This window comes from Dryobates pubescens, chromosome Z (assembly GCF_014839835.1).
Source record: "Dryobates pubescens isolate bDryPub1 chromosome Z, bDryPub1.pri, whole genome shotgun sequence".
Taxonomy (NCBI): domain Eukaryota; kingdom Metazoa; phylum Chordata; class Aves; order Piciformes; family Picidae; genus Dryobates; species Dryobates pubescens.
In genome coordinates, this window is record NC_071657.1 from 19,384,417 (window position 1) to 19,528,595 (window position 144,179).

At 41.5% G+C, this 144,179-nt stretch overlaps 2 protein-coding genes across 6 annotated transcripts in view; both read right to left on the reverse strand.

Moving 5' to 3' along the window:
- Positions 1 to 3,319, reverse strand: part of SRP19 (signal recognition particle 19) — a 6,621-nt gene extending 3,302 nt beyond the window's left edge. Inside the window, exons 1-3 of the mRNA XM_054178773.1 lie at positions 3,157 to 3,319; positions 1,503 to 1,578; positions 471 to 542 (exon numbers count right to left, since the gene is read on the reverse strand). Coding sequence (XP_054034748.1) covers positions 471 to 542; positions 1,503 to 1,578; positions 3,157 to 3,194 — 186 coding nt within the window. The 5' untranslated portion in view covers positions 3,195 to 3,319. The remainder of the gene's footprint in view (positions 1 to 470; positions 543 to 1,502; positions 1,579 to 3,156) is intronic.
- Positions 3,320 to 14,907: 11,588 nt separating this feature from the next.
- On the reverse strand, positions 14,908 to 95,436 carry APC (APC regulator of WNT signaling pathway). Of its 5 annotated transcripts, none has more exons than XM_009896059.2 (15): positions 95,288 to 95,436; positions 76,055 to 76,139; positions 67,665 to 67,866; positions 54,994 to 55,102; positions 50,645 to 50,758; positions 47,268 to 47,351; positions 41,764 to 41,868; positions 37,707 to 37,805; positions 28,688 to 29,066; positions 27,510 to 27,605; positions 26,526 to 26,665; positions 24,900 to 24,977; positions 24,033 to 24,149; positions 23,153 to 23,367; positions 14,908 to 22,754 (listed from the first exon to the last, which is right to left on the reverse strand). In XM_009896059.2, the coding sequence occupies exons 1-15, from the start codon at positions 95,420 to 95,422 to the stop codon at positions 16,184 to 16,186; spliced, it is 8,529 nt and encodes a 2,842-aa protein (XP_009894361.2). In that variant the 5' UTR covers positions 95,423 to 95,436; the 3' UTR covers positions 14,908 to 16,183. The 5 variants fall into 5 exon arrangements, with proteins under 5 accessions (XP_009894361.2, XP_054033911.1, XP_054033908.1 ...); XM_054177936.1 differs by having other exon boundaries at positions 37,683 to 37,805; XM_054177933.1 differs by lacking the exons at positions 37,707 to 37,805; positions 41,764 to 41,868.
- Positions 95,437 to 144,179: the final 48,743 nt, after the last annotated feature.

Consider the following 144,179-nt stretch of genomic DNA (forward strand, 5'->3'; position numbering starts at 1 on the left):
GAAAAATTAACTCTCTGGCTAAAGCATAATTCCAAAGTATTCTGCAGATTTCAAGCATCAGAATCCTATTCCTGAAGGACACTCATTCCAAAGGTAAGCATCTTTCATTAAAAATCTGCTTTTTTGTAAACTTAATTTGCAGAGTTGCAGCCTGCAAAATTCGCTTTTATTCTGACACACTTTTAAGCACCTAAGATAGAATTCTCAGAACAGTCAAATAAACGTAATCTTTTTATAGGCTTAAAAGCAGCATTGTCTGAGAGATCTGGGTTATTGCTGCCTGGCACAGTTTTCAAATACCTGCTTCATTGTTATAGTCAATTATTACTCAAAGCAAGAAAATTTCTTGGCTTGTAGCAAAAACTTCTCAATTGCAATTTATCCTATCTGTGAGAGGATGCAATAGAAGAATGGAGACACACACCAAGTTTGTGGAGTTTTTGGTATTTTGGGTTTGTTTAAACAATTACCTCTAACAGCACATTGAATCCAACTGCTGCACATACATCCTGGATTTCTGTAGATGTGGGATTTTCAACAGCCTGTTGAAATAATGTGTTAGTCAATTATTCTTCAATGATGAACTACTTATACAGCAATAGTTTGCAGATCCCACCCTACAAACTATAACTAGAAAACAGCAGATGGGGAAAGAGGAGGTACTTCAAATTATAACACATTTACTGTAGAATTAATCTGTTAGTGCTCCTATGGTAGAGAAAACATTAAAAAAAAACCAAAAAAGAAGAGTCATCAGTAAACCAGGAAACATGATGAGAAAGAATTAATTAGGACAAGGGAACAAGTAGAAGAATTGTTTACAAAAATTAATTATAATGAAAGAATACTCATTCCATTTAGAAATAAAAGCCAAAACCCATGAATCAGCAACAGCAAACTTACAGCAAGGACTGAAAGAGAACAGAAACTTTCTAGGCACAGGGTAGCAGATTCCTCCCACAGACATTTCTTTGGCAACTTGCATGTTCAAGAACTATTTTATTTTTAATCATTATTGAAGAAAACCTGAAGCAGTGAGAAAAGCCCTTTATATTTCCAGCACTTCTTGTTCATGATAAAAACCTTTTTCTGGACAGTTCAAAAATCAGTAGCAACCACCAAGTCTATGTGCCACATGTGTTTTAAGTTCTGTCCTTGACAGCAGGGCACAGAATACACACTCAGTCATCAAAACCCAATCATTACATAGCTATTAGTTTCTGTGCCACTTTCAAATGTAGCACACTACTTACACAGGACAATGAGTGCATTAACTCTTTCATTATTTCACCCACTTGCCAAAGGTGCTGCTCAAATGAAAGTAGACACATAAACCCAACTATCCTTGCATGTAATTCATGTGCTGGTTATCTTCAAATATACCATAATTTCCAGTTATTGAGCTACCTGCCATCAGGGCTAGGAAAGATGAACAGCTTTGATATCTATTTTCCAATTCTCTACAACAGAACACCCTCTTTTCCAGCCACCCACAAAATTACTTTGTCTATAGGTATCCTTCTTCCTTCTGCTATTGTCTTCTTGTTATTCAAATATGCTGGGTAAATGCAGATGAATCTAAAATGATAAAACAGTGAATTAATAAGTAATAGAAACTTTTACTGTTTACGTAATACTTTCTTAATAAAACAAAAGTAAAAAGCTCATGGCTACAACACAAAAGTTCCCACAAGAGCTTAGAACCATTCATTTTCCCTAGACCAATTATAAAGATGTTAAAAACCTCTAATTATCCAGGATGCTGTATGACTATTTGGCTAAAATGTTCCTTGCATGACATTACTTTTGGGGGCACAGTGTGTACAAAAGACAGCACTATCTATCCATCATAATATTAAATATTTTGATATTTCTTAAACCCCTGAAACCTAGAAAGAAAAATACTGCCTGAAAAGAATGAAAACTTCCCATAAAGGTTGTACATAAATTGACAGAACCAAAAAGCAGAGTTTTTTTTATACTATGTATTTTCTTTATTTTTACATTTTTTTTCTATTTACACACCATTATAAAGCCTTTGAAAAATTACACTTAGAAGCTTGTTTAAGACTCTTCAATAAATTTACACCCCTCAAGCCCACCCAGGATACAAGAGTGACAGAAACTGAATCACACTTACTAGTCAATAAAAACCCAAACAGATTAGGGCCTACAAGAAGAAACTCAAGAATGCCTACATTTGAATGAGATGCTATGAAGAAAAACAGGGAAAGAAAATAGAAAAGCAAAATAAGGAAGCAGAAAATGAGTAAATAACCAGAAGCTGGATAATACTCTGTTAGTTGGGACAAGGATCACTGATCCTTACAGCCTTCCAGGAAACATTTTTTGCTGCCTCTGAAACTAGCCTCAGTCACCTCAACTCTATCATTCTTTCTCCTCCTAAATACCTTTTCACGGTTATTTTGCCCTTATTAGCCACCATCCTCTTTACAAACCAACCAGTACTTCCGTATAAGTGGAGGAGCCCTGCAAAAGACATCTTCAATCTCTTTACTGACATTCATAACCATCAACACGCCACTGATCACCTCCACTTTGTGTTCAGTTTCTTTCCTGAGCTTTAAATAACACGTTAAAAGAACCACAGTACAGCTTCAGGCCCTCCAGCATCGGAAGCGGCTAAATCTCAAACTCACACATCGCAGTAACCTTGCTGTACGACCCCCCGTGCTGCGTAAATCACGGAGGCAGGGGACACAGCTACAGCCTTGCCTTGCCGCACTGCCTGCGAACCGCAAACCAAGTTACTGCCCCCAGTAACCGGCCCCAGCTCACGGCTACGCGGGTTTTTGGGGAGACCCTCACCATGCTAGTTACACGAAATTCGGCGTGCGGCCATGTTACGTGACGCCTTATTGTCATGTTATCGCACATACTCGGAAATGTTACTGCACTGCCGGCCCGACCTACCTCCAGACGTCCGAGCCAGCACATCCCTATCTCCTGGGCTGCCAGGCCAGCTCTGGGAGCTCATGCAGCCGCCGCCGCCGCCGCTCTCCCCCCCCCCCCCCCCCCCCATCCCCCTTCCCCTGCTTCGGCCCTAACACCCTCCCAGGCGTAGCCCCTGAAGCCTCCGATATTGCCGGCGCCAGCTGAGCACACCACCACCTCGGAATGCACAGTCTGCGTTACCTCTCTTTATCAGCTGGAGACGTGGCGGCAGCGGCCATACTACCAGCTGCACCGAAACCTCCAAGCCACCGGGACCCTCTTTCCCTTTGACAAGAAGTCCCGCCCCCGGGAAACCCATTGGCAGGCGGTGCTGTCTGTAAAGCACATCAGCCTGTCGAGAGGCTCCACGTGGGTATCACTGGGCCTCGCGGAGCCTCGCCTGCTCGTGCGCCCTCGCGGCGGAGGGGCGTGGCGGATAGTCCAGGCCTACGCCAGCCCCTCCGGAAAAGCGGAAGCACTCCTGTCGATGCCGGAAGCGTGCGGCGGGACTGACCCCGTTCTGCGGCAGGGCGGTGCCCGTCGCAGGGCACAGGCCGTGCCTCCTGGCTGTGCGGGCTTAGAGAAACCACATCCAGGGTTTCAGCGAGTCGTTGACAGATTGGCTGATGTCACGAGTCACGAGTGACCAGATCACGCTGTGCACGCTAGAGGGGGCTGCTCCTGCTCAGTGCCGTGGGCTGTACTTGGCAGAAAAGAGCAGCTCTGCCTGCCACACGGGTGAACCCTGCGATCGTATCGTTGTAGGAGAGTGCCGCAGCAATGTCAGCTACGTACATGAATGGACTGCGGGCATCCATAAAAGACCAACCCAGAGGGCGGTGATCAGTGCCACAAAGTCTGGTTGGATAGCAGTAGCTAGCAGTGTGCCTGTGTTAATGTTGGGTCCAGTGCTGTTTAACATTGTAATGATCTGGATGATAGGGTCAAAGAGTCCCTCAGCAAGCTGGATGACACCAAAGTGGGAAGACTGTCTGGTATACCAGAGGGTCATTTTGTCAGCCTGAGTGACTTGGAGAGACAAATGGGCCCAAAGGAACCTCATCATTTCCACAAGGGCAAGTTCAAAGTCGTGCACCTGTGGAGGAATAACCCCAGGCACTAATAAGTGCTAAGAGACACCCAACCAGCAAGCAGCTTTTGAAAAAGAACTTGACCATCATGCCCTTGCAAACAAGGGAGCTAATAGTCCCAGGATGCATTAGTAGTGATGCACATAGATGAGAAGAGATGATCCCCACTACATGGCACTGGTGAGGCTCCACCTGGAGTGCTGGGTCCACTGCTGGCTTCCTCAAAACAAGATAGACATGGACATACTGGAAACAGTCCTGCAAAGGACCACCAAGATGATGAAGGGTCTGGCACATCTCTCACATGAGATAAGAGGGCTGGGACTGTTCAGCATGGAGAAGAAAAGGTTCAGAAGAGGATCTCACCAGCGTATATAAACAACTTTAACACGGACAGAGGCAGGCTGTTTTCAGTGGTTTGTAATGACAGGACCAGAGTCTATGGGCACACAGTGAAAGGCTAGAGGTTCCTCCAAAGTATCAGGAAGCATTTTTTACCTGTGAGGGTGGCTCAGGATGTCCAGAGAGGCTGTGGAGCCTCCTTTCTTGGAGATGTTAAAAAGCTGTCAGGAAATGGTCCTGATACCCAGCTCTAGATTGCCCTGCTTGAGCTAGGCAGTTGAACCAGATGACCTGCTGACTTCAACTGAGTCATTCTGAATTTCACATTTTGTCTACTGTTACCAGGTAAATTTCAGGCAGCAGCTATGTACTAGGACCAAAAAACAAACCCAAAACACCAACCCCCTCCCCCACAAAACCCACCCCCCCCAAACCTCCACCCCAACACAACCCACCCATAACCAAGGAAAAAAAATTCCCCAAACATAACAAGAAAAAACCCCTAACAAAAGGTATTTATGAAATATGGTGTGGGTTTGCTGGGGTTTTTTTTCCCTTCCCCCCCCCCCCCCCCCCCCGCTCCACAAAGCATGCAGCTCCCCATTATGAAATAGGAGGGTTTTGAGAACCAGTGCAATACAGTGATATTCCTGGGACAGCTCTGCAATTACATGACAACTTGAAAGAGTTAAGAGTTATGGAGAAACTTCAGAAAGAATCAGGGTGTCATTTGGAACTGATTAGCAAGTTATTTGTCTATTCAGTCTTGAATGGTGGGCAGTTTGTCCATCTTCTGCCTTTGTTCTCATGTCAGAAGTGAATATACTGTACAAAGTACTACAGAAAGTACAAACAGTACAACTGTGTGGCCTCAGCTTCCAAAATGTGACTGCAGCTACCTGTTAACAAGTCAGTGATTTGTCAGCAGCTCACAAACACAACTCAGCAAGCTCCTCAGATGAAAAAAAGTTTATGTAAACCAGGCGTGTCAAGTTATGAAAGCAGCTTTTAGTACAACAGTTGTCCAGTGCGAAAGACAAATTTTTGGAGACTTATCTCCTGATTACCATTAAGCTGTCTGGTAAAGAGTTAAGCTTCTCTTAATGGTAATCTATTACAAATAATTAGGTAAGCCATTTTTGTTGCTTCATATTCTCATATTGTTATGACTAGCTTGGTGATTGGTTTCCTGTGTTGTTCTGTCTTTGCGCAGTGTTTTAAATCTCCATTGCATTCACATACTCATGACTACTAAATGACTTTCCAGTGAGATTTGCACCACACAGAAAGTGTAACATCAGCTACAGTAGCACAAGCTTATTCTGTCAACAGTTGTTACCTGCATTCAGCAAAACAGAGGTAGGCTGTAGGGAAGGAAAGGAGGGGAGTGGACAGGTCAGCAGCATCTGTAGCCTTGGCCTACAAGCATTTCACCTGTATGCTGTCTGCATGATGCTTGGATCCCAAAGTGGCAGAGTTGTACTTCCCAAACACCAGGCTGTTATTCCTGTTCCTGTGAGCAGGAAGGTGGTCTTAAAGCTAAAAAGGCGTCAAGAACTGTTTACACTATTATTTATACTCCATGACAGTACACACTGTAAACTGTGTACAGACTAGATCTCATTTTGTTGCGGCTCAGTGGCACTGAATGTCAGGCAGCATTGACAGCTGGAGTGTGTGGGTGACACAGTACCATCACTACATATTAAGATGTCTCTCAGTCAATCAGTCCACTGGGGAAAAAAATGTGTATTTGTTTAATGTTATAATATTTGCCAATTGCATTTTTTTAAAAATACTTTAATTCCTATAGCTTTTTATTAGTGACATATTGTGGCCACCACACATATGAATAGCTTCTCTTCTAAAATGTTTAAACTTACTGTAACAGAGAAAAGGCTGCATGGCTCTTACCAGTACTTGTGGTGATGACATATTATTTTCTGCATCACTTTTAGGTGGAACAATTGAAAAACTGTTGGAATTTATGGAGTTAACAGTTTGGATCATATGACACACATGACTGATGACAATAGGGGAAGTATGTCTTCTTTTCTGCAGATGCTGTTATTATATACCACTCCTCTACTAGTGCTAGAATTTACAGTATCTTGAAAGTGGGTACAGACATGTCAATTTGATCCCCATCACCACTGTAGAGTAACTGCGCTGAGTGTATGGCATCCAGTCACTGCATTTGTTCTAGTGCCACAAGAAATAAATTTCAAACTCAAATTCTGCATATTTATAGCCTGCAGAATTCAAAGAAGTAGGTCACAAAGCACACTAGCTCAGGCATGTTGTAGCTGCATTTCCCAGGTATCTGCTGGCACAGACCTCACAAACTGATTGCTGAAGTGATAAAAACCTGACAGCTTTTGAACATGTAAAGAAGTATGAGGAGAAGGTATAATTGCTGCTAAGGCTTACATACATCTGCAGGAAAATTTCAAGATTGCAAGTAATGCTGTTGGTACATGTACTGAGGTACTGGTCTCTGAAAGCTGGATGTAATTTAGTTTGATGAGATTTTTTCTTTTCTTGTAACCACAGTGAAAGGAAAGTGGCAGGGAATGAGCAAGCATCTCGAGCAGAGAATTCCCTCACTGCATACAGTCAGCAAGTCAGGTGTCCTTAGCTGGACTGTGATTTTACTGTTAAGGGGGTTTCTGAAGAAAAATAGTAAAACAACAAAACCAAACAAAACAACCCAGCAACAAGAGCATTGTACAAATATGGAACAGAAATTCAAAGTGGTTGTGATACAAGCTATACATTTCACTTGGGATAAAGGCAGATTTCCCTAATTAGAATTGGGGACCCAAGAAAATGTGTATGATTTGAGGCAACAGAATTCCTCTGTGTTTTACTGGAATTGTTATGTACACATACCATCTTATTCAGACTTAGCTTACATGTTTTCACGTGTTTACATAGCTTTAGTTTGCCCTTAACTGATGTTGCACTGCATAGTCTAAACATGGTAGAAAATCCTATAGAATTGGACTAGTCACTCAAGGTGTTTTCACCTGGACTGGTGAAATGGCTCTGCAGTGGACTGCAGGTAGATGTCAAGTGAAATCTTGGTTGGCTCAATTTACATTAGAAAGGAAGAAGGCAAACTGAAAAGGATTTTCTTCACTACATTTATAAATAAAGATTCTAACTGAAATGAAATATAGAGGCTAGAAAAACAAAACAGTTCAAAATGGAAGCATACTTTATGAGATATGACTTTTAGTGTGGAAATAATAGACAGGTATGGACTAGGTCTGTCCAGCATAGTACTTCCAACAGCAGAGAAGACAGAAAATAATGCTGTCCTGCCTTCAGTTTTATAAAACTGTACTTACCATGAAACTTCAACATGCAGAACTCACCATACCATTCTTGGTGTATGGTACTTTTAAAAGACTGCTTACACCATGCTCCCCAAATAAGTGGCAATTTTGAACCCACAGATTACTCCATTTCTTTCTACCTTAATCAAAAATCCTATGTAAGTATTTTCTGGAAAGGCACTGCCTCATGCCTATCCAACAGACACAACAGCTACACAACTTCCTTTATTGATTAGCAGAAGCATCACTTCCGTTCATCTCAATTGCAAACAATCTTGAAAGCCCAAATGTCTTAAAAAAGACATAAACACCGACAGATATAGGCCAACTTGTTTCAATCTGTGTACAAGAGCAGCTAACAATCATATAGGGACATTTGAACAGTCATCTTAGTCACTTAGGTCTTTTTAATTTGGTCACCTAGACCCAAACCTTGACTTGTATGAATTAATTTAGAAAGTACAGCAGACATTATATGCAGTATTTCCCTGAGATACAGGGTAAACTCTCAGGCACATTGCCAAGAGTCTATCCAACCCCTATTTAGCTGACAACAGAATTAGCAAATTCAAAACTGAAAGATTTCTACCCATCTTTCATTCCTTTGTACTTGCAAAGACTGTGTCTTTTAAGTATTGTTGCAGTTTGAGCTGGGTGCCCCCTGATGTGTTCACTTCGTGTCCAGAAGTCCAGCCCAGAGGCACGGATGCAGGAAATTGTATTTCCTACCCTAATTCTTTGCACCACTATAAGATCCAGTGTGGGGTCTAGCACTTTCTCTTTTCTTCCTCCTCCGTCAGCCGGTAACTGGGGGAGATGTCTCCTGGCTTTGGGCCTGGTTAGGCCCAAGGCCACAGGGGGATGGGCAGTCTCAGGCCTGGCCAGCTGAGACTAGCCCAGCAGAGGGCGGGGGAAGAAGGAGCCCTGAGGGTCTTGGGTGTACCCTCAGGTGGGAATGGGATGTCTCTGGCTTTGCTTTGGGATCTTTTCTTTGTCACTGCGCTTTGGGTTTTCTGTAACATTTCACTGCTTTCTATTTAAACTTTCATCACTTTTGCAATCCGTTTATCTGAGTGTTTTTATTCCTGCCCGTGGTGGGGAGAGAGGGGGCTGCCTCAACCCAGCACATTCTTGGTAGCAGAGGATGGTTGTTTTGGGGAGGGGGTCTGCCTCTAAACCCACCACAAATATAGATCTCAGTTTTACACCCAATTGTTCTTTGTCTGTTTCAACCTTGTAGAACAGTTGACAGCTGTGTAAAGTCACAGCTGTGTACAGCTTGCAAGATGAAAATAATCATGTTTGACACAGTAATACAGTATTTGCACTGTATAGCATTCACTTAGAGATTTCTCTTTTGTAAGAATTCCAAATTACTTGAGTGCCAAAATAATCCATTATTAAACGGCTCAATTATAGTTAAAAATAACATAAAGATAGTAATTATATTTCAACACAAAATGGAATAATAACAACAGAAAGATGAAAAATTCTGAATTCTTACCATTCATATTATGGCTTATTTTTTGCATCTACTTCTATGCTTTTCCTTAGCTACTTCCACTCCAATGTCACCACAGACCTTACCAATAATCTAGGTAAAATGCACAAGCTAATCTGAATTCTGTGTTACGGTGTATCCAAACTGTCATTTATATACTGCTTTTCATACAGAGGAATGTCAGAAGATGGGACAGAATTAAGTATCATCTACCTTTATTTGTATTTAATATGGTAATTTAAAATGATGTTTTCAAGATGCCTGCTGATTTTAAACTGCAGGTGACAGTAATAGTTTGGGTTTTTAAAATTACAAATAAAAATGTTTCAATTACTAGCAAGGGTATTCCCCTTTCTGTGTGTAAGTCAAGTCTTAAAAGTGCATCTTTCTCTAAAACACTTCACAAAGAAGGTACTAGCTAATCTGTTCTGAAGTTAGAACCCACCGTCTAAACTATGAAAGAGTGCTACAAATATTAGGAAACAAAGCAACTTAAATCCCTCTATGTCAAAGCCTAAAGTGAGCATAAGAGTGCAAAATATACTAGTATATATAAATACGTATTTGTGTATATGTTGGCAAATGACCAATCTGGGTACCTTAAGAATCTCCAATCACAGACTAAAAAACGCATTCATTACAGAAAACGCAGACTTTGGAGTTAACTGCATTTTTGATGTACTTACAAGTCACGAGGATGTAAGCTATCTTACGTGAGTAACACAGACTACTGAGCTACACTGTACTGGAACTACATTTTCGTTTGTGCAGTTTGTTCTAAAATTAAGTATTGGAGAGAACAGAGAACGCTACTGGTGAACTACATGTCTCTTTCTTCCAGTTATTTATCTGAAACACGACTACCAGCAAAATGAAACTGCATGGGTTTTTATTCAGGGGATTCCTTTTGGTATGATAAATCATCGCTCGAGTGTCTTAACAGTTTTCTTTTTAAATGAAATTATATTTTAATACAGCGAACAGACACCTAACCTTCAGTAGTAGTCAAAAAACCACAACAATTCCACTCTGACAAGGTGCAATCAGGAGAAAATTTTATATAACACTGCAAGTAATAAATAAATTATGCATAGCAAGACTAAATTGATATTAAGTATACTGTTAAAACAAAATACATTAGAATAGTGGAAGAAAGAATTACAGAGTTACAGTAATGCATCTCAGGTAGAAGCAAACAACAAAATGAAGGAAAGATAATTGTGGGGTGTTTGTTCAAGAGAAACAACATTCATAGGTGGGAACACACATCCGATCTCAAGAGGATGACAATCTTAAGTACTTGCAGAGAACCAGCACAAGCTTTATGCATATTAAATCCCACCAAAATGTAGGGCCTTTGAGATAGTGTTTGTATTTATCTTGGACTTGTGGTTTGGACAGAAGTGCATTTTACTGAGTGAAAAAGCTCCCTCTGCATTCTTGATATCCTAATTGCAAATCCACAGCCACTCAAGGATGCTTTCACAAACAACAAAATTGGGGTAGTTTTCTGAAATCTTTAACTGGTGGCAATTCCTAAGTACACAAGCCAGTAACTATGTGGAAATGTCTAAGAAAGGTAGTTTGGAAAACTATGCTAAGAGAAGCGTTACTCAGTCTTAGAGTAAGTAAACAGCACATCTGGTAAACTCAAAGTTGACAGCAGAATCCCTGTGTATTAAATACATACTTTATATTCACCCTGGCATCACAAATTAATTGACACCTACATTAATTACTGTTGTGAACTCTTGAGCTCTTGTGCACACCAAATCCCCTTGCACTTCCAATATGTAACCAAACACAACACATAACCAGTTAACTTACCATTCTGACTAAAAACTTAACCTGTTAACTACATAACATTCACTATAAACACATTTACAGGCACAATCTGTTATTCTGCATATAGGAAACTATGAAGCAGGAATTGTATTTCTACATGACATGGAAATAAAAATGTGGGCATCTCTTCTGGTTAAATGTAGAAGTGCAAAGGAGAAGGCTGTGGAACCAAAGAGTGAATGCATTTGGGTAGTTTGGTATTAAGAAGGTGCTTGAAGTTTTAACCGTGGATGAAGTCATGCTACGTTATCAACTGACATGTCACTTCTGATTCACAGCTTCACCTAAATTGCACATCTCATCAAGAACAAAGCTGTCAGACAGGTGGATGCAACTTAGCAAGGCATTACAGTAGATACATGGAGTTGTTTAGGTGGAAGTCTACATGTGATGGTTGGAGATACTCTGATGGCTCTTCAAATTATTTAATGAACACTAAATGAGAGAAGATGGTTTGGGAGGCATCTAGTACAAAGAGAATAGAAAAGCTTGTATGAGCCCACCTAAACATTTTCCAGATCATCCTTACAAGTAGTACTATCTTCATTAAGGGAGATGTTCTCTCCCTCTGTAAGCCTCTTCCAGAAAACAAGTAGTTGCAATAAATCTTTTTACTGATATACTGAATTTAATATTGCAAAATTTAAAGTTGTCACATGCAAGTCTATATATCATGGGAAAAATTTTCTATGTGCATTTTCAAAGAAACATTTACTTTCTGCAAGCACGAACTGTAGACCGATATACTCCTTCTGAAGTTAGTTGACCAAATATATTGTATTTAATGAAAAGTGCTGGGGGCCATTAGGCAGAAGTTCAGAGTGAGTATTAGTTAAGATTAGAAAACCTCCAAGTTTTATTTGCTTTTGTTGTCTCAAAAGGGAAAAGGACAGGTTTGAAGCATAAAATTGCCTGTAATGGCTTGATCCAACCCACAGACCACCCATAAAAGCTACTCTCACCTTTTTCAAATGCCCTGTTAGTTTTATTTTCTGCTGGCTCAGGCAGCACTTGCCCAACTCTGTACAAAGTAAATCCATCATACTAAATGCAGCACTAATCCTAGTCCCCTGTCAATTCTGCTACACAGCAGAGCTCGTCCTCTGACAGGTCAGATTAAGAGCCAGGATTCAGAGCCAGGAGCATGGAAAGGAAAACTTCTTTCAACACTGTATGCTGTTTCTTTGATTATAGAAATAACATGGATCTTTAAGGAGACTGAACAATCTAGTACATGTTACCTTCTTGGTAACCTCAATTTCTTTTGAAGGGCATGGAAGGATGGGCAATTAGAAAGTACTCCAAGGTGACCATCAAAGAACTTAGCTGTCAGATTATCAAACAAAAGTGCAGTTTCATGGTCTGCTGGTATACTTTAAAGACAAAATCTCATTAATTTGCAGATAAAATGTTCTCCTTTGCATCGCATGCAATTCACTGGTGAAGATAAAAAATACATTCTTGGGACAATATGGCTGAGTCTCCAAAATGGTCTCCTTTCTTTCCCTCCCCCTACACCAAAGACACAGCAGCTAACTTCCCAAGGCCATAAAAAGTCTATGTTGAAGTATACTGTTGCTTACCAAAGTCCACAGCAAAAATTATACTTGTAATCTGCAGCCAAATCTTGCATGAAACAATATTCCAATCTTGCCAGGAAATCCTGACAAGGCTTCCAATTTTTAAGATGTCACCTCTGACAGAGTTTCAAGAATTATGTTTAAGCTTTCAGGGGAAAATATTGATAAAAGAACTGTACATTAAAAACTGAAATAGATTACCTCCTCTTTAAACTCTGCAATATTTAGTCAGAAATGTTTTCATGGAAACTGAGCACTAACCTTGAGTGCAACACTGCAAGAAACTAAAATGAATGTAGTTTAAAAAAGTGGACCAATTATTGTTTGTGGGGGAGGTCATGTGTCTGCTTATCACATCAAAAGGACAAAGCTCCAAGTCGGAAATGAGCTTTATGAGTGTTTTCAGCATAAACTGATTTTTAAGTACAAACTTGGTATGTTCTGAATATGGTAAGCTAATTCAAGGACAACTAAAGGTTTAAGCACTACACACAAAAGTTCTACCAACATCTGTAGAAAGAAAGGCAGTGCATCCCAGAAGAACAAATTTAAAAGAAATCTTGGTTTCCTTAGCTTCTCCCTTTTCATTGGCCTTGGCATAAATAATGTGCTTTCACCTGCTGTAGCAGCTTCATAAAAGGAAAACTAAGGAACATGAGTAAATACTTAGTATCATAAATCAAATCTGTCATGAATCTAGACATCATTAACAAATTCCCAAACCACTTCTGGGAGCTGTTTTTATAGTTAAGCTTAGAATATAGCTTTGTATCCCCTTCACTCACATAAATCAAGCATCATGGATGTCCTTAAATACTCTAAAAGGCTTTTAGTGGATGCTAAGTCTTTTGGAAAAAGAATCAGAGAAAGGTAGATCTGGAAAAGATTTCAAAAGATCACCTAAGCCCATCTCTGTGCACAGGCAATATGAAATACACTATAGTCCATCCCTATGAGATGTTTCATAAACCTCTTCTTGAAACTTCTATAATGGAAATTTAACAACTCCCATGGGAAGCATATTTCAGTGTATCACTACCTTATAGTTGGAAAGTTTCTCTCATTTGTCTTTGCTACAAATATAGGTTACTTATGAGGATATTAAGAGAAACTTTGCAATTATAATGAGCATGAAGTACCTCCAAGACTATCTAGAGAAGCCACTACAATTTCAAAGACATTCTGGTGTTTCATACACATACTATTGTTCCACTTAATCTTCCAATTCCTTCAGTTATAAAACTGGAATCAGAATTTCTTTACTGAGATTGAGTTTACCTTTAAATCAACAGGACATAAATGTAATGCTGGTGTTGAACATCTTGGATTGTGTGGTGGATCTTATTGGTAGTTAAAAGCTCAGAACAAAAAGTAGTATCGCATCACTTATAAGAAAAGTGGTCTTGGATTTTAAACTAAAGTATAGAGTTCCATATTTTATTCCAATAGGAAGTTCTGACTTTGAACACATCACATAATCTCTGTCTCAATTTAATCTTTAAAAGAACACTATTAAGTTTTGTGACGATACTATATGCAAAGTATTTCAAATGTGAACATGAGGAGCATGCTTATGAACAAATTCATTAGATGATACAGAAACATGGCATGTCTCAAAGCAAATCTGACAGGAAGCAAAGAACAAAAGAGCAAGTAAGATACCACTTCTGCCAAACAGGTATTTTTGGTATTGGCTTTTACCTTTAATCTAAAATTCTGTTCATAATCAGTGCACATCTTATGGTGCGCTCAATATAAAAATGGATTTATTTCAGTAACAGATGAAGTACCAAAGCCATAGATAAGATATGCTCTGCAGCTGTGTTAAAGCTACTATAAATGCAAATTGCTCTATTTCAAGGCTTCCTGGGTTCAGGGCATTTCAAATCCTGAACATCAGTTTTTTAGAGTGCTCACTTTGAAATAGTCCAGTTGAGATACAACAGAACTGTTATTGTTTCAATGGTTTGCTCAATCATGCACACAATGGTGTTCTCTCATATTTCTAAATTAAACCAATTCTCATCTAAATCCAGACTACATTTGTGTTTTAGAAGTATAAATCTGTCTTTTCAGCATGGTTCTAGCACAAACCATATTTGCATCAAAAAAGCATGAGGCAGCAAATATCCTGGTTTGTGTATAAAATTGGTTTTCTGCTACACTACATTTCTTGCTGCCATGGCATTTTTGTGACCTTTTCCCCTTCCTTAAAAGGCATGAAGATTCTGAAAAGAATTAACATCGTATCATATAGTCACTATTTGATATTAAAAAAAAAATCAACTTTTGTTTTACAAATGTTATTTTTATAGATACATTATTGTTTCAGGCTTGCAGTCATGAAAACAATTCTACTTCTTGGCTACTGGAAATACCCTGCCTTTAGCCTTGTTGTGCACCTGAGATGTGTGAAACTGATTCAATTACAAATATATTACAGAAGACCTAGGGCCTGATCCTGCAAATGTTTTAAGCATCCTATATTTGTCAGTGGTAAAGAGGAATGAATACTTGAGGTGCAAGATTCTGATGAATTAGGCCGTAAGTGCATTATACAATGGATTATATGGTGATAACTCAAAATAAAATACTGTATTTTTATGTAATGCAGAAGTAACACACACAATTTACATATAGTAATAATTTATTCTGAAATGTTCATTTTAGTCTCTGTTGAGACATCCCCTAAGTCTCATTAATAAAAGAGCAGCCATCTCACCTCAAATACCAGGATATACAAGTTACAGCATAGCAAAAAAATTCTACCTACTTTAAGATAAAATCTAATTCAGGTAAAATAATTTTGTTCAAGGTTTTACGGTTACACAGTTTTCTCTCTCTCTTTTTTTTTTTTTTTAATTATTTTAATCAGAGCACAAAGAAAGTGTAAATTGTTACACCATAACTACCTATACACATTCTGTTAATCGTTACGTCAGAAAATGAACCATCAGTTCCATTCATGCAGTAAAGCAGGCTTGGAGAGGCTTGTTCAGCAGAAACCATATTACTGTGAATTTCACAGTCACTTGAGTAATTACTGGGTTAGATGGACTCACAAATACTAAAATGTGAGAAATTTTTTTTTTTCATAAATAATACCAATTCTTTCCTGATGTAGTTTAATCAGTCTGTAATCTAGAAAAGATTGATAAAGCAATATGACTGTATCATCTCTATCTGCAATGTTCTATGATTTCAACAACAAGCAATGTTTAAAGGATTATGGGATGGGATGCTAATTAAATACATGTTAAACATACTGTACAAATATACTTGCATTAGCAATTTTACTCCAAACTGTCAATCAGATATTCCTCCAAAATATTACCAGTGAAGACAAAGTATACTATCAAATATGGCTTCCAGAACAAGGACCCTCTAACAAGAATCAAACCTATTTACAACAAATAGAAACAACAACAACAAAAAAATCAATCCCCAATCTTTTAAAGTTTCATCTGAAACAAAAGTTCTAAATAGCTGCTGTATATAATACATCAGTTTATTTATTTCTTGTTGCACTTAAACAGAAGTTACCAGGTAAGAGCCAGAGTGACGTTTAGGGCTCTGAGTTCCACTGCTGTCTGGATTTTCAGACTTGGAGTCACGTTTCTTAGTGCTGTTATTTACTGGTGTTGGTATTTGTGATGGCCGAGCAGAACTACTGTCCACGCTACTCTTCCTGCGGCTTGGATTGTAGTTGAAAGGAGTCACTCTTGCTGCAACAGCACCAATAGGAGAGCTATGTTTGCTTGAGCTACTGGAACTGAATAGTGTACGCTCATTTACAGTACTTTCATTATTTTCTGGTGCAGGAACAGGATTATTTGGCAGAGGTTTTGTCTCAGTGCCTTTCTTGTTTGGACTATCTATCTGAAAGAAGGAGTTCAGACGGTTTTCTAAACCACTGGTACGAACTGGAACACCTCCATTTCCTGAGGCTTGTTTTTCTTGAATCTCTTTAGAATCTTTACTATTCACAGCCCCTTTCTCTGAAACACTGTCAATAACAGGGGGAGTATTTCCAGTTGGGGACCTTCCAGATCGAGGATTGTTAATTGGGCAGTCCTCTATCCTCACCCACACATCCTCTGTCTTAGAGACAGCTGGTGCCATCTGATAGATGAGAGTTTTGGAATCAGAGCCATTTGTGGCAACTGAGGAAGTATGCTGAGGATCATTCATTATCTGCGGGATTTCATTTTCTTTTATTTTTCTCCAAGTACCTTTTGCTGGTGCTTGGCTTTCTTTACTTTGCTTGTGTCCAGGAAGAGAACTTCCATGTTGCTTTTCATCTTCACTTTTTGCCTTTTCACTGGATTCTGAGGAAGCTGACAGAATTGAGGAGGAACTTCCAGTTCTTCGCCAAGTGCTTACACGAGGAAGTGATGAAGAATGTTTACTGTGCTCACGCTTCCAAGTACCTGATCTGTTGATCAGCAATCTTGAGGGACTCTCAGAATGAGAACGAGCTATATCATGACGTTTTGCTGGTCTCCCATCATATTCTACAGAAGGGCTCAGATTAGGGGGTAATTTTCGCCAACTACTTGTATGGGCAGTTGAATGAGCAGATAAAGACATATCAGGAAGAGATGGACTTAAAACTGGGGTTTGTAGTTGGGACCTTGTGGGAGAATCTGGCCTGGAAGGAGAGAGACATTCAAATGAAGCTGACTCTTCTAATTTCCGTCTTAGAGTTGGGCTTGGAGCTTCTTTAATGAAAGTTGACTGACGAACAAGAACAGGTCTCTCGGATCTGTCAGATTCACTTCCACTAGATTTTGTGGATGACATTCTGGATAGTTCAGTCTTCTTGTTTGATCCACCACCACTGCTGAGAGCTTGGTTTAACCCTTTTGAAGCAGACTCGCTTCGTGGAATGCTACTGGTACTCTTAGGTAAGGCAGTTTGCTTTGTAAGGTTTTGCTGGCTCACCTGCCTGCCTGGTGATGTATATGACATTCTACCTGAACTTGAAGATTTAGTTGAAGCTGTGCTAGGTGATGATGTCCTTGGCAACTGAGAAAGTTTGTTAGGAGGACTTATACCATTTCTTCCTGGGGAAATTGAGTTTCGGCCTGGAGATTGCAGAGGCCTACTTAACGGCTGCTGTTGAGGCCTAGATGGAGTTGAGTCTCTAGATCCTGACCTAGAAGGTCCTTTACTCGATCCACCTGGATTCAAACCTGATGGCTGCCCAACTACAGAAGCAGGCTCAGGTTTCACTGATGACTTGATTCCTCTTGGAGAACTAGTCAGACATTGGCCTTCACTGGGACTCTTGGAGTTTGTGTTTTTGAGTGGAGGACCTTTTTTTGAAACAGGACTAGTACTCGAGGAACTGTTACGTACTCCTGGAATATGGATCATTGTCCTACCACGTGAAATTGAAGGCACACTTGTCTGTTGTGGTTGCTTCAACTGGCTTGAAACTTCTGAATTGGAGCGAGCTTTTCCTGTAATTACACTTTTATATACTTTCTTTCCACCTTTGATTCCCCTGCTTTCCGATTCTACTTTTTTAGACTCCAGTGTACTCTTCTCTCCTGGCTTAAGAATTCTTGGACCTTTATTACAAGTGAAGGGTTTTTCTTCTTGGTCTGGTGTAAGATGAAATGGTGACCCTAGAGAAATACCAGATTTTAATGAAAGTATAGAGTCAGAGTCTGATGAAGCTTGTCTCGACAGTGATGCAGCAGCTGCAGCTTGATGCAGGCTACTAACTATAGAATTTGCACCTTCTTGTATAGCTTTCCAATCAAAGTTCTCTGAATCAGGTGAAAAGCCGTGTTCCGAATCCGGCCTTTGTATCTCTCTCAAATCCAGTGTTAAATCTTCTGCCAATATACCACCTGTATTTCTAGAACTATTTTTTTCACTTTCGCTCTTTGTTCTTGAGGGCTTTTTCTTTTTAGGCATAGCAGAACTAATACATTCCTGCAAAAGATCATCTTCTGAATCGATACTAAGAGAACTCAGAGAGCTATTTCTAGAAAAACATACTGGAGTATCTTCAACATGAAATGATTTAGGTGCATAGCCAGAAGTCTGCGGTCTGTTTGATTCCATCTGTGAATCAGGAGCCTCAGTACATTTTGCAGGTTCCTCTTCTTTGTTATTGTTTTCTTGATCAACATCACTGAGGGAACTAAGAGATGAATTACAGGAAAAACAAACAGGAGTGTTTTCAATAGCAAAATTCTGCATTTTCTCATCCGTGGCTGCTCCTCTGTCTGGAATATCTTTAGCTGACTGAGAGAAAGTTTTAGGTTGGCTTCTGCCTGGTGGGTTTTTCTGACATATTTGTGTCCTGTTACTTGGCTGCTGATTTGAAGGCTGTTCTGGATTAGTGCAGTCTTTCATTTCTGTTTCCTTTGCTTCTTTTCCTTTCCTTAATTCTGCCTTCTCCCTTGTAAGGTCAACATCATCATCATCAAAATCTAAAGAACTTAGGGAATCATTTCGTGAAAAACAGTAAGGAGTTCCCTCAATAGGTGTATAATGATGAGGGGAATCAAATGCAAAGCTTCCTTTTACACGCTCTTCATTATTTGGCAATTTGTCATTAAAATCTCTTGAATTATTTTTAAGATTCTGTTTCTTTGCATCTCTGCTCTCTGCATAACTTCTTTCATTACTGATACTAGTTTTAGACTCTGTGGTTCTTCTTACACGTGCTCTGTATTCATTATTTTGGGGGACAGGCTTTACTGGTGATGTTGGCTTCTTTTTCTCACCTTCTGGTTGGTTTTTATTACTTAGTGATGAAGATGCTTGTTGAATTTGATCCATTATCTTCTTCACTCTAAATGGTTTGTGACTTTTTCCTTTTGGCATAGCTGAGTTAATACACTCAGCCAGAATATCACCCTCTTCTGTTTTGTCATCATCTAGGCCTGGGGGAGTCACAGTTGAGCTTTTTGCTCTCTGAGAATCATCAGTACTTCTACCTTCTGTAGGAATGGTGTCTCGCTTTTCAAATTCCCCTGACTCTGTTACTGCACCCACACTATCTACATTGGCCAACTCACTTGGGGGTGATTCTATTGTGAGATCACTCAGAGATGTAGCTGTTGAAAAATTTATTGGTGTACCCTCAACACAATATACCCGTGGCATATCATCTCCTGGTGTAAAACTCACATGCTTTTGGGACTGCAGTCTGCTTTGTGAAGGCAAAAGTTTGTAAACTGGCAACTGGCTAGGCTTTCTGGCTACAGGAGGAGGTATTTTTTGAGCAGATGCTTGAGAAGGCTTTTTGGATTTACGTGAAGACTTCGTTGGCATAGCAGAAATAATACATGCTTCCAATATTTCAATATCATCATCATCATCAGAATCATCCAGAATATCTTTTTCTGCTTCAGTAGGTTTCTCTGCTTTCTTTTCTTGGTTATCCTTTGTATCATCTGACTGTTCAGGTTCTGCTTCATTTCCATGTTCATTTTCATGAACCGGAGGCATTATTCTTAATTCTACATCCTTCTGTATAAATGGCTCATCAAGACTCAGAGCACTCAGACTAGAAGAGCATGAGAATCCATCTGGTGTGCTTTCTGTGGCAAAATGTAATAGTGTGTCAGCATCTGGCAGAACCTGAACTCTTTGAACTGCTGCATTTACAGCTGCCTGTCTAGGACCAGGCTCTCTCTTTTCTGCACTTGGTACTTTACCTTTAGGTACATCTCTTTTTACTTGAACTCCTTGAGCTGGGGGTGGTGTTTTACTTCTGCTTGGAGGCATTGTTTGTCCAGGGCTGTCTGGAAGGTCACTGGGGCTTATAATACCACTTACCATTCCACTGCAAGGCTCACTCTGAACTGAGCTAGCAATTGAACGACTTTCAAAACTATCCAGGGAACTTACAGAAGTACATCTGCTGAACATGAGAGGTGTTTCCTGTACATAATGTTCTGGTGGACTTTTAGGAGTCTGTGCACCACTCTTAGAGGGAGATTTGGCACCTGAAGAAAATTCAACAGCTTTATGTCTAGAAGAATCAGAAGGAGACAAACTAGAAGTCTGAAGTCTATTGGGTTTTGTTCTGACGTGTTGTGATGTTGATGTGATTTCACTTACTGCACCTTCTGTAGGTAATGCCCCACTGTTTTCCTTTAGTTCTGCTACCTGCAGTGCGTTATTGCCATCTGTCACACGTGTGGATTGATCACGTCCTATTTCATCTTCAGCTGATGACAAAGATGACAAAGAGCTACACCTTGAAAAACATATTGGGGTATCTTCCACACAGTAAGTTTGTATAGTTTCCTGATTAATAGAGGGAGTTTTACATGAAGCAGTCTTCTGCACATGACCGCCTCTGCCCTGTGCAGAATTTGGATGAAGCTGATTCTGTCTCTTGGAACCAGCTGAGGGGGCTGATGTGCTCCCACTGCTTGAGGAAATATGCTCAGTTTTAGTACTTTGCACCGAAGAACTCTTTGGGAAAGTGAAAGATGGCTTCTGAGACGAAGGTGGAACTTCTGTTGAGTATTTCAAACTATAATCAATAGGCTGATCGACATGATGGTCCTCTTCATTGTACTTTATGCTATAATTAGTTGGTCTATCTTCCTCTTCATGTTGTTCCTCCTCAGAATAACGCTCACTATAATTTGTTGTCTTATCATCATCATAATCATCAACATGGCACAAGGACTGGTTTACCTTCTGATTAATTCCAAGAGTTGAGCCTACCCTGCTCTGATCTGAACCATTGGATCCTCTTGATCTAAAGGAAGAAACACACTCCTGTTGTCCAAAAGGTGACTGATATTTCATGTGTTTATCCTCTCCACTTTCATTGTACACGGGGTAAGTCACATTTTGGCTCCTTGGCTGCCTTTGTTCATTTTGTTTCATATCATCATCTATTATATGCTTAGGCCTTGCCCATCTTTCATTCTGAGAGGGACTTTGCCTTCCAGAATTTAACTGTTCATCTGAGTATTTAAGACTATAATTAATTGGAGTGTCTAGCTCTCCATCATTGTCATCCATATGATTTGCACTATGAATCTTATGTGCCAAGTCAGCTGGATATTGACCGTAACTACAAAATTTACTTTCATCATCTTCAGAGTAGGACTCAATGGAAGGTTTCATTTGGCCTCTTTTACCATAGCCATCACTGCTGCTGACGCTATTTAGGCTATCATTTGAAGCTCTCTTGTACTCCATTTTTGCGTAAGGACCAGGACATGTCCTGTTTGAATTCTCAGACTTAGGAAAGTATGTATTTGAGTGAGTATGGGCAGTGGCTGATCTTCTTGGGGCATTTCTGTCTTCTGTCAAACAGTGCATTTCAGAAGTAGAACCAGAACTTCTGTCTTCTTGTGGAATATGCATGCTTGTTACTTCTTCCATAACTTTGGCGATCTGAGCTGCAGCAGTAGAAATCTGCATTCCCATTCTCTTAGATGAGTTTCCAGTATTCTCTGCACCTGGATAATAAGTATTTAAACCTACTGCTCGATCCTTGTCAAGACTTCTGTCTTTCTCTGATCGAGAATTTTCTATGTTTCCTCTACTGGAAGAGGAGGAGCTGGGCAATACTGTACTATTTAAATACGGTGAAAGTACAGTCACATTACCAGCATTAAAACTCTCTGATCTGCACACAGCATCATCATGCCGACTGGAGTCTAAGACATACTCACTGTATATATTTTGCTTATGCCTCTGCTTATTACGGTGAGATGCTTTTGGGCTCAAATTATCAATGTTGTCAAAAGTCTCTGATAAATGCTGAGCATCTAATTCTGCCTCCAGTGCCTTTTGTTTTCTGACATGAAGAGATGGTAAGCTTGATCCTGGAGACATAATGTTGGCATCTTTATATTTTGCTGGCCTGTTTGCCATGAGGTTTCTTAAAGCTGCAGCACTACCCATGGCTATCATTTTGTGTTTTGAGTGAATGAGATTTTTCAGCATACTAACTGCTCCCATGTCCCATAGTGCCTCCTGATCCTTTGCATTTCGTGCAGAAAGATTCCACAAGGTCCCACATGCATTACTGACTATTGTCAAACTGTGTGACTTCAAGTGTTGTAACAAGGTTTGTAAGCAGGTGTTCTCTCGCAAGATTTGCCTGGTGTTGAGCAATTGAAAACAAACATCAGTAAGTGGCATTTCAAAAGGAAAAGAGACAAAGCAAACCAGAAAACTAATAAGCTGGAAGCAAGTTTTGCCCTAAGAAAGAGTAATCATGAATTCTCCAGTGCAAATTTATCCTGTATCTCCTCTAGCTTTCATCTGAATGCTAATCATATCCTATTACAAACAAGAATACTTAGCTTTTAGTATAGTTCATCATTAATAAACAGCAGGTATTAATCTGTTCACATATTTATGTTATATAAGTGGAATTCTTGTACTTAGTTATTATACTTAATACAAGCATTGACATGAAGACTCATTCATACAAACTGTCTACTAAATACGTAAGTGGAACTGCTAAAAATATTAAAAGACAGTATTTATACTCACCTATGGTCCTCATTAGTAGCAATTAAGCTAGAAACATTTCGTAATATTCCTCCTCCACTTTCTATGATGGCTAAAGTGTTTGTTTGGCTCCGGTATGTCAGTGTGCCGACTAGAAATGCAAGAGCACCATCAACAGCACATATATCAGCTTTGTTCTCGGTACAATGTGCTGATAAATTCCATAAGGCACTCAGAACGCTTTTTAAGGTGGATTCCTAGGAAAACAAAAAAATGACAGAATTAGGGAAGTTTTTGACTATTGATCACAATCTACCCAAATACATTTATTCACTTCAAGGAGTTACATATCTTCCAACTGCTGCTTCCTGGGCTGGTAGACAGAAGTGCACATGTAAGTACTTCTGTTTGTTCTTCTGCTTTCTTCAGCTATGAATTTGGTATTGCTTACCCCGAAGTTTTCAGAAGTATGTGCCCCAATACTTGTTAACTGCCATACTGGTAAACATGGCTTGAAGACTAACTAACAGGAGAGAGACAGGGATAGAATATAATCCTTTCTGGACACAAAAAAACTGTATCAAGAAAAATACAGAAGTGATAGTGACCTGTTCACTAACTTAAAAGAGATTTTATTAAATTGCAAAATTATAAAAAAGGCCTTTTCAACAGCATAGCTCACAAAATAGAAGAGCAAAAGCTTGGCAACCCTCATAAATAACAATTTCAGAAATACTAGTAGTTTTGAGATGTCATTCCTGCACTGTGGTCCGCTGCTATGTAAATTCAAAGCAACTCTCTTCCTTCAAAGCAGCTTACCTAAACTATCCCAAATGCTGATTTTACTAAGAAGGACAACGGTATTTTGGGTTTGTGTAAAATAAATGCAATCTCTCAAAAATTCATCATTCATACAGGATACCTTCTTAACCTCTAAAGCACATTCCATCAGTGCTTTCACACTTCCAACTTCTCTCAGAATCTTTTTACTGTTTACATCTGCTCGCCAGGATAAGTTCCTCAACACACTTGCAATGACCTGCAAAACATGAAAGGAAAATAATCTATCTCAATACAGCTGCTTCTTTATCCAGTTACCAGACTTCCCTTCTGGATTTCTGGAATGCTTTGGATTAACAGTGGCCATATTCAGCTACTGGACTAAAATGTGCTAAAATTTGTTTTCTGTTGTGTTGTCTGCTAGACTGTTCTAACATTTCAGCATGAAGTTCGATCAAAGGTTCTGGCTTCTGTGTGTGGGTATGTAAAACAAAGACTTGCAATAAAGTTCTCTGTTTTCCATACTGGTTGGAACAGTGGTCCAAAAATTCAGATTGATGCATATTCTGATGTCTGCACTTATCTCTAGATCACATATCTCACATCATCTCTTTTTTCAGCTTTTCTGATAGTGAAATAGAACAACAAACTTGGGTGTCTCTCAGATGGTATGATTACTCTGATTAACATTTATATAGCTTTTTAAAGTCTTTTAAAAATACAGTGTCTTTTACCATATGAATACTTATCTACAGAAGCTGAGTAGCCAAAAACAATTAAAAATCAGCTGGGATGAATGAAACCTATTTCTTTTAAACAGAGAGCTTGTGTGGACAGCACAATAGAAACTTCATGAAGGTAACACGAGTCAAGTATAAAAACTGGTGGTGAGGCCAAATGAATAGAAGGCAGGCAAATACTATGAAAAGAGAGTCGAAATTCGGTATTTTATGCATGAGATGCAATATCATGGGAATGTCCAAGAAATTTCCATCTCAAAGGACATTACCTGCTGTAAGTCTTCACTTTCAGATTTCAGTTGGGCTACAAGAGCTCTCATACAGCCCTTCATAGAACATAACGTAGCCTATTAAGAATGAGAAAAAAAGAAAGAAAGTGAATAGTACTGAATGATTGGTTAGGTGGTTTCCTCCTGAACAATGTTCTGATATTTTAAATTAATCACACATTAAGTTAAATAAAAGATTAGTAAAATATGTTGCCAACAATAAATATATGGTTTATGATTACCAAAAAGTTAAGTCAAAGGTCTAGGATTTGATTTAGAACATTACTACTGCGCCAGGGGAGGTTCAGGCTAGATGTTAGGAAAAAGTTCTATACAGAGAGAGTGATTGCCCATTGGAATGGGCTGCCAGGGGAGGTGGTGGAGTCGCCATCATTGGAGGTTTTCAGGAGAAGATGGAGTGCTTGGTGCCGTGGGTTAGTTGTTTAGGTGGTGTTGGATTGGTTGATGGGTTGGACGCGATGATCTTGAAGGTCTCTTCCAACCTGGTTTATTCTATGTATATTCTATGTATGTATATTCTATGTACCTTAGACACCTTCTTTTCTACACCACAGACAAATGACCTTTGAGCTGGTGATGTGTTGTTACCTATTGCCTACTGAGTCTCACAATCACTTATTTTTCTTTCAAATAAACATAGTATGACAGTATTAGGAATATTTTTAATTGACACAGATGTAACATTTCTGACATTTGAATAACAACTTTCTAAGGATGCAATAACAACTTAAAAACTCATGTTAGATATTGTTTGTGACAAAGCACAATTAAAAATTATTCAAAAAGTATGTCCACAGCAGAGCAGCATGTGCATTTCTCAGTAGTTTAGTTTACACTATAAATCCAGTAACTGTAGCCCTGTAGTGTTATTCATTCAATGATGTAAAAAGCCAATATTCTGTGAAGCAACTGATTTGCAGCAAGGATTTGTGCTTTACTCTTCTCTAGAACTTGGAACAAAAAAACCAAGCCTGTTATTTCCATTCACTACTGAAATGTCCTCCCCTAGAGTAGAAAGAGGAAAAGGTCTTTTCAGTACAACATTATTTTCAGATCCACAGCGTGTCAAACTAGGGCACAAAATTACTGAGACTTTCTACCATTTGAAAGCAAGCTCCTAGTCAGAAATTAGGGAACCTATTTTGTCTTACAATTTGTGGTGGTGCCCTTCATGAGGCAGATACCCTCTCACTATTTTAAAACAAGCTCCAGCCTGAAGAGGTTTTCAAAATTTCACCAGGCAGTAATAAATACTGCTGAATAATAGAGAACTTAAGAAAACTTTACTTGATGAGTTTTAATCAGTGGTCCACAATCATTATGTGCTATGCTAACCTAACACTCACAAAAAAACTAAGCTGACAGATAAAATCCTTACTTTTAGTGGCAAATTAAAGCTAATTTAATTTAATGAGAGTTGATATACTTGCATGATACAACATTCAGTTTGTGGTGCTGTATGGAACAGGACAGAGGTATTTTGAATTTTTGATTGAGCTAAGACTCAACATCCTGCCCTGGAGATTTCTGTCACTTGTCTTGAGAGCTAAATTTCAAAAGTAGCTATGAAGTGAAATTCTTTTATGTTTAAGATTCTACTCTTACCTTGTTTGCCACATCTCCAAAAGTCAAGTTTGTCAGAGCCATTCCAGCATACCTCCTTAAGGTAACACTATAGTGATCATTTGTCAGTCCATACATTTCACAATCTACCTGCAACAGTTCAGCAATGGCCTGCAAACCTCCTTTAAAAAGAACAAGTAAGAAAATAGTAACTGTATTCTAGCATCACAAGTACAGTATATATATACCAGGGAACAAATTGCATTTATATTTGTTTCTGTGTATTACGTGTACAGAGCAAATCTCAAACAACTGAAAAACAGAAGGCTCAAGGAGAAACAAATAAACACTGACACTGGATCTTGAATCCTGTGCTTGGAAGCAGCTGAAAGGTATGAGAGCATGCCATTAAGATTTCAGGGGAAAATAGAACAGGAAGAATTATGAAGAAGTAAGAAGCACAGCCAGTGCTTCCACCCAGTGAATATTACACCTGACCAACGAACTTGCACCCATTACACAAAATCCTATTTAGTAAATTTGAAAATTACTGATTATTGCAACTGAATGTTATTTTCTGAGAAAAAAATGTGTAATATTTCATTGACATTGAAGAGTGGCAAATGAAGGAAAATTGCATGCCCAGAATTTACAGAGCATGGATAAAAGTCAGGCTGTCAAACAGGACCCAACTTAGGACAAAAGAACCCACACTAACAAATACTCCCTTCTTCCCTTGGAAAGCAGGGTCCATCATAAGTCTAATACTTCTAGAATTGCAAGTATTTCCATAAAAATAATACTCTTCCAAAATTCACAATTCATGCCAGAAAAAAAGAGAGTAACTGACATAGTAGTTTAGCTGCTTGGAAATGGTTTGATTAATTTAAACCACCAATTCAAGGTCAGCAGCTAACACAAATGAACTGAGATCTGTTTACACTAGTAGTAAAAAATTACATAAGGAGTGTTAAGTGTTTCCAGCAAGTTTGTTGAAGAAAATCAGAGAAACATATTTGGTCTTACCAAGCTCATTCATTGCATGCCTGTGTTCTTCATCAAATGAAAGTTTCATCAAAACGCACACTGCAGGACAGATCTGATGATCTACTGGAGCAGGCACTGATTCAGAAATAGGTAACAATTAGTATTTCCTGGGTGGTAAGTTTTCCAAAGTGAATCTTATCTCAAAATGTATCAATTGCAGTTTTATTCAGGGCTTGCATCCTTCCAGTAAACCATGAACAGACAGTTAAGAATGTTACTAACATATGTGTGTATTAGAAATAGATCTGATGCTGAAGAAGTTGTTAGGGACAATTCTGAATGTACATGTTAAGTAAGAAATATGACTCCTATTACAAAAAAAAAGTAACTTACTACTTGTAAGGATTAACGATCACAGTGAAACAAGTATTTTTTATATGGTTAAATATTCTGGTAGCATTAAGTAATATATCACCTAACACAAAACTCTTTCTCTGGGCATAACGCTTATGTTAATTAAATCCTTTGTTTCATAACTGAGAAGTTTTTAAGTTCCTATTTTTGTGAGATTAACACGGCTAACAGACAAATGGCACTGGTATATCTTGTTCTAAGCCTCACTCCTCCCTAATGGCTCTTGCAGTAAACTTCCAACACTGGTGATGCTGCTCAAAGATCTCAGTAGTACCTCTGTCACAGACACCTGCAGCCTGAATTTACAAAATTCAGAAAAGATAAGCAATCCAGAAGGTCTGTTTTCCTAACTGTTCTCTGAGAAAAGTCCTATTTGCTTATATTGTCACTTCTTTCATATTTTAATACTGAAATACTCAGATACAATGTATCAGTTCATATTGTATTGAATAGATTGCAGTTATTTAATCTGGGCTCTCTGTCCTAAATAAAATATGCTACCTCCTGAATAGCTGTATATGAAAAGCATTTAGGAAGACAAGTATTACTATCCATTAAAATATAAGCCAGAATACATATTCAATATTAATGTACAGCATATAGAACACTAGAATTATTGTCTGGAAAATGTACCAAGGTCTATAATTCATATACCAAGTATACAAACTTGGTATCAACAGATGTGTAAATACACACAGAAGAAAATTCACATGCAACAAAAGTCAGATTAAAGTTGTACTTTCTGTAGATACACTGTTTTCAATATACCCTTGAAACATTTTTATACATCTTGCAGAACCTACTTGGGTTTTTGTCTTGATCCATGCCTTGTTCATGTGCTTCCTGCCATTCCCAACATGTTTCACAGTAAGCACGGATCTGCTCCAAAAGATGAAGCACACGTATTTCCCGCCTGCCTCTTTTATCATCAGGCTGAGAGTGAATGATGTTGTGCAGTGCTGCGCTGGCTCTGGCACGGGCCTCTTTACTGCCACGAGAGTTTCCCAACAAGACAGAGTCTTTATCGTTGCCATGTAATAGCTGGATGAGGAGAGGAAGACACCCAGACTGGCGCATGGCTATGCAGCTGTCTTGAGAGCTGGACATGGCTAACAACGTCCTTGACATGTCATCTTTATCATGAGTACCAAGCATTGATAACAATGAATACACCATTTCCACCTGCAGGGTGAGTAATTTAAAAAAATACTGTTATATGTAGAAAATACATATAAAATAAAACTACTTTTGCATGGTACATATGGGCAAACCCCCTGTATTTACTGTGCAGGCCCCTGTGCTAATTAGATACAATTAAGTACTATGTCAGCATCAGTAATAATACATTTCACTTAGTGGTTAAATGGCTAGAGATGGGTAGTAGCTCTACCTATTAATCTACAAGGCCAATGGCAAGGACCTCTAAATTTCCCTCGTACAAAAGTATTTCATAAACATACTAATGAAACTGTTTTGGAGAAGTCAAGAATGTATTTACAATTAATTGTGGCTCAGAAAATGTTGTTTGAATTACGTTTTCCTTTAAAGATGCTCTTTAGTGAAAAACTAATTGTTTTTTATATAAATGCTGTTATTCTTTATAAGGGTAAAAATGATTACATTAGTTTTTCTGTTTATATCCATGGATTTTAAAGTTTTCCTTTAAAACTATTTCAGTTAACTAATAATTTTTTTGTTAGAATGACTGACTTGCATATGGCCCAGATTATTTACAGAAAATGTAATAGTGAGGAAAATAAACACTCAAGTTTACAGAGATAAAACCAGTAAATCATACAAATTATTATTTATTTAAAATACTGAGCATTGTCAGATAAAATCAAGCCATGAAAACCCAGCATTAGATACTTGGAGTAAGCAAATTTCTCATTAAAAAATAGCAAGTTTTGGGGGATTTCCTTGACTATCATATAACACAGTAATCAACACACTTCGGTTTTTCTTCCCCATTTTGTTTTCTTCAGTAACAGCTTTATATCAAGAAAGGCATTTGGTTCTTCTGCTGAACTTTTAAGTAGATTAACAGGATGTAGAGGATCATTTTAGATATTATGTAGAAACTGCAAACTTCTAATGCCAAGACAAACAGGAAGATTCAAAATCAAAGCACACAATAAAGAAACTATCAAAGGGAATTGTAAAGTAGCAGTGTGTCTTTCTTCAGAATGTATCAAGTAAGTTAAAAATTAGACTTTGGACTGTTTGATGATTTCTGCTGATAAACAGATATTTGAAATGGTTACCAGCCCAATGAATGATTTCATTTGGTTTCTTAAGAGAGAATTCAAACATGCCTGAAAATGAGTAGGAATACCAAGCTATAAAGAAAATAAAACTGCATAGTAGTGAGTAGATGAAACAAGAAGTCTGTTAATATGTACTTCCCTAAATATTGTAGGATTGCTGAAGTGATAGAAATCTCAGAATTTGTGAATTTGTATAATCGCATGCAAAAATCCTTTGAAAAATGGCCTTGGAGCCTATTTTATGACAGCCTAGCATCCCAGTTTAGAGATCCTATCTTCTTGGTCTTGGAAAAATCCAGAGTGGCAACTTTAAAACAGTGTGATATGGATTTGGAATGCAAAGCTTTTCTCAGAGAATAAAGATGAAGAATCCAGCTTCCAGGTTGTGCAAATACAGTCTAGGACAAACTAAACAAAAAAAGTGTCATTCTGTGTCTGTATACAAAAACTGTCCACATCTCTTCCTGCATCTCTAGATAGATTCTTCTGTTTAGGATCTCTACTACTTTCCCTTTTTCTTAGGCTTTAGTATTAAGCTTTTCCTACCCCACAGCACACTCACTTCAACCTATTTCTTTGCCTGTATCCTTCTACACTCAGTCTCTCTCTTTGCCTTCAGGACTTGCTGACTGTTTGTGGCTTTTGGGAATTCTACAATTTACAATCCAAACTCACAAAGACTAGCTGGTATCACCCTCCATTTGGTACAAGCATATAGTGCAGGACTGTGTGGTGGGTTAACGCCCATCCTGAAAAAAAAACAAAACAGGGTGGAGGGCTTGCAGGTGCTTTGCCCTCCCTGCAGGGCGTTTTCCCCCTGGGAAACTGAGTCTGTTCCACTCCCCCCTCCCTGCCCAGGTAGGGTATAAAAAGCAGGACAGTGCAGTCATTAGGCCTCCTTTTTGGCTCCTGCCTCTCCTGGACAAGAGCTACTGCAGCTGCTTTCCTGCTCTTCCGCCACATGGTTGGGCCTGATCCTTTTCCCTGCTGCCTTCGTGCCTCTTCAGAGGGAGAGAGAGAGACCGGTTTTGTATTCTTGTTTCCCCCTCCCATCCATCCTTGTTCCTTGCCCTTGTGAACCTTACCTGTTATTGTTATATATATTGTTTAAAGAAAACTCTTTACCTCTCTACTTCCAGGCCGACTCTAAATTACTGCTTGGTGGATTTGCTCCTTCCCTTTCGTTTTTTTTTACCTCTCTGTTGGGAGGGAGGAGGGGGGAGCAAGGGAGAGATTCTCAGCCTTGCCCCATCTGAGCTCTTAACTCCCAGTTAAGGCTCAAACCATTACAATTTTTGGTGCCTCCAACGTGGGGCTTGGAAATTAATATTGTATTTGGAAAGCAATTACTTTTTCTGAAAAAAAAAAAGGAACTGGAAATGGAGATGTCGATTTTGAAGAATCTGATGGTCCAAGCTTTTGCATGGGTGTTTGTCTGGATCTTTTGGACCCATATCTACAAATTAATAACTTACCATGTGATGTGGTTAATGATTGAGATGCTGCTCAACTGGATAAAAACTTTACCAATGAAGTTGGGTATGTATCTCTTGAATTCTTTAGATTTTACTGGCAGTGGTAACTTCTCTAACAAGGGAGATTTTCCTGAAGCAAGCTATGAAACCAACGGTGTAGATAAAAATATCTGTGGTGGAAAATTGCTTTACATTGCAATATGCTCCATATGCTTAAATATAATCCTTATAGGGGCATGTGCTGTGACCATGTTGGGTGGGGGGAGAGCTAACCTATTAAGAGCTGTTTGGAGGGTGGTAACACACTCCTTTGTACTCTTCAATGACCGGGGTCATGTCTGCTGTGGGCTTTGTGAGCACTCTGTAAACACAAAGAAGGAGGGGTCCGGTTGTAATGAGTGTGCCAGATCTCAGCCTGAGCTCCAGGCACAAGGGTTTGCCCCACCACCAGCAGTTCCACACTTAACCCCTGATGCTCCTGCCAACGCAGTTTCTCTAGCACTGGTCACCACACGCAGGAAAAGAAGTCAAAAATCATCGCCAAGCACAGATGGTGAGAAAGGCACATCAGCAGGGCCCAGCACCTCACAGAACCCAGCAGTGTATGAAGATGAATCAGATCAGAAAATAACTGTAACATCTCTACCCAGAAAGGAACTAAGGCAAACTTGTCTGGATTATGCAAGGAGAGAGGGTGAGCCAGTACTAAGCTGGGTCCTGAGATGCTGGGATGAGGGGGTGGACACAGTGGACCTGGATAAGATAAGAGAGAGATGAAGTTTTTAGGCTCCCTGACTTGTGAACACACACTCTCTGGGCCCGGATCCTCAATGCCATAAAGAGCTGGTATCACTCAAGAGACTACCTGCCCTGTGCCCCAGTTAGATGGACAACCATGGAACAGGGCATTTGGTATCTGAGACAGATGGCCGTGCTAGAAATAATTTACAGGGATGGCCAGCTCACTTCAGACCCAGATGAGGTGCCCAGGAGACAGCCCTTCATAAAGAAACTCACCCAGGGTGCTCCTCAGAAATATGCTCACACGTTAGGAGGGATACTCCTGACTGGACAGGATGGAAGTCCTAAAACTGTCTGTGAGTTTGCCAGTGATTTAAGGGAATACGAGGACCGTGTAAATCAGCCATAGAAACTATGGCTAAAGACACTATCAAAGATATCAAGACCTCCATGTCTGAAGTAAAAAAGGGGAGTGATACCTCCTTTTCCCCTTCTCCTTCAGAATGGGTCCAGGTTTCAGTAATCAGGAACAGGCAACCTTCCCCTAGGAGATCACCCCAAGCCAATCGGGGGATGTCAAGGGGGTCTCTGTGGAGGATCCTCTGTGATGATGGAGAGGACATGGACGCCTGGCATGGCCAACCCACCTCTGCCCTCTGGAACAGAGTGTGGGAACTGCAAGGTGGCCACAATGGGGATAACTCGTCCAGGAGAAGGGCAGCCCTACTTTCCCGGAGTGGTCCCTCTTACTCAAAGAGACACTTCCCCAAGTAACACAGGACCCTGTGACAAGCATGGGCACTGCCACCAGCATTAGAGGTGCCCGACCTTCAGTCAGATGGAGGCCAGGGACAACACAGTGTACTGGGACGTCTACATGAAATGGCCTGGCACTTCAAAAGCCCTGAAGTACTAAGCTCTGGTGGACACAAGGGCCCAATGCACCCTGATACCATTGAGGTACAAAGGGCCTGAGCCCATAAGCATTCAGGGAGTCACAGGGGGCTCACAAGACCTGACTGTACTGCAGGCCTGACTGCCTGACTGGGAATGAATGGGGAAAGCATGACATAGTGACTGGTCCAGATGCACCTCGCATTCTTGGCATTGACTTTCTGTGGGAAGGATGCAGCTGTAGAGACTGCAAGCAAAGAACAGCTGTCTACCATGCCTGAGCTGTCAGATGACCCCTCCACAGTGGGCAGCCATAAGGTGTGGGATTTGAAGTTATCTGTTGCCTCTTGCACAGTACATCTCAGGCAATACAGGACCAACAGAGACTCTCTGCACCCCATACACCAACTGATTTGATGACTGCAGAGCCAGAAGGTGATCAGCAAGGCTCACTCACCCTTCAATAGCCCAGTATGGCCAGTGAGGAAGGCAAATGGGGAATGGAGACTGACCGTGGACTACCGTGGCCTGAATGAAGTGACTCCTCCAACCAGCCCTGCTGTGCTGGACATGCTGGAGCTCCAGTACGAGCTGGAATTGAAGGAGGCCAAGTGGTATGCCATAACTGACATTGCTAATGCCGTTTTTTCTATTGCCGCTGCAGAAGAATGCAGGCCACAGTTTGCTTTCACCTGAAGGGGAGTACAGTACCAATGGAATCGGTTGCCTCAGGGTTGGGTCCATAGCTCAACCATCTGCCATGAGGTGATCCAGACTGCCTTAGAGAAAGGTGGAGCCCCTGAGCATCTGCAGTTCATTGATGACACCATTGTATGGGGTGAGACAGCAGAGGAAGTTGACCAGAAGGGTAAAAGGATAGTCGATATCCTGTTGGAGGCTGGCTTTGCCATAAAGAGAAGCAAGGTAAAAGGGCCTGCCAGGGAGATCCAGTTCCTGGGTGTTCGATGGCAAGATGGCTGTTGCCACATCCCTCAGGAGGTGGTGAACAGGGTAGCCTCTATGGTGCAACCCACGAACAAGAAAGAGACACAGTCCTTTTTGGGGCTTGTGGGCTTCTGGAAAATGCATGTTCCTGGGTACAGTCAAATTGTGAAACCTCTCTTCCATGTAACAAGGAAGAAAAATGATTTTGTGTGGGGACCTGAGCAGCAGGTAGCATTCAACCAGATAAAACGAGAGGTGGTCCATGCTATGGCTCTGGAACCTGTTTGAACTGGACCAGAGATCAAGAATGTGCTGCACACTGCAGCCAGTGAGAATGGTCCTATGTGGAGCTTGTGGCAGAAGGCTCCTAGTGAAACCTGGGGCAGGCCCCTAGGTTTCTGGAGTAAGGGGTACAAAGGCTCCGAGGCCAACTACACCACACAGAGGAGGAAATCCTAGCTGCCTATGAGGGTGTCTGGGCTGCCTCTGAGGTAATTGGGACTGAGTCATCTCTATTTCTAGCTCCAAGGCTTCCAGTCCTGACCTGGATGTTCAAAAGGAAGAGGCTCAACCCCACATCACGCCACAGATGCCACCTAGAGTAAAGTGGATGGCCCTGATAACTCAGCGAGCTCGGATGGGGAGGTTTGAACGCCCTGGCATAGTGGAAGTGATCACAAACTGGCCAGAGGGTGCTGACTTTGGAATGCCACCAGAGCAGACAGTGACCCATGCTGAGGAGGCTCCCTCATATAATGATCTCCCTGACAATGAGAAGGGCTATGCTCTATTTATGGATGGGTCCTGCTGGCTTGTAGGAAGCAAGAGGAGATGGAAGGCAGCTGTCTGGAGCCCAACAAGGCAAGTGGTGGAAGCAAGGAATGGAGAAGACAAATCCAGTGAGTATGCAGAGGTAAAAGCTGTCCAGTTGGCCCTGGATATAGCGGAAGTGGCCAGTGCTTTACTTCTATACTGACTCCTGGATGGTAGCCAATGCCTTGTGGGGGTGGCTGAAGGAATGGAGGAGGAACGGGTGACAGAGAAAAGGGAAGCCTGTTTGGGCCACTGACCTGTGGCAAGACATCGTTGCCTGCCTGGACAGGCTGCCAACAAAAGTACGGCACATCGATGCACACATCCCCAAGAGCAGAGCCACAGAGAAGCACAAGCACAACCACCAAGCAGATACAGCTGCTAAAATCTCCCAAATAGACTTGGGCTGGGAACATAAGGCTGAGCTGTTCTTAGCTCGCTGGGCCCATGACACTTCTGGCCACCAAGGGAGAGATGCCACATACTGGTGGGCTCGGGACAGATCAGCGGACATCTCTATGGAGGCCATCTCACAGGTTATCCATGAGTGTGACATCTGTGCTGCCATCAAGCAGGCCAAGTGCATGAAGTCTCTCTTGTATGGGGGGGAGATGGTCGAAATATAAGTATGGAGCGGCCTGGCACATCGACTACCTCAACCTTCCTCAGTCTCACAATGGCAAGCAGTACGTACTGACCATGGTGGAGGCAAGTACAGGGTGGCTGGAAACCCACCCAGTACCTCATGCCACTGCTTGCAACACCATCCTGGGCCTAGAGAGATGTGTCCTGTGGAGACACAGCACCCCCGGGAGGATTGAACCAGACAATGGAACCCACTTCAAGAACCGTCTCATAAGGGACTGGGCAAAGGAACATGGGATTGAGTGGATTTAACACATCCCATACCATGCACCAGCTGCGGGAAAGGTCAAGCGCTACAATGGCTTGCTAAAGACCACTCTAAAAGCCATGGGGGGTGGAACCTTTAGGAACTGGGAAAAACACCTAGCTCAAGCCACTTGGTTAGTGAACAGCAGAGGATCTGTGAACCGAGCTGGTCCTGCCCAGTCTGACCTTCTGCAAACAGTGGATGGAGATGGAGTTCCTGTGATTGCTGAGAAAAACCTGCTGGGGAAGTCAGGGCAGGCTTTTCCTGCTGCTGGTGGGGGCAAACCAACCTGAGGGGTGGTCTCAGCTGAGGGGCCTGGTCACACGTACTGGGTCATGTTAGAAACTGGGGACATTCAGTGTATCCCACAGCGGAACCTCACTCTGGCTGAGAGGGGATGAACTCACAGGAGGCAACACACATCAGTGTGTTTAGTCACTGTGTGAATAGTTATAAGCTGTTCTAAGTATTTCCCTCCTAGCTTAATACCAGCCTAGCATCCAGGACTCAACATACACACCACAGACCAACCCAGAGAGCTCCTGGGTCATCTCACCTGCACCTGCTCCTGCTTCCCTACAGCAACAGACTATTCCTGATTTTTCTCTTTCCCTTTCAAAGACAGACTGATTCCTGACTTTTTCTCTACATCCCTGCCCAGTTCAAGCACCACCTACATCGACCAGCACCAGAGAGAGACTGCCCTGGGAGAGAGCGAGCTGGGATAACAAGGGACTTGCATCGAGGATTCGAATACCATGTGCCAAGATTGAATGAAGGGGCTGTGACAGAAGAGTGGAAATGGAACAGAGGGGTGGACTGTGGTGGGTTATTGCCCATCCTGAAAAAAAAACAAAACAGGGTGGAGGGCTTGCAGGTGTTTTGCCCTCCCTGCAGGGCGTTTTCCCCCTGGGAAACTGAGTCTGTTCCACTCCCCGCTCCCTGCCCAGGTAGGGTATAAAAAGCAGGACAGTGCAGTCATTAGGCCTCCTTTTTGGCTCCTGCCTCTCCTGGACAAGAGCTACTGCAGCTGCTTTCCTGCTCTTCCGCCACGTGGTTGGGCCTGATCCTTCTCCCTGCTGCCTCTGTGCCTCTTCAGAGAGACAGGGAGACCGGTTTTGTATTCTTGTTTTTGTTTCCCGCTCCCATCCATCCTTGTTCCTTGCCCTTGTGAACCTTACCTGTTATTGTTTTTTATATATGTACACACACACATATATATATATATATTGTTTAAAGAAAACTCTTTACCTCTCTACTGCCAGGCCGACTCTAAATTACTGCTTGGTGGATTTGCTCCTTCCCTTTCCCTTTTTTTTTTTCCCCCTCTCTGTTGGGAGGGAGGAGGGAAGAGCAAGGGAGAGATTCTCAGCCTTGCCCCATCTGAGCTCTTAACTCCCAGTTAAGGCTCAAACCATTACAGACTGAAATTACATTATAATGCTGTTTTAAGGCCTGAAGTAATTAATACTATATCAAACTAATAGGTTTCCACCATGGATTATTAATCAACATCAAAAGATTTTTCAGATATTCTAGTAATAATTTCTTCCTCACTGTAACAGCTCCCAGCTGATCATCAAGTGGGAAAACAAAGATTTTTGTGAATGTACTTTAAAGTTGGAAAAGTATTCTCAAATTTTAATCATTAGATTACTACTCAAATTTTAACCATTAAATTACTATGTGAGTATAGATTCTTCAGCTACTATTAGTACTACTGGCAGAAACAATGAGGTTATTGTATTAGTAAAAATGTAGCATTAGCGACCTGTGGTTTGTAATCTTCGGTTACCTTGGTACCCAGGTGACTTGTCAGTCTGCGAGGAACAGAATAATTACTACTAGAGCTCATAACACTGGCTGTCTCGTGGTCCATTCGAGCAACAGAACCCTACAAATTTAAACAACAATTAAGTATAAAAATAACAACTGCTGCCTAATTCAGTTTCAGCACTGGATCATGAAATCATATAGAAAGTAATGAACTGTCAACTTACTACATCCTTCCCTTCCCATCCACTCTGGGGAACTCAAACCCACACCTAACTAGCAAATAGTTTTAGTATCAGAACACTGTTCTGCTGAGGCAGTTGCCAGTCTTTTGTTGATCCTCTACAAAATCTAAAATTCATACAATTACTAGCTTAATTTGCAAAACAACATTTTCAAACTATCTGTATCAATGAGAACCTTCTTTCTTTCCCCAGTAAAAATATATATAAAACATCGAAGAAAAACATATGGAAGGTACTTTAAAAGACTGTTAATGTTCCTTCTAGGTACACCAAACCCAAAAGATTCCTCTCCCAACTATTTGCTGTTCATATAGCTCAGCATCTTAAATCTGCAGTTGAAAGTGGCTGTGAATAAAAAAGGTAGGTAAAACTTCACATGTAGATAGAAAAAAAAAATCTAGTTATACTGGAATATTTAAATGCACATTATTACTACACTAATTTCACTTTCCCACTTGATTCCAGAACATTTCAAGCATATTCAAGAGTAAATACAGAGTAAAAGAGTATCAACAGAAAAAAGAGTAAAGGACTATAGGAAAAATGCAAAACTGTACAGCTTAGGATGAAAATTGTGTTGGATTTTCTTAGTTATTCAATTAAATAATTGGCAGTGCCAGAAATGCGGGAATGAATTCCCAGGTTTTTATATACTGAGAAATCCCTTCCTGTCATCTTGACTTTGAACTACGTTCAGAGGATTATTGGTTGTCATGTTAGGGCCAAATGGGCCCAGCACAAACCCAAACAGACCCCTAGACATGGTCCCCCTCTTTCCTGCAGAAATCAGGGTAATGTGGGAAGAGGAACAAAGAGGCCTCAACATGTCTGCTTTTATGGCCACAGCCTGGCAGAACCCCTTTTCATTGGGTAACTATGTGCTGGCTTCAGTTGCCCTATTGGCCCAATTGAATCTTGGGCAAGATTTATATACAGGCTGATTTCTAGTTGCCTTGCTTTGCTTGAATCTCCTTTGCCTTGGACCTGTCTTGCTTGAAGGTGCCTCGAGTTGTCTCTCCTCGAGTTGCACAGTCCAGAAGCCGGGATAAAAGCCACTGCAAGCTAGAGAAGCCAAGAGCTCAGGAGCCAGAACCAAGCCTTGCTTCCCCTTGCAACTAGAATTCTGCCGTACCTCAGTTTACCCAGGAAGATGCAAGAGCCCTTCACAATAGCTTTGTAAAACTGCCTGCCATCCTCCTGAAGCCAGACCAGCACCGAGACCACGTGGCATTTTTTGCTGGCATCCAGCCGAGCTTGGAGCACGAGAGCGCCCCAAAAGCCTCAAAAGCTAATACACAGCAGTAGCACTCCCTGCTTGGGTGGAACCAGCTGTGACTAATTGCCTCTTTGGCTTAATGGTCCTTGTCAAGTCCCTCTGTAGTCAAGTGCCATTTCATTCTGGAGGATTCTCTCTTTCTGATTACTCCTTCTGGTTTGCTTGAAATAATTAAAATTGTTATATTTGCCTGAACACTGTACATTCCCCATGTAAATATGTATTCTAACCATACACTGAACCGATTTGATATGTTATGGCAAATTTTTCCATATTAATAAAAAATTATTAGTATTTTTATTAATACACATTTGCAATACCATTTATTAATTCAATATATTCTGTAACACTGGTTTAACATAATGTACACACCAGAAATTTTAAGCGCATTATGCTCATTTTAGCCAAGAAGGTAGAAGAGACCAAGGTTTGCAGCATCACATATTAAAATTCACCATGGTGCAGATAGAAATTTTCCTGTAATTTCCCCAAAGCTGTATCAATTACGATTCAGATAACTATTTCCTTCAGAGCCATGACATAGCCTTACTTTGAGGATACCAGGATGCCTAAGTGAAGTATAACTGTATTTCTTACTGGCTCCTAAAGACTAGCATGAAAGAACTAGTATAAACTGTGTAGCCATTTCAAAGAACTAGTATAAACTGTGTAGCCATTTCAAAGAACTAGTATAAACTGTGTAGCCATTTCTCTATGAATAGGAAAGGACCAGGAGATGCTACAAAGACCCTTGCCTTGACCTTCTTTCACCGTCTTCTCCTGTCTGTCTACTTCACCTTGTTCTCTCCTTTTATACTTTACTGGCTTTCACTCATTGTTTCACTATGCTTGTTATTTATCAGTTAGGTAATTCCCCCTACTTTGTGATATACTTTCTTAGCAAAATAGATAATTTTACTGAATTCCCCCAACTTGCAAATGCCTCTAACAAAACTTGCAAAACAAAAAGGCTGAAAAAAAAAGGTACTTTAGCAGCAGAATAGTGAGTGTGATGGAAAAGAGAAAAGACCTGCAAGATGGTGCAGGAAAGAATGTAAGCGAATCTTGAATAATCCTGGATTTGATTGGCAGTGTTTCAGTCAATATTGACTGTATGATTACAAAACCACTTAGAACCAAAATAATTTGGTTAAAACCTTTTTTGTTTCAGTTGCACTCTACTGAATAGTGATTGCTCAAAGTATACTGAGCTGATTTATCAGAAATGTTATGCCAAATCTGTTAAATCTCCTCTGTATGGACTTGCACTGAAAGTAAATAATCCCCAGATGTCTAACACAAATTCAGTGCCTCAGCATCATCCACCTCCAGGAGGAAGAAATATGCATGTTTTATACATTTTATTGAGGCAAAGTTCAAAATTGCACAAATCCTCAATCAAAGACCTCAAATAAAGTATGAACGAATCTCCCACTTGCGTAAGTCTGCCAAGACATTGACAATCCCTTCTTCCTTCCTTCCCTGCAAAACACATTCAGAAAAACTCCCTGTTCATAGACTGAAGATGAATGATACAGCCACAATGCATCAATTATTTAAAAACATCATGCTTTTAGCTCCAAAGCAGCAATGAATTTTCTTACCAAATAATAAAGCTGTAGAAGAATTACAGTCAGAGCCTCAAGCAATTGCTCAGATATGGCTGATCGAACTGAATTCCAAATGGTGATCAAAGATGTTTCAAAAGCAAAATTATGGGCTGTGCTTAATGCTTAATCAAGTGAAATACTCTATCCAATCCACAACTTTCCCTGGTAAATCTTCCTGTACAATACACTTTCAGAACTATTCAAATAATTCTACTTCCTTGGAGGAACGAAAGTATTTTGCCTATGTGTTCAACTATGGAATTTGTAGTGTTAAGTTTCAAGAACCTATGTTACTGGTGGGAAAGTATCAGCTCCAGTTGGAAATCGTGAAGGGAATGATCATGGTAAATAATATAAAATAAAATGGTAATATAAAATGGCAAATCATATAAAATGTTGATAAATATTTGTTTTAAATGACAGGAATTTAATGTACCTCAAAATATTTCACTAATATAAGGAACAGAATTGAAGCACTTAAACTATGTTTCAGCACACTTTATTACCTCATACATACTACTGTTTTAAATCTGTACCTAAAGCAGTATTGAAGAAACATTAATGATAAACTTGCCACTTGGTTCAAATTTTTAAAAGGAAAGTAAAAATCACTGATATTTCATTCATACATTCTAAAGTGCAATTTTTTAGGAATTCCAGAATTAAATAATACTTCTAATATTACAGTTCAACAGCAATAACATATTTTCTGCAGTTTAAACAAAATAAAAATGCGCCCTGAATTATCAAGTATTCCTACTTCATCTTATTAAAACATTTCCTTCCAATAAATACAGGCCTTTTCTCATGTATGGATGGAAAGAAGTAAAAAATATACCTCCCTAAACCAAACAGGCATACAAACACCACAAACTACCTACCAATATATAATGATTAAACATTTTGAGTATTTAAATATACTATTGACAAACAAACCCATCAATTTACCTGACCAGTACTGCTAGTTGTCACGCTGATTTCTGCTGCTCCTTGACCTTCATTAAGTCTGTCTGTATCATGGGAGCCTGAATCATGCTTGCTTTGAGTTGTTCTCTGTTAATATAACAGTTTATGAAATTACATACAGAAATAAAATATGCTTTACACCATTCAAAGCTTTCTAGACTGCAATACATCAATGCTGCATCCTCACAGCCACCGAACACTGTATTTCACAACTCTTAGCCTGAAAAAATTAACAGCTGAGACTGAATGTCTTTGAAAAATCCCAAGATGAAAGTGAAGCATTTCCTCTGAGGATTATAGCCCTGAAAAACAAAGGATTTGCTGTGACATACAGAAACACTATTTCCCACCAGCTGTGCTCACATTGCTATCAGAAATGCAACAGAAGTGGAGCAAACAACTGACTGTCTGCAGTGCCATGTAGTTTGTGCATTTATTGGAAACTACAGCTTTGCATTCAAAGACAACTTCTGTGTGAACAGAAGAGTATCTGTACTTCAAGAATCCTTCTAAATTTTAAGGACAAACAGTGCAGGAATAACCACCTTGATGCAAATAAAATCCATCTAACCTCATACTCATCTAGCTAATATTTTCTCAAAAATTCAACCCATCTGGTAAGCTGCTACAGACATGTTTCAATTCCTTAAGGAGGCCAAATTTTGTGTGCATCGACATAAAAATTAAATTGGTGTCTTACACTGATAGGGATAATGATATCAACAGGAAAATCAGGCCTTTCTGAAATTTCTTAATAAAACAAATGGAGGAACTCAGCAGTTATGAAGTGTATAAAGTATGCCACATTTTCTTTAAAATGTTTCAGATTTTCAGAAAGACATAAATAATCTTGTCTATGAAACTGTCTTGAAGCCTGGAGATGAAAAGGTATCACCTTACCTCCAAAGCACAATTTTTCTCAAAGTATTAGTTTTGAGGCCAAATATAATTTCGCCAACTGAGAGGCTACTGCCTTAATAGACAACACTCTAGTATTCCTCTCAATTAGATTCAACTACACTTGGTATATTAAATTCAGTTTCTGTGTGGCTCTGTAGTGTTGAGTTGCACATACCTCTCTTCAATGTACAGATTTTGAAACTTGTTACCTGCTGATCAAACTCACAAGTATCAGTGGCATACTAACTCCATTTTGTTCATATAAAGACATTAGTGCCTCAAACCTGGGAAATATTTAACACTGAACAGAATTTCAGAAACCAGTAACTAACTAATACATGTGAAGTGATAATTTAAGACTAAACTTACACAAGAGTGGGGCCTCAGTAAAGATCAGGCATTGCCATACTACATATTGAATACAATATAATGTACTATGTGTTGAATCCCTGTCTCACTTTCAGTCTTGAATGCAAGTGTAATGATGAATTTGACAAAATCTGGATTTAAGAATCCAGGATAACTCAAGGCAGAATTTTCCAGTCACTAGGTGACTGATTTTCAGTCTCCTGAAGAAAGAAGTATTCGTGTCATTAGCACTGACCCAGAGTCACCTGAGAGGGACCAAAAGAATCCTTCCAACAACATTCCTGGGGCTGGGGCTTGAATTTTTTTTTTTTTTGGGGGGGGGGGGGGGGAGGGGAGGGAGGTTTTTGGGAGGGTGGGTGGAGATGATAGTGTATCTGTTAGCAAGGTTTGATGCATTTAGAGCACAAACCTGGAGGTATTTAATTCCTTGACAAAAAATGCTTCTGCTCTCCTCCACACTCTGTCCTCCTCTCAAATGAATGTATTTTATTCTATGCAAGGTATTTATAAAAGAGGTGGCTTCCCATTCCCTCTCCCCAGCCACCTCAAAAAATTAGTCAACACAACACACAGATTAATTTGTGACATAATTTTAACTGTTACTAGCAAGACCTGTCTAACATAGACTTTAAACCCAGTACACTCTCACAACATGCATACACATTACTGTCACAGTCATAATGGGAAGAGAAGTCAATGTTGTCTACCTTGACTTCAGCAAGGCTTTTGACATTGTCTCCCATAACATCTGCATAGGTAAGCATAGGAAGTGTGAGTTAGATGAGTGGATGGTGAGCTGAATTTAGAACTGGCTGAATGAGAGAGCTCAGAGGGTTGTGATCAAGGGTGCAGTGTGTAGGTGGAGGCCTGTAGGTATTGGTATTCCCCAGCAGCCAGCAGTGGGTCCAGTCTTGTTCAACATACTCATCTGGGACCTGGATGAGGGACAGAGTGCACTCAGCAAATTTGCTGATGATAGAAAGCTGGGAGGAATGGCTGACACTCTCAGAAGGCTGTGCTACCATTCAGTGAGACCTGGACAGACTGAGAGCCTGGACACATTCCTGTGCAACCTGTTCTAGGCATACCTGTTCTACCAACAGGGGTTGGACTAGATAGTATAGGTGTCTTTCAACCCACACCATTCTGTCATCAGCTTCAGTTCAATGTCAAGCCTACAATTGCACAGTAAAGAGTTTATACCGGTTCAGCCACTGATGTAATTTGAAGTCAGAATCTGTCTTCTTCACGTAGACTGGCTCAAAGGAGTTAGCAATAACACATACAGCAGACAGCAGGTATTTATAAAAAACTGATTATTTATATAAAGTATTTATTATATATGCCTATTATGGAAAATGGAGAAAACATATCCACACACATATGGATTATTAAAGTATATATTTATATAGATATATAATACTGTAAATAAATTTTCATCTGACAGACTGTAGATAGTGGTCACACACTGCACAATGCCTGCTAGTATGCCCTCTCTTTGCATTACCTTTTAACACTAAACATAGATGGAAACACAAACTACCAGCCACATCTGTGAAGAACCAGAGCATGTAAACAGTAGCAGGATCTGTAATCTCTCCATTAGGTACATCAGCTAGAGAATAGTACACAGGTCACAGCACCACAAACCTGTATTGCAAAGCATATTTCAACCTCTTTGTTTACCTGCTTGGAAGAACTCAATGGGATACAAGCTCTGCAGAGAAGGTAGGTCCAAGACAGCTGGCTGATGCCTCCTCTAAGCCAAGGAAGGAGCAACAACTAGTTTCCAACAAGGAAGTAACAACACAAGGGCAGTAGGAGGCTTGTATGTGTAAGCAAGAAGCTCCTAAAGGAACTTAGGCCTCAAAAGGAAGAATACAAGAGTCAGAAGTTTGAACAGATGATCCAGAAGTAAATCCCTGCTGTCCAGTCATGAGAGGATATGAATAACGAAAAATAAAGGCCTCTGTAACTACAGCAAAAGGAACACTAGCAGAAATGTGGGCCTTCTGCTGAATGAGGATAGGGACCTGGTGACACAAGACACAAGCCTTGTACACAAGTACAAGTACTCTTGGTGACACACCTGGTGACACAAGACACAAGTACTCTTAAGCCTTGTTTTCCTCTGCCTTTACCAGTAAAGCCACCCTTCACAAACCCAGATCCCTGACACCAGAAGAAAAGTCTGGAGCAAGCAGACTTAACCTTTGATGGGGAGGATAAAGTTAGAGGAAGACCACATTATGGGCAGCTGAAACAAAAAGGACAGATCTACATCTTATTGGCCTCATAGGTTGCACCTGTGAGTGCTGAGGGACAGGGATGGCCACTCTTGAATGGTTATGGCAGCAGACAGAGGTTCAAGACTGGAGGACAGCACATGTCACAGTCTTCAAGAACAGAAAGAAGAAATATGAAGAGCTAGTCAGCCTCACCTCAGCTCCTGGCAACTGAAGGTGATGGAAAGCTTTCCTAAACACATAATAAATGTCACTGGGGGCAGGTCAGATGGGTTATCCAAAGAGGTAGTTATGCCTGACCTTTCTGCGAAGTGACTACACTGGTGAGTGACAGAAGAGCAGCTGATGTTATTTAAACCAGCTTGAGTAAGTCTTCAGACACTGTTTCCTATACCACCATCACAGACAAGATACCAATGTATGGACTAGGTAAGTGCACAGTACATGGCTGGAAAACCAGAGGGTTGTGATTAGGCACACAAAGTACATTGGAGACAAGTCATTAGTGATGTACCCCAGTACCCCAGATCAGTACTAGGAGCAGTAATGCTCAGCATCTTCATTAATGGCTGCTGGGACACAGTGCACCCTCACCAAGTCTGCAGATGACAGAAAAATGGAAGCTAATATGCCAGGTGGTTAATCTACTTCTCAGACAGACCTGAGAGAACATACGGGAGAAGTGGGCTGATGGAAACCTTGCATGGTTCAAGACAAGTGCAAAGTCCTGCTCCTGGGGAGGAATAACTCCAGGTACCAGTACATGCTGAGGGCTGCCCAGACTGAAAAGAGCTTAGCTGCACAGGACCTGTGCTGACACATACTAGTGATAGACCTTTATGGCAAGAAGTCCAACATTATCTTGGGCTATATTAAGAAGGGCATTGTCAACAGGTTGAGGGAGATCATCCTTCCCCTTTATTTATCCATCAAAGCTTCATTTGCAGTGCTGTCTCCCATTCCAGCCTCCCCGGCAAAGTAAAGACAGGGATTTACTGGAGCAAGTCCTGCACTGGGCCACAATGGTGTCTAAGAGACTGGAGCATTTCTAACATGCAAAGAGGCTGAGGGAGTGGAGATAGCTCAGCCTGCAGAAGAAAAGGGTCAGAATGATTAGGATGTCTAACCACCTGAATTGGCCAATGTGTCAAAAGACCAAGCAACTTTGATTATACATAATACTGTCTGCTTCTCTTACAAAACCTGAGATTCCCCCAAAGCCTGGGATCAGGAGACTCTTCTTTTTCAAAATAGAAAAACATCTTTCCCTTAGTAACTGGATGCTGCCATGAGCTTTCATAGTAATTATTTTGCATGAAGACAAACCATGAACTATTTCAGGCTCAAGATACAATCTGTATTTTATTCATCAGCACAAAAACCAAAGTTGACCTCTAAGTTAAATTCCACCATGAGAGTGGTTCTTGCTCCTGGCAATTACTACTATGGACTTTGTAACTTACATGAACCATTATCTCCTATTTCCTAGGACAGAACCCAGTATTTAAACACTGAAAATACACCAGGCTTCTATAATGAAGTCTGACAGAAGCTATATTCATTCACTCTTTAAAAAAAAAATAGTATCTCTCACAAAAGATATGCAAACTATGAAGGTGCTTATCAGAAATCCATACAGGCATGTATAACTGAGTGTTAAAATGATTTGCTAAAACTAAGATTCAGTCTTTATAATACATTGGACTTGGGCATTTTAATTTAAATTTCAAGTTACCCTTTTAACTGATAAAGATTATCATTAGTGATGAAAGTTCAATGAACACTAATCCATGTATTCCAATCTCAGTTCACTGGTAAGAGAGCAAGTAACAGCCTAAGCATATTGACTAGTTCAGTGTGACATCACTGTCTGATGGAAATAATCCTGCCTACCACTGAATTCATAAATTCCTTTTTTTTAGTAAAAGATACAAACCATAATTAAAAAAAGGCAAGTAATTGCTCACTAACCTCTGCTTCAGCTGTTTGTGATTGCAGGAGCTGTCGTATACGAAGAATGTCCTTCTCTATTTGTTGAATTCTCGCCACTCTTGCCTGAAATAAAATTTATTTAGATGTTTTGATTTTTGTCCAAACCAGCCCTTTTACTTACAGCACAGAATGAGAGTATTAAGAGTTCATTGCAGATGCAGCTCACTACAAACAAAATGACTTAAATTCATATGGTAATTCAAGTGTTTTCATAATAAAAGAAAGGCATAAGTACAAACATTCAGAACTGATACTCATTTGGATGTAAGAGGTCATCACACAGTTTATATTAAGGCACAAAACCAATTCCAATTAACTTCCATAATTTTTGTCTGAAACTGGTATTACATGCCTTTCGCCTAAAATGTTAAATTCCTATTTGCCTTACTGAGATCTGAAAGAGATCTGGATTTGCAGAAGGTCTTTAATGTATGAATGATTTAGATGATTGAATTAAATTACTATAATGTTTTGGACTGTGAGTATTTTCTCTTACTACCACTCTCAAAGAATTTAACAGGCTAAATACAAAGAAATTTACATGCCAGTTTTCTGGTTTGTCTGGGGTTTTATAGATGTCTCTGAATCAGCACTTTCTATGACTGAAATGCTACTCATTTTCTGCTGCAACTATGCTGTGGCTAGTACAGAGAATGATTTTAAAAAACCCTGAATCTTACAGGGTAGAGATACTCCATGTAAGTTCTAGAAAACAATTCAACATCTTGGTAGCATTATTTCCCCCCTTGAAATTAAAAATGAACAAGCAGAGAAGCATCATCATAACTTTCATAGTGATGTAACTAGTCAAATTGTTTCTCTCAAAAAATTCATTTATTCTCTGCCTGAGTGCATTCAAAATTTCACCAGCAGCTTACTCTACCTATTTAGCTTAGCTCACCTTACTCTAGCTTACACTTGTAAGCACTAAGAGAACAAGATCATTCTAGTTCCAGTGCTATATACTTTCCTCTGTAACAGGGCTAACCAAGCACCCACAGACAATACTTAGTCTGCTGTGCTGTCATTCAGGACTGGTTGATGCAAGCCGCACAGCTGAATTCATGCAGGCATCACCACTGCTGATAAACCTTGACAACACAGCCATACATCTTCCAGGTCATAGACAGTTATTATCCAGACAGATTAAACTTAAGTCTCTTTGAGTGTGCCTACATAGAAAAATCCCTACACTGATGTTGGTAGGTTATTTGTTTTGCTACTTATAATCATGTGAACGTTCCGAAAACTAACACAAAATTACTTCAAAATTTTAAGCAGCTTTTTTCATTACAAAAAAAAATTACCAAGAAATGTTTATTATGTAGCAACATTTTGTGCTGAGTGTACCTAGAAAGTAGAGCCCTTTTTATTGGAAGGTGTCCTGCTCTCACAAGCAACCCCTCCCACACACCCCAGATTGAAAGTAACACAAAAAGCCCTCAGTTGAGATAAGGAGTTTAATGAAAATAATACAATACCTGAGATGTTTTGCAGAAAAACAAAGGCAGAAACAGCAGCAGAAGCCAGTGATAAAATGACCCCCTACCATGTCCCCAAGCCTGCAGCCAGCCCAGCAGGCAAGACCAACATCCCAAAATTCCCAAATTCGAAACTGGAAGTAGCAACCAGAACAGGAAGCCTCTCATGTTACAATTTCAACTTCAAGCCCCATGATACTTTGCTCCAGCCAGAATTTCCATTTTCAAGTTGGTGTGAGGACAAGCATGGTATCGAACACTCATCATCAGGATTAACTCAACCCATGACAGAAGGACTTATTTTTAAACATTCACCATAAAAGCCAGAGTATTTCACTAAGCTAGTTATTGAAAGTCTCTGGAAAGAATTGGTTATAAATAGTCGGTGCTTAAAAAATGTGTAGACATGGCACATCGGGACATGGTAGTGTTAGGTCAATGGGTGGACTTGATCTTATGAGATCTTTTCCAACTGAAACAATTCTATGAGTCTGTTATTCACATTGTTGTCCTACTGCTGTTGGGGGAATAATTTTTATAACCAGCTCTAACTGATTATTACATTCCATTCCTGCATCTGGTGAGGAATAACCGCAGACATCAGTACAGGTTAGGAGCTGCCCTGCTGGAAAGTAACTCCATGGAGAAAGGCCTTGGAGTCCTAGTGGACAGCAAGTTCACCATGGGACAACAATGTGCCCTTAGAGCCAACAGGGCAAATGGTGTCCTGGGGTGCATCAAGAAAACTGTGTCCAGCAGGTCTAGGGAGGTTCCTCTTCCCCCACTACTCTGTCCTGGTGAGACCACACCTGGAATACTGTGTCCAGTTTTTGGCTCCACAGTTCGAGAGAGACAGGGATCTGCTGGAGAAAATCCAACAATAGCCAGGAGCATGATCAGGGGACTTGAGCATCTACCCTATGAAGAGAAACTAAGAGACCTGAGGCTGTTTCGTCTTGAGAAGACCGAGAGAGAATCTGATCAATGTCTATAAATATCCAAGGGGTGGGTGTCAAGTGGAGAGGGCCAATCTCTTTTTGGTGGTGTGCAGTGATAAGACAAGTAACAACGGATACAAACTTGAACACAGAAGGTTTCACCTCAACATGACAGGAACTTCTGTACAGTGAGGGTGACAAAGCATTTGAATAGGCTGCCCAGAGGGCACTGGAGACTTTCAAAAACTGCCTGGATACATCCCTGTGTGGACTACCCTAAGTGATCCTGCTTTTGGCAGGGCAGTTGGACTTGATGATCTCTGGAGGTCCCTTCTAAGCTCTAACATTCTGTGATTCTGTGACTTACAGGTTCTACACTTACATTCTACTTCCAAATGTACCCAACATGATTTTCACGCAGAATTGTACCTACCATCATGAACGTAAAACAACTCTTGGTGAGAGAAAACAACTTCTAGAGAGGTATAAAAATTACATTTTATTGGAGAAACTTTGTTTTCAAAGATTATTCCTTAAGTTTCTGGTTAAAGAAACTTAATGACAGTAGTTTAATTTTATTCCAAATTTAAAAGCATGAATAAAACCAGCATAACAGAGATAAAACAGAACAGATGCTAATACATGTTTCTTTGAAGTTATGATGCTTAAAAGATTATAAGAAAATAATCATTAAAAATAATTTATTTTGAAGGAATTGTCTACATCTGCCCAGTCATAAGCTTGCTTTTAAATATGCAGAGGAAGGTACTCAGTAGTTATTTCCTACATTCTGATGCCTAGTTTTGTATTTGAGAAGCTAACTAAACACTAATAAGGTATCGCCATGTTTACACACAATTTAAAGATGTAACTATCAATAATTTATGAAAAATGCAGGAAAACTTCTTCCATTCCTTCTAATAAAGACCAACTATACCTGTGCTCGTTTCTCCATGTCCTGACAGGTACCTAGTTGTTCTTCCATTGCAGCTCTGATTTGCCTTGCCTCATATTCCAACTGCCTTCTGGTCATATCCGTTTGCAAGGAGAACTGAAATTGAATTACAGAGAAGCATTTTAGTAAATAACATGTATGTAAACTGTGTCTTTCTCTACACAAAAGTAGAACAATTACCGTTCCACACCAAACCTCATAAAAAAGTAAAACATAGTAACAGAAGCTTAAAATATGACTGCAATATTAAAGACGAGAACGTGTAACATTGTTCAACTACAAACTACTTCAGCAAAGAGGAGGCAGTCCAGAAAGTTCCTAGAGTGTATGGATGACAGCTTCCTGATGCAGCTGTTAAGTGAGCCTACCAAGGGTCAGGCTCTGCTTGACCTGATGTTCTCAAACAGAGAAGGGCTGGTGGGAGACGTAGTGGTGGGAGGCTGTCTAGGGTGCAGCCATCATGAGATAGTGGAGTTTTCAATATTCAGGGAAATAAGGAGGAGCATTAACAGAACCCTCACTTTGGACTTCTGGAGGGCAAACTTCAGCTTGTTTGAGCAAATTATTCTGAAAGTACCTGGGGCAGCAGCCCTTAAGAACCAAGGGGTCCAGGATGGTTGGACCTGCTTCAAACAGGAGCTACTGAAGGCACAGGAACTGGCAGTTCCCACGTGCCAAAAGATGAGCTGCCAGGGAAGGTGACTGGCCTGGATGAGCAAGCAGCTCTTGAAGGAGTTAATTGGGAAATAAAAGAGGGTGTATTGCCTTTGGAAAGGGGGGGAGGCGACTCGTCTTATGTTTAGGGATGTTGTTAGGACATGTAGGAGAAAAATTAGGCAAAAGCCCAGTTAGAACTTAAGCTGGCCACTTCTGTGAAAGATAATAAAAAAGTATTTTTACAAATACAAATGCTAAAAAGAGGAGGAAGAACCTCTACTCCTTATTGTACCTGGAGGGCAACATTGTAACTAAAGATGGGGAAAAGGCTGAGGTTCTAAATACCTTCCTTTGCCTCGATTTTCAACAGTAAGGCAGGAGGACTCCAAGGGTAACTGGCCTCCTGAACTGTTCAATGGCATCAGGGAGCAGTGTAGTACCCCTGAAATCCACAAGGAAGTAGTTTGGGACTTGCTGAGCCACTTGGATACTCACAAGTCCATGGGACCAGATGGGATCCATCCTAGGGTGCTAAGAGAGCTGGCAGATGAGCTGGCCAAGCTCATGGTTTAGTAATCATGAGGTCTGTGGTGACAGGCTGGACTTGACGATCTTTGAAGTCTCTTCCAACCTTGGTTATTCTGTGAGTCTGTGATCAGGTTGCCAAGAGCCACATCCAGCCTGGCCTTAAAAAGCTCCAAGGATGGAGCTTCTACCACCTCCCTGGGCAACCTGTTCCAGCACCTCACCACCCTCGTAGAGAACTTCTTCCTAACATCCAATCTGAACCTACCCATTTCTAGTTTTGTTCCATTCCTCCTAGTCCTATCATTACCTGACACCCTAAAAAGTCCCTCACCAGCTTTCTTGTAGGTCCCCCTAACATACTGGAAGGCCATAATAAGGTCTCTCTTCTAGAGACTGAATAGTCCCGTCTCTCTCTGTCCTCACAGGAGTGGTGCTCCAGCCCTCTACTCATCCTTGTGGCCCTTCTCTGGACATGCTTCAGCATGTCCAGATCCTTCCTGTAATAGGGGCTCCAGATACGGAAGAGGTACTCCAGGAAGGGTGTCACCAGAGCAGAGGGGGAGAATCACCAGCACCCTCAAGTCCTTTTCTTCAGAGATACTCTCAAGCCAGTCACTGCCCAGCCTATATTGGTGCTTGGGATTGCCTCAACCCAGATGCAGGACCTTGCATTTGGTCTCGTTGAACCTCATGATGTTGGCTTGTGCCCACCTCTCCAGCCCGTCAAAGTCCCTCTGGATGGCATCCCTTCCCTCCAGCGTGTCTGCTGCACCACGCAGCTTGGTGTCATCAGCAAACCTGCTGAGGGTGCACTCATTGCCACTTTCCATGTTGCCAACAAAGATGTTAAACAAGATTTGTCCCAGTAGTGTCCCTGAGGGACTCCACTTGTCACTGGCCTCCATTTGGACATGGACATATTGACAGCCACCCTTTGGGTGCAGCCATCAAACCAGTTTTTTATCCACTGAATGGTCCATCCATCAAAACCACACTGTACCAGCCTGGAGACCAGGATGTCACATGGCACAGTGTCGAAGGCTTTGCTCAGTAAATGACATCAGTTGCTGGGCCTTCATCTATTAATGTTGTGACCTTGTCATAGAAGGCTACCAGGTTTGTCAGGCAGGATTTGTCCTTGGTGAAGCCATGTTGATTGTACCCAATCACCTCTTCATTATTCTTCTGCCTCAGCAATTCAGGAGGATTTGCTCCATGATCTTACCAGACACAGAGGTGAGATTGACTGGCCTAGTTCCCTGGGTCATCCTTCTTTCCCTTTTTGAAAATGGGGGTTGTATTTCCCCTTTTCCACTCAGTGGGGACCTCCCCAGACTGCCATGACTTTTGGAATATAATAGAGAGTGGTTTAGCAACCTTATCTGCCAGTTCCCTCAGCGCTCATGGGTGTATCTCTCAGTGGGTCCCATGGACTTGAACACTTTCACATTCTTCAGATGGTCACAACCCCGATGTTCACTCACAATGGGCAGTTCCTTCTTCCAATCCCTGCCATTATCTTCCATTATTTAGGGAGTGCAGCCAGAGCCCTTGCCAGTAAAGACTGAGGTAAAGTCATTGAGAATCTCAGGCTTCTCCATGTCACTTGTCACCAGTTCACCTGTTTCCTTTCTGAAGGGGCCCAACCTTCCCTAGTCTTCTTTTTACCATTAATACACCTATAGAAATTTTTACTGTTCCACTTGATCTCCCTGGCTAGATTTAATTCTAACTGAGCTTTAGCTTTTCTAACCAGGGCTCCTGCTGCTCGGGCAGCTTCCTTGTATGCCCCCATTCCAGCTGTCCTTTCTTCCACTCCTTGTAGAGTTTCTTTTTTGTGTGACAACATGTCCAGGAGCTCCTTGCTCATCCAGGCAGGTCTTCTACCATTCTTTCCTGCTTTCCTCTTTGTGAGTATACTTTGATCCTGGGCATGGAGAAGGTGATCCTTGAACAGATCAGCTGTCCTGGGCCCCTCTTCCCTCATGGGCTCTGTCCCACCATACTTTGGCCAGCAGATCCCTGAAGTGATCAAAGTCTGCATGCCTAAAATCCAGGGTTGTAAGCTTGGGATACACCCTCCTAGTTGCCTTGAGGATCTTAAATTCCATTGTTTCATGGTCACTGCAGCCAAGGTTATCCCTGAGTCTCACACTGGTCACCAGCCCTTCCCTATTGGTGAGAACAAGGTCCAGCACAGCACCTTTTCTCATTGATTCCTCTACCACTTGGAGGAGGAAGTTGTCATCTATGCATTCCAGGAACATCCTGGAATGCTGGTACCTAGCTGTGTCGCCCCTCCAGCAGAAGTCAGGGTGGTTGAAATCCCCCATGAGGACCAGGGCTTGTGAATGCGAAGCCACTTCTATTTGCCTGTGGAGGGCATCATCTGCTTGGCTCTGCTGGTCAGGTGGCCTGTAGCAGATCCCTACAGTAACATCAACTTCCCCTGTCTTCCCTTCAATCTTTACCCATATGCTCTCAACCAATCTGACAGATAAGCACCAAAACAGTATGATTCATGACAACACTGGAATGCCTGGCTACTAACGTATGTCAGCATGCCACAAAATGGTTATGCATGCCATACGAATCATTACGTTCTAAAATACTCAGAGGTATTGAACTACAGCATACAGGATGGTATACTACTGCTATCTATCCTATTTTTAAAGTAAAACAAAACAAAACAAAACAAAAGTATTCCACTCAGGAACAATAATGTGGCTTAAGGGAAGATATTCCAATGAATGCAGTCTTTCAAGGCAGGCTCTTCACTGTTTTTGGACTGTTACTCAGTTTGCAAATAATTGACTCTCCAAGAGCAGTCCTCCCAGAAGACTTCACCAAGGTCAATTCAGTCAAAACCAGACAATCAATTACAAATACATAAAATGCTACTACTTAAAAGAATGGGATCTGTCATTCAGTTGTGCAGGGAGTTAGCAGTAATGAATATAAATTACCAAAGAGATTTATTGCAGATGTTAAGTAAAACATTCTGATCATACGAAGAGCTAAGTTAATTCATTACCTATGAAACTGGGGTGACAATATAAAACCTGCAACACAGATATAGCTGCCAGTGACTCTGGGAACGGGCTGCACTTCCTCAAGATTTTTTCAAGCATACTGAATATACTTACATTTTCAGTAAGGGGGAGACTATCAATCCTTTTAGTCAGGTTCTGAAGCTGGGCATAATACCAATCCTTTTCTTTCTCTTCCTTCTCAAGCTCCGCAAGCAAAAGAGATCTATTACATACAGAAATGGGACATGTCTCACTATTAAGATGTTATTAACCATATGTACGTACAGAATAGGCACTGATATCCATAAAAAAAGGTTAACTATGAAACAAGGTTTGAAGAGAGCATATATTTGAGAAGGTGGGCACAGTTCCCTGGCCTTGGTTAAAGAACCTATCCAGTCCTCTATGCAAAATAAGTCACTAGGTTCTTGTGTATCAGATCTACACCCATAGAAGATGAAGAGATTACATTTGTCTACAAAACCACCTTAAAGGCTAAACCTAAGAGGCATTTTGTGAAAGCAAAAAACATTTATTAGTTGTGGGCTAAATCATAACTCATTTCTTTCAGATAATATGCTTTGTATAATGCACCAAACTACATTTAAGAAAAGGCCTAGATATTACAGGAGCATATACATCCCTGAATCACATTACTGAGGTAAAGGCAAACGAGGTATCACCCATACCAAACTTCAGGTAAAGCACACAAAATTCAATTTCTACAAGTATTAAAAATACATTAAGAGTATTTTCATTAAGTGTTACAGACAGAATATATTTATAGTTGTTTGAAACATTTTAAATGGGTATCATAAAGATACTGCATACCTGAGTAGTATATGAGAAAGTTAACATGCAGACTATCAAGAAAAAATCCAATAGAAATTTTACACCAATCCTTCATGAACTACATTTCTATAGTTGTAAATTTTTCAATATAGTTACATAGTGTTCATTGTTACAACATTTTTGCAAAATATGTATTAAAATTTTGAGGTAAAATCTGGCTAATGGGAGTATACAGAAAAGCCAGTCTTTCTGACTTTCTTCTTTGCTTGCCTGTTTTGTTTTTAAATACAAGTTTACTAGATTCTTATACAAGCTTTCTTCTTTCAACATTTTAATATTGCTCATTAATGAAAAGGAGAAAATCAACATTTAGCCAGAAGACAAAATATACATACAGGTTTGCCCAGTATTAATTCCTATTCCTTTACTTCTGCACACCTCTCTAAACACAGGTTGTGGTCTTTATAAAGCACACACATACATTATGGATAATTAAGTCATTAAGGAACAAAACACAACATATAACAAAAATACAATTTTCCCCTGACTACTTCAATAATGAATGCCAGTTATGATTTAAGATGATCTGTCCACATGTCAGAACTTTACAGAGCAGAATTAAGTCCCCATGTATTTTAAAGGATCTGTTTGACTTAGTTCCTGCTATAATTGCTTCAAACCAGTTTTGATGACTTAATAGTTACACTCCACACCCAATGCATGTGATCTGATCAATCTTCAAATGGAAAATCTACAGGATCTCTCAGAGATTGTCTCCAACCCTGACCATTCTGTGACTCTGACTTGAACTGCAGGAGACTGAAAATCTATGCACATTTAAGTGCTGAATGTTTTTAAACATGACAGAATGACAAGAATTTTCAGATTTGATTCAGTAGTTACATTGAAATGGAACTGTCTTAATAATTTTGAGACTGCAACGTGAAGTCATTTTCTGGGCAGTGTTTATATCAGATGGGTTTACAAGCAACATCAGTGAAAAGCCATATACAACAATTGCAATACTGTTGTACATAACTGTAGCAAGATTAAAGGGAAAAAGTAATTCTTCAGCCACAAGGATGGAATTCTTGCCAGACCCTTAAATCCTCTAAACAGACTGAAGAGAAAGTAAAAATAGATGGTGCTTGAGGAATGCCCCTAAGGAAAGTAATTTTTTCAGCCTTTTACCTGGTGCCTGATCTCTGTACAGACAAGTATTTTGCATGGCTTCCCATTTTACAACTCTGGGTGCCCATGCACTGTGTCTAGTTTGCAAAATCAAATTTGCAAAAGCGAAATTATTGAAATCCTTATGAGAAGTGCTTTTACCATATGAGTATTAGCAAATGTGAAAGGACGGACTTATTTTGCCTCTGGAGGCCAAATAACTGTTAGCAGAAATTAGAGGGATTATTTTCAGCTAAGTGAATATACGATTAAGTTCCTCTTGTAAAATGTACTCAATTTGTGTCAATCTGTTTCAGTATCTACAACAGATGCTAGAAACAATAAAACTAAGGAACAATGAGTGTTCCTTAAGCAACATAATGTATGACCTGAGGACAAACTTAATTTAATAGTATTCTGTTTGCTTTGTGTTGTAGGTTGAGAGATGGCCTAGCTCTCCCTCCCCCACAGAGAAAGAAAACCACAGCTAGACTCAGTTGGAGAAGCAGACTATATTTACAAGCACATATAGGAAGCAGATTAGATATATAACACAAGATATACAGGTATTTACAATATATATACAGAAATATACAGCAAAGAAAAAAAATACACACAAAGTTCCCTCCTTGAGAGGAGGGTTTCCCTCCCTTAACCCCCTCTCTCCCCCGCTACCTCCCTTTTTTCCCAAAAAGGGGCTAGAGAGAGAAAGAAAGGTATTAAGGAAAAGAATTGTTATTAAGCTTCAAAAGCACATGCAGGATTAGTTTTGCTTATCTCAAGGTCAGCTCCAGCTAGCTCGCTGAGAAGCAGGAAGGCAGAACAGGCTGAAACTCAAACTGAGAAAAAATTCCAACTGCCCTACAATTTAAAGTTGCATTTTGCCCATCCATCAATGGAATTCATTTAGAATACCTCAGTGTTTTTGTTCTAGTACCGAAAACATTCAGCCAGAGTGTTCCCAACACTGCCTTTCTTAAAGGCACAGCCTCAAACGGTCACAGTCCACCCCTTTCTAAACAATTTCATTGGCTGTTCGTACTGTCCATCCAATCCAGGACAATATTTACAGTTCGTGAGTAAAGTTCATAGTCTGTTCTGGCTATACTCAGATGTAGATGGTTCAGAAGTCCAAAAAAATCAAGAAAATAAGAATAATGGAAAACTGTTTGTCTCTCCGCAGACGAAGCGAAGAAAAGGAAACAGGGATACAGGGACTCTCAATTGACTCAGGGCTCTCAGGGTTCGTGCACCGTAGATTCCTCATGGATTCTTCCTTTGGACGCGATGTAGCTGTACAACAGTCGGGAATTAAACTCTCTCAGCTAAAGTTAAATTTCTTTGTGGAATACACCGAATTTCACCATTCTCTTGCATTACCCAATAAGTGTGACCAGGACCTTCAGCTGAAACCACCCCTCGGACAGGTTTAGCCTCTCCTGAGGGCGAAAATACCCGAACAGTTTTACCTAACAGATTCTTTTTTCTAACAACAGGAACTCTATCAACTTCTACTTTCTGTAGCAGATCTGAATGTGCTGGTCCAGCTCGGTTCACTGAACCTCTACTATTCACCAGCCAGGTTGCCTGTGCTAAATGTTTTTCCCAGTTTTTCAAAGATCCACGCCCCATGACTTTGAGAGTGGTCTTCAACAAACCGTTGTAGCGTTCAATCTTCCCTGCAGCTGGTGCATAGTAAGGAATATGGAATATCCACTCAATACCATGCTCTTTTGCCCAGCTCTTTACAAGGTTGTTTTTAAAATGAGTTCCGTTGTCTGACTCAATCCTCTCTGGAGTTCCGTGTCTCCACAGGATCTGTCTCTCCAGACCGAAAATGGTGTTGCGTGCAGTTGTATGTGGAACTGCATAAGTTTCCAGCCATCCGGTGTTCGCCTCTACCATAGTAAGCACGTATTGCTTACCAGAACCAGAACGTGGTAGAATGATGTAGTCAATCTGTCAAGCTTCACCATACCTGTACTTGGACCATCTGTCACCATACCATAAGGGCTTAATTCGCTTTGCCTGCTTAATAGCAGCACAAATGTCACGGTCATGGATGACCTGTGTGATAGCATTCATGGAAATGTCTATGGATCTGTCACGAGCCCACTGGTATGTTGCTGTTGTAGTTTGAGCTGGGTGCCCCCTGATGTGTTCACTTCCTGTGTCCAGAAGTTCAGCCCACAGGGATGGACACAGGAAATTGTGTGTATTTCCTACCATAATTCTTTGCACCACTATAAGATCCAGTGCGGGGTCTAGCACTTTCTCTTTTCTTCCTCCTCCATCAGCCAGTAACTGGGGGAGATGTCGCCTGGCTTTGGGCCTGGCTAGGCCAAAGGCCACAGGGGGATGGGCAGTCTCAGGCCTGGCCAGCTGAGACTAGCCCAGCAGAGGGAGGGGGAAGAAGGAGCCCTGAGGGTCTTGGGTGTACCCTCAGGTGGGAATGGGATGTCTCTGGGTTTGCTTTGGGATCTTTTGTCACTGCGCTTTGGGTTTTCTGTAACATTTCACTGCTTTCTATTTAAATTTTCATCACTTTTGCAATCCGTTTGTCTGAGTGTTTTTATTCCTGCCTGTGGTGTGGAGAGGGGGCTGCCTCAACCCAGCACAGTTGCATCTCTGCCTTGATGTCCTGATGAATTGTGAGCCCACCGAGCTAAGAATATCTCACCTCGGTGTTTCCAGTCGAGATCAAGATCAGAGTCCTTGTCTACTTGAGAAACTCTTGCAGCTAAGTCTGCCTGATGGTTGTGTTGCTGTTCCTCAGTAGCTTTGCTCTTAGGAATGTGAGCATCAATGTGTCTCACCTTCACTGGAATTCTCTCGACTCAATCAGCAATGTCTTGCCACAGTTCAGCTGCCCAAATGGGTTTTCTTTTCCTCTGCCAACCATTCTTTTTCCAGTTCTTCAGCCAACCCCATAGAGCATTGGCTACCATCCATGAGTCGGTGTAGAGATAAAGCTTTGGACATCTCTCCTGTTCAGCTACATCGAGAGCTAGCTGCACAGCTTTTACCTCTGCAAACTGACTGGATTCTCCTTCTCCATCCTTCGCCTCTGCAACTTGGCATGTCGGACTCCACACTGCAGACTTTCACCTTCGCTTGTTCCTGACGAGACGACAGGAACCGTCTGTGAACAAAGCATATTTCTTTTCATCATCACAAAGGTCCTTGGTAAGGAGGAGCTTCCTCAGCACGAGTTACTCTCTCCTCTGGAGGTTTAGTACAGTTGGTATCTTCAGGCCAACTTGAGATTACCTCCACCAGACCAGGTCTTTCAAGATTTCCCATTCGGGCTCTCTGTGTTATCAGAGCCATCCCCTTGGACCAGGTGGAATCTGTGGCATGATGTGGTGTGCAGGGAGCTAAGAGAAGTTGTGATTCAGTTCCAATCATCTCAGAAGCTGCTTTCACTCCTTCATAGGCAGCTAGAATCTCTTTCTCTGTTGGAGTATAATTAGCCTCTGAACCTCTGTAACCTCGACTCCAGAAACCAAGAGGTCGTCTACGTGTCTCACCTGGAGCTCTTTGCCACAAGCACCAGGTTGGACCATTGTCACCTGCAGCCGTGTACAAGATGTTTTTAATGTCTGGACCATCTCGGACAGGTCCCAGACCCACTGCTTGAACTACCTCTTGCTTTATCTGGTCAAAGGCTGCTTGTTGTTCAGGTCCCCAGTGGAAACTGTTCCTCTTTCGAGTCACATCATACAGAGGTTTCACAATGTGACTGTATCCAGGAATGTGCAGTCTCCAAAATCCCACTATCCCCAAGAAACGTAGAGTTTCTTGCTTGTTCGTGGGATTTGCCATGGTGGAGACTCTATTTACCACACCCACTGGAATGTGTCGGCGTCCATCCTGCCACCACACTCCCAGAAAATGAATCTCTGTGGTAGGTCCTTTCACCTTGTCTCTCTTGATGGCGAAACCTGCATTCAGAAGAATGTCCATGATTTTGTTATCTTTCTCGAAGACTTCCTCAGCAGTTTTACCCCAGACGATGATATCATCGATGAACTGGATGTGTTCTGGAGCACCACCTTCCTCCAGAGCATCGTGGATTACTGCATGACAGATGCTCGAGCTTTGGATCCAACCCACTGGCAATCTGTTGAAAGTGTACTGGATTCCTCTCCAGGTGAAAGCAAACTGAGGCCTGCATTCCTCTGCTATGGGAATAGAGAAAAAGGCATTAGCAATGTCTATGGTAGTATACCATTTGGCCTCTTTGGATTCCAGCTCATATTGGAGTTCCATCATGTCTGGTACTGCTGCACTCACAGGTGGGGTTACTTCATTCAGGGCTTGGTAGTCCACTGTCAGATGCCAGTCTCCATTCTGCTTTTGCACAGGCCACACTGGACTGTTGAAAGGTGAATGAGTTTTGCTGATGACTTTCTGACTCTCCAACTGACAAATCAGATTCTGAATGGGCAACAAAGAGTCACGGTTGGTTCTGTATTGTCTGTGATGCACAGTCTGAGAAGCAACTGGCAATTTAATGTCCTGAATCTTGTGTTGTCCCACAACTGCAGATTTATCAGAAAGCTCAGGTCTAGCAGACAGCTTCAGTTTTTGTCCATCAATTTCTACAGAAGCTACAGTTCTGGGCCCCTCAGTTTAGGAAGGATGTTGACTTGCTGGAACGAGTCCAGAGAAAAGCAACAAAGTTGGTGAGGGGTTTGGAACACAAGCCCTACGAGGAGAGGCTGAGGGAGCTGGGGTTGCTTAGCCTGGAGAAGAGGAGACTCAGGGGTGACCTTATTACTCTCTACAACTACCTGAAGGGAGGTTGTAGACAGACGGATGTTGGTCTCTTCTCCCAGGCAGCCAGTACCAGAACAAGAGGACACAGTCTCAGGCTGCTCCAGGGGAGGTTCAGGCTAGATGTTAGGAAAAAGTTCTATACAGAAAGAGTGATTGCACAGTGGAATGGGCTGCCTGGGGAGGTGGTGGAGTCGCCATCACTGGAGGTTTTCAGGAGGAGACTTGATGGAGTGCTTGGTGCCGTGGGTTAGTTGTTTGGGTGGTGTTTGATTGGTTGATGGGTTGGACGCGGTGATCTTGAAGGTCTCTTCCAACCTGGTTTATTCTATGTATTCTATGTATTCTACTCCAAAAGCCCATTTGTAACCTTTAGGGTCCTTGAAATGCCCTTCTCTCAGAAAATCAATTCCCAAAATACAAGGTGCGTCAGGTCTGGTCACAACTGTATGCTTCCTCCACTGTTTACCAGTTAAACTTATATTAACCTCTACCTTACTTAACTCCTGAGATCCACCAGTGACTCCCAGAATAGTTATAGACTCTGATCCCTGATAATTCGATGGCAATATGGTGCACTGAGCTCCTGTGTCAACCAAGGCCCTGTACTTCTGAAAGTGTGAAGTGCCAGGCCACTGGATGTACACATCCCAATAGATTCTGTCATCTCCATTATCCCTCTCCTCCCCCTGGCGGGAGGCAGGGCACTCCTAATTATGGGGAACATTTCCACAGGTGCAACGAGCACATGGTGCAGTATTAGAACTGGAGTCACTGTTGGAGCTATCATAGTTGTCCTGGGGAACTGTGGAAGTAACAGCTACCCTTCTGGTATTGCTACCCCGAGGCTGCCACTTTGCAGTTCCCTCAGTCTCCTGAAAAGATTAGAAGTTGGTTGACCTTCCCACCTGTTCATGTTCTCACCAAACTGATCACGCAGAGTTATCCAAATAGTCCTATGAGATTGCCTTGGTGGTCTGTTTTGGTTTGGTCTGTTTTGGAATAACCTCCTTGGAGGACGTCTATTCCTCACAGATGAAACTTGTATACACCTGGAGGAGGAATTGGAATTATCTCTTTGTGTCAATTGGGATATGGTGTTTTTAAATTCATCCTTCAGCTCTTTCATGCAATTCTCAATTTTTCCAGACAGTTTCAATGGCTGAAACCAAAGAAACACATGTCATGCTATCATCCAATTGTCTCATTTGATCAGTGAATTGGCCAACCGTAGGAGGAGCTCCACCATAATTTCTTGCCACAATTCTGCTTGCCAGAATATTTGTATAATTAGAAGGAGCAAGTTTGATGAGCTATTTTGCAAGACCAGTTCCTACAGGAGTATCATCAGGATTCAGAAACTCACGTTCACCATAGAGTATCTCTCTAATAGCAAATTCTCTCAGACGCTTAATTCCCTCATCTATGGTATTCCAGGGCTTACGATTCCATGGAAGATCATCTCGGGAAGGGTATCTCATGAGAACTGCCATTAAAAGGTGTATCCAGAGATTAATCTTACTAAGAGCCTTGCCTAGATGTCTATCTATTCCATTATCCTTCGAGAGAGTTCCTAGCTGAGCTGCTGACTTGTCTCCAACCATTGGAGCTGGAGCACCTGTATCATAACATCTACCAAGCCAAGCGAGAACTGGCTCCTTATCTGCTCTGAGGTAATCCTTATGCACATTTCTCAATTCTTCACGAGGCGAAGAACAGTCAGAAATATCATCTTCTTCTTCGCCTCCTCTTCCTCAACTTGTGGTCCAAATAACCTTTCTGTCACTCTCTCAAGGATCCCTTTAAGCTGAGAAGCACCACCACTAGCTGCTGTCCTACCAAGAGCTGCATCTCGATCCTCTGATGATCTCAATAACTCAGCTATATTTTTAAGACAAATTTTCTCTTCCTCCCCAGCAGAAGAACGTAGCTGTGCTCCCCCATCAGCTCCTGAATCAGCTTTGGGCTTTCCACTCCTTGTTGTTAAAACTGCTACTTGCTTAACTGGAGCTGTGTTTGGGTTTACAGCTGCCTTATCAGAAGCTGATAGACTTCGAGACAGATTAGCTGCTTTGAAGGACGCTTCCGGTCCTGCCATGGAAGAAAGAGGAAATGCCTTTGCCTCGTTAATGGCGGCAGCTGGTGACATGGGAGCCGCCATGTTTGGAGCTGTTGCAGCCCCTGGCTGCTTGCCAGAATCAGCAACAGTGCCGTTCAAAGCTGCCTTTCCGATAGACTTTTCAGCTTTAACTGACACAGATTCTCCACTGTCCTCATCACTACATGTTTCTGGAACAGAGCCAGGGTGGTGTTTTCTTTTCTTTTACAATAAAACATGCCTTAGAAACTTTTTTCTCCCGGTACAATGCTACTAACAAATACACATTAGTTATCACCAGCAGCAGGATTACACACATCGAGAAAATCGACTTTGGATCCCAGCCATCACTTAAAATTACCCTTTCACTGACTGGAATCTTAAACTCCCTTATCTCAATTGGGAGAGTGCTGGAGGTCACATTCCTGTATCTTCTAAGACAAAAGAATTCTAGGCACCGATCATATAGAAGCTGAATCTTGTACTTAAACCATAAATATAATTTTTGCATTATATATTTACCTATCTGGTCGATAATCAAACCCAAGCAATATTTGTAGATCAATACTCCAAGAACAGAGAAGAACAGATGCTCTAAAAGCCAAAACACCTTCATGTTTACTTCTCTGAGTCAAGCAAGCAATGAAATCAAACTAATTTATCACCAAGCCCAGAGCTGGGCAGCCAATAATGTTGTAGGTTGAGAGAGGGCCTAGCTCTCCCTCTCCCACAGAGAAAGAAAACCACAGCTAGACTCAGTCGGAGAAGCAGACTATATTTACAAGCATATATAGGAAGCAGATTATATATAAAACACAATATATACAGGTATTTACAATATATATACAGAAATCTACAGCAAAGAAAAAAATAACACAACAAAGTTCCCTCCTTGAGAGGAGGGTTTCCCTCCCTTAACCCCTTCTCTTCCCCCCTACCTCCCTTTTTTCCCAAAAAGGGGCTAGAGAAAGAAAGGCAAGTTATTAAGGAAAAGAATTGTTATTAAGCTTCAAAAGCACATGCAGGATTAGTTTTTCTTATCTCAAGGTCAGCTCCAGCTAGCTTGCTGAGAAGCAGGCAGGCAGAACAGGCTGAAACTCAAACTGAGAAAAAATACCAACTGCCCTACAATTTAAAGTTGCATTTTGCCCATCCACCAATGAAATTCATTTAGAATATCTCAGTGTTTCTGTTCTAGTACCGAAAACATTCAGCCAGAGTGTTCCCAACACTGCCTTTCTTAAAGGCACAGCCTCAAACGGTCACACTTTGCAACACCTTCTTTGCCCCATGGCAATTTAGATTTTAACAATGTCCTTGATGTCTCTCAGAACAAAGCCTGAAGAGTTGATACAACTACAGAAGGTTGGACTTCAATTTACTTGAAAAGAAGCTGCAAGTCAATGCAGATCTGTCTGATAAGCTGCTCCATGTGTTTAATTACTATTGGATACTAGACCAGAAAGAGATGTAATTCTCAGCCTTCTGAAACTTTAAGGTTAAGAAAGCATTTAAGGTGGAAGAGCTATTACTGATCATGGAAAAGTTTATGGAAAAATCCAGCACAGCTATTTCATGTTTTTATATTCCAAAACGCTTTACACCAGGACTTTCACATTATCAGAGAAAAAACTGTTATCTGACATACACTGTCAAGTGAGAATGAAGCAAAAGAAGCAAACTTCACACTATTTTTGAATTAAAATTTTCTAACTTGAATTGCTTTTCTGAAGGGTATTTTGAAAGACTTCTCTTATGTGCTTTTCAAGATCCCAGAAATGAATTGAATAAATGTGGAAAACTTGTTTATTCTTTTTTATATCTTTTCAGCATTATTCCCAGCTAAAAGGGACATGGGAAACAAACTATATGTTACTACTTGAACCATTACAGTTACACTTATAAGTGATACTTCCACTTCAGCTGGTAGGTAATAAAGTAAAAACTTGAACATGAAACACTGCTCATAGATGCTGTGAAGATGGAAGCAAGTTGTACCGTCAGCCAAAGGGAAGTAAGTGTAGGGGGGAAAAGAAGTCATGAGACAGAAAAAATGTTCAAAATCAACATTAATTATAAAGAAAAAAAGGAGTGGCATAAACCACTAGGAATAAACATGGCATAGAAACACTTTAATTAAAAGAATCACAAAATGGTCATTCTTAGTGGTACATTATAGAATTCACAAAGGTTACATTACTAAATTTACAAAAGGCAAAACAACACAAAAGTAATCTGCAGCGTACTTTGAAAAGTTTTGTTGTGGCTTACCAGATATACCCAGAAATAGCCAAAGAAAAAGCAAGAGACATTTAATGAACAGTGTATTTGAAACTAGCAACCTAAAATTATATACCTCCCATTTTTTTCCTTTCTTTTTTTGGCTTTGAAATTAAAGGTAACCTAAGCAAGTAAGAAATAGGCAATTTCATCTTCATTCCAGTAAATAAATAGATTCTCTTCCACTCAAATCACTTTTAGCTAAGCTGAATGATTTTTTTTCCAATACAAACCAAATTTTACTGATTTTTCTTTTTTTTCACTTGTTTACATTAATAAACATCTAGTGAATTATTAAATATATTATGAATGTGTCAAATTCACACAAAATGAATACATTATTTGGTCCTTGCTCAAACACTGTTGTGCAGAAGCAGCATATTTTATGCCAGTTTGTTAAGATACTGACTGGAAATGATTCCTGTTGCAGGCTTTGAAAACATCAGTTTCTTCTACATAATCTTAGTATTTTGATGCTTGTCAAGTTCCATATGATCTCTGAAAGTCTATTTCAATTCTATCAGCAAATACCATGTGTTTATACATAGAAACACTGAAGCTTAGTAAGTACACCAAACAAATTCAGCAACAAAGCATAGAGAAACAAGTGGTTAATTTTCTTTCAGAAATGGTAGTGATTTCAGATGCATGGTCATACACCCCCCTATCCCATTTGGCTTCCCTGGGTTCACATCAATATGTCCTTTGGAACAGTGTATTTGCACTTTTACAGGGGAGTTTGGATTATCCATCATTTCACTAATAATGATGTCAGATGCGACCTGGCAATGCCTCTACAATATAGATCATTCACCCAGCACAAATCTTCACCCCATCAGCTATGAGAGTAACACTGCCTAAGATATCTGAAATGAAAATATCTTTATCTGTGTTTTTTACGTTATTTGGAACAAAGACCAGCTCACTGCCTAAGCTGTCTTTATTGCCAAAACATCTAAAGAACTATCACCTTAGAATTGATAACAGTGGGAAAAGACCACAGATCATAAATCAAATGTTCTAACCACCTTGAAGAACTCCAGCTGCTATAAAATCATACCACTTGTTCCAAGTGACCTGGAGTTCACTTAAAACATAAATGAAAGTCCTATTAAATGGATACCACTACCTTCCAAGAAATTCCATGATTTTGTCAACAAAAAACATCAGATGGGAACAACATCCTGAATGTGCAACTACTTTTGTTTACTTGACATTTTTGCTGAGAGAGCAGTATCACTAGGTAAATGTCTGCTAATAGGAAGTAACTGATCAACCTGACATGGTAGTATAATCACTTGCAAAAAAAGACAAAGATTGCACTAAGCATTAACAGCACTTATCAACAGTGGTGAGGTGATAATGGAGGTGTTTGAGATGCTTCACCGTCTCAAAATGTATTTCAGATGCTGACAATCTGCCGATCAAAATAATTTTCAGCCAACAGTGTAATGAAGAAATATCTATATGAAGAAACAGTAGAAACTGTATGATGTGTTTAACATTTGTTTTGAGTGTGTAGATTCCTGATTTCCTGAACTGTCAAGATAAATGTACCAGTGATCTCAAAACCATACCTATGATAGCTGAATACTCAGTGCATCAGTAAACTTTTATGTTAAAACTGAAGACTGTTGATACTAGATGAAAAAACAAAGAAACTTACCTCTCTTTTTCTAGCTCTTCTAAATAACCAGTGCTCTCCCTGCTTCCATTCATAAATCCTCTTCTTGGAAAGGATCCCATGGGAACAGGACTACACTCTCCTGAACGGCTTGACACGGACCCTTCTCGGCTCCCATATGAACGCACGGATGCCTTAGGCCTTAACTTCACACCAGGGAAGTTACTGCTTTCCAAGTTCAGCTCTAGACAATAAAGAGTAGACATTTTCAAAACTGAAGTTCAATAGCACAAATTTAGAATAAAATGTCTATCTTAATTCCTTATTTCCTGAACAAATACATGATTTTTTGATGGTTGCGTTTTGCATGGAAATCCATAGAAAAATGAAATGGGAACAAACCCAATCTTAAACAGCACACTTTGAGAACAGAAGTCACCTAGATGGCCAAACTACAATCTTGACAAACAGAACAGTGTCTCCACATGAGCCTGCCTCTTTCCCTGAGGCTTAAGAAATGGGCATAGTTTTCCATTAATGTCTTATGAATTGTTCTGGTGGCCCACTTCCAAATAGCTTCTCAGAGATCCTTCCTGCAGATGCTTCACTGATACATGAATCATGACAACTCTGTTAGTCACAGGGCCCTTAAATGTAGCCATCTATGACATTTTTGGTTCAGTGGTAAAATGAAATGGAGAGCGCAGGACATGCAAGCAAGGTTAGAAAAAACAATGGATTGTAATGTGGTGGGTTGAAAATTTGAATTCAACATTAAATTGCCAGACCAGCTCAGTTGGAAGCAAATTAAGCCGTATTTACAAGCAAAGCTACAATCTAAAATGGAAATGCAATGAGTATGCATAAAATACACAGTATTTACAATTTATAAACAGCATAAGAACCCTCCTGGACAAACTAGGGGGACTCCTAGTAGCTTCCCCTTCTCTGCTCCCTTCCCTCTACTCCCCACCCCGTATACTGCGGGAGAAAGAATAGAGAGTTGTGTGTTAAGATACTCGACCACAACAAAGAACACAGCCAAGGTCAGTAAAGCCAAGCAGAAGCACAAGTTCGTGTCTCCCAGAGCGAGGAAGATGAAAAGAGAAATAGTTTACAGATCTAAGTTTTATGTCTGTTATCTATCCAATGGGATTCCTTAGAACTTATCATTATTTTCCTTTTCACACCCTATAGTGATTTATTTACATTCTACTACTTTCTGTTCGAGATCTGCAGAAAATTTTCTAGGCACAACCTAAAACTACCACAATCCACCCCTTCTAAATAATTCCACTGGTTGCTATTGCTATCCATATAATCTAAAATAGTCTTTACAATAATGAATAAAGTTCATATTTTCAGTTTATCGTCCCTTTCAGCTATCTCAGGTATAGATGACTTAAAAGCTCAAAAAACTGGAAATAAGAAAACAGTTTATGTCTTTGTAGATGAGACAAAGAAAAGGACAGGCACTCTCAGGTAACTAAGGGTTTGTGCACCACAGATTCCTCATGGATTCTTCCTTTGAGGGTGATGTTGTATCTTAAAACAGAAACTCCTAATGGCTTGCACTATACACTCTGAATTTAAACTCTCTCAGCTAACGTTAGATTTCTTAGCACAATATATTGAATTTCACCATTCTCTTGCATTACCCACTAAGTGTGACCAGGACCTTCAGCAGAAACCACCCCTCTGATAGCCTTGGCCTCTCCTGAACGAGAGAATACCCAAACAGTTTTCCCTAACAGATTCTTTTCTCAATTAACAGGAACTTTATTCTTCTACCTTTCATAACAAATCTAATTGTGCCAGTCCAGCTTGAATTACTGAACCTCTACTATTTACCAACCAGGTTGCTTGTGCTACATGTTTCTCCCAGTTTTTCAAAGATCCACCCCGCCATGGCTTTCAGAGCGGTTTTCAGCAAACCATCATAACGTTAAGTTTTCCCTGAAGCTAGTGCATAGTAAGGAATGTGGTATACCCACTTGATGCCATGCCCTGTAGCCCAGTTTTTTACAAGATTTTTTTTTAAATGAGTTCCATTGTCTGATTCAGTTCTCTCTGGAGTACTATGTCTCCACAGGATTTGTCTTTCCAGACCAAGAATGGTGTTACGTGCAGTAGCATGAGGAGTTTCCAACCATCCAGTGCTTTCCTTTACCATAGTCAGCACATACCACGATTGAGAGATGGAGACAAAGCTGGATGCAAGCGAAGTGTCTACTTTATTGTACAAAGTCTTTTCTTTTTATAGGCTAACATACTCAAAAGCAACTTGTGACTGGTAATTAGATGTGTCCGTGCGACAGTTGCAGATTCGTGACTGCCCGCCAAGGAAATGCCAGGGAACACACATCCCTGAGCAAGGCTCAGACAGGTGTTAGACAAAAGGCAAATGATCACGTGTCTCTTATCTAAATTCAGAGAGAAGACAAAAGACTCTTTTGCAATGTTTACTGGCTCTTATTCTCAGGTCGTTGTGTGGCTTCCCTGAGTCACAATGGCTGCCGGTAATCAGCTAAATGCTTTTTTTCTCTCTACACAGTTGCATTTTTTCCCCAAGGTTTGTGGCCCACAAGGGCTAAAACATTTCCTTCTATCAGCTGAGCATTGCTTGAGGTTCTACTCCCTAAATTCAGTGCGTCAAGCACACATTGTTTACCAGATCGAGAACGACCTAGAGTGATGTAATCAATCCGCCAGACTTCATCAGACTTAGACCATCGTTCACCATACCACAAGGGCTTGATACACTTAGCTTGCTTTATAGCAGTACAAATGTCACAGTCACGTATGACTTGCACAATAGAGTCCATGGAAATGTCAATGTATCTGACATGAGCCCACTGGTAGGTTGCATCTCTACCTTGATGTCCTGATGCATCATGAGCCTACTGAGCTAAAAAGAGCTCACCTCAGTATTTCCAGTAAAGATCAAGCTCACAGTCTGCATCTACTTGAGAAACTTTTGCAGCTAAATCTGCCTGGTGGCTGTGTTGATGTTCCTCAGTAGCTTTACTCTCAGGTATGCGAATGTGAATGTGTCTCACTTTCACTGGAATTTTCCTTTCAATGTGAGTAGCAACCTCTTGCCACAGATGAGCAGCCCAAATAGGCTTTCCTTTCCTCTGCCATCCATTCTTTCTCCACTCCTTTAGCCAACCCCACAAAGTGTTGGCTTTATCAGTGATAAAGCTTTGCCATCTCTCACATTCAGCTACATCAAGAGCTAGCTGGACAGCTTTTACCTCTACAAACTGGCTGGATTCACCTTCTCCATCTTTTGCCTCTGAAACTCTGCATGTTGGACTCCACACTGCAAACTTCCATCTCCACTTGTTTCCAACAAGATGACTGGAACCATCTGTGAACAAAGCATATTTCTTCTCATCATCAGAAAGATCCCAGTAAGGAGGAGCTTCCTCAGCACAAGTTACTCTCTCCTCTGGAGGTTTTGTGCAGTCAGTGCCTTCTGGCCAATTCGTAATCACTTCCACAAGACCGGGTCATTCAAGATTTCCAATTCAAGTTCTCTGTGTAATCAGCGCCATCCATTCAGACCATGTAGCATGTCGCATGATGTGGTGAAGAACCTTTACCTTCGAACATCCAATTCAAAACTGGCAATCTGGGAGCTAAAAGAAGTTGTGACTCAGTTCCAATTACTTCTGAAGCAGCTTTCACTCCTTCATAAACAGCTAGTATCTCTTTCTCTGTTGGAGTATAATTTGCCTCTGAGCCTTTGTAGCCACGACTCCAAAAACCAAGTGGATGTCCACGTGTCTCACCTGGAGCTCTCTGCCATAAGCACCAAGTTGGACCATTCTCACTTGCAGCTGTATACAGAATGTTCTTAATGTCTGAACCAGTTCAAACAAGTCCCAAACCCAGTGCATGGACTACTTCTTGCCTTATCTGGTCAAAGGCTGCTTGTTGCTCAGGACCCCACTGGAAATTGTTCCTCTTTCGAGTCACATCATACAGAGGTTTCACAATCTGACTGTATCCAGGAACATGCAGTCTCCAAAATCCCACTGTACCTAAGAAACACAGTTTCCTTTTTATTTATGGGATTGACCATAGTACAGACCTTGTCTATCACAGCCATTGGAATATGACAGCAACCATCCTGCCACCGCACTCCCAGAAACCGGATTTCTCTGGAAGGTCCTTTCACCTTGTCTCGCTTAAAGGTGAAACCCGCTTTCAACACAAAGTCAGTTATTTTGTTACCTTTCTCGAAGGCTTCCTCAGCAGTTTTACCCCATACAATGTCATCAAAGAACGGAATGTGTTCTGGGGCTCCCCCTTTCTCCAAAGCATCATGGTTCACTGCATGACAAATTGCTGAACTGTGTTTCCACCCCTGGGGCAAATGATTGAATGTGTACTGTAGCCCTCTCCAGGCGAAAGCAAACTGAGGCAGCATTCCTCTGCTATGCGAATAGAGAAGAAAGCATTAGCAATATCTATGGTAGTATATCACTTGGTCTCTTTGGATTCCAGCTCATAATGGAGTCCCAACATGTCTGGTACAGCTGCATTCATAGGTAGAGTTACTTCATTCAGGGAATGGAAGTCAACAGACAGATGCCATTCTCCATTTGGCTTTTGCACAGGCCAAATTGGAGGGTTGAAAGGTGAGTTTTGCTGATGGCATTCTGACCTTCCAATTGACAAATCAAGTTATCAATGGGCACCAGAGTCATGGTTGGCTCTGTATTGCCTGTGATGCACAGTTTGAGAAGCAACTGGCAGTTTCACATCCTTTATCTCATGTTGTCCCACAACCGCAGATTCATCTGAAAGTTCAGGTCTCACAGACAACCTCAATTTTCCTCCATCAGTTTCCACAGTTGCTATTCCAAAAGCCCATCTGTAACCCTTAGGGTCTTTGAAACACCTCCTCTTAGAAAGCCAATTCCCAAAATATACTAGGTGCATGTGGTCCTGTTAAATTAGTGTGTTTCTTCCACTCTTTCCCAGTTGATCTTCTGCTAACCTGCATCTTAGTTAACTCTTGAGATCCACCAGTGATTCTTTGATGGTATTATGGTACATGGAGCTCCTGTGTCAACCAAGGCCCTGTACTTCTGAAATTTTGAAGTGCCAGGCCACTGAATGAATACATTCCAACAGATTCCATTATCTCCATTATCCCTTTCCTCCCCCTGGTGGGAGGTAGAACACCCCTAGTTATGTGGCTTACATCTACACACACAGTGCTTAGTGTTAAGAGTCAGAATCACTGTTGGAGCAATGAGAGTTGTTCTGGGAAACAGAGGAAGTGACAGCTACCCTTCCGGTATTGCTACCTCTGGCTCTGCCACTTTGCAGCCCCCGTAATCTCCTGAAAAGAGCTCTAGTGGGTTGACAAACCCACTTATTCATATTTTCACCAAATTAGTCATGCAGGGTTATCCAAAGACTTCCACATGATTGCCACTGTTGTCTATTTTGGGCTGACTTAGTTTGAAATGGTCTTCTAGCAGGACATCTTATTTCTGACAGCTGCAACTTGTATCCATTTGAAAGAGGAAGAAGTGAGTTCATCCCCCTATGCCAACTGGATCTGGAGGTTTTAAATTCCTCCTTCATCTCTTTCATGCAATTTTTCATCTCTCCAGTCAGTTTCAATGGCTGAGACCAAAGAAACACGTGTGAGACTATCCTCCAGTTGCCTCATTTGGTCAGTAAAATAACCAACAGTAGGAGGCACACCGCCATAGTTTCTTGCCACAATTCTGCTTGCTAAAATAGTAGTATAATTAGGAGGAGCAAGTTTAATGAGCTTTTTGGCAAGACCTGTCCCCATAGGAATTTCATCAGGATTCATTGTACCATAATTTCCATAAATTATTTCTCTCACAGTAAACTCCCTCAAATGCTTGAGTCCCTCATTTATAGTATGCAATCTCCGTGGGTTCCATGGTAAATCATCACTGGATTGATACTGCATCAGCACAACCAATAGCAGGCATGTCCACAGAGAAACTTTACCATGGCAACTGCTTTGCAAGAGTTCCAAGCTGTTATCATGTACTTGTCACCTACTATTAAAGCAGGAGCACTTGCATCATAGAATCTTCCCAACCAGCTCATTATTGGTTCAGCATCTTCTCTAACATAATCTTTTCTTACATGCCTAATTTCCTGCCTGGGTGCATTAGCTGATTATATATCATCCTTATCTCTATCATCATTCTCATCCTCATCACCCTCATCTTCCTCATCCTGCTGTTCCCCAGAACTTGTTAAAAGCCTCTGTTTGATCACCTCAAGTTTAGAAGCACCTCCCTTGGTTCCTGATCTAGAATTCCTACCCTGTTTTGCATCTCCATCATCTACTGGTGGCTTCACTAAGTCAGCTAGATGTTTAAGACAAACTTTCTTTTCTACATCACTATCACCCTGATTAGTTTTCTTGGCTTGACTTGTATCTGCATTTGAGGAGGAATATCAAAGGGGTCATCTAAGACCGGCTTGTTTGTCTTTGCCTTTATGTGGAGAACTTTGACCTGGATCAGAAGAATCATTTTCCACAGTAGCAACAAGCTTTACAGATACTGGTGCTGCTTGGAGATTCTCAGTGGGACTGGCAGAAGCAGAAGGGGCTGGCACAGAAACCGTGTTACCAGGTGCTCTTTGGGACTCTGCTGCCACTGCTGCTGGACACACTTCTGTTCCAGCCACTGTGAGCAGAAACCTCTCTGCCTCCTTAGCGTCAGAGCCACCATCACCCTTAGACCTTGTCCGAATCACATATAACACAGTGCAGTTCTTCTGTCACATCTCTGTAAGTGATTTTATAGTATGGATGACTATTCACGGTAGCACCTGATGCCACTGTTTGTTGCTGGGTTGGGGCTGCCAGAGAAACCACCACTGCTGCCACCTTTATGGGCACAGCTGATCTTGCTGCTGCCACCTGCACATCCACCAGTTGAACAGGGCTCGCTGCCACCACTGGCACCATCTGAGCTACTGGCCACCCTCCCACTGGCTTGCTCCCAGCGCTGCCTTAAGTGTTTGCTGTGGTTCAAAGCAGTTTTTCCATTAACACCTGCTACTGCCTGTTGCTGCAGCTTTTCCTGCTTCCTCACTACTTGAACTGCCTGCATTAGACCCAGATCTCTTACATCTTTTCCTCCGTTTAGAGACAATTAGCACCACATCTCTCTCGTCACATTGCTATTAAGAGACCTATTATTACCACCACAAATAACAAATTTAGACATAATGAACAGACCATCTTAAGATTCAAACCACCTAGATAACTTTCAGTTACAGGAACATTAAATTCAAAAAACTCAGGAGGAACACTCACAGTCAAATTGCTGTATCCCCCCCAAACCAACAAATGCAAAGCAGTAATCAACAAACCTTCTTACCTTGTTTTTAAACCAATGGAACAACTTATACACAAAGTACCCACCAACCTGGTCAATCAGTACAGAAACAAACCATTTATAAAGCCTCAAACTTAAGACAGAGCATACCGAATGCCACAAAACCAAAAACAGCTTCATTTTTGCTTCCTTGCCTTGCATTGGGCAGCCAGTGGATTGAAATGTGGTGGGTTGAAAATGTCACCCAACATTAAACTGCCCGACCAGCTCAGTTGGAAGCAAATGAAGCTGTATTTACAGGCAAAACTACAATCTAAAATGGAAATGCAATGGGTATGTACAAAATATACAGTATTTACAATATTTACAGGCATTTACAATTTATAAACAGCACAAGAACCCCCCTGGACAAACCAGGGGGACTGCTAGTAGCTTCCCCTTCTCTGCTCCCTTCCCTCTACTCCCCGTATATTAGGGACAAGAGAAAGAACAGAGAGTTGTGTGTTAAGATACTCAACCACAACAAAGAGCACAGCCAACGTCAGTAAAGCCAAGCAGAAGCACAAGTTAGTGTCTCCCAGAGCGAGGATGATGAAAAGAGAAATAGTTTACAGATCTAAGTTTTATGTCTGTTATCTATCCAATGGGATTTCTCAGAACTTATCACTATTTTCCTTTTCATACCCATTAATAATTTATTTACATTCTACTACTTTCTGTTCAAGATCTGTGGAAAATCTTCTAGGCACAGCCTAAAACTACCACAGGAACAAATCCATCACTAAACAAATGTATTTTTTTCTGAAGAACTGAAAGAAATGCAAGTTATAACATATAGTCATAATAAGCCCTAAAATAACAGTAGCAAAAGCATAGAAGCAGCACAGAAACACACTTTTTTGTTTTTTCAGAATGTGTCTTTAAATGCTTAGCAAAACCAACAGACACTGAGACAATGCCTAATCATCAAAGTCAGCCCTGGAAAGAAGATGCAGCCAAGGTACAAAATTTCATCCAAAAGGAAAAACAAATGAGAAACAAATGAGCCTGCTTAGAACATTATTCTAGGTTTACCTTTAAGTCGTTCCAGTAAGTCAATTTGTCCAGAAGATGCCATTGCTTCATCTTCAATACTTCCTTGTAGCTGTTTCAGCACTTCCTGTAAGAAATTAAGCTTAATTACAAAATCCTTACAGTAACAGACCACATTTTAACCTGCCCTTGAGTGCAAAATTACACTTACACAGCTAATTCAGACAATGATGTAAACTGTATTTCATGTGGGCAGCGATCAAGTGTCATAACTTTAACTGCCATCAAACATACGTTACAGTATTTCCTCAAACACTGTAATGATGTAAAGTTCATCCTGAGTAACTCATCCCCTCTGTCAGTCCATCTTACTTAGAAGTTCTTCTCAAAGTGAATACCAGTTATCTCTTAATTTACAGATGTAGAAACGAAAGCATAGAAAAATCAGTTAAATTTGGACATATAAATATCAGTTACAAAAGTATCTCAAATACCACACCTCTTAAATCTCAAAGATACTACAGCATAACTAAAACCTAAGGCTTACTTTCTTTGAGGCTTTTAGCATCATTGTAAATCGGCAAGGAGAATCATATTACTGTTATTACTACTACTGCTACACCACCAATGCTAAATCACACATCTATGAGTAAAGGACTTAGGGTCCCTTCATGGCATCATACAATTTGGCCGTAACTTCTAACAACATCACACCTACAACCAAGACATTTAGGACTCCCTTGTGCAGCTTAAGCTTCAAAGCCAGGAATATTTCCATGTGCTATTGAAACTATCTATTGTAAAATTATACAGCTGAAGGAACAGTCTTCTAATGCGCAAAGAGATTCACAGTATACAATGACTACTACATTGAAAAAGGCCTGTAAAACCCCAGGTCTCTAATGCTCAGTGGCCTAAATTCAGGTAGAAAATTAAATGTAAGTTAGTGAATGCCTTTTTTATATCATAATGGTGGATACATCAACAGAAAATATAAATTGCAAACACTGGCCACAGGGCAAAAAGCCCTTACTGGAATTGAAAAACACTTTTTTTTTTTTATTCTGTGGCACAGAAAATATTTTCAGAAGTAGCAAGTCAGGAAACAAAACCAGTTCTGAATAGTGAAAGGTTCTCCATGCCCTTCATATGTGGACTTTACACTCACAATTTTACTCCTATTCAGAGCTGAAAACTAATGAATTTTAGAAAATTTAAAAGTTCTCCACATCAGTGTTTTGCTATTTCAAGATCCTAGTATACCTTCCTGTCAGTAATAATGTTTTTTTAGAGAAAGTACATTTTAAATGCATTTTGCTTTTTCAAAGGAAGCAAAACAACATCTACAAGAAGTGAAGATACACTACTAAGCTCTTCTCTACTCAAAATCTTTCCAGCACCAGACTCAGAGCAAAGAGTGGCAGCAAAGATAGGAAGAGGAATTCTGGAGTACAGACACACTGGTATGTTTACACAATTTTGTGGAAAAAACTGCAGGTGGAATTGAGGCCAAACTTCATGATTTATGTGACGCCTGACTGATGGAGTTTAAGGTGTGTGCCCCTATAATGGCATTTTAGTTTGGATCAGTCTGACACCAGACTCCCATCTGCCCCACCAACCACACTTTGCCTCACACCACAGGACGATTTCAGAGCATGGTGTAAATTCCCTTCATCAAACCAAGCTAGCAGCTACACTCAAGACTGCTGATAGCCACTGATTCCACAGGACCAGGCTGGAGCTAGTCCAAAATCAAAATCCCTTAAACATACAGTATGCACACTGGGTTGTCAAGATAACTAATCTACAGATCTGCTCTTACTATGCTACCTGTTAATGCTGGCATAGCCTTCAGGATCACATCTAGTGTGATAAAATCATTACTCATTGGAAAGAGATTTCCACTGTGCTTGTGCTTCTCAGTGTTCAAGGGCATCCTATTTAGCCATCTTTATATACAATATCTGTCATATCACCAAAGCTAAAAAACCAAGTTACGTGGTGTTTCTCAAAGAAAAACTCCTGCACTATCTGACATAAAAGAAGACAACATCTACAGACAGCACTCTCATCTTAAACAAGCCTAAAAGGGCAACGTTGATGTAGCGCAGCTTGAGACTGTGTCCCCTTGTTCAGGCAACCACCACCAGAACAAGGGGACACAGTCTCAAGCTGCACCAGGGAAGGTTTAGACTCGAGGTGGGGAGAAGGTTCTTCACTGAGCAAGTCATTCATCATTGGAATGGGCTGCCCAGGGAGGTGGTGGAGTCACCGTCCCTGGAGGTATTCAAGACGAGATTGCATGTGGCACTTGGTGCCATGGTCTAGTTGTGAGGTCTGTCGAGACAGGTTGGACTTGATGATCTTTGGGGTCTCTTCCAACCTTAGTTATACTGTGATACTGTGATCTGCAGACAGCACTCTCATCTTAAACAAGCCTAAAAGGGCAACGTTGATATGTGGTCTTGGGAGTTTTGCAGGGTTCTGGAAGACCTATAAACTAAGATAAATTTAGAAATAACTAATGAATCCCTTTTCTCTAAAACAGTACAGTTTGGTGCAGTGAAAAAACCCAGCCCAAACACCCAACCCTTCCTCCTGTTACCTTCTTATAAACTCTTTATCATGTCTGCATGGCAATTCTGCTATTTCAGAAACTATATTTTCAGGGTAATTTACAACATAATGAATTTTTCTGGTTCAAACCAATATGAACAGCTAGCTTTTATCTCGTACCACCAATCTGCCTGACTAGGGTGTCAAGGCAGCTAAGGGACTGCTCTTTATGAATGTTGTCAACAGGTAAACAAAGCAGTCTTCTCCATTTTCTCTGTTACAATTCACTAATTGAGATTCTGACTTCTAGGTTTTAAATTATTCCCTTTTTTCAACAGCAAATAAATTTTCAAGTTAGCATGTAAAGCATTCCTTTCCACATATTTTTAAATTTTCTCTAGTTCCATTGCTAAGGTAACAATGCCATAATGAGATTGTAACATACATTTCAAACTCAATCACAGGGTACTTGGAGAAAAGCTGATGAAGCAGACTTCAGCTTTTGTTGAAGAGACAGGTAAAGCCTCTGGGTCACATGGAAAATGAGGCAGTGTGAGAAAAATGACAAACTGGGGAATTTACAATTTCACTGGAATGACAGAACACCAAGGCTTTTTCCAGTAAGCCACTTGTAGGAAAACATGGCAAGTTATCTACCACTGTGAAAATGCAAGTATTTATTTACTCACTTACTGTAACTCCAGAATTTGACACTAACACTGTTGATGTGCAATTCTCCCATTTTTCTCCCAAGATTAATACAGCACTTCGGAATAGTACTTTTGCACTGTACTTTTGTATTTGATAGCATGCTAAATAGTGTAAAATCTTCTCTACAAATAAGCCTGAAGTGATTCAATGAAAGTTAAATTAATATACTGTTTAGCTATTCAAGTTTGAGTAAGTAGTGCTTTATAGCACCATTCTTTACTAACTTAGTAACTAAGTGTATCTGTAAGGAAGGCTGAAGATGGTTTTTTTCTGCTCTTTCAAAGAAAGCAATTCAAATTATTTTAATGGTCACTTAACTACAACTTAAGTTTATTTTGTCCCTCTTTACCTTGTACAAAAGGATGCTTTTGGAAATAGAGCTGGTTCTGTGACTTACCACCATTGAAAATGATTTCTGTCTCCACATTGCGATGTTGTTATGATCATAAGGAGATTTTTAATATTCAATAGGAGGAGTGCTTAATAAAAATATTAATAACTTTATTAATTTAAAAAAGGTGGAAAATATTAATAAAACCTATTTACTGGTTTGAAATATTTGGCTGTGGAACAGGTATCTCACTGGCAGAAACATGTAACAATTTAAATAATACGAGCAAAAATCCAGAAACAATAAACAACAATCTAAACTGTAAAGAAAAAAGGGAACATCAGCATCAAAGCCGGAGATTGCCATCAAGGGGGCAGGGACACACACACTCTCTAGAATTCTCTAGGGCAACAGACCTTTAATAGATGCTTATAAAAATCAGATTTCATAATTACTCACTGATCACAGTACCCCACAGCACACATTGGGGTTTAAACAAAACCTAAATGGCACTGACTATGTGAAAGCTGCAGGAACAGTTTCACTTTCTGTTGGTGCCTGCAGCTTGTCACTGAGGCACATTGAGGATTTATGTTCGAAGGCTTTGTAGCTGAAAGCTTTGTAGAAAAGAGGTTGCTGCTGACGCTTGCAGGGCTTGCTGGGTTTGTAGCTTTGCCTATTTGGAGAGGTTCTTCAGCTGCAATCTTTGCAGCAGTACTCGTTGCTTCTTCCAATAAAACAAAACTGTCCCAGGGACTCAGCTCTTCCTGGGTTTTGTCTCTCAGCCCAGCAAGACATGTCTGTTCTGCTCCTGGACTTTACAGCACTATACAGTGAGGGGTCTTTGCAGTCTTGTCTGGATAAACTGAAACACAGCTCAGATTCCAAGCAAGACTTGTGATTTCTCCCAGAGCTCGGACAATTGCAAGGCAAAGCGCTGGCTCTTTGGGCTAGTATTTATAGATTTCCTGTGACAATAATGCCCAGTGACACAAAGATTGAGAGATAAAAATCTGGCACTGTAACCCATAGAATGACTTTTCTCCAAATGTGGCCAAAGGCACACACACCTGGCCCACTTGGACTCCAGGGCATGTTCAGACAAGCCTGGGCCATGTGGGCATTTTCCTGAAAAACCAGACCTGCTGGCTCCTGCCCCATTGTCTGGTTCAGAGCATTTTTGAGGCTTTTTGTCCCTTCAGGGCAGAAGTACAGAAACAATGTCTTTTTTTGTTGTGTAGACTCTGAAAACATAGTCTTGACCTGAACTACTTTATGCATAATAAAAAAGGATCAGACCCATCAACAAGTAACTGGAAAAATACTGAGAAAAGCACCTTTAGCAAACAGTAGTTTCACCAGCTAAGTGGGGAGGGTTGTGAATAAAACTGCTTAAGGGCTGTGACTTCACTCAAGCTGCTAAAAAAATAAAGGAATCAGAGATGAACAATGCTGACAGATTTATAATCCTGACAGTTAAGACTTAGAAGTACCTCAAATTCTTGAGAGCTGTATGTATAAATACCAAGATTCCTATTCAGAAATATTTCAAAAGATGGTATCTGTAAAATGACATTCCAGTTTAGGCATATATCTCTTCTTCGGCAGTAAAAGGAGCACTGATAACAATTTGTATGTATTTGATATGTAAACGTGACTTGCTTCTTTCCCCACACCACTCCCTGAAATAGCGTGTTATTTTTAGCTCTACTCAATGTTTTCTGTATCCAGTGAATGCTACAATGTGTGAAAATCATCATGAAAATTAAGCACATTAAACTGCTGGCAGCAGTATACAAGATGTACTCACAGGTCTGTATTGGCTGTAAGCGAACAAGATATTTAGAAGTTTACTGCCTTTTTAAAAGGAAACCTGAAGTCTACATTTAAAAATATTTCCAACAAAAACTATTCCTGTTCCTTTTTAGATAGTAACTGTACTTAGGTCTGTGTGAATGTATATATACACACAGATTGTGAAATGTATTTATTCACACAGTTTGAAATTATTTTCAATTTTTTGTAAACAAAATCCAAACTCATCTATCCTTCAGTTTACAGAATCAAAGGATCACAGAATGGTATGGGTTGGAAGAGACATAAGGAGATAACCTAGTCCAACCCTGATGCTAAAGCAGGTTTGTCTAGAGCAGATAGCACAGAATCACATCCAGGCAAGTTCCGAGTATCTTTCAAGGAGACTCCACAACCTCTCTGGGCAACCTGTTGCAATGCTGTCACTCTCAGATTAAAGGAGCTCTCTCAAGCTCATGGAACTTCTGGTGTTCCAATTTGTGCCCACTGCCCTGGGCACCTCTGAAAAATCTGGTCCCATTCTCTTCACACCCACCCTATAAGCATTGCTAAGATCCCCTCTCAGTTGTCTTCTCACTAGACTCAACAGCCGCATGTCTCTCAGTCTGCCATTCTAAAGAGAAGCTCCAGGTCCCAAATCATCTTTGCAGCCCTCCACTGGACTGTCTCCAGGAGTTCCTTGTCTCTCTTGAACTAGGGAGCCCAGAAATGGACACAATACTGCAGACGTGGTCTCACCAGAGCAAAGGAGAAGCAGAACCTCCCTTGACCTGCTGGCCACACTCCTCTTAATGCACCCCAGAAGACTGGGGCATGTTGCCGGCTCATAGTTAACTTGCTGTCCACAAGCTTTTGCAGGCTCTTCATGGAGTTGCTTTCCAGCACGTCAACCTGTTCCTCTTTGCACAACTCTGCATCTTGCATAGATCTCACTGAATGGCAGCACAGCTTTCCGTTGTACCAACCACCCTTCTCAGTTTTGTGTCACCAGCTATCTAGCAGAGAGGACACTCTTTCTTCATCCAGGTTCAGCCCTGAACAAGATTGGACCCAGTAATGACTCCTGGAGAACACTGCTAGCTATAGGCCTTCAATGAAACTCTGTGCCACTGATCACAACACTCTTAAGCTCTGTAGTTCAGCCAGTTCTCAATCCCCCTCACTGCCCATTCATCTAACCTACATTTCCTAAGCTTACATATGCAGATGTCACAGAAGATAGTGTCAAAAACTTTGCTGAAGTTGAGACAGAAAACATTTACTGCCTTCCCTGCATCTACCCATTCAGTCACACCGTCATAGAAGGCTATCAGATTGATCAAGCATGGTTTCCTCTTGGTGAATCCATGCTGACCATTCTCAATAATCTTCTTTTCCTCCACATGCTTAGGAGATGACATCCAGAATGAGCTCCTCCCATCACCTTTCCAGGCATGCAGTTGAGGGTGACTAGCCTGTAATTTTACATGGCTTCACACTTGCAAGCTCTCATCCTATTGGAAGACTTCAACCGCTCCAGGACAGACCTGCTGGTGAAGTGGTATGGCAAGCTGTAGGTAAGCCAGGAGGCTCCTGGAAGGCATGGAGGGTAACTTTGTAAGCCAGGTAACAAAGCTCTACCAGAGGGAATGTGGTACTGGACCTGATGGTCACCAGTGCAAGTGAGCTAACTGACATGTCAAGAGTGGAGAACTATTATTTTTACCCAAATGAGCAGTATTTTAAAATATTTTATCTGACAGCATTTGTACGCACGCTTTTAACCCTATATGCTGGAAACCTAACAACACAATTGGAAGAGATTTAGAATCATAGAATAAGGGTTAGTCAGGGCTGGAAGGGACCACAAAGATCATCTAGTCCCAACCCCCCTGCCATGGGCAGGTACACCTCGTACTAGATCAGGCCAGCCAGAGCCTCAACCAGCCTGGTCTTAAACACCTCCAGGGATGGGGCCTCAACCACCTCCCTGGACAACCCATTCCAGGGTTTCACCACTCTCATGGTGAAGAACTTCCTCCTCACATCCAGCCTGAATCTCCCCACCTCCACCTTCATTCCATTCCCCCTAGTCCTATTCCTACCTGATATCCTAAGAAGTCCCTCCCCAGCGTTCTTGTAGGCCCCCTTCAGATACTGGAAGGCCACAATTAGGTCACCTCAGAGCCTTCTCTTCTCCAGACTGAACAGCCCCAACTCTTTCAGTCTGTGCACATAGGAGAGATGCTCCAGCCCTCTGATCATCCTCATGGCCCTTCTCTGGACACCTTCCAGCACGTCCATAGCCCTCTAGTAATAGGGGCTCCAGAACTGGACACAGTACTCCAGGTGGGGTCTCACCAGAGCTGAGTAGAGGGGGAGAATCACCTCCCTTGACCTGCTGGCCACACTTCTCTTGACGCAGCCCAGGATCTGATTGGCCTTCCGGGCTGCAAGTGCACATTGAGAGCTCATGTTGAGCTTCTCATCCACCACCACCCCCAAGTCTCTCTCCTCAGGGCTGCTTTCCAGCCAGTCACTGCCCAGCCTGGATTTGTGCCTAGGATTGCCTCGATCCAGATGCAGGACCCTGCTCTTGGTCTTGTTTAACCTCATGAGGTTGGCTTGTGCCCACCTCTCCAGCCTGTCAAGGTCCCTCTGGATGGCATCCCTTCCCTCCAGCATGTCTGCTGCACCACACAGCTTGGTGTCATCAGCAGACTTGCTGAGGGTGCGCTCAATGCCACTGTCCATGGCACCGACAAAGATGTTGAACAAGCCTGGTCCCAGGACTGATCCCTGAGGGACTCCGCTTGTCACTGGCCTCCACTGGGACATGGACCCATTGACAGCCACTCTTTGGGTGCGGCCCTCAAGCCCGTTCTTTATCTATCTAGTGGTCCACCCGTCATACCCATGTTTCACCAGTTTGGAGATCAGGATATGGTGCGGGACAGTGTTGAAGGCTTTTTGTAAGTTCAACTTAAGAGTTGCGTAGTATTTTTATTACTGGGATGAGCACCAGACAGAATACTATTTTCTAAGCATTTATAGGTAGCATAAACTTAAGTTCATGGTCTTACATGACCCCAACTATATGATCTTGACAGTGTCTTAATACTATCACGCATTGTGTAACACCCAAAGGAACAAAGAGAGATCTACAGCAGAGAATCTTTACTCATACACATTTTTGTGAACTACACTGCTACTTGGACTTGGTGAGAGCCCTCCTAATTGCCTGGAGTGCCAAGGAATTGCTGTCATTGCTCAACCCTATAGTCAGGCTCAAACAGTAACAGCAATGATGACAGCATTGCTGGCGGAGATAAAACACTGGGACAACTCAACTTCCAACCTTGTAGAAACAGGAAAAAATTTGTTATGTGAAATGCTGTTGTTCATTTTAATTTCAAACAATGTCATTCTCTAGAAGAAAAATACTCATTTGGTGTCATCATGATCAAAAGCTGTCATTTATTGTAACCACATACTGCAGACAGTACTAAGTTCAGTGCAAGCCCACTGTGAGATCAACTGATCTTCTAAGTTTTTGTGCTCAGAAAGAGTGCTGGCAGCTCTATTTAACGTTTGTTGGCTTTTAAAAACATTTTATTCAATTTTCTGGTAGAATCCGCAGAGTTGCAAGACGCTATAAACATTATTGTGAAATCGTATCAAAAAACTTTAAAAGACACAAACACAACATAATGCCACTGCTGATTCTTTACTGCTGAAATACACTGATAGTTTAACTATGTTTTCTAAGATGATAAATTATTTTTATAACCACATTTTAAGTTCACATGATATTAAAGAGTTATTTGCAAATGTCTGACTGCATTACTTGTGCAGTCACCAAAGAGAATTATTTCTCAGAATTCGTCATTTCAATTTGTAACGATTAGTTAAGCTTATTGGAGTTTCTTTCACTCAATTAGAAATTGTAACATACTCAATACACATTAGTATCTTCAAGTTACTTTTACTTTTAGAGGGTTTGTCCGCTGCACAATCCCTTGCATGCCTACTGTACTAGCAGTATTTTCTCCTTGTGTGACAATCCTGATGTGACAGCACATCTCCACTCCTGAAAATGAGGACGCAAGGGGCGTCACAAAAATGTTCTGCATGTGCAAAATTGAACTGAGATGAAGGGAATTAATTTGAGAAGAAAAATGCAAGCTAGCACTAAAAAAAAAAAATAAATGTAAAAAGCAAGTAAGGTTTTCTATGCCAACCATGGCTACCATTTTTCCTTGAAAGACTTCTACAAATCCAAGATCTTATATTTTAGGAAAAGATGTATTGAAATTAAATGGAAACAAAGCACATACCAGAAGGAAAACACTGGATGAATTCATCAAAGTACAATTTATAGAAGCTCAGAATTTAGCAGCTATTCCATATATATTTATACAGGCAAGGAGTGTTACTGCTGAATCAATGTCTTTTTTTCTCAAGAAAATACTGTTTTTCAGTGTTTTTCAACAAATACTTTGGTAAAAAAGTGGAGAAAAATCTAGAGCCTTTAGAAGTTGTTTCAAAATGGGCATTGTCAAGATCAACAGAGACTACTAGACAGAAAAGATAGTAGCTAGTACTGACTCCAAGCATTAATTCTCTCAATGAGCAGACTACGCAGCTCAGTTTGCTCTCAAACTAGATTAGCTATTATAATGTAAAATAACTGTTCATATCAGCAGTTAAATAAAGCATATTTGAAGACCTAATGAAAAAAAACCAGGAAGCTAGCATGGCTAACTCAAAGAACAAAGCAAGAATTAACCTTCTGTTAATTCTTACCACAGGTGTCATGCAGAATGTAATTAATATAAACTTAAATAAACCTTCAGCAAATGCAGGGGTATATAATAATAATAAAACAGATTGGAAGAGACCTTCAAGATCATTGCATCCAACCCATCAACCAATCCAACCCACCTAAACAACTAAACCATGGCACCAAGCACCCCATCAACTCTCCTGCTGAACACCTCTAATGATGATGACTCCACCACCTCCCCAGGCAGCCCATTCCAATGGGCAATCACTCTCTGTGTAAAACTTTCTCCTAACCTCCAGCCTAATCCTCCCCTGGCACTGCCTGAGACTGTGTCCTCTTGTTCTGGTACTGGCTGCCTGGGAGAAGAGACCAACATCTGCCTGTCTACAACTTCCCTTCAGGTAGTTGTAGAGAGCAATAAGGTCACCCCTGAGTCTCCTCTTCTCCAGGCTAAGCAACCCCAGATCCCTCAGCCTCTCCTCATAGGGCTTGTGTTCCAAACCCCTCACCAACTTTGTTGCCCTTTTCTGGACTCGTTCCAGCAAGTCAACATCTTTCCTAAACTGAGGGGCCCAGAACTGGACACAGTACTCAAGGTGTGGCCTAACCAGGGCAGTGTACAGGGGAAGAATGACCTCCCTGCTCCTGCTGGCCACTGTTCTTGATGCAGGCCAGGATGCTATTGGCTCTCTTGGCTGCCTGGGCACATTGCAGGCTCATGTTCAGCCTACCATCAACCAGCACACCCAGGTCCCTCTCCACCTGACTGCTCTCCAGCCACTCTGACCCCAGCCTGTAGCACTGCAGGGGGTTGTTGTGGCCAATGTGCAGAACCCGGCACTTGGATGTGTTAAATCTCATGCCGTTGGACTCTGCCCATCTGTTCAGCCTGTCGAGGTCGCTCTGCAGAGCCTCTCTACTCTCCAGCAGATCAACTCCTGCCCCCAGCTTGGTGTCGTCAGCAAATTTACTGATGATAGACTCAATGCCCTCATCCAGATCATCAATAAAAGATGTTAAAGGGCACAGGGCCCAGCACTGATCCTTGGGGCACACCACTAGTGACTGGCTGCCAGCTGGATTTGGCACCATTCACCACCACTCTCTGGGCTCGGCCCTCCAGCCAGTTCCTAACCCATCGCAGTGTGCTCCCATCCAAGCCATGGGCTGACAGCTTGGCCAGGAGTTTGCTGTGGGGGACGGTGTCAAAGGCCTTGCTGAGGTCCAGGTAGACCACATCCACAGGCCTCCCCACATCCACCAGGCGGGTCACCTGATCATAGAATGTAATCATATCTATATCCACTCTGCAAAAGTCTATACAGCCAACCACCTGGACTTCAAAATGAAAGATCGTATGATACTATTATAGCTCCAAAGTTCTCCCTTAAGGCGGTATAATGGGTATAATGTGAAATTTCTAGACAGCTGGATCAGTACTGTGAACACTCAGCTTGCTCTGCTTTTAAAAAAAAATCTGTATTATTTCAGAATACAAAACATAATTCAGTTGCACTGAAAACAAAATACAACATTATTAAAAGAAGTATTCTGGTAGGTTGTATTGGATGCAATTGGATTTTGAGCACTATTTGTCTGGGATGCTGCAGTGCTATGCGAGATACAGTTCACACAACTCTCACTGAATTCTTTCCGGCTGGCTCAGCTGTCTGCATATAGTGTTTCTGATGGTGATTGTAGTCATGTAATTTCCACTACATGCATGACCCCCTCATAGTGAGAGTGCAGCCTATTCATGAAGGGATGGTTTGGCTAAGAAATCCAGCTGAGAGAAGAGGATGAAATTTTAGTTTAAATACCATACAGAAAAAAATAAATAATCTGGAGGAAGAAAAAACAACCCCATTTTTTTCTTGCAGGCTGCATTTCTGTTAAGACACTTGTAAATATGTGCTTGAAGACTTCATTTGCAGAGGTCAGTAAGAAAACAACACTTATATAAAGTCTCTAAGCACTGAGCTTGCCAACTTTGGAAGGCATTTTTGTAGAAAAGGTAAAAATGGGTACAAAACATCTGAAAAAAGCAACGGGGCATTGTCTCTTTTAAAACTTGCATTTTCTTAATGTTTGAATGTGCAAATCCAAATAAAAGGAATAAAAAATATTTTTTTTGGTGGCATTTTTTTTTTTTTTTACATTTTTTACAAAAACTAAGAAAATGCCTCTACTGTGGAAATTGCCTTTTTATTTTTTTGGTAGGTTATTTCAATCACAAGGTTGTTGGTGCTACAAGCACAAAGCTGGGGTGAGATTCATTGCAACGTCATGACCATGCAAAACTGATACAAACAAGAATTGCAGAGAAATTTAATTACTGTTTTCAATTCACTGGTTCCTTCCCACAAAAGCAGGAAGGTTATTACACAAACTCCTCATTTGCTACTGCACCTTTAGCAGTTCTTCAAACCCTTCTAGCTCTTTCTACATTTTCCTTCACTGTCTGTTCTAATTGATGTTCTTGCTCCTAAAGTGGGGCACAACAGAATTCAATGAACTATCAAAGAAATCAAGATAATGCCTCTACTGTGTGCCAGATAGGGCATGTATCCAAAAAAACTTTAAATAGGAAAATCTAGAGAAGAAACACAAGCTCTGTTAAGTCAACCAAGCATATAGTACCACAATAGTAACTCCTAAGAGCCAAGAGTACAAACTAGAAAAAAACCCAACCTTAATTCTGGCCTCATCATCCAGTACACCAATAAAAAGGTCAAAACAAAACTAAGTTGATTCATTAGTTGGCTGGAAAATGCATGCAGATAATGCCAGGACACAGGCAGATTCCACACAGGCACTACTTTATGAGGTACATTACTTGTGTAGCAATGAACAACAAAGAGCACACTAGAAGGTTCTCACCAGTTGGAGACACATGTTAATTAAGGAGAGAAAATTTATGTTCAACTGCAGCTAATAGAAACTTAGAAGAAGTAATTTCTTTCATTACCATCTGTATCCAGGCAGACAAGATTCTTCTCCATAAAGCTGTAAGATAGGCACTGGCAGAATGAGGTTGATGAGAAAAAAACCCAAATGCCAGAATCAAAGAATACAGTAAAAATGATAATGTGGATGTCCACAGCTTCACAGCAGCACAGTACTGACATCACAGAATTATTATGATATTTTGCAACTGCTTCATATAAATCGTTAAGGTAGCTATGTGATCACATTAGCTACCCTAAATGATTCAAATTCTCTGGACCTTTATACAATAATCTACAACTTTTGTTTTCCTACAAACCCCCAAACAGAAAGAAACAAACACCACCAACAAAACAAAAAACCACTGTCCAAAACCTAACAATTTTTAATGTAACGAAGTTCTCCTAGCACCATCTCATGGAGCATTTTTAAAGTTAAAGTACTGATTTTCACCAGAAATTCTTTTCTGAAATTATTCACTGAAAGTATTCTCCAGGAACATAGAAACTAATGCACTGGGAACCATGCTACTTTTCAGGTGGCCAGAGCTTTCTGGCGGATCTGATTAGATATTACTAGCACTTTCCACTGAGCTCCTGAACATGACCAAATTTTTTTAAAACAAGACAAAAAGCTCAACTATAAACCAGAATAATTATCTAATAATTTAATTTAAAATATTAACCATTTGAATAAATAATAAGTTGCATGAAGAGACACCACCTTTCCTGTTCAGTCTCAGTACAACCTCATCACTACCTACTGCATCCTCACAGGTACAGTGTGCACTGTAAAAGAAGAAATGCAAAGAGACTCTACCACAGTTTCTTTGGATTTCTTCAGGCCTGGCCATGGGTGCTGGTGCCACACTCTCTCCTTTGCTCCACTTCTAAGCCCTCTTTCTACCTTTGCCCTGATAATTCAGAACCTCTCATTAGGTATAAAGAGGTAAGGCAGTTTCCCATCATGATTGCTCAATACTTCAAAGCACTGAATTTTACTTGCTGTGCATTCAATTCCATCACTCAGTGTAAAACTCTTCTGTAGCTTTCCACACTTCATGACAATTTTTACCACACCGAAGTTTTAAATCTCATGCCTCTTCTTCCAGGTAACTTATGACTATGTTGAAAAAACACATGCCACATCAGAAATCTCACTAGGACACTAGTGGTAAAATAAAAAACACCTGACTATTCTGCTCCTCCTTTTCTACCTTTAAGCTGGATAGTAATGAAATAACCTTCCTAAATCAACTTAGGTTCTTCAGAATTCTCTGATAGAGGTTATCACTAAACTCATTTTATAAATGCAAGCACACTCATCAGTGCCAATATTGCTTACCTCCTACTCAAATGATTCCATCAAAGAACTCTTGTGAGCTACACTTCTCCACAAGAAAGGAAGAAATTTCTGCTTGCAGAACCTCATATAAAGATAGATACAAACTGCTTATGTATATAGCATGAAACATAATTGTTCAGATCTATGCATATATCAGAGGTCTCAGTGAACATGCTTGAACAGGCTTCAAAGCACCAACTTACCACAATATATTGAACTAAAATTCCTCATTCCTGTTACAGAAGTACCTCCTAGCACTTTCTGTATTTTACAATAAGGATCATTAAACACTGGTGATGATAAGCAGCGACTAAGTATAAACTAGGTTTTCAAGGTTAAATACCAAGAAATGGTAGCTAAGCAGATTGTATAACCATAAAATGGTATACAGTGAGTTAAAATAAAATGTAATCACCTGCTGTCAAAGGTTGAGTTTTAGTCTGCTGCTATTCATACCATCCTGCCTCATGACAGTTTCAAAAATGAAAGTGCTGGCTGGAGCAAAGTATTAAGAGGCTACATAACATAGGAGGCTTCCTGTTCTGGTTGCTGCTTTTGAGTTCTTGAGTTTTGGGTTCTGGCTCTCTTCCACAAGATGTCAGCAGGACAGGAAGGGGTGGAGGAATAGCTCCCTGGCTTGGGTGTTTAGCACTCTTGCTTCTGCTTGCAGCTGCTTTTCTGCCATGCTGCTTCTGCAAATAGGCATGTCACCTCATTTATTCAGTAAAGTCTTACCCCATTCTTTGTGTCTCAATGCAGAGGTTTGCTTTTTGTGTGTTGTTTATTCCCTTACTTCTGTGTTGGGGGACAGACAGGTTAACCCTTGCATTAACCCATTACATTCTTTGGGTGCCCAAGACAGGGCAACAAAAGCAGCTGTCCTAAGACAGTCAGATTTTGTCAGGAGCCAAAAGGATTGAGATCATGAAAGAGAGATAACAAGAGGATTCAATTAAGGCTTCAAGCTTGTTAAGAGAGTTTTATGTAGTTTTTTTCCTGTGCTGTGTTCACTATAACTATGTTGATGCACTTGCTTTCCGCAGGCAGCTGGCCCAGATGGGCTGGCATTCTGTATATATTCCTTCTGGTGACAAGCTTTATATCAGGGTAATGGCTTAGAGCTCTGATGTTCCTGTGATGGATACCAGCAGGCCAGATTTTGCTCACAACACAGTGCTTTCTCTAGAATATCACTGAGAGATATGCCTCAGTGCTGGATAATTTTGAGTGGCAGGGTGCATGGGAATATATGAGCAAATTCTCAGGGCAGTGGAGTCCTCCAGTTGTTTGGAATTTCAACCCTGAGCAACTGCAAAATTCTGACAAGCTGGCAAAATGTTTGGAGAAAGTCAGCCTAGAAGTTTCTAAGAGAAAAAAATCATTGCAGTGTGCTGGGGACTGGCACATGCCTATCAAGCCCAGTATTCAGTGAACTCAGAAGCAAGAGGTGGTCTATGGCCTGGCAACATGGCTGCAGCAGAGAACCAGTCTGTACCAGTACTGGTCGCCCCTACAGAGAAGAAGCAGCACAGAGGGAAAACCACTTGTCCTGCAAAAGGTAAGGACAAACAAGAGCCATCATGGGAACAAGAGCCAGGGCTGCTAGCTCAGTTCATATCTCTGGTTTTGGAAGATGGACAAGGGCAAAAAGTGGATGAAATTACTTCCAAAATAAATTTAAGGATACAAAGTTGTCTTTAAAACGCCCTATTACATTTCCTAACAAACTAATGTAAGGCAGAAGAGGGGACAAAAGCACACACATTAAGGAAAAACACCAGGAAAGACTTTTTCACTGTGAGGGTGACAGAACATTGGAACAGGTTGCCCAGAGAGGTTGTGGAGTCTCCTTCTCTGGAGACATTCATAATCCAACCAGAGAATTTCCTGCATGAACTACCCTAGGGGATTGTGCTCTGGCAGGGGGGTAGGACTAGATGATCTTTTGAGGTCCCTTCCAATCCCCCTAACATTCTGTGATTCCCTGATGGTCCAGTGGTCATGGAGGTGTTGGGTAGAAGGCTAAAAAACTTGTCTTAGAAGCTTCTTCCAACCTTAATGATTCTATGATTAACAGTGCAAAGAATCACTGTGAGATGTGTCTGCACTAGCCCACAGATTAAAATTCATGGTGCAAGAACAGTGATTTTCGCCACAGAAGCACAGCTTGTTTTCTCCAATGCCTCTTACAGGGGCATTACTTGGTGGGAGGGGCTACTAGGGCTCTGTGACATTTACATGAGCCCAAAGGATTGTTTCTTCCAAAATATTTAACTGTTTATCATAGAATCAATAAGGTTCGAAAAGACCTCAGAGATCGAGTCCAACCTGTCACCCAACACCTCCTGACAACTAAACCATGGCTCCAAGTACCACATCCAAGCCTTTTCTGAACACCTGGAAGACCAAGGACAGGTCATCTGCCAACTGGCAGCAGAGGCAAGGTGCAGAAAGTCACCTGCCCTGTCCACCCCAGGCAGCAGCTTTGGAGGTAGCAGCCCAAAATGAAGCCACAACTGTCCTGAGCTTCAGCTTGACCCAAACCCTCCTCTCATCTCCTCCTTGGCCAAAACCCTCCTGAGCTCCTCCGTGGCCCAAAGCCTCCTCAGCCATCCTCACTGAAGTTGTGTTCTGAAGAAATCTGGGGCCACTGATGAAGATGACACCTCCAGGTGAGACAGAGAGATGCCACTATATGGTAGCCAAAGAGTTTTCAGTTTCCACAGCTGTAATTCTTCTAATCACTTTTCTTGTAATTATCCCTCATTACAGCACTGGAACCATACAAATCATGCTGTGTCTTTCAGTCAAACTACACCACTTCCTCCATAAATTTGCATAACTAAAATTATCTCCTGACTAAAGACAATCCTGCAACAATCTCCACCAACCTTCACCCACAAACTCCAATCAGAGTCCACATCATACTCATACCATTCTTCAGTCAAGTCAAGTCAAAGCTACAGCTTCAGCTCTTTCCAAACATGTCTGAAACAAACATGGTAAACAGATTCTTGGTTCAGGTGCAGGAGTAAACACTCTGAAGGGCCATAATTGATTAGGATTTCTTCATGCACTATTCGATTTTTTTTAAAAAACCATATTATTTTGAACAATCTCCTATCTATCCACACCTCACAATGTGAATATAATGAACATGATATTCAGAGTTCTTTTAGGATAAATTACTTAGATCTGGAATGGCATTTCTGGAGAGAAAAAATGTGGTATCTACTCTGAATACATTCTTAAGCACTCCGGGGCTCTGCCACGTTTGAAATAAACATAGAAAGCTGTTCCATATCCCAAATTAATGCTCTAGAGGCCAGCTTATACAGCTGGTCTGTCTCTAGGTCAGTGGAAGTTTAATTATCTGAACAAAAGCTTAAGGGAAAAAAAAGAATTGTATGGGGACAAAGAACAGAAAAAAAGGACATTTTTACTCCTCCTTTTTCAAACTATAATCTTCTTGCTCTACCTCTTCTATTTTAGACTCCAGTGACAGAGGGGAGTGGAGTTACTGGCAGATTTGTTATAATACTAAATTATAGATAAACAACATAAATGAAAGAACTAGCTTCCAGATACATAACTGACCAAATAAACCATTTCTTTTTACACAGCTGCTAATGCCAAGCACTGTTTCAAGTAACTGGTGTTAAGGACTATAATTTAATTTCAATTTAGGTAATATTTTAATTTTATACTGCAATGTAAAAATTAAATGTATCTGAAAAATCTGTGCTTCTTTCAAGTCCTGTAAGCAGTGATAGTACATCAAACACCGGAAGTATTTTTTTCCTTACAGTGAATATACAAGTCCCAACCTACAGGATGGAAGAAAAGCAACTTCAGTTCAATTCAAACTGCTGCACTCGTTAGATTAATATACTTAAAAGATATAATTATTTATATAGCATGTCTGTGATACGAAGATTGGAAAGCAAGGAGACAGACATACAAATGTTAGCGTCTAGAATATGCCTGCCATATACAGCAGTTTATGCAAAGACACTAACCATTTTTGAGGTGTATTAACTGAGTTTCCAAGAAGTCTGGTTATGCTAGCTGTTAGCAAAAAGTAGCAGGATTTGTCACCTTGAAGAAAGCTCTACATTAATGCAACTATAGTGCCTGTGACATTCTGCCTTGTTCAGCGTCACAGAGATGCAGCTGTGTATGTATATTCCTACGTACCAAAAGCCATCTAAATTCCATCTGAGCATAGTGTTTCCTCTCGGACAGGTGGCTTTGAAGGCCTACACCTAGCCAATAAAAAACAGATGGGCAGATCTGGGTGAAATCAGTAAGCATGGCTATAGCCTTTGGAAAAGGCTGGAGAACTCGTGGCCTTATTTTAAAATGAACTTCTGCATTTGGGACGTTAAATGTGGTAACTGCAGAAAGTGAAAAAATTTTCGCATTACTTAAAACACTGAAAACTTCCAGGCTCTCCCATGTTTTCATACTGAACAGTACTTGCTTTGTCAAACTATGTCAGCAGAGTCCACTGACTTGCTGTTAAGTACAGCAGTGCTAAAACTGAAGTGCTTATCATGACATACCAAAAAAGAAGATACAAAGCTCAAAAGCTGTTTCTTAAAAACTGTTTTGAAGTAGTTTAATTTCCACATTTGGGGCGGGGCAGGGAAGAGATCAATTCTTCACTAAGTAGATTTGATGGTTTTCACTTACATAGCCTGGAAAACAACTGTCTCTGAAAGTACACAAACTTTTTGAACAACTACCAGTCCATGACACAGAAGACAGCAACAGAAATGCTGTCGCACAAAGCCTGCAATACCTTCATATTAGACGCCTCTGTTTCCAGTTTTGTTAGGTGATTGGAATTATCCTCCAGCTCTTGCCGAAGGTTGGAGTTCTCCATCTTTAATGCCTCAACTTGCTTTAACAACTGATCATATGAAGCTGCAGCCATCCTGGGCCGCCCTCAGCCCTAAAAAATAGAAGAGAATACATTAAACATTATAGGGGAAAAAAGGGCAAATTCACCAAATCATAACATTATACCTCCCTCTTTCCCATTTACCACTCCATTTCCCAAAGAATCAATTTAAATCTATTAAACCCAACTCTTAATGCCTAAAAATAATACCAGTTCCAAGACTTTTTTTCAGTTTGCTTCCACTTGATGCACATGAAGACAGATAAAATATTCTTTAGGCACCTGAGAGAAGTCTCAAGAACACTAGTCATCGCTCATGTGGGGGACTACAACTTCCCAGATGTCTGCTAGAAGTGAAATCCAGCAGAGAGGGAGCCCAGAGGTTCCTACAGTGTGTGTGAAAGAACTTCCTGACATGGCTGGTGAGGGAGTCAACTAGGGAATGTGCCCTAATGGACCTCCTGTTTGCAAACAGGAAGAACTTGTGGGTGATGTAACAGTCAGGGGCCACCTTGGGCAGAGAAATCACAAAATAACAGTTCTCGATTGCTGGAGAAGTAAAGAGTGGGGTCAGCAAAACTGCCACCTAGGAGTTCCAGCAAGCAGACTTTGGCCTGTTTCAGAGACTGGCTGACAAAGTCCCTTGGGTGACATTCCTGAAGGGCCAAGAAGTGCAAGAATGCTAGACACTGGGACACTGTTCAAGAAAAAACTCTTAAAGGCACAGGACCAGGCTATTTCCCTGTGCTGAAAGGCGAGTCCAAAGGGATGAAGGCTGGTCTGGCTACACAGATTTGGTTGCAACTCAGGGGAAAAAGGAGAGTTTATGGTCGTTGGAAGAAGGGGCAGGCCACTCAGGACTACAAATTGCTGTGAGGCTATACAGTAATTAGAAGGGCCAAAGCCCAACTGGAAATTAATGTGGCTTCAGGTGTAACAGACAAGAAGAAATGCTTCTGCAAATACACTAGTGACAAAGTGAGGATTAAGTAGAACCTCCACCCTTTGCTGGATGGAGGGGAATACATACTGGTCACGGATGAGGCACCAAACTTCTCCTTCAACTGTTATTACTAGTAAGACCAGTTATTCACTGGACACCCAGGTCCCTGAGCTGGAAAACAGGCATGGAGAGCAGAATGAAGACCCCATAAACCAAGAGAAGATGGTTAGTGACTGCACACAGGTCCACAGGGCTCGATGGCATACATACAAGGGTACTGAAACAGTTGATCACACTCATCCAGCACAGCATTATGAAGGTCCTGATTTCCTTCTACAATGAAGTGACCTGCTAATCAATAAGGGAAAGGCTGTGGACATTTTTTATCTGACTTTCGTAAAGCATTTGACACTGTATTCAACAGCATCCTTCTGGAGAAACTGACTGCTCATGGCTTGGATGGGTAGACACTTCAGTGTCCAGTAAAGATCTGCAAGTGTTGACCAACACAGCTGGCTGAGTATGAGACAGCAGCATGCCCAGGTGGCCAAGGCGGCCAATAGGGTTCTGGCCTGTATCAGGAATAGCATGACCAGCAAGGCCAGGGAAGTGATTGTGACGCTGTAGTCAGCAATGGCAAGGCCACGCTGCAAGTACTGTGTTCACTTTTGGGGCCCTCACTGCAAGAAAGACACTGAGGTTCTGGAACAGATCCAGAAAAAGACAATGAAACTGGTGAAGGGTGTGGAGTACAGGCCTCACGAGAAGCATCTGAAGGAATGTGGTGGTTTGAAAGGAAAGGCTCTGCTTTCCCTCCCCCACTGAGAAAGAGACCACGGCTAAACCCAGTCGGAGAAATGAGAGTATATTTTACAAGGAAACAGATTATATGTCACACAACAAATACAGGTATTTTACAATATACACAGGAATATACAGCAAATGAACTCAACCAGAAACCAGACCACCCACAGAGGGGTCTTCCCCCTGTGCCCCCTTCACCCCCCTACCTCCCTTCTCCCCCAAAAGAGGTAGAAAAGAGATGTGGACGGTTAACAGGGCAGGAAAGGACGAAAGGCCTGGCACAGGGAGTTAGTATCTTATCTTAGTTGGCCAGAATCCCAGAAGCAGATCCAGCAGAGAGGGACAGCGAAGGAAGGAAGACTGAGAGAAAGTTCCCAGCTCCGCTGGGACTATCCTCACCTCCCACAATTACTTGGCCAATGAAATTCTTTTACAAACATTTAGCCAGTGTGCCCCTTTCTTAAAGGCACAGCATCAAACGGTCACAAGGAACTACGATTGTTTTGTCTGGACAAAGTGAGGCTGAGAAGAGAACTTCTTACACTGTACAACTACCTTAAAGGAGGCTGTAGTGAGGTGGCTGTTGGTCTCCTCTCACTAGTAATAAGTGGTAGGAGAGGAAATGGCCTCAAGTTGCACGAGGGGAGGTTTAGACTGGACATTAGAAGAAACTTCTTCACTGAAAGGGTTATCAAAGGGTGGAATAGGCTCCTCAGGGATGCAGTTGAATCACTGCCCTTGGAGGTGTTTAAAAGACACAGAGATGTAGTGCAGAGGGACACAGCACCGGACTGGGCACAGGCAGAGAAAGGTTGGACTCGATGCATGGACTGATGATTCTTTTCCAGCCAAAACAATGCTATGAGTAAGCAAATGGAAGAATTTAATTAACAACTACATTAGGTACTAAGGGAAGCCAGAATAGATGAAAGAAAATCATTGGATTGTACAAAAGTATCGTTACTATTTGCATTTCATTTCTAACACTGAGAAACTGTGCCAATAATAGACCACACTGTAATCAGTTTTGGATGGATAAAAATCACTATCAACCATGTATGAGACACCAACTGCCTACCTGTTTTATGAAATGGAAGACAGTTACAGATGTTCAAAATTCCCAGAAAAGTACACACTAAAGTAGATGTTGTATGAAAGGCAGACAGTAAATATTGAGGAATTTAAAGAGGGAAAAAATGTACTAATAATGAATCTTTTGTGAAAATACTTTCACAGTACCACACTATATTAGAGGTTGGAAGGGACCTCAAGAGATCATCGGGTCCAATCTGATCCTGCCAAAAACAGGATCACCTAGGGTAGTCAGCACAAGAATGCATCCAGGTAGGGTTTGAAAGTCTCCAGAGAAGGAGACTCCACAACCTCTCTGGGCAGCCTGCTCCAGTGCTCTGTCACCCAAACTGTAAAGCTTCTCCTCACGTTGAGGTGAAATCTTCTATGTTCAAGTTTGAACCCGTTGTTTCTTATTACTGTTCACCACCAAAAAGAGATTGGCCCCATCTACTTGACACCCACCTCTCAGATATTTATACACATTGATGAGATCCCCTCTGAGTCTTCTCTTTTCAAGACTAAACAGGCCCAGGGATCTCAGTCTCTCTTCATAGAGGAGATGCTCAAGTCCCCTAATCATCCTTGTGTCTCGCTGCTGGATTCTCTCTAGTAGTCCTCTGTCCTTCTTGAACTGGGGAGTGCAAAACTAGATGCAGTATTCCAGGTGTGCTCTCACCAGAGCAGAGTGCAGGGGTAGAAAAAACTTCCTTAGACCTGCTGGACACACTTTTCTTGATACATCCCAGGATACCATTGGCTCTCTTGGCACCAGGGTACATTGTTGTTCCACAGAGAACTTGCTGTCCACCACCATTCCCAAGATCTTTCTCTGTGGAGCTGCTTTCCAGCAGGTCAGCCCCTAACCTTTACTGGTGCATGTTGTTGTTTCTCCTCAGATGCAGGACCCTGCACTTGTCCTCATTGAACTTCATGAGGTTTGTCTACACCCAGCTCTCCAGCCTGTCCAGATCTTGTTGGATGGCTGCACAGCCCAATGGGGTGTCAGCCCACACCTGCCCCCCCAGTTTTGTATCATCAGCAAACTTGCTGAGGGTACTGTCAATCCCCTCATCCAGGTTGTTGATAAAGATACTGAACAAAACCGGGCCCAGTACTGATCCCTGGGGAACACTACCAACCACAAGTCAACTCTGTGCTACTGATGACAACCCTCTGAACTCTGCTGTTGAGCCAGTTTGCAATCCACCTCACAGATTAACCATCTATGCTACATTTTCTGAGCTTTTCTATGAGGATGTTATGGGAGACAGTACTAAAAGCTTTACTGAAGTCAAGGTATATGACATCCACTACTCTTCCCTCATCTACCCATTTGGTCATAATTTCATAGAAGGCTATCAGATTAGTCAGACAGGATCTCCCCTTGGTAAATCCATGTTGGCTACTCCTGATAACATTGTTTCCCATGTGGTTAGAGATGACCTCCAGGATGAGCTGTTGCATCACCTTTCCAGAGATGGAAGTGAGGCTGACTGGTCTGCAGTTACCCACATTATCCTTCCTGCCTTTTTTGAAGACTGGAGTGACATCTGTTTTCGTCCAGTCATTAGGCACCACTCCTGTTCTCCGTGACTCTTCAAAAATGGTGGAGAGGTTCAGCAACAGTAGCAGCCAGTTCCTTCAGCACTTGTGGATGTACTCCATTGTGGCCCATGGATTTGTTTGCCTTTAGTTGATGTAAGAGATCTCTAACCCAGTCCTGATTGACCAGCAGAATATCCACATCTCTCAAGCTCTGCTCCCTTGCTTCTAGAGACTGAGGTTCCTGAGGGCTCGTCTTAGGAGTACAGACTGAGGCAAAGAAGGCATTCAGCAACTCTGCCATCTCTGCATCCTCAGTTACCGTGTCTCCCGTATCATTCAGTAGTGGGCCTATCTTTGGCATGCTCTTCCTTTTATCATTGAGGTATCTGAAAGGCTCCTCTGGCAAGATTCAGTTCCAAGAGGGCATTGGCCTTCCTTGTTACATCTCTACATTCTCTGGTTACATGTCTAGAATCCTCCCAATTGACTAGACTAGACCTTTTCTCCACATATCGTAAACCTCTTTTTTCTGATTTTTACTAAGAGTTCCTTACTTATCCATGCAGGTCTTCTGCCTGCCTTGATTTTTATTTCAAGAGAATACATTTCTCTTTATCTTGGAGGAGGTAATGTTTGAATATCAACCAGCTCTCTTGGGCCCCCCTTCCTTCCAGAGCCCTAGCCCACTGGCTATTTCTAAGTAGGGTCCCTAAAAGAGGGAAAAGTTAGCCCTCTTAAAAGTCCAGGGTTGAAATGTTACTTATCACCCTGCTTCTTTGCCTGCTGATATTAAACTCTAACAGGTCATGGTTACTGCAACCAAGATTACCCCTAGCCTTAACATCTACAACCAGTCCTTCTTTTTTAATACCAGGTCCAGCATTGCATTTCTCCTTGTTGGTTCTTCAACTACCTTCAGGACAAAGTTGTCATCAGTGCACTGCAGGAACCTTTTAGGACTGTTTGTGCTTGGCTGTGTGATCTTTCCAACTAGTATCAGAGTGACTGAAGGTGCCCGTGAGCACCAAGGCACTTCATCTTGAGGCTACTTCAAGCTGCCAGTAGAAGGCCTCATAAGTAACTTCTTCCTGGTTTGGTGGTCTGCAGTAAACACCCACAAACATATCATTCATGTTTGCATGTCCCTTCACTCTTACTCATACGCTTTCAATGTTTTTATCATCTCCCTCGGGGTTAAGCTCAACACATGCTCATTCACATAAAGAGAATTCTACCAACTTGCCTTGTCAGTCTGTCCTTTCTGAAAAGTACACAGTCATCCACAACCACATTCCAGTCATGGGAGTTGTCCCACCATATCTCTGTAATTGCAACAAGATCATAGCCCTGTGACTTCACCCAGATTTCTAGTTCATCCTGCTTATTTCCCACACTTCTTGCATTCGTATACAGACACTTCAGAGACTCAGCAGAGGAGCATCTGTTACCCTTGCGGGTATCACATAATCCACTATCCCCTACAGCCCCTGGAACAGCAGTGGAGCTGGTACCCTGCTTCACAATTGTCCCAGGAATGTCCCCAGTGAGCCTGGTTTCATCTTTATGCCCTTCAAGGTATAAAGAATAAAACAAATCCATTTTTAAAACTGCAACATAAGAAACAGCCATATTGCAGAATAAAATAAAAAGATAAAAGGCTATTCTTGATATCAAGATACCCTATATTTTGGGTAATGTAGTAGCAGCCCTAGAACATCATCTTCTCAATTATTCAGCCGTTAAAAAAAACAACAAACCAATTTAAATTATAAAATTGAATTGTGCCCATTTCCACACTTGTCTTAAATTAGCAATTTAATTAATTTAACATCAGTTCATTAACTAATTAATTTGTTGATTAATATTGACTAATAAACTATTAACTAGTTAACAGTCTTAAATTATTAACTAATATTTAGTATTAAACACTAAAGCCATCAAAGTTTTTCATCTAACAATGTAAGTTAACTGAAATATGGCTAACCACATTTAGGTTTCCTTACAGTTGAAGCTATCAATTTATTCATCAGATATTAGGAAGCCTAACACTTCATACATGGACAAGTTAGCCTTGCAATATCATTGCAGAAATTTCTTAAGTATGTACCTTGTGACTCAAAGGGAAAAAAAACCTAAAAAGATCTTATGGAACAGCATGCCTATTCATTATTACTGCAGTACTTTGGAAAAGATAAAACAATTTAAATCTGTTATTTAGCACTTTCTTGTGTATTTTCTCACTATGCCTTTGACCTTACTGCTTGTGCAACTCCTTATGTAAGCAGATTTGTTCTTCCAGACAAATCATAATTGAATTACCCAGCCCAATTAAAAAGATAGGTAAAACTGATCAAGACGTTTTTAGTTGCCCAATACAAATGCTGTAAATAGTGCTGAATCTTTCTAATTTCAACACAGACAAAATATAAAAAATATGAAAACTATTTATCACTGAAGACAAGAACAACAAATTCTGCAGTACATTTGACATAACTAGACTATTTCCTTTTCAAGAAGCAAGTCTTCACATCCTGTGCACCTGCTGTCATCAAAGATGGAAGAAGGCTGCTACTTAGACAACTGAGATTTCTGTGAAACTACCAACCAGCAGGAGACAAACAATCCCTAACAAATTTCTTTTTCAAAGTTTGGTCATGCTTATAGATATGAAGGCAATCAGAAATATCTATTCTGTTATGTGAATTCATTGCTTTTACCATGAGGCTTATTCACCTAAAGTTGTCAAAGACAGGTGTAACAAAACAAAACAAAAATCACCACGGGCAGATTGCTTCCATTTCATTTCACGTATACATTTGTTTACTAAGTAACAATTTCCATCCTTATTAATAAAACCAACAGTTATAGTTCACAGTTCTTTTCAGAACACATACTGCATGGACAACTCGGGACAAGCCCAAGGAAAGGTAGACAGAAAAAGAAATGCTTCCACATTAGTTGTCGCAACACAGTATTGTATTAGCATATTGACAGAATCTGCTGATTTCAACTCAAGCATATCACTTTTATTATTACACGATTGAAAGCAGCCCTTGGAGCTAAAGGTGGATGAAAAGCTGGAGCTGGGGTGAAAATGTGTGCTTGCAGCTCAGAAGGCTAACTGTATCCTTGGCACAACAAAAGAAGCACAGCCAGCAGATTGAGGTGATCCTGCTGCTCTACTCTGCTCTGGTGAGACATAACCTGGAGTACTGCCTCCAGTTCTGGAGCCCTCAGCACAAGGACATGAACCTGCTAGAGTGGGTTCAAAGAAGGGCTACAAAAATCACCAAACGGCTGAAGTACAAGGTAAAGAGAAAGCTACAAAACGACCTTATTGTGGCTTTCAGTACTTCAAGGGCAGCTATAAGAAAGGGACAATCTTTTCAACAAGGCTTGTTGCAACATGACAAGAGGAAGCAGTTTCAAACTAAATGAGGGCAGATTTAGATTAGATACAAGGAAGAACTTTTTTACAACGAGGGTGGTGAAATGTTGGAAGAGGTGCCCAGAGATGTCGTAGTATACCCGTCCCTGGAAACATCCAAAGTCAGGTTAGAGGAGTCTCTGAGCAATCTGATCTATTAGAAGACATCCCTGCTCACTGCAGGGGCCAGAAGGGGTTGGACTAGATGGCATTTAAAGGTCCTTTCCAACCTACAGCATTCTGGTTAATCTAATTTACAGAAGCTGCTGTGCCATGTATTTGACAGACATTTTGATTCCTTCTAGAGTAGCTTTGTCTCCCATAATTGTAATTAATTTTTAAAAAAACCCATCTTTTAATTTTTCTGTGCACACTAAGGAATTCCCAGTCATGAATTTGTAATTTAAAAAAACAAAAGGCACATTAACAACACACACACAGAGGACAATTAAGAACACAGGAGGAGGAGCTACAGTAGAAAGACAGCAATTGCATAGCTCTGATATTTAAAATGCAAAATTAACTTAAAAGTATTTATGCTAAAAAAACAAGGCTCCAGTTTCTGAAGGAGAGGTTTGCCATGTTTTCTCCCTCTCCTGATCTAAGTTCCTTAGCTTCTTTTTGTGTGTTTTGTTTTCCTAACATCGAACTAGGACATCACCATTAAGAGAGCATTCTGTCTCAGACTATGAGTCACTTCCTGATTTATTCAAATGTTAAACTTTACTCTGTGGATTATCAGCTAAAAAAAAATTACTTACCCGATTATCACAAGCTAAGTAATTAAAAACTTTCCTTGTTTTGTTACATAGATGACCAAATCGCCAATACATGACACTGCTGCATCAAGAAACTCACTCCAGTCAGTTTGGCACCTGGCAGGAGCCAGGTTGCTCAACTGCAGCTCTGCTGGCTGAAAAGGTGCTGGCCAGAAATGCACCTGCACATCAGTGGGAATGTCACCAATGCCTGGCAGCTACCCTTTGCTGCCAGGGCATTCACACTGGCACCTCAGGATACAGCAGGCATTTTAAAGAGAACCTCCCAGAGGCAAGGTGGGGAGGGAAGGCATACATCCTGTATTTTGGGAGCACAGTAAGGTTTGGGTGAGGTGTGTTGACAGTCAATACACCCCCACTGATACCTAACTGAGGGCAGTCTCACATTAACAGTACACCACAAGCCATGCAGGCATCTGATTTCAGAGATGACTGCCACCTCACTGGCTAGGGCACCTGCCTTTCTCCCTAGCCCTCCAAGATAATTCTTTTTCCTGCCTGTCAAGGAAGGACTACCATGGACTTAAGGAGAACAGTAAATTAGTTTTTCACAAATAAATAATCTTAACTACCCCACACTGCACTAGCATATTTGCTATACCACCACATATGACACCAGATGATTATAATAGGGAAGACAGAGTTAGTCCTTACATGGGTCAGGAGTAACTCAAAGACAAGGTTACACAGGTTACACTGGGCAGTGCTAAAAGCCAAATGGCCTGGAAGCAGGCTGCTGGCAAAGTTCCCCCCAAACTAGTCCATGACAGGTATTTTTGAAGCTTTTATTGACCTTGTCACATGAAGTGGCATTAAACCTTGCTGCATAAATCCAGAGGCTTCATAAAGTCAGGAGGATTACATGTAATACACAAGGAATTTTATGAACTATGAAACAGAGCAATAGAAACAGCATGGATTAAATAGCATAACAATGTAAGGCCGTTTTTGTAGGAATCCAGTCACCTTGAAGCCATGAGTGGAGAGAAGCAACTCAAGCCTCTCAGCAGCCAGCCTGCAGAGCACCTAGACACTGCCAACACAAGACTGGCACAAAGAATGTGAGCACATACCCTGGAATTATCAAGTCAGTTAACTGAACTTAACTGGATGCAGAGAGAAACACCAAATGATCAGGGGGCTAAGCAGTCTCTCGCATGACTTGACAAGCAAGTCTTTACTGCCTCAGCACAACAAATGCTGAAATGACACAGCTACACTTTATTTGGGAGAACACTAAAGAGGAAGAAAAACACAATACTGACACAGAACAAATGGGTATAAATCAGTCATTTATCAATGCAGGCTGTCAACATCCATTAGTAATTGTACACTGAGCACCATCCTTGCCTAACAGTGCACAGGAAGTAACTAGACATTGTAGTTCAGAAATAGAATCTTGTATTCCTAAACTTCAACACAGAATAAGAATTCTGTACTTATTTTCTGATCTCCAAGATATTTGTCTCTTCTCTTCAAATACTGAAATGTCAAAGCATGCCACCAGAGACTCCATTGTTTAATTTTAAACTGGGGGAAACACAGCTAATGCACAACCACAAAGTAGCTTAGGCTTCCTGATACCTCACACTGTGGCACTTCTCAGGGACTTAGTTTTGTACAGAGAAGTCACAAGGCTCCATTACACTAAGCTGTTCCATGTATATTGAGCTATCAAAACTACAATCTGCTTCTCTTCTGGAAATGATTTTTTTATAAAGAGCCTCAAACACATCAGATCAGAGTTCAGGTCCCAAGCCTTGGATTTCTGCTTCAAATTATTTAAACACAAAAAAAAATCACTTAATGTTTAAATACAGAACTGATGGCATCAACAGAAATGGCCTTGAAGGCTGCATCCTCTTTGTTTAACTCTTCAGTGATCAAAACACTAGTCTTGGGGAAAGCGTTGAACTTCAGACCCTCGCGGTCAGACAAGTTTCACAGTTACATACTATCTCATTCACAGGAGAAGTTATGGTCCAAAGGAAAGCACTGCTTAGTTTACATGTGGTCCACCTGCCTAAAGCTGTACCCCTGCACATACACATAAACACACCAAATATTACTGAGGTCAGAATCAGCGAAGAATAAATGGCCCTTCCTGCCCTTGTATAAAACCAGAACAGTGAGGGCGAGTGGAGAAGAGGAGAACTCGAGTCTCCAGTACCCACTTCAGCACCCAGCCTAAGAGAAAACGCAGGACACATGGAACATGATCAGCCTTTGTGAATTTCATTATTATGCTAGAGTCATATTCACTGTTGCATCCTCACTATTTCTTCTTTGCACAGTGGTTGTTATTCAAAGGGGAATGCAGAAACCTCCTTTTCTAGATTTACTCAAAAAAATCACAGAATGTTGGAGGCTGGAAAGGACCTCAAGAGATCATGAAGTTCAACTAACCTGCCAAAACCAGGATCACTTAGGATATTCCACACAGGAATGCATCCAGGAAGGTTTGAAAGCCTCAGTAGAAGGAGACTCCACAACCTCTCTGGGCAGCCTGTTCCAGTGTTCCACCACCCTCACTGTACAGAAGTTTCTTGTCATGTTGAGGTGAAACCTTCTATGTTCAAGTTTGTAACTGCTATTTCTTGTCTTACTACTGTGCACCATCAAAAAGACTTGACACCCACCCCTCAGATATTTATACACATTGATGAGATGCCCTCTGAGTCTTCTCTTTTCAAAACTAAACAGACCCAGGGATATCAGTCTCTCTTCATAAGGGAGATGCTCAAATCCCCTGATCATCCTCATGGCTCTCTGCTGGACTCTCTACAGCAGATCCCTGTCTCTCTTGAACTGTATTCCAGGGGCTGTCTCAGTAGGTCAGAGCAGAGGGGAAGAGGAACCTCCCTAGACCTGCTGGACACGTTTTTCTTGATGCACCCTAGCATACCATTGGCCCTCTTGGCCACAAGGGCACACTGGTGTCCCATGGAGAATGTGCTGTCCACTTGGACTTCAAGGTCCTTCTCCATGGACTGCTTTCCAGCAGGGCAACTCCTAACCTGTACTGGTACCTGCTGTTATTCCTTCCCAGATGCAGGACCTTGCACTTGTCCTTATTGAATTTCATGAGGTTTGCCTTCACCCAGCTCTCCAGCCTGTCCAGATCTCATTTGATGGCTGCACTGCCTGACTGGGTGTCAGCCACCCCCACACTACGCCCAGTTTCGTATCATCAGCAAACTTGCTGAGGGTACACACAATCCCCTTGTTAATAAACAAAACTGGACCCAGTACTGATCCCCGGGGAACACCACTGGCCACAGAATACAGAAACTTAAAATCTAATGCTGTACTTAGGAAGCACCTAAAATGAAGGTCTCTTAATTCTCTGACCTGTATTTCTCATCATTAAGAGGTTTCTTCTTCATCTCCTTTCAGAATAAGGTGAAATTACAGGAAATGTTGTACTTCCTTGAACCAATGCTTTGCATGAATATACACAACAAAGCATTTCAAGCTGGATATAACTTTTAAAATGCTGATATCAAAATTAGTGAGAAGCCTACACTTATGCAAACACAGTTTTAAGATTTAAATATGTACTCATCTACAGTAAGAAAACTGTACAAATAATGACTGCCCAGAAATCAGAAGTTTAATGCAGGTTTTTCTAGTCTAAAATCCCAAGAGATTGGAAAAAACACTATTTCTTGACCTGAGCCTTTTTCTTTTAAATCAATAAGCAAGTATACTCATCATGTCCTACAATGATTCTACTTTAAAACCCCAACAATTTATGATATATTAAATCTCCTTACAAAAGTACTGCAGACTCCCATTACATTTTTTAACCTATAAAGCTCTCATTTTTACTAGAGAATCCTATTTCTTTAAAACAACTTTGCAGAAAAAATTAGTTAGTCTTTTCAGAATAATCAACAATATAAAAGCCCATGATATGTCTTTTCAGCAATAGAGACAGAAACCTGGCACTGTCTTTACATAAATGTAGGAACTAATTTGCATGAATACTGCAAACAACATCAGTGAAAAAAAGCAACACTACTTTCTTCAGTAAGGCCCAATCCAAAACCCACTGATGTCAATTTAGGCTATTGCTCATGTACTCAATACTGCATTATGATCTATGTGGAAGGTAGTAACAGTAGTAAATCAGATGTTCAGCTCCCTAATAAGAATTCAGCCCACACACTCAGTAACTGAAGACTTTCATCAATACAGTTTAGTTACCACCTGAGTGCTGGTAACTACCATGGTACCAAATGGAAGAAATTAGTGCTGAAACCACCTAATGTGGAACTAGAAGGATATTTTGCGGGCAGTACTCATGGCTGCCCTGCACTAAGTTTAAGCACTGATGATTTTCTTGTCATGCTGCATCATGCTGAGCAGTGGCTTCCTGAAACTGGGAAGAGAAGTAAATCAGCCCTTAGTGGGAGCTCTGCTGGTGAGCATGCCATGAAACACCTTGTTCAGATGGGGCTCTGGTACAACAACTTGCAATTGTTTTATCTCAAGTTCATGAAGATCTAGATTATAACTTTGTAAGGTTGGAAAAGACCTCAACTCTTGGATTTCATTCTACATCCACAAATGTTACCCAACTCTTCAGTACTGAGGCCAGAATCTTGTCCTTATTATTCTTAACCACTCTGTCCATTATTATCATTTATTCTCATGTGACTAATGGGAAATAGTTTCTCCAAGGGCATATCACACTAAATTCTGGGGAAAAAACAGTCAAACTTTTACAAGAATTTTTTTCTAAGTAGTTTATCTTAAACTAAAACCAGATTCTTTGAAGCACTAGGTTTAGGGATTTTGACTTGGAAGCGATTAGTGGCTGGGAACACTGCACCAGTGCCTTCCCCCAGCTGTCTGCCCTACCCATCTCTGGAAGGCTGTCCCCAGGAAAAAGAGAAGGGCTCAGCTGCTCAAGTGGCAGCTGCATAAACCACTGCAGACTAATGCTTGACTACCAAGGTAATCTGAAATAGGTGGTTTAATGTACTACGCCGGGCCATTAACCACCATGGTTCAGCAGCTGTTACACTGATATTTCTGAAAGAGGGACAAATCTGACATACTGGATAAAAAAATCAAGTACAGCTGTTCTAAGGTAAATCCACTTACTAACTTCAGCCTTAAATGGACCTATTTTACATAGTTATATTTATCAATACAATCAAGAGAATAAAGTGATGCAGGTTTTTGGCCATTCTTGTATCACAAAACTATGCCAATGTGCATCAATTCAATTGATCTGTCAACTGAACCAGGTATTGGATTTTCCACTATTTAGTTTTAAGCTTGTCTTCAGGTTAAATGGTTTATATGTAAATATCCATCTGCCTGTCCTTTTTAAAGTCTGGCAAAGTATCAACACTCTACTGTTCTGTTTCTAAGAACTTAGAATAAATGAGTATCAGTGGGCCAGTGACTGTCCACTTCAATTTGGGGCAAGCTTTCCAGGCTTGCCGATTTAAAAATGTTTATCCTTCACTGGCACTGTTTCAATACTCTCCTTTCCTACTCACTATAAAAACAGTTCATTGGCCTAAGATTCTAAAAGCCCTTTATCTTCTTTCAAGACAGAGCAGAAAAATTCTGCCTTCTCCAGCATTATGATGAATAATCATGTTATTTACACCCCATGAGAAGCCTATGCTTTACTAAAATTGCTTTTATGGCCAGCTTATTAAATACTTCTATCACTACCTGCATTTAAAACCAAGCCCTAAAACTTCTAGTCAGCCAGATAAGAGGCTATTTTGTTTGGATTTTCCTGAATTGGGAAATGAGGAAATTGTGGGTAGACACACAAGAGGGGTCTGAAAGTACTGTAAGGATTTGGATGTGGTTGAAGAGAAGTAAAATATTCTGTACGCAATGAAAACTGCCCATGAGTGGAACAGCTGATCTGGTACCTTCTGTTTATGTTCTGATTTCTCTTGCATTAGCATGCTCAGGTCATCAGAGATGCAGGAAGAGTGTGAAACAGCCATTACAGAAAACTGTTCTTCATCAGCTTGTTTTGGCAACAAGGGCTTTGATACTCGAAAGGGAATTGCAGTTATATAAAACAAAACTTTTTTTGTTGTTATTTGGTTTGGGTTTTTTAAGAGAAAAAAAAAAAAGCCAACAATAAATCACACTGAATTATAATCTCTAGATATAATCCCAGGGTTTTCAGTCATGTGGAGAAAAACAAGGGCCAGAAGAAAAGCTGTTACTATTATCAGTTATTCTAATACAACATGTGAAAGTGCCACTCCCCTTAAAAGGAGGCCATACAATTTTCTCTAAATCTCAGTTGTGCTGAGAGGATTTTCTCCTTGGTTCTTCCACCCCCTTCCACATGAAGTTTATTTTTGTAGACGGCAGACTAAAACACTGAAATGTTTCTATATCTGACCTTCATAAAACCTTGAAGGGGGGGGGTGTAGTGTAAGGAGGTTTTTCAGTTTTGTTCTTCCATAAATTAATTTGAAAATGGCAAGGGCTATCAATCCATTGTTACATCTTGGGATACCTCCTGAAGTCAAATACTTGGCTTGTATTTGCCAATTGTAAGCAGAAGGAGCATGATCTGTTTTCCAATCAAAAACATAACTTCACTGATTAAATAATGAGTGATCCATGTTCCCAGCAGTCCTTAAACAGTAAGGAAGAAAAGGAAAGAGATGGTGATGGTCTGAAATCTTGGCTTGCACTTCTCATTACAGGTTAAGTATGGTAGAGATCAAGTATGTGTGTGTATGCATGTGTGTTTGTGTGTGAAACAGAAATGATCTCATGTTTAGAATTTTACTAAAAAATGCTAACAACCAAAACACATTCCCATTAGTACATAAAAGAGTAAAATCAAGAAGTCTTACATTTCCAGCTATGAACAATCAAGTTCAGCTTTTATTACACCATCAAGAAAAAAAGCCCCACGTATTCCTTTTGTAATTCTGGGTTGGGAAGTTCCTTAGCTAGTTAGTCACGCTGCATTCAGAATACAACTGTGAAAATACAAAACATGATTTGCATTTAAATACTATATCAAACACAAGGCAGTCCAGACACTGTTTGAATCACGACTTATATTGGACCAGGGATGAATCACAAGCCTGAACACTCATTCTTCATGATGATTGTCTTTGCTATTCATGACTAATTGTGTACGCCTTCACTGCATAAGACTTGCCCTTGTTCACTTTGTATTTCTCATAACCTTTTACAGATTAGAGCTTAAGACATTAATAGGTCTGAGACTGGTCTTTGTTTTCCTATTTTTAATAAAAATACAACTGAACCCCTGAACCTTTATCATGAATAAATCAGCTTTAATAATTAAAACAAAAGGCAACTTCTCCCTTCCCAAAACCCTGCCCAATCCTAAAACCAAATACGTCTCCCTCTTCCCTAACACCACCCTCCCGCCTCCCCAATAACACTCCCCAAACACCAACAACAAACTACCATATGGTTTTATAATAAATATTTCCCCCCATGTTGGGTGATGTATCAGGGTCATAGTCTGGGTTCCCTTCAGCATTTTCAGGGAACAGAATACTATTTTGTCCTGCAGAAAATGCATCACACAACTTTTGGAGAACCATCACTGGAGGCTTGGTCACTGACAGTAACTGCCACAGTATATCATTAGTAGTATAGCCTATTTTAAACAGGATTTCACCATATTGCTGAAAAAAAAAAAATAATCACATCACGAATACATTTTACCAACTCAAGACATAATTCTTAAGTTTGATTTTAATATGAGATCAAAGAAACCCACGTTAACCATACACATTTCCCGTTTATGCAGTATGATGATAATTACCAATAGTATACTATGAAAACACATATAAGAACATTAATAACTGAGTATTTTGTGCAAATGTTTCAGTCAGTATTATGACAGCATTTGAGCAATCATGTTTAGGGATGTCTGCACTCATAAATACAAGCATTATACTTAAAAGTGAATCTTCTATTTGAGCTGCCATTTTCAATTGTGTCCACAATATTAAGACTGTTTATTTAGAAGACTTCAAAAGGTACAGGAATAAGTATCACCATAGCAATCATCATATTCACTACTGCGATTCTGTCCTCCTCTTTCCTTTCACAAAATAAAACAAGACAAAGCAGTGGTGAACACACCTCTATATCTATTGTATCTTGCAATATTTAAACAACTGAAATGAACATTTGTGTTACAGGAGCAACACCTGGTATCACCATCTGCCTTGAAACAAATTGCTCCAAATGATAGGTCCTCAGCTGATGGTTTTAAATTTAACATCATCTAAAGCCTCTCTTAGTGTATGATTCTAAAATAATGGTATATACAGAAAATATTTTGAGAGTATGCATATTATAAAAGCAGAAATTCAAACTCAGCAAGTTAGATTTGTCTTCAAGCCTTTTTTTTCCCCCCCATCACTGAACAGAACTGAGAAGAAGAAAGTATTTTATCGGTTACTTTAAGTTTCTTTGGAAAATACACAAGAGCCTCGTTCCAGGAACCTACTTTCAGTACTTGTTTACATGTATTTTCAAAGAACTGTAATTTTAAAGAAATATTCATAAATCTGTTTAACAGCCTTAGAAATAACAGGAAAAAAAATAACTAAGTAGTAAAAAGACAGTAGAAAGAACATTAAGGAGCACTGTATACAGAGCAAACAGCAGAGGGAGAAGCATTTTTTAAGTGACCCATATTGCATTATTCATTTACACATAGTAATTTATTGAAAAATTTCTATGCAAACTCAGAAGCTGTATGTTTCTGCTATGCTTTAAAAAGCCACCTTTTAGTGTGTAGCTATCCAAATCAAGTGGAAAACGGAGTCTACTGATCCCCTCTAGAAAATCCTGACAGAGAAAAATGCTCGTTACAGCTCATAGCTAGGGTCCTCCATGTAGGTCAACAGGAAGAATTTTATAGCTCGACCTGAACCACGAATATTAGGATTAGGATTAAATAATTCGACAGCACATATGTCCTCCAAAAGTCGCTGCGTATTTTTGCAGAAGCAAGGCGCGCTCCGCAATGACCTAATTACTAGAATAAAAGCTGCGTATCTGACAAAGGCAAAGAAAGGATCCACTGCTTCATACATAATTTATTAAGATTTCCCACAGCATTCAGGTTAAGTCGTGGACCCAAGCACTTCTTTGTGATGTTAAATAAATTTGTGAGAAGTCAGCGGATCCCAGGGCCCACTGAGGGCGCGGTACTCTCCCCGGAGCGCCCCTCGCCAGGCCCACTCGGCACGCCTCGCCTCTCCGCTGGCCGCCCACCTGGCCTGTCCCTCCGCGACTCGCCCTTCACGGCGAGAGGGACGCGCTGCGGCAGCGACAACACCCCCGCCCCCGTCACTAACAAAGCCGGGCTGGTACCACCCGCGGTCAGCGCCTCGCTGACCCGTGAGTGGCACCTTCGCACGCTGGGCAGAGGCTGACCTCCCTGAAACCCCTGAGCACCCGCCTGCCTCCTCCCAGCCTCGGAGCCCGCGCTGTGTGGCACAGGGCCGCGCCAGGGCTTCGCAGCAGCTTTGTGCCTCCCACCGGTGGGGGGGGCCGCTGCCCACTCCCGCCCGCAGCGAAGCCCCGTCATGCCTCGCCGCCCTTTTCCCCGTCGCTAGGCTTTTCCTCCCCTCGGCGCAGACCGCCTTTTCTCACACGCCCGCGTTTTTCTTTTCTTTTTTAAGCCACAAAAGCCGCTTTCTTTTCCTTTCCCGGTGGCGCCGTTGCCTCCTTGACACAAGCAGAGATCTGCCCCGCCCGCCGCTGCCGCTCGGGTGCGACAGCCCCAGGTAACCGCCGCCACACTCACCCCATGGCCGCATCCGCGTCGCCTCCATCCCGCCGCCAGCAGTCGGCTCGGCTAGGGCCGGCCCCGCCCGCGCCCACCGGCTGCGCCAGCGCCGCGGCCAATACTGCCTCACTGGTCACGCGCGGCTCGGCGCGGCGACGCAACCAATGGGAGCTGCGCCCCCGCCCCGCTCGACAACCCTGCGGCAGGCGGAGCCGCTCCGGCGGTGGGGCCGGAAGCTGCGGGTTTTGGCACCATGACCAGAACGGCGTGTGTGGTACAGCAGCACCCGAGTGCTGTCCCTGCGGCAGGCCGCCCTGCGCCTCACCGCCGTCCTGAGGAGCAGGGTGCTCTCCCGCAGCCAGCCCCGACAGGCGACGCCCCGGACTGGGGGCCAGGAGGCGGAGCCTGCCTCAGCCGGGAAGCTAGTGAGCAACGCGAGCTTAGGCTCAGCGCCGTGCGACGACGACGTCTTGCCCGTACGGCAGCGCTGCAGGCGTCCGTACCGGCGCACGCGGCTGAAGGCCTGTGCCGTCGAAACCTGTTACCGTCTGCTAAGCACATATGACGTACAATACAGAGTAGGGTTTCCGCTCATGGACGTAGGCCAGCTGTCGGGTCAGCTTTACACCGCTGGGAAGGCAGGGTGTTCTCTAGGCAGAAAGCACCCCCATTCCAGTACTCTCTACAGCTGTGAGCAAGAGGCAGAAATCAAATCACAAGCATCGGCATCGCTTCAGTTGTGATAATTACCGGTTCGTTCTTTAAATAAAAGCACATAAGGCCTAAATACCATATAAGAATAAAGTATTTGGCATGCATTAAAAAAAGAGGTTCTGCATGTACTGAAATAAAAATAACACCGTTCATCTCATTTTTAACAAATGCACTTTTGAACAAAGGCACTGTTTAATAAAAAGACAACCGTTAAGTGTAACCTCCAAGGGTATCTCAGACTTACTTGCACTTCAATAAAAAGCTGCTTTCATGTGGTTTTCAGGTACAAAGCTGTCACCACTTCTTGGTACTTTAGCTACACCAAATCAGAACATTAAGTATCAGTTTAGTTTGGCATTGGGCAAAAATCTGAAGGACTGTTGAACAAACAAGTAACTTAGGAAACTATTTTAGAATGTCCTTCCCAAACATCTTTGGATCAAGGATAAGGATGCCACACACTATTCATGACAGACTTAAATCCTCACAGAAGCACGCTACTGAATACAAGACAGCAGAAATTGGGCCATATTTCATTTTTAAATAAAGATGCTATAGGTATTATGGGGAGGGATGTCATTTTAAAAAAATCCAGTACTAATAAAAAAGGCAGTTTTAACGTCTTTCAGTCTTTTTAATCAAATATTCAATAATTAAACTGTGGGCAGCACAATCCATTTTGACAGAATAGTGCATGATAGAAGACATCTGAAACAGTGCAGCATTTTCTCAGCTACAGCAAATAAATGAATGCCCTTCCCTGTAGCACTTCACAAACTATAGAGTTACCCGCTTATACATGTCTACATAAGGACATGTTCATTAAAAACATATCTTCTTAAATGCTTGCAGAAATTTCATTCTTCCTGCAGTATTAGTTTTACTTGTATGAAACAAGATGGCTCATGATAACTCATAGTTGGGGCCTGACAAAATTTAAGGCATTATAGGCCTCTGTGTACATGTTAGCAACTGCACCACAGATACTTAAATACTACTTTAATTTTGACTGTTTCCTCATAGCTGCTTTTTCCAGTCATAAAAGGCAATACTTCACTTTCAGGAAAGATACTACAGAGGTCCTGTAACTTGAGCTGTTATGATAAACCATTTTAAACAATAGTTAAGTGAGGCAGTGTTTTAAGGCTATGATTTTTTGCTACAAAGCTACAGCAATAGCTGACATACCTCTGTTTTTTGATCCAGTCAACTTCATTTCACAGAGACTGAGTTCATACTCCCTTGACTCTAACAAATTATCACATTACTCTTAACAAGTTTAAAGCCTTGAACCCAGCTAGATCTAAGACAATTTGCTTTGTATCTGACTGACAGATTACAGATACGTGCCACTGTTTCTCCCCTCAGAAAGGCATACCAAAATGCTCCCAGTTGTTACTGTGCAGCTCTCTACATACCAGGTGTACACTCAATAGCTCAACACCTCCATTATCAACTGGCAAATTGCTGCAGTAGGAGTTGTGGCTTATATACCAATCAGGTTGGTCCAGCAATGGTTTTAAATCACATTCAGAAGTTGAAAGTGCAATGTGGTCTGAAAGGGCAATGTGGTCTGAAATGACTGCTTTAACTGTGCAAAGCCAATACCCGATAATAAATGCCAAAGAAAACGCCAGAGTAACTGAAATGCTATCTACTTTAAAGCTCAGCTGCATAGTTCTAAGTGAGGAACTAAGCTTGAGAGGTATAGTTAATTTTCTAGAATCTGAAATGGGGATATCAGAGTGAAGGCTCCATAATGTAATCCATTAATTTATACACATCATACTGCATTTTCTGCAACTCTAGACAAAATTAACTATAGTTCTTGCTCTGTGCAAAGATTCTTGTTAGTTCTTTCTAAGCCTGACGGTCAGAAGCTGCATATGTCTAAGTAAATTCAGTGCTGATGAACGATTCACTGCTCTATAGCCTTAATTCCTGTTTTTATTCACTGAAAAAGCAGAGCGTAAGCAGCAGCATGAATTCTCTAATACAGTCTGCCAAGAAGACAGCTGAGTAGGAGGCAGAAAGCTCTCCTTTCCTTTCTTATAATAATGTCCATTCTGCTATGATTTTATAAAAACACTAGCTCATTTCTTCTAACATGCACTTGCCTTTGAAGCAAAATCCATTATTAAGTGATATTCAATTTAATAAACAGCATGTTGCTGATCATAGATGAGTTTTCCATACTGTATCTTCCAATGGTGAATAGCAGATTAATGTTATTGTGACAAACTCTTTTTCATTCAAAACTACTTTCTATGAACAGCACCAGATTCTGCTAAAAGAACTGACAGCAATGAAACAGTATTAAAAACAAACACCACCACCCCCACCTCAAAAAAACCCCAAAACCCACAACCAACACCAGGTTCTCATGGGAAAAAAAAAAAAAAAAAAAGAAGGAAAAAAAGGGGAAAAAAAAGGGGGGAGGGGAGGCAGGGAACCCACAACCACACAGAAAGGAACTGTACAGAAAAAAGTTTTATTGTAGTTAGTTATTTTCTATCTGGCAAAAGGAACAAGATGTCTTTTTCATTCTCTGAAAGACCTAGCAATACCTGCTTTGTATTACACTAAAAAAAACAAACCCTTTTAGTATCTATTAAAATTATTAATGATAATCTCTGCATGTAAATTTTCCAACTCTAGCTGATACTGAGAAACATCAGCTCAGTTTCAGTATTCAAAATAAAATTACCTCTTGTCCTGGACAAGACCCCTACAGTCTACAGAGTATAACCATTCTACACACAGCTAAATGGATATTTGACTCCAGAAATGGACTTGGCCATCTTTTCATACAATATTTGATGTAATCCATGCAGTATTTCCCAACTTCTTCTAACATTTATAATAATCCAAGAGACCTGTGACTGAAGAAAGCTGACATAATCTTGCTTTCCCTGGCTACTACGCAGTGCTAAATAGAAGCTCTGAGCAGATTAAGATCTGCATAAAAACAACAACTAAACAACACAACAAAACACACACTCCCACACAAACAAAGAAAAAAACCACCACGATAAAGGACATTCCTCAAAATACATACTTGCTTCATAAAATTAGGACAATTACTACAGAAAATTCAAGGTTTTTTGTTTGCTTTAGATAACTGGCTCACAAATGGGACACCCTCAGCAGCATTACCCTTTACCCTTCTTCTTAGAACTTCCCAATATTTAATATAAAGGAATTTACATTTTATTGTTAGGCATTGTACATGCATAATACTATCCACCTCAGAGACTCTAGGTGTGAGTGGATTGCCAGGCACTAGTTTGCGTTATTTACAACAGTGAAATGCAGTGCCTACCGATTTTTGCCTTCCGAACTTCACTTAACTCATGTAAGTTTCACACATTGACTTGCATCAGGCTGTATCTTTTAAAAAGATAGTATAAACAGAGTTTATTAACAAAACAAACTGAGAACATTTCCTCTCTCTTTTACATAGATACAAATTTTATCTTAACATAGAACCTGACAAAATATTTTTAGCAGCTACTATAACCAAAGATTGCTTCCTGCATTTCAACTTTATCTTAAAATCAATGAAGCTGAACATGTTCCTGCTTCTCATTCCCTGAAAATATAAGTTGCATTTACCTGTCGTCACTAGGACATACAGCTTGTGTATTGTGTTCCCTCTGGGCCCAATCCTTACCATGGGACTAGTTAGCAGTGGCAGTTTGTATATACACACATCAGCATTAGTGCTTTGACTGCATTCTATGAGATTCCATCAGAAATACTGCATTCTGTCAGAATTGGATTCTATCAGAAATATTGCACATTATTTCCCCATACATGTGACCTCCAACTACAAGCATTAGGTATATCATAAAAGGAGGTTTCCTGAGGATCAATACACTAAGGGATCACCATCTTCCTGCCGATGCAGAAAGGAGAGAACTGTCACTGTTCCTAATGCATCACCCAGAACACATGTACTCAAGTCTCTGACACTAACCTTACAAAAAAACCCCAAGAAGTTTCTTTACTGAGAATAGAGAATCAGAAATCAAGTTGTTCTTTTATGATTTTCTATTATACCATTGTACTGATATTCCATTTCCACAAGCAATGAAAAGATTTGTCTTTCACAGGGGTCAACTAACTACTGGAAAGTCATGTAACATACACTAAATGAGAGAAGCAGCAAAATTCATGCTGTTTAATTATTTAATCAGTAAGTCAGAGGTAGCTATCACCTGCTCTTTAAATCCTTTACTATCTAATGCTCTCCATTGTTTGCCAATTCCTTTGCTTTGTCCACAAGTATTGATTGTGCTCTCTGGTGCATCTCCCACTCATGCTCTCATTCCTCTCACTATGTTTTTCCATCTGCATGTAGGTCTCCTACTGCAATGTAAATAAATGAAGATTCAGGGCAAAGGACTGCTTCCTTCCTCACATCTGTTAGATCTAGCATGGAGATCTGCTACATCTAACACAAAATGTATTATTAGTCACATATGTTCTAAAACCAGTAAAACAGTAATGAAAAGGGTTTGCATAATAAGCCATTAATCCAGTGAATTTCACCACACATTTGTACATTCTTTGATATCAGCTATATAATAAACATCGCCTGACAACTTTCTGTCACATTACCTATGGTTTCCTCATCCTCTGGTGTCCTGGTTCCTCTGCTGCAGCTCCTTCAGGCTTGTTAGGTAGTCTACTGTATCAGTGTACTATAACTACCATTTCTTATTTCCTTCATGCCCTGTGTTTTTATCTCCTCTTCTATACAGTTGTATATTATGTTTTTATCCTTCCTTTTATTTGCCTCTTTTTTTCCAATTCCTCTTAATATGGTATGAGAGTTGACAGCCCTCAATTCTAACATACTTTAAAGCCTATGTCTTTATAATAAATATTTCTGTTCAAATATCAACAAACCAATTTGTTACTTAATCTGAGTCTCACCTGTAGGACATCAGGAGGTATCAAGTCAGGGCAACACTGTGCATATGAAATGCAACAGAGAATTTTAATACATACCTACACCAGCTCTTGCTTTCCCCAACTGACTGCAGATATCTTCATTCTTACCCACTTTAGTTGTGTGTTAATTTTCACACAGATGTCTGGTTTTTGAATGGAAAAGCAATGCTTTCCATAAAGCTCTGCTGCAACAATGTAAAACAAAGATCAATAAAGTCAAAGTGGCAGAAAACCAAAATGGACGGTGCTAATTCAAGTCACAAAGGGAAATGACTTTTGCAGAAATTTGGAAAACTGCTTTTAAAGACATGCGATAGGAAACTTACTGTTTGTCTGTAGTGTGCACAAAGTGAGTTCACACTGATCAGCTAAAGAACTGCCTTCCTTGTGTAGTTTAGGTTACTCTACTGATTCATGAATGTCCCTACCCACTCATTTCAAACCTCCACAAACTAAAGCTTATTCAGCAATTCTGGAAAATTATAATTGCATCTTCTAACCTATCTGTAATTCCACTTCAGTAATCTGTTAATGGTACTGAAGGCTGAACATCTCTCACAAAGAAGTCCTTGCCTAGCATATGTCAGGGATTCTCTGGGGATTTTTTTCAGAGAAGCAGCTCTTCCTAGAGGACTTTGTTCACTAATACAGGTTTCTCCTCTTTTCTTTGTCCTCTATGGAAGAGAAAAATATTAAAATGTTTAGGAAAATTTTAAGAATTTACAATTTTCCAAGGTTTCTTGGAAAGTGCCAGGCTCTGGACCTACCTGGTCTCCATTCTATCTTTGAATACTTTGCCCTTGACTGTCACACAACTCTTGACACTAGTGATGGCTGCACATTCATCAGTTGCTCAGAGACTGATAAAGGGTCAGACTCAGTAGAAGAAACTAAGTGCATACCAAGTTGCAAAACAAAGGTCTGTTTTGCTGTTTCTTAATATTTGGCATCAGCCATAAACAGTTACAGTATTCACATCTGTACATAACAAATGGATGATTGCACTTGCAAATGAATGATTGTATTCAGTTTCCCGTTACACTGAGGTTGACAGAGGTCACTGCTAAAATAACGGATGCTACATAGTTATAGATGCTTTATAGTGAATCCAGGAGCATCCCAGAACTCCACAACACTATCAAATGAAAGTGCTATCACTTCAGTGAAATATTTACCTTTTTCCTCACCATCTTCTTTTCAGTCTAGCCTTTGTTGAGTTTGGAAACAATGTTCTTAATGCAAGAGTCGATTTCTTCTAAGCATTTTGACATTATAGTAGTAATAAATTAGTTGAAATTCTACTTATATAAAGGTCATTAACATAGTTTTTGCCAGAATACTGAGAAGGCCAACTTTGGTGGAATTCTGTAAGCAAAAATTTTTACAAAACCAGCATGTTAACCATCACTATTCTGCATGTCTGCTAAGGAAAAAAAAAGTTCCAGCTATAAGTGAGTTTCTTAAGGCCCACTGCATTAAGAAAGGCTCTGAAAAGTTCTAGAAACACAAAGATCTTGCTTAGCCATAGCTGTGAGTTCTCTCACCATAATGTTTTAAACAATTAAATGAAAGCCTGAGCCTCAGAGGCTCCTGACTAGCACATGAGAGCTATACCAAATATATCTTAAAATCCCCTGTCCTTTACAGAAGAATTTAATTCATTGCAGTATGCATACTCTCATAATGTGCTACAACAACTACAATCAAGTCTCACACTTCTGAGATTTAGGATTGCTTACTAAGGTTAGGAGATACAGTTCCCCAGCTCTTCTCTCAGGACCAGTGCTGAACTTCACCATTAACTGTTTCTTGTGTGTGCAGGGATGAGCTGCTCTGGGAGACAGCACTCTCGTAGAACACACTGTGTGCCCCCATAGACACCTAACCAGCATGCAGTCTTCCCACTCATAGACATATTAATCAGCAAGTGCAATGATCCCTTTCAGATTTTGGAGTTAGCTTTTGGTTTGGAAATGTCTGCATGCTCTTCAGTTTATTTACACACCATGAAAATGCTTCTTTGGATGATTTCAGTCTCTCCCTTAGGGAATTCACTGTTAGAGAAGTCTCTAGGTATTGGTGGCATACAGACATTTTGTTTGTTTATTCCACTTTTTGCACATTTTAGTGGGTTTGCTGAAAGCTCAAAATCCACAGCCTCATTTCCAATATGAGGTTTTAGGGTGTTGGTGGAGTGGGTGCTAAGAATTTTTGCTATAGAACTGACTCAAGACTGGCACTCGGGACCAACGTGCTTAAGCCGAAAGGCACACCATTTTAGTTTCCTCTTCACGCTTTTTGGGGCAGAAGAACCTTGGCAGTCAGCAAGAACCGGCAGGGTCATCTCTCGCATGCCTGCTCAAGATCATGACATCAGCCAAGGGAAATTTAAAGCGTGACAGAGAGCCGCGCGATCAGCATTTCACTAGAGAGATAACTCAGGACCAACATGCTTGAGCTGAAAGGCACTCCATTTTAGTTTCCTTATCAGGGCTGAAGGACCTCAGTAGTCAGCAAGGACCAGCAGGGTTGTCTCTCGCATTCCTGCTCGAGATCGTGATGTCAGCCATGAGAAATTTAAAACACACCAAAGAGCTGCACGATCAGCATGTCACTGGAGAGCTGTCGGCTGAGCCGTCTACTGAGCTGTCGGCTGAGCTCAACTACAGCCAGCGGCATGTGCCACGGTACTTTATTCTCCCATTTGGTCAGTGGCTAGGGATAGGGATGGTTGTAACTCCCAGCAAAGCTGTTTTCAAAAGATCTCTGTCGACCCAGACTGAGGATGAACATAAGCAGGCAGGTGTCCAGGCAACTGGCTGCAGAGAGTGCTGGAGCCTGGCACTTGAAATGGAGGGCAATGGAGATAACACCTGCATTAGGTGTGCGCAGATCGACTATCTGCTTCACCTAGTAGCTACACTGAAGGAGGAATTTGCTAGACTTAGGACTGTAAGGGAATGTGAAAGGGAGTTGAATTGGAATAACCAGGCTCTGCAGGCTTCCCTAGCAGAGGGAGGTGACCCAAAAAGCAGCAGGAAATGGATACAGGTCCCTCTTAGGGGACTTAAAGTAAAACCCTCATGGCTCCCCTCATCTTCCCAGCTGCCCTTGCAAAACAAGTATGGGGCACTGGAAGTTGAGGGTGATGTGATTCTGATGACAGAAGAGACACCATCCAAGGTGTTGCCTAAAGCAAAACAGCCTGTCCCCCACCTTCAGGACTTGTTCCCTCAAAACAAAAAAGAGGAAGGTAATTGTTACTGGTGATTCCCTGCTGAAGGGAACAGAGGGCCCCGTATGTTGGCTGGATCCTTCACACAGGGAAGTCTGCTGCCTCCCCTGGGGCCTGGGTCACGGTTGTTGCCAGAAGGCTGCCTAGTCTGGTACAGCCCTCTGATTACTATCCCTTAATAGTTATGCAGTTAGGAAGCAATGATGTTGAAACCAGAGATCCCAAGACAGTCAAAAAGGATTTCAGGGCTCTGGGAGAACTGGTTGAGGGATCAGAGGCACAGGTAATCTTTTTCATCAATACCCTTAGTTGCAGGAAGGAATACTGAAAGGAACAGGACAGGAGGTGTAATTAACAAGTGGCTCAGAGGCTGATACTACTAAAAGAATTTTGGGGTTTTTGATCTTGGGCAACTTTCGATGGTGCAAGGTCTGCTAGCAAGAGAAGAAGTACATCCATCCCAGAGGGGGAGAAAGATCTCAGCACATGAGAACAGCCTATCCCACAGTGGGAAAAGGGTTCTAGGAAGGGAGTTGGCAGGTATCATTGACAGGGCTTTAAACTGGATTTGAAGGGGGAAGGGACTGGAACCAGTTCCCCCAGACAGAAGTCTGAGGGTGGTAAGCTGCAGTCAGGGGTGAAACCAGCAGCCCAGCTAAAGTGCATGTACACTGATGCATGTAGCATGGGTAACAAACAAGAGGAGCTGGAAGCCTTGGTGCAGCAGGAAAGTTAGGATGTAGTTGCCATCACAGAAACATGGTGGGATGACTCGCATGACTGGAGCACTGTAATTGATGGCTACAGGCTCTTCAGGAGAGACAGGCGAGGGAGAAGGGGTGGAGGGGTAGCCCTATATATCAGTGAGGCTCCAGATGCCATGGAACTAGAGATCAAGGATGATCACATTGAGTGCCTGGGGGTGAGAATTAGAGGGAAGGCCAACAAGGCTGACATCCTGGTAGGAGTCTGTTGTAGAGGTTGATGAATTATTCTGTAGGCAACTAGAGGCTGTCTCAAGATCACCTGACCTTGTTCTTATGGGTGATTTTAACCTGCCTGATATCTGCTGGGAACTTAACATAGCAGAGAGGAGGTAGTCTAGAAGGTGCTTAGAGTGCATGGAGGACAGCTTCTTATCCCAGCTGCTGCACGAGCCTACCAGGGGTAAGGCTTTGCTTGACAAACAGAGAAGGGCTGGTGGGAGATGTGGTGGTTGGAGGCTGACTGGGGTCCAGGACCATGAGATAATTGACTTTTCAATATGCAGTCCAGCTAAGAGGGGCATCAACAAAACCTCCACTCTGGACTTCTGGATGGTGGACTTCAGGTTACTCAGGAACTAACTCAGAAGGTACCTTGGGGAACAGCCCTTAAAAACAAAGGGGTCCAGGAGGGCTGGACCTACCTCAAGAAAGAATTCTTGAAGGTGCAGGAACAGGCTGTGCCAATGTGCTGGAAGATGAGCCGCCAGGGCAGACGGCCAGCCTGGATGGGCAATGAACTTCTGAAAAAATTAAGGGAAAAAAAGAGGGTGTATCATCTTTGGAAGGAAGGTGAGGTAACTCATGAAATGTTTAAGAATGTTGTTAGGTCATGCAGGAAAAAAATTAGAGAGGCAAAAGCCTAGTTAGAGCTTAGACTGGCCACTACTGTGAAGGACAACAAAAAATTCCTTCTATATAAATGGCAAGAGGAGGGGCAAGGACAACTTCCACTCCTTAGTGGACATGGAGGGGAATATAGTAACTAAAGATAAGGAAAAGGCAGAGGTACTTAACACCTTCTTTGCCTGAAATTTTAATAGCAGGATAGGTTGTCTTCCAGACAACTGGCCTCCTGAGCTGGCAAATGGATTCAGAGAGCAGTAGTTTCCCTGTAGTCCAGGAGGAAGTAATTAGAGACCTGCTTAGCCGCTTGGATCCCCACAAGTCCATGGGACTGGATGGGATCCATCCTAGGGTGCTGAGAGAGCTGGTGGATGGGCTCTCCAAGCCACTCTCCATCATTTTTCAACAGTCCTGTCTCACTGGAGAGGTCCCAGAGGACTGGAAACTGGCCAATGTGATCCCCATCCACAAGAAGGGCTGGAAGGAGGAACCAGGGAATTACAGACATGTCAGCCTGATCTCAGTGCCAGACAAGATTATGGAACAGGTCATCTTGAGTGCAATCACACAGCACTTACAGGATGGCCAAGGGATCAGGCCCGGCGAGCATGGGTTTAGGAAGGGCAGGTCCTGCCTGACCAACCTGATCTCCTTCTATGATCAGGTGACCCTCCCTGGTGGATGTGGGGAAGGCTGTGGATGTAGTCTACCTGGACTACAGCAAGACCTTTGATACTGTCCCCCACAGCAAACTCCTGATCAAGCTCTGAGCTCGTGGCCTGGACAGCAGCACTCTGTGCTAGGTTAGGAACTGGCTGGAGGGCCAAGCCCAGAGAGTGGTGGTGAATGGTGCCACATCCAGCTGGCAGCCAGTCAGTAGTGATGTCTGCCAGGGATCAGTGCTGGGCCCCATCCTGTTCAATATCTTCATTGATGATCTGGATGAGGGGATTGAGTCCATCATCAGTACATTTGCAGATGACACCAAGCTGGGGGCAGGTGTTGACCTGTTAGAGGGTAGAAGAGCTCTGCAGCAAGACCTTGACAGGCTGGACAGATGGGAAGAGTCCAAAAGCATGAGATTTAACACATCAAAGTGCCGGGTTCTGCACATTGGCCTCAACAACCCCATGCAATGCTACAGGCTAGGGTCAGAGTGACTGGAGAGTAGCCAGGCAGAAAGGGATGTGGGGGTACTAGTCAATTCTAGACTGAACATGAGCCAGCATTGTGCCCAGGTGGACAAGAAGGCCAGTGGCACCCTGGCCTGTATCAGGAATAGTGTGGCCAGCAGGAGCAGCGAAGTCATTCTGCCCCTGTACTCAGCACTGGTTAGGCCACACCTTGAGTATTGTGTCCAGTTCTGGGTGCCTCAGTTTAGGAAAGATGTTGAGTTGCTGGAACGTGTCCAGCAACAAAGCTGATGAGGGCTTTGGAGCACAAGCCTTGTGAGGGGAGGGTGAGGGAGCTGGGGTTGCTTATCCTGGAGAGGAGGTGGCTCAGAGGAGACCTTAATGCTGTCTACAACTACCTGAAGGGAGGTCATAGCCAGGTGGGGGTTGGTCTCTTCACCCAGGCAGCCAGCACCAGAACAAGACAGTAGTCTCAAGCTATGCCAGGGGAGGTTGAGGCTGGATGTTAGGAAGACGTTCTTCACAGAAAGAGTGACTGGCCATTGGAATGGGCTGCCCAGGGAGGTGGTGGAGTCACCATCACTGCGGGTGTTTAGGAAGAGACTGGTTGGGGCACTTGGTGCCATGGTTTAGTTGATTAGATAGTGTTGGATGATAGGTTGGACTTGATGATCTCGAAGGTCATTTCCAACCTGGTTAATTCTATTCTAATTGTGTTTTAATTTACGAGTTTTGAATGAACGGCATCTTCAAATCTTCATTTTTGGAACACTAGTGAGGTTGAAAAAAGACCTTTTCCATTGGAGTGGGGATTGCCATTATGAAAATCTGAGTACTGTCTATAATATCTTAGGATATTTTGTCCTAATAATAAAGGCTCAGCTTACTGTAAGTAACAAAATATCAAATATAAGCTGCTCTGTCCAGTATTCAAGCAGCACTAATAGTTTTTTAAATTGATCTACTGGCTCAGTAGAAAAGAATGCAAAATTCATCTAGGCAAGCTGCTTCCTGGATTAACCTCCATGCATGTAGAAATAGCACTCTATGATCAACACCTAACAAAGTCAAAACTGGCCTGCCTTCATGTCATTCATCTTGGAAAACAACATGCAATTTCAAAGTAACAAAGACATAATCTAAGGCTACTACAGGTTTAGCACTACTCCTGTTACTTTAGTAAAATACTGGAAAAAAGCAAACTAAGAAAAAAAAGGCTGACAGCTATGTCCAGAACAAATAAAGAATCACTGGGATAACAGCAGAAAACCACACAAGTTTAGCAAAAACTGAGTACTCAGGAGTGTTTTTAAATTTCTCAACCTAGACAGAGTGCCTGTTTGAGTGTCAGCTTCCTTCCCTCAGCTTGCATTCAGGATGACCACAGAATCAACTTAAGACAGCTAAAATGCCTAATTTGCATGCACTGTGTCTTAGAACTGTATGATAAAATTATGTAAAGTGCATAGCATTGCAACTCTCTTCAAACACGGAGGATTACTGACAGAAAAACAATCTTACAGATTACAGACCCACTTTTCATCTGAGATCCCAATCCCTATAAACATGGGTAAAGTTTTAAATAACCACCTCATTTAGACAACCTCTTCATCACTAAGTAAACATTAATTGAATAAAACAGACACCACTTCTTCAAAAGTGAACTAGGTGGTAAACCACCCCCACAAACAATCACCTTACTTTGTAAAGAACTTCATCACTTACAGATCACAAGTCAGAAAACTTTCAAGCAATAAACACTGGCTGAGCAAGTAACAAATGTCTATGTTCCTATGCTACCCATCCTTAGAGCAGTTGACTGTAAAGGCAAGAAATAATGTATTGGCAGAGGACAAATGTAAAACTTAACCGTGGTAACCCCAGTACTTTAAAGGCAGATGTCTTCCCATTCCTGGCTGAACAAGTTAAACATTCTAAGCTATCTGAAATTTATAAAATATAAGTCAGTGATATTTATAAAATATAAGTCAGTGATCAGGCTTTGTAGTTAGAACTAATTTGAGGTCTTCCTTGCTGCATGCATATTAGACATGGACTCTTCAGTACCTTTACATTTAAGGTACTACTTAATTTGTAAAAAGCAATGGAAAAAAAAAGAACCTGGGCATCTTGCACACAAGTAAAATTGAGAGAGAGATTTGGAACAGTATAAAGACAGTCATATACAGACTACTTTTTCATGCAAATAAAGCAATACACAAATCCACTGGTTTAAGAGGAGGACAAGCTCTTTCTCCGTTCAATTAATTCTTTTCAGCTGCCAGCACTTGAAACATTTTTTGGAAAAGCTTTATGAATCAAGTCTAGTTCTCAAGGTCTTAATGACATTTAGACATTTAATTAGCAAGCCATCACTTGGACTGGCATCTAAGCCTTTTGTCAGAGACCTAATTCCATGCCAATTCAAACATTCCATTAGTCTTATATTAACTAACAAGGAGTCTCATAATATTCTGGCTACCTGATTGTACCAGCATGCATTAACACAACAGAACTGAATGCAGAGACAGAGATTTATAGTGCATGCACAGGAAACTAGCAAGGGTATTCTAAGACAAAATTCTAATAAACACATTTGTGTATGAACTTGTAGTTGGCACACTCTGCTTCCTGGTAGCCTAGATGCAGTTATAACGACATCCAAGTTAAAAGGAAAAAAAAAAATCTGAAATAATTAAAACTGTTTCATTGATTCTGAGTCCTGATTTTAAACCTTTTTGAAGCTCATTCTGAACCCTATTTAGAGACTTACACATATGAACTAAGTACTCTGAAGTAAGAATAAATACTGTTAGTCTATTTTAGTATTTCTACCCTGAGCCACATTCAGTATACAGAATTTTTTAAAAAATCATGAACACATATAACTACCTATAAACAAATAAGCCATATTTGAAACCAAAGAAGAAAAACTGCATTAGCTAATGATGTTTTCCAGGCTGTCTTTCTAATTGAGATCAGTAGTTTTCACTGGAATTCCAAAATACAAAACACAGAAAAATTCTACAGCAAATGTCAGGAACTCTGTGTTTGGCTTTTTTCCTGCTTTTGTGGAGAAAGAAATTATATAGTAGTTTGAGTCACCACTGCACTAGACTGGCTAGAATTAGCCCTATACAATGAAAGGCTTGTGGTTGAACAATTTGAATACCAGGAACAAACTCCCAATAGAATCATTCTGCGGAAATGGAAGAGACAGGAGGGGAGGGAAGACTAGTATCAAGAAACATTAAAGAAACAGATACATAATGGAATTGGGCAATTTCCAGCATTAGGCTTAATTTTTTTTTTAGTGATAAGGTCTGTAAAAAAAAAAAAGTTACATTGTATTATAAGAAATTCAATTTAGCTTTCTGTTAAAAAGCAGTCAGGTCTTATGTTACATTCTGCAAAACCTGGAATCTAATGTATCTCGGCCCTACCAGCTGCCACTGTCTTCCAGGAAGTAACAGGTACCAGTGTCAAAGTTACTGGTAACAAAAGACTTTACTCCAAAACTGCTGACAAGGCAGCTTTGATGTCAAAAGTAAATAAGTAAATCCTAACGTAACTGACTTTGTGTGCGCGTGTGTCTAGATCCTGGTGTATAGCACCCGCTAACAGCAAACAATTTTACCCAAATTTCATTTTATTTCCAAGTCTTTAATGACTAACTAATACACAGTAAAGAAGGAAACTTCATATGACCCCTTGGATTGTAAGTTCTGTGGGATACAGCTTAGGAAAGTACACACTGCAAATGTAGATCTTTCTGAGCAGAAAATACAAGAGTGGCAAAATAACTTCTGTCTTGCATTCCTTCTACCAGTGAAAGAATCACAGTTACTCACATCTTCATGACCTGTGTTTTCCTTCTACACATGAGGAAAAGAGACAGCTCTTTCTGGGGGCAAAAGTTATGGGCACTGGAAGGGCAGGAGAGCAGGACTGATAAAATGCAAACTTGTCTTTCATAACGGAAACTGGCTTCCCTTTGTCATGAAAATGAACTGCCTACCTATCTGAAGGTTTTAGTGAGTAGCAAAATGATAAAATAGCCAGAAATTATACCCAAACAAGTAGCTTGCAACATGATGTTAAAATTATGAACCAGGGTAATAATCAGCTACAGAAGTGCCTTTTATTAAACAGGCAAGGGCAGTGTGAAGGTCACCCACTTCCTTACACCCTTAAAAGGGATTAAGCAGACTCCCAACAACGTTTCAAAGCTTTGGGAACTAGAAGTCAGCATTTAATTGCATCAAAAATGTTCACAAATAGAAGTGTGCTAAACTCCCGGTTTCAAGAACAATCTCACAATGTTCCAGAATTTAACTGAACCACATTTAATTTTAACAGGACAGTAAGGACCACCATGACCAATCATCAAAACCAGTGAGTATCAAAAGACTTCACAAGAAAAAAAGTATTTTCATTATATTTTCAAAACACAAGCAGTGTTAGTATTAACAAGTACCCACAGAAAAAAAGTATTTAATCTGAGTAGCATGGATGAGGACAAAGAGGTAGTAGAAGTATTACACTAACATGTCAGCAACTTGAGGCAAAGTGGAAGTTCTTTCCAAGACTGACATCTGAATTCAAAGACAGCATTACTGTGACCTGTGTGCATGAGGAACAACTGAGGAACTCAGTACTTTTATTCAGATATTGTATATGAAAAATACAATTTAAGGTTTTTGACTTGTTTGATCAAACTATTTTGCTCCATTTTTAAAAGGAGTATCTTGCTTCACAGTTTGATTCATCAGTCTTTATACATACATAAAGGCAAGGAGGTAACTGTTGTTTACCGTATTGACAACACTGCTGTAGTTTAACAAACTGTTGTACTTTCCAACATCCTCTTTTCAGATGGTTCAAGTTAACAAGGAATAAATTCCATTATTAAAATAAATCAACAAAAGTAAGCATTTTTTACTCCTTTTTTTTTTAATGAAATATAGAAGTGTTTAAAATGTTTAAATTATCAATAACTGAATGTTTCAATGTTTCCATTATCATACAAGTAAAAATAAAAGCTGTTGTTGTATCACACTATTAGAAGCCTTGACCTCTAAAGCATCTACCTAGAATAACAAGTAGCATGACTACTTTTTGTAGAACTCAAATTATTATAGCACAGCCTCTTGAAGATCTTAATTCCTAGTAATGCCAGGACAGTAGTGCTACCATATATCAGTTAGTGCTTCTAATAAAAGTATGAAGTTAAGGAATCCAACCTCCCATCTACTGTATTCCAATGCCACCAAGCAGGTATCAGCAAATTTATCCTTCATATGCTCTCAAACATACCTAGAGAAAGATACATTAACATTGAATACACAGCAGGGCTTCTGAGAACATGGTTAGCATATATGTGGTTTCTACCTAAAATTACATACGACCTATGAAAAACCCTATCCTATTACATAACACAGAATCCACAAACATGAAAAAAAACATTTCAATACGTACTCCTCTGGTAAGATCATATACTACTGCTGCTTAGTGGATTCTGCTAGTTCTTCAGATCTATGCTGGAAGGAATAATTAAACCCTCCCTTGCTCTTCCCTACCGAACAAAAGCACTGCATATAGGTACAGCTATTTAGTGACCTCAATTTTAACTTGCTCTGCACCACACTCCCATGTTTCTCTTAATTAACTACCCTTCCACTACCAACTTCTTATATTCCTTGCCAAATCCAAGCATGACTTGCATGAAAAACAACATTATTCACATCAAACTTAACAAATTAATAATTTCTGAGAACAGAGATCAGCTGCAAGACAGGACATTGTAATGCAAAAACTTTATACCCACAGAGCAGTTAACAGCTACTGAGAACAAATAGGAGAATCACAATTACAATGATTGAAATGTAAAGAACTCCATCAACCCTGTCCCAGCAGAAGCCTTAAATTATTACAAAGGTGAGTAATTAACAACAATAATTATAAAAACACAAAACATAAACCACTTGGAAACGAATAGCACCATAGCACAAGTCAAGTAATAAAACTCAATATATGACTCAAAGAGAAAAAACAATGAGACAAACCAGGCATGTTTAAGTTATAACTAAATTTCTTTATAAAATGTGTTAAATTACCATTTGTAACACTATTTTGTAAGAAAAATTGCTTAATGCTGAAGAGATTCTTAGCTGAAGCCATTAAACGAAAGAACAGCAGCAATGTGGGCTCTCCATAGTAGGGGTTTCAAAGAGGAGAAAAAGCTCAAGTGATCCTGAGAACTTTCTTCCACTAATAAAGGGAGAGCCGACTCACACAATTTATGCTTTCATGACTTTTACACAGTAATTAGAAGTCCTAATTTCCTTCCAGTTCCCTCCACATGCCAGTTTCCACACAAAGACCAATGTATTAACTGTCAAATTCAGTTTTGTGAAACTCACCATCTTTCAGAATCTATTTAAAGAATTTAAATGTCTTAAATATGTCACCAAGGTTCTGTTAGACATCAGAGTAAAAAGTTTGCATCTTCAAAAAAACCCACTACATTAAGAAAGGCATCTTACACTATTTCACACAAGTCTAAATTCTTTTTATTTTGATCTGTAAGTCTATGTGACTAAGATCTTTTCTTCCTTTGGAGATTAACATTGTATCAATCGTTTTTTAAAACGCACCCCTGAACATCATGGTTATGAAAGAACATCAAAATACTACTATCGTCAAACTTCATTTTAGTTTACCATTCCATACAGAAAGCAAACTACTTGGGCTTTGATACAACTGTATTTACTGATTTCAAAGACATTCTTGTCTACTGAATTTTATTTCTCACCTTCTGAAAAGGTAGTAAATATAAAAAGTAATTCTGTCTGATCTCAAAATGCATTCCTGTTTTTAAAATTTGTCCTTTCCACTAGCAATGACTAACACTAAAGAACTAATCTCCAATAAAGACATAAACAAACATACTCAGGGAACCTAATTATCTTTTGACTATCAAACCAAATTAGCATCTACTAGCCCTGAGACCATAACCAGCAAGCAGTGTCAAGAGGAGATAACAAAACCAAGCAAGATTATTTCTTTTTAACCTTTCTGTTAACTATGTACCTGTTCCATAACCTTCACTGAAAAAAAACCATCCCTGCTGAATACAGCCCTCTGATACTTACAGCAAATGCTCACTGCCTAAGTAGCTTTATCATCTAGCTACAACTGATGCAACAAGACAGGAGCTTTCAACTCAAACAGAATAGCAATCACCCAACAAGTCAAGTTCAAGAATACGCAAAGGAAAATACACATGGCATGGCAAAAAGGACTCCTAGAATGATGGCTTATAGATAATGTGAGAGAAGATCACAGAATCATAGATTTCTAGTGGATGATGTTACAAAACAATTTCTACAGAAGAGTTTGATAGTGGAAATAAGATGCACACCATCCTAAGTCAGTGCTACCCTTTCATTTGCCACTCATATTTCTGACCACTATGCTATCATGAAATATTTCCAAAAGCATACACGTGTGATACCTGTAGGAGTAATTCTGTTTATTGTTACTGCACTGTTTAAAACAAACTGGGAAAGTTGACTAGTATAAAACAATCCAAATTATACTGCTTTTACTCAAAGAACTAGCTAAAATAAAGTTGGCCAAAGCAAAACTTTCTTGATTGTTACAGAGCTAAGGAAGTTTTATTGTTATGTATTACTTTTAAATAGAATCATAGAAGAATATAAATCTCTTACTCAAGATGTTACCTAGACATAGGGAGATTATAGAAATAATCTAGAAGTCTTTATTTAAATACACAGATATACAAATGTGTATATATTTTTGAAGACATACACAAGGTACTACAAATACAAAATGCAGGTGTTCTTTGAGGACAACAGCTAGCACTAATGCAGACAGCAACAAAGTACTGGAAACTGCATACACACATTGACGATACTATAAAGAAACTGTAGTTCTGATGCAAGTTACTCAATGTACATTTTGTGCAACAGGTATTTAGGTATCAAAACTTGATGTATATCAGCACGGGTTAATTGTATGCAAATAAGATGCATAGTAAGATATGTTGTGTTCCATAGTCCATATTTTTTTACCAAAAAAAGTTTCATCTACCATTAAAATAATAAAAAAAAAGAATTAACCAGGTTGGAATAGGCCTTCAAGATCACTGAGTCCAACCTACCATCCAACACTATCTAATCAACTAAACCATGGCACCAAGCACCCTAACCAGTCTCTTCCTAAACACCCGCAGTGATGGTGACTCCACCACTTCCCTGGGCAGCCCATTCCAATGGCCAATCACTCTTTCTGTGAAGAACATCTTCCTAACATCCAGCCTAAACCTCCCCTCACGCAGCTTGAGACTGTGTCCTCTTGTTCTATCACAGGTTATCTGGGAGAAGAGACCAACCCCCACCTGGCTACAACCTCCCTTCAGATAGTTGTAGAGAGCAATAAGGTCTCCTCTGAGCCACCTCCTCTCCAGGCTAACCAACCCCAGCTCCCTCAGCCTCTCCTCACAGGGCTTGTGCTCCAAAGCCCTCATCAGCTTTGTTGCCCTTTTCTGGACATGTTCCAGCAACTCAACATCTTTCCTAAACTGAGGTACCCAGAACTGGATGCAATTCTCATGCTGGGGCCTAACCAGTGCTGAGTACAGGGCAGAATGACTTCGCTGCTCCTGCTGGCCACACTATTCCTGATACAGGCCAGGTTGCCATTGGCCTTCTTGGCCACCTGGGCTCACTGCTGGCTCATGTTCAACCAGCTGTCATTCAGTACCCCCAGGTCCCTTTCTGTTTGGCAGCTCTCCAGCCACTCTGACCCCAGCCTGTAGTGCTGCATGGGGCTGCTGTGGCCAAAGTGCGGCACCCAGCACTTGTACTTGTTAAATGCCATCATGTTGGACTCTGCCCATCTGTCCAGCCTGTCAAGATCCCTCTGCAGAGCTCTCCTATGCTTTAACCAACCAACATCTGCTCCCAACTTGGTGTCATCTGCAAATTTACTGATGATGGACTCAATCCCCTCATCCAGATCATCAGTGAAGATATTGAACAGGATGGGGCCCAGCACTGATCTCTGGGGGAAACCACTAGTGACCGGCTGCCAGCTGCATGTGGCACCATTCACCACCACCCTCTGGGCAAAGCCCTCCAGCCAGGTTCTAACCCAGCACAGAGTGCTGCTGTCCAAGCCACAGGCTGACAGCTTGGCCATGAGTTTGCTGTGGGGAATGGTGTCAAAGGCCTTGCTGAAGTCCAGGTAGACTACATCAACAGCTTTTCCTACATCCACCAGGCAGGTCACCTGATCATAGAAGGAGATCAGGTTGGAGAGGCAGGATCTGCCCTTCCTAAATCCATGTTGGCTGGACCTGATCCCTTAGCCACCCTTCAGGTGTGCAGTGATTGCCCCCAAGATGATCTGCTCCATCATTTTCCCTGGCACTGAGGTCAGGCTGGCAGACCTGCAGTTTCCAAGTTCCTCCATCCGGCCCTTCTTGTGGATGGGGATCAGTTTCCAGTCGTCTGGGACCTCTCCAGTGAGACAGGACTGGTGGAAAATGATGGGAGTGAGGCTTGGCCAGCTCATCTGCCAGCTCTCTCAGCACCCTAGGATGGATCCCATCTGGGCCCATGGACTTGTGAGTATCCAAGTGGCTCAGCAAGTCCCAAACTACTTCCTTGTGGATTTCAGGGGTACAACACTGCTCCCTGACCTCATCAAACAGTTCAGGAGGCCAGTTATCCTGAAGTCCTCCTACCTTACTGTTGAAAATTGATGCAAAGAAGGTATTTAGAACCTCAGCCTTTTCCTCATCTTTAGTTACAGTGTTCCCCTCCAGGTCCAATAAGGAGAGGAGGTGGTTCTTAGCCCTCTTTTTAGCATTAATATATTTATAAAAATGCTTTTTATTATCTTTCACAGAAGTGGTCAGCTTAAGTTCTAACTGGGCTTTTGCCTCTCTAATTTTTCTCCTACTTGACCTAACAATATCCCTAAACATATCACGAGTTGCCTCCCCCACTTTCCAAAGGTGATACATCCTCTTTTTTCCCCCTTAACTCCTTCAAGAGCTGCTTGCTCATCCAGGCCGGTCGCCTTCCCCAGCAGCTCATCTTTCAGCACGTGGGAACTACCTGTTCCTGTGCCTTCAAGAGCTCCTGTTTTAAGTAGGTCTAACCATCCTGGACCCCGTGGTTCTTAAGGGCTGCTGCCCCAGGTACTTTCCAAATAAGTTGCTTAAGCAAGTTGAAGTTTGCCCTCCAGAAGTCCAAAGTGAGGGTTCTGTTACAGCTCCTCCCTATTTCCCTGCATATTGAAAACTCCATTATCTCATGATCGCTGAAAAGCCTGTAGCCATTGATTACTGTGCTCCAGTCATGTGAGTCATCCCTCCATGTTTCTATGATAGCAACTACATCATAGCTTTCCTGCTGCAACAAGGCTTCCAGCTCCTCTTGCTTGTTACCAACGCTGCGTGCATTAGCGTACATGCACTTCAGCTGGTCTGCTGGTTTCAACCGCAACTCCAACTTACCACCCTTAGACTCCTGTCTGGGGAGACTGGTTTCAGCCCCTTCCCCCTTCAAATATAGTTTAAAGCCCTGTCAACAAGACCTTGAAAGAATAGAATAGAATAGAATAGACCAGGTTGGAAGAGACCTTCAAGATCATCGTGTCCAACCTATCATCCAACACCACCTAATCAACTAAACCCTGCAACCAAGCATCCTGTCAAGCTTTGTCCTGAACACCCCCAGCGACGGCAACCCCACCACCTCCTCAGGCAGCCCATTCCAATGGGCAATCACTCTCTCTCTGTAAAACTTCCTCCTAACCTCCAGCCTAAACCTCCCGTGGTGCAGCCTCAGACTGTGTCCTCTTGTTCTGGTACTGGTTGCCTGGGAGAAGAGACTAACCCCTGCCTGACTACAACCCCCCTTCAGGTAGTTGTAGACAGCAATAAGGTCACCCACGTGCCAACTCCCTTCCTAGAACCCTTTCCTTCTGTGGGATAGGCTGTTCTCACGTGCAAAGATCTTTCTCCCCCTCTGGGATGGAGGTACTTAATCTCTTGCTAGCAGACCCAGTGCCATAGAAAGTTCCCCAAGATCGAAAAACCCAAAACGCTTTTGATAGCACCAGCCTCTGGGCTACCTGTTAATTACACCTGCTGTCCTGTTCCTTTCGGTATTCCTTCCTGCAACTAAGGGTATTGATGAAAAAATTACCTGTACCCCTGACCCCTCAACCATTTTTCCCAAACCCTTGAAGTCCTTTTTGCTTGCCTTTGGACTTCTGGTTTCAACATCATCGCTCCCTGCCTGCATAACTATCAAGGGATAGTAGTCAGAGGGCTGTACCAGACTAGGCAGCCTTCTGGCAACATCTCTGACCTGGGCCCCAGGGAGGCAGCAGACTTTCCTATGGGAAGGATCCAGCCAACATATCAACTATAAATCACCTATATATTTGGATTTTTCACAGTTTTGGACTATTTGCCTACATACTACTAAAAAAATTACCGAAAATTATGTGGTGGTTTTTGTTGTTGTTGCTGTTTTTTTGTTTTCTTTTTAAACATACAGCATCTAAGGAGAGAGTAATGGCAAGGTCTTTCTCAATGGGCAGAACTGTTCTATAAATAACCTTTACCATAACTAAAGCAAAAACAAAAATCATGGAAGCTGAAGCATAACAATGATCTCATTACATTCATTTTAAGACTAATATTTCCTGAATAATTAGGATTGGGTTAACCCATCTGGCATACAATCTTTTTCAAATTTAGTTTAAAAATACTAGCTTACAGCACCTCAACAGGAAAAAGACCTAGTTTCTCTGTGTTTCAATTTATGACCTAGTCTTACTTAACTCTTGTATTGCTTTAACTTACCAAATACTAGCAGTATTCCTAAAGCAGAGTTTTCAAAGCTGTGTCTCTGCACTGGTAGACAAAAGTATCTCCTTTTGTTCAATTAGTAGTTGATAGAATCAAGTACATAAAAACAGTTTCTGCAGAAACTTATTTTTCAGAAACTTAAAAGTTTATATGATAGCTTTACCAAAAGGCTTGTCTTCCGAATTTTACAGGTCACTAGCATCACATGGTTTACAGACTATTACGAGAGGGGTCAAGAAAACAAGAAGTAAGTCATAGTTCAGTACACTCTCATCTTCAATTCTCTGTTACACTCCATTTACACAACAAAGCTGACATCTGAAGAAATCTGAACTATTTTAACATTCTGCCACTGACACTCTAACTTGAAAAACTGAGGCAGTAGTCACAGACACCTGTACACTCCTCATTACAAGATATCTAACAGAAAACATAACAGAAGAAATAAGTCTTGCTCATACTGATTTTTCAAATTAGACGAATCTAACAGTTCAAGGGAGGTTTTGCAAGTCATAAGACTTTAAACATATTTTCATAGAAGACAATATCTAATCTCTTCCTAAGACCTAGCAACTGGGCCTTTACCCTATTGCCTTCGGATTCCAGTAGTATTTCAGGTATTGACTATTGGAATATTTCCATGCAGATTTGAAGAAAAAACTTCAATCCACTAATTAAATTATGTCAAATCGCGTTATGGAATCCTCACAAAAAATCTCCCCACCACAAACCAAAGCATTAAACAACCAAGAAGGCCCCCAAACCACTACTGACTTTGCCTAACACCCACTGGGTCAGGCTCCTTCCGTGTGGGGGACAGCACTCACCGGGCCGGGCCCTCTCCCAGCGCAGCGACCACCTCGCCAGGCGGCAGGATCATCGGGGACGAGGAGTGTGCGCCTTGTAAGCGCACCTAAGCCATAGCCAGACGGCCGCCTAGTTCAAACTCGCTGTCGGCAGCGGGTGCTGCCTGAAAAGGTGGAGTCGAAAGGCCCAGAGAAGTGGGCAGGATCCAGCGGGGCCGGCGCCCCGGCTGAGTACTCACCTGTTTTCCTCTTCCCGCACGGTAGCGCCGCCGTGACTCCTATTACGCCTACTGCCGCTGCCGCTACTGGCGAGCACCCGCGGAGCCGCGAGCTGCGCCTCCTCCCTGGGATGGAGTGAAGAGGCAGACAGCGGGTGTGCATACGGAGACAGAAGCTCCCCCTCCTCACCGGCGAAGGCCAGTCCCTGCCCCGTTTCCCCAGCTCCTCATCCCCAAGGCGAGTTCCGCAGTAGCCCCGGCGTCCTCCAAAGCTCCTGCGAGGCCCCAGCCCCTCCCCAGCACCCGCCTCACTCAGGCGGACCTCAGTCACAATGTTGGAGCCCTCTCTGCCAGCCCGGCTTCCCAGCCGCCCCCCTCACTCGCTTCCCCACACTGATGTCTCCTACGCCATCTTGCCCGAGGGGAGAGAGAGGAACGCAGGCGCAGCTGAGGAATTCCCAGACGCAGCTCTGACGCGCATGCGTGAAGGCGCCGCTGCTCCGCGCGCTTTGTGGCTGACGGCTGCCGCGGACGGCAAAGTGGGGTCGCAGCTACTGGCCACCCGCCGCTGCGGTGGATCGTTGCCCGTGCAGCTGCGATGCCGAGGTCCTTTGTTCTGACGGAGGCCTGGAGGGGGGACGACGTGGAGTGAGCTGTTTTGCGCTGACAGGGCAGAATCGCCGGGCCGTGAGATCCTGAAGCAGCGCTCAAGTGGTTGCAACGAAACAGAATTTCTTCCTTAGGGTTGGTCTGGCTCGACTCTGTGCTGTCCATTGTGGGAGAGACAGCCCAGACACGCCACTCGCCGTATCAGGGAGCTCTGTGAGCCACGTGCAGCCCAATATGGAAGCTGAAGAAAAGTGTGGGATGAATCACTTGTCTCTGTGTGTTTATTGAGACCCTCACCCAGCAGTTGCGCAGTCAGTTTCCTGTCACAAAAGAGACAGTCATTATCAAGCCAGTGTTTGGGCACCCAGTGAGCTATCCCATAAATGGTACACCTTCACAATGAGAGATAGATCCATCTCTTCAGTCTGTCCTCAAGGTAGCATCTGGCATGCACTGGATGGGCAGAGATGCTTTGGTGACCAGCTCAAAACTATGCAGGTGGGTTGTGTACCAGGATTGTTCTGCAGTTTGATAGCTGAGGTCATTCATCACTTTTGGCTAAATGTCACCTGGTTCAGGTGATTTTCTCCACTTCCACTTTTTCCAGGTTTATAAACCCTGTATCTCACTTAGCTATTTGGATTCATATTTCATATCAAATTACTTCAAGTTGATACAGTTCCACTAAGCTCCCCAGCATGAAGCAGGTGTGGATTTAAGAATCCTCAGCACCCACAACTGCCATCTAGGGTAGCATCTGTCCTAGCTTTGCCATCCTTGACCTCTGACCCGCCCCTCTCAGATTTTTCTAAGTGACAGTTTCATAACTACCTCGTTTATTTCAATGTACGTAAAGACCTTTTTACTACCATTTTGAGCATTGTTTGCATGGTACTCTTCAAATTATTTGTTAGTCCTCTTAATTTCCTGCTTATGTTTGACCCACAGTGTTTCACAGCTTTCTTTTCTCCTTATCTGGCCTAGACAAGTTCTGTCCCTTCTTTAATATCAAAAGAATTGCATTACCAAGCCCTCTCTCAGTCCTTGGATAGAATTCATAATAGAGTCTATCACAGGCTGCTGTCAAACTGCAAGTGTTTGTGTAAAATGCGTATTCAGAAAACCTGAAACAAACTGATAAACAGCTGAGACTCTGCATTTTATGTATTGATTTTTTTTTTACTGCTTATTTGAGTAAAGAAATTGTCCTGAATTTGAATATGATTTTCAGTTGTGATTTCTGTCACTGGTGTGTCATGATTACCCCCGTTTCCATTTCAAGGGCATAAAACTGTATCCTACAAACTATGATCATTAATAACTAAATACAAGGTGATATGTGTTTGAAAATGGGCATGGTAAACTAAAACTGGTTGTTCCAAATAATTGTATGCTGTATTATGGCTTTGTGAAAGAAAATTGCATGCAGCCACACTAATAACATACATACAAATGCGTGTTGCTTTGCTGGAATAAATGGAATCTTTTGTCTTTGTCTCTATACTCTGCTTGTCACGAGTGTACATTTTTGTGATTTTGGCCATCACCATATACATATATAGTGACAAATGGTGACCCCAAGACATGATTCGAGGCTGCAGATGGAATGCAGTGGTGACTGAGCCCAGTGTAGCTGAGAGCAGTGGGGATACTGCCTTTGGTCCAGACCTGAACTTTGACACCTGCCCAGGTGAGGTAGTTGAGCCACTGGGAACATAACAGGATAAGATTTAACAAAGGACAAGGACTTAGTCCTTGGGACCTGGAAATCGTTATTGAAACATAGGGGTCTAAAAAATAAAGATTATGAATTAAGAAGATTACTATTACGGTGCAAGCAGCAAGGTTTTGAACCTTCCTCGGTTATGGCTTTCAGCATTGCTGCATGGCATAAGCTAGGTAGTCATTTGTGGGATGCTATATCGAAAGGAGACAAGCAAGTAGTGGACATGGCTACCACCTGGCGCTTTCTTAGTGATGCACTGAAAGATCTTAAGCAGGAGTGGGACAAAAAAGAGGAGGAAATAATGGGGGAATTGAAAGAAAAAGGGATTGACTTGGCTATGGGGGAGACAAATAAATCAGTAGAGGACACACCGGCACCCTCTATTCCCCCCTTTCATGGCTGCTATGGAGCAGATTCAACAGCATAGGAAACAACAGGCACTGCTAAAAAGAAGCTTTCTTCTCCTAATGAGGAACTTAAACTCCCTATGAATTGGTGAAGTCCCCAAGACTTTGCTCAGATGCCACTGGCTTATCAATCTCTGAGAGATGAGGTGAAAGGACATGTAAAAAGAGAGGAATGTAATAATAATCTACAGACTTCACACCAGCACTTGCCTTTACAACAGCAATTTCCTTCTTTGCCATCTGATAGCAAGGACGAGAATGAGGGGGAAGCTTTAAATCACAGCGTGACTGTGACCACATGAAAGACTGCTGAGAAGCAAGAGGGAGAGGGGTGTCAGTCCTCTGGTGTGTCTACTCCCTGGACCCTGCCTCCCTGTAGTGTGACTGTTACTCTGTGTTTGGCAGCGAGATTGTGGCAGCAGGTTTGCCAGAAAGCTGCTGATGTGGGTGACTGGGATTTAGTGGAAATGTTGGAGACACCACATGTGTCTGCCATTTCAGAGGAGATGTCTTCTCCTGTGGGTGTTTCAGATGATCCTATGGCTTTCCCTGTGGAAAAAGCAGCTCCAGGGTCAGGACAGCAAGATAATCAGGTTTTGGGCTGGAAAGTTGTACAGGACTTGCAATCCACAGTATCAAAGTATGGTGTGAATTCAAATGAAACGATGCAGCTTTTATGTATTATAAATATTGATTTGTTATGTCCATTTGGTATTCATCACATTGCATGAATGATTTTTCAGCCTGTTTTGTTTTCAGTATTAGAATAGAATAGAACAGAATAGAATAGACCAGGTTGGAAGAGACCTTCAAGATCATCGTGTCCAACCTATCATCCAACACCACCCAACCAACTAAACCATGCAACCAAGGACCCTATCAAGTCTCCTCCTGAGCACCTCCAATGATGGTGACTCCACCACCTCCTCAGGCAGCCCATTCCAATGGGCAATCACGCTCTCTGTGTAAAACTTCCTCCTAACCTCCAGCCTAAACCTCCCCTGGCACAGCCTGAGACTGTGTCCTCTTGTTCTGGTACTGGTTGCCTGGGAGAAGAGACCAACATCCACCTGTTTACAACCCCCCTTCAGGTAGTTGTAGACAGCAATAAGGTCTCCCCTAAGTCTCCTCTTCTCCAGGCTAAGCAACCCCAGCTCCCTCAGCCTCTCCTCAGAGGGCTTGTGCTCCAAACCCCTCACCAACTTTGTTGCCCTTCTCTGGACACGCTCCAGCAAGTCAACATCCTTCCTAAACTGAGAGGCCCAGAACTGGACACAGTACTTGAGGTGCGGCCTAACCAGTGCAGTGTGCAGGGGTAGAATGACCTTCCTGCTCCTGCTGGCCACACTGTTCCTGATGCAGGCCAGGATGCCATTGGCCCTCTTGGCTGCCTGGGCACATTGCAGGCTCATGTTCAGCCTACCATCAACCAGTACCCCCAGGTCCCTCTCCACCTGACTGCTCTCCAGCCACTCTGACCCCAGCCTGTAGCACTGCATGGGGTTGTTGTGGCCAATGTGCAGAACCCGGCACTTGGATGTGTTAAATCTCATGCCGTTGGACTCTGCCCATCTGCCCAGCCTGTCGAGGTCCCTCTGCAGAGCCTCTCTGCCCTCCAGCAGATCAACTCCTGCCCCCAGCTTGGTGTCATCCGTAAATTTACTGATGATGGACTCAATGCCCTCATCCAGATCATCAATAAAGATGTTAAAGAGCATGGGGCCCAGCACTGATCCCTGGGGCACACCACTACTGACTGGCCGCCAGCTGGATGTGGCACCATTCACTACCACTCTCTGGGCTCGGCCCTCCAGCCAGTTCCTAACCCAATGCAGTATGCTCCCATCCAAGCCATGGGCTGACAGCTTGGCCAGGAGTTTGCTGTTGGGGACAGTGTCAAAGGCCTTGCTGAAGTCCAGGTAGACTACATCCACAGGCCTCCCCACATCTAGCAAGCGGGTCACCTGATCATAGAAGGAGATCAGGTTGGTCAGCCTTTGCAGGGAAGTGGCAAGAAAAATGCAAAAGGGCGTGTAATGACACAAATATCCCCGGGTGTCAGCAATCCATTTCTGACTGGGGCATATCCACCTTGTGCAATAAATTATCAGCCAAAACAAGGGGATCAGCAGGGATGGATGTATCCACAGCAGATGTAATAACTATTTTGGACAAAACGATACCCAAAGTGCCTCTGGATGCATGGGGGCCAATTGGTAATGGGCTCAGTGCTTTATTATAGTATCATAGTAGTATCAGTCAGGGTTGGAAGGGACCACAAGGATCATCTAGTTCCAAGCCCCCTGCCATAGTCAGGGACACCCCACACCAGATCAGGCCAGCCAGAGCCTCATCCAGCCCGGTCTTAAACACCTCCAGGGACAGGGCCTCAACCACCTCCCTGGACAACCCATTCCAGGGTTTCACCACTCTCATGGTGAAGAACTTCCTCCTCACATCCAGGCTGAATCTCCCCACCTCCACCTTCATTCCATTCCCCCTAGTCCTATCCCTACCTGATATCCTGAGAAGTCCCTTCCCAGCCTTCTTGTAGGTCCCCTTCAGATACTGGAAGGCCACAATAAGGTCACCTCGGAGCCTTCTCTTCTCCAGACTGAACAGCCCCAACTCTTTCAGTCTGTGCTCATAGGAGAGGTGCTCCAGCCCTCTGATCATCCTCGTGGCCCTTCTCTGGACACCTTCCAGCACGTCCATAGCCCTCTAGTAATAGGGGCTCCAGAACTGGACACAGTACTCCAGGTGGGGTGTCACCAGAGCTGAGTAGAGGGGGAGAATCACCTCCCTTGACCTGCTGGCCACACTTCTCTTGATGCAGCCCAGGATCTGATTGGCTTTCTGTGCTGCAAGTGCACATTGAGAGCTCATGTTGAGCTTCTCATCCACCAGCACCCCCAAGTCTCTCTCCTCTGGGCTGCTTTCCAGCCAGTCACTGCCCAGCCTGTATTTTTGCCTCGACCCAGATGCAGGACCCTGCACTTGGTCTTGTTGAACCTCATGAGGTTGGCTTGTGCCCACCTCCCCAGCCTGTCAAGGTCCCTCTGGATGGCATCCCTTCCCTCCAGCGTGTCTGCTG

What these genes read in the sequence shown, in the direction of transcription:
- APC (XM_054177936.1), bottom strand. Translation starts at nt 95,422, where the DNA reads ATGGCTGCAGCTTCATATGATCAGTTGTTAAAGCAAGTTGAGGCATTA. An exon ending in CTTACTGGAACGACTTAAAG is followed by an intron (nt 67,867 to 76,054) that starts GTAAACCTAGAA and finishes TTTATTGTCTAG; the next exon opens with AGCTGAACTTGGAAAGCAGT. An exon ending in GCTACTAATGAGGACCATAG is followed by an intron (nt 22,755 to 23,152) that starts GTGAGTATAAAT and finishes GCTCAACACCAG; the next exon opens with GCAAATCTTGCGAGAGAACA.